This window comes from Nicotiana sylvestris, chromosome 3, assembly GCF_000393655.2.
Source record: "Nicotiana sylvestris chromosome 3, ASM39365v2, whole genome shotgun sequence".
Classification (NCBI taxonomy): domain Eukaryota; kingdom Viridiplantae; phylum Streptophyta; class Magnoliopsida; order Solanales; family Solanaceae; genus Nicotiana; species Nicotiana sylvestris.
The window spans coordinates 81,836,380-81,980,558 of NC_091059.1; the positions used below are offsets into that span (position 1 = coordinate 81,836,380).

A 144,179-nucleotide genomic window follows, 5' to 3' on the forward strand; every position below is an offset into this window, starting at 1 on the left:
GCTGTAATTCAGCTATCCAAATTAGTGGTCGAGGAAGGTCATGCCGAGATTAACTCTACTAGCCTAACATGGGATTGGAGAAATAAATACATTGACTATCTGAAAGACGAAAAATTGCCCACGGACCCAAAGGAATCGAGGGCCCTGCGAACCAAAGTTGCCAGGTTCTCGCTCGATGAAAACATGACTCTATACAGAAGAACTTTAGATGGACCCCTAGCAGTATGTCTAGGGCCAGGAGACACAGACTATGTACTCTGAGAAATTCACGAGGGTTCTTGTGGAATCTACTTTGGCGCCGATTCCTTAGTTCGAAAGGTGATTATGGAAGGCTGCTACTGAGACAACATGGAAAAATGCACTAAGGAATTCGTCCGAAAGTGCAACTAATGCCAGAGATTCGCCCCTATGATTCACCAACCCGGCGAGCAGCTACATTCGGTCTTATCGCCATGGCCATTCATGAAATGGGGAATGAACATCGTCGGACCCCTACCAACAGCACCAGGTAAAGATAAATTCATTTTATTTATGAATGACTATTTCTCAAAATGGGTGGAAGTGCAAGCCTTCAAGAAGATAAGAGAAAAAGAAGTCATTGACTTCATCTGGGATCATATTACGTGCCGATTTAGGATTCCTTCCGAGATAACATGCGATAATGGGAGGCAGTTCATTGGAAGCAAAGTAACACAGTTCCTTGAGGATCACAAAATAAAGAGAATCTTGTCGACGCCTTACCAGCTGTGTCCAAACGGCCAGGCCGAGTCAACAAAAAAACCATCATCAAAAACTTGAAAAAGAAGTTGGAAAGCGCCAAGGGAAAATGGAGAGAAATATTGCCCGAAGTGCTATGGGCATACCGAACAACTTAAAAATCAAGCACAGGGAAAAAACCTTTCTCTCCGGTGTATGGCGCCGAGGCTCTGATACTAGTGGAGGTTGGGGAGCCAAGCACCAGATTCTGACACACCACTGAGAGCTCGAACAATGAGGTCATGACTATGGCCCCCAAACTATTAGATGAAAAGCGAGAAGCCTCGCTTGTCTGAATGGCCGCCCAAAAGCAAAGGATCAAAAGGTATTATAACAAGAGAACAAACCTCCGACATCTCGGAGTCAGAGACTTGGTCCTAAAGAAAGTCACCCTCAACAACCGAAACCTTAACGAAGGAAAGCTAGGCCAAAATTGGGAAGGATCGTACCGCATCCTCAGAGTAATCGGCAAAGGGTCCTACAAGCTCGGTACCATGGAAGGCGAGCAACTTCCAAGGAATTGGAACATATCAATACTGAAACAATACTACTGCTAAGGCATGCATTGCACTCTTATCCTTCGACAGGATTTTGTCCCTAGAATGGTTTTACCAGCAAGGTTTTTAATGAGGCAACATCTATATGCTACCTAAGGGAGACCTAACAAGTATTCAGGGTTTCTTTCGCAATCAACCTCAAATACGGGGGAGGGGGGGGGGGCATTCCCCCGAAAGGTCACCTACTCAGAGAAGCGAAGATGCGCTAAGAGGACTCTCGATAAAAAATAATGTACCGAGCCAAACGGTCGAACGAACATATTTACTTGTACCAAGTAATCAAAGGAAATCGGTATTTTTGCAAAAACGGCTCCTTTGTCAATAACATCCCAAACACTCAGGGATTGGCATCAACAACTCACAGCAATGCGACCCCCGGGTCGGAGCTTCGAGCTCGTAATCCCTCAATGAGGAAACAACAAGATCACAAAATAGTTCCAAAGCCAAAAGACATTACGAACACCAGGGGACTGGCGTTGAAAACTCAATACCACATGACCTCCAGGTCAAAAATTCCAAAATCGTAAGCCCTCAATGAGGCAATACCATGTTTACAAGTAACGGCTCCCGAGTCAAGAAACCCTCGATGACACGGGGACTGGAGTCAATCGCCATATCCATCGACTTATCAAACCTAAGGCCGTAAGGCCACATGCGGGCAACCTCCATCTCATAAGACCTGTATAAGACAACAACAATATCTATAAGACCTCAATCAAGGCATGAACCATACTTGTACCAAGTATTCAAAACTGTAAGACCTCAAAGGCATGTAAAACATGTAAGACCTTACTAAAGGCATAAACCCGATCTCAAAGTTTAGGCTATATATCAAACTTGTAAGACCCCTAAAAAGGCATACCCGCGATATAAAAACTACTTAATTCGGTACTTAAAAGCTCCGGCCAAACACAAATGACTCCGGTCATAAGCAACTCCGGTTACAAATGACTTAATTCGGGACTTAAAGTGACTCAGGGATTCCCCACCGTTTCTATAAATCACAAGCCTTCAATAACTTCGAATATACTTTAGAAAGAACCAGTTAAATAGACTACCCTCGACATAGGCAAAAGAGCTTTGACCACATCAGCTCCTAAACACTGGCTTTGAGATACTCAGCCTCCAAGCCGAACCTTCGAGGTGATCGGTCATCGCCATATAACGAGTCACAATCGAGGTTTTTTATTAATAGTCAAGCAAACATTATTTCAAAAAGTCCTTAACAAGGAAAATTAAAGCCTATATTAGAGGTCACATCGAGCCAAGGCATAAGAGCCATTGTCGCCAGTCCACATAAAAGGTCACATCGACCCAAGGCATAAGAGCCATTGTTGCCAGCCTACATAAAAGTTTGCATCGACCCAAAACATAAGAGCCATTGTCTCCAGCCCACATAAAAGGTTGCACCGACCCAACGCGTAAGAGCCTAAGGTCCAGCTTGCAATTCGAAAACTTGAGGGTCGAATGAGCTTGAGTTGAAACCCGATTCAGAGACTGAACCCAAAATAGTTAACTGAATATTACTAAGAGCAAAAGCGTAAGAGCCACTACCTCCAACGCCAAAGTCATAGGTCATAGTGACCCAACGTTTTAAAGACAGGTCTAACTCGAGAACACTCGGTGACCAACATTCGACCATCACATGCCGCTCAGGAATAGCAAAAACCGGAGGGTATAACCCAAGGTCTAAGATCTTGAATTGATTGTCAAAAGTATCTCTTATTATTCCCAAAAGGCAAAGGAGAAAAGAAATGATAAAAAACGAAAACCCTATTATACATATGGCTCGTAGGGGTATGTTTACAAGTTTTTTGAAAAATCCTTACAAAGAAGGGGCCAAACAGAACCCTGATCCATCATCGAGCCTTCATCTTTGATGGCTCCGCCGGAGGATGTGCCCCAACGGTTCTGCCTACAACCCAGGACCTTCGACGGCCTCTCTCCCTCGGGGAATCCCGCTTCCATTCTCTTCATCTTCTAAACCACTACCCGGTGCATCTGAAGAAGCAAACAGGGCATCAACTCTCTCCTCTAGGGTCTTTACCCTCTCGATCTAGGCAGACAAATTAATATTCGTTGCATGTATGTCCTCTAGAGTTCGCCTCTGAGATTCTAACCGAGCATGCTCCACGGTTCGAGTCAATTTCAGTTCGGCCTCCTCAAGCACTCTCTCGGTGTGAGCGTTTGTTACAACGACACCCTCTTTGTGCGCAGATATAAGCACCTTAGCTTCGGTTTTGATCCCAGATAGTGCAACTACTAACTCAAAGTAGAGACCTCTATATTTGTCACTACCCGCCCTCGCGTCTTGAAGTTGACGCCCGATTGAGGCCATCTTTTCCTGAAAGGTATCCCTCTCAAAGGTTATCGCTCTCACATGCCGTTTGAGTTTGAGGACTTCAGAGTCTCTAGCTCAGAACCCCTCCCTTAGCAGGGTACCTTCCTTCTCAAACTGCATGAATCAAATCTAGTATGTTAAAACATTGGGATCTAGCAAACATTCAGACGATAGCAAAATGGAAACTACGTAACATGTTCAACAAGATGAGCCTTCTCACACTCATGAAGGGTTATCTCAACCTGAAACGGGGCAAAATTCTGAATATAAAGTACCTTGGCATGAAGTCATGAAAAAGACTAAGTTAAAAAGACAAAGATCAGAGCGACAAATATCAGAACGACAAACAGGATTTAAAAAGTTACCTGCTCACAAATCCTGCTCATCTCGCCGAAGATTAGTGAGGCATCGAGCTCGGGAATTTCCTTCGAAGCGGCTGAAGGCCTTTCGAGTGCCTCTCCATCTCCGATAGGCACCCCCGCATCAGAAGATTCTTCATGCAGTACATCTTGCATTCTCTTAGGGGGTAAGGTCATTCCCTAAGGGGAATCACTCACGACAATGGCACCAGCAGGATCAATCAGGGCCATCTCTTATCCATGAAAGGCTCCAGAACTGGGCTCCTCCGAACCGCCTACCGAATGCATTCCATATCGAGGGGTATTTTGGCCATCGGCTAGCTCGGGGACATCGCCTAATACACCCTCAGTGGCCTCCTCATTCCGAAGTTGGACCACGACGACATCAAGCTCCGGCTCAAGAGCTACCATCTCTATGGCCTGAGAATCGGCCAGGTTTTCCCCTCCCTTGAGTGCTATCAAGAAACTATTTTCCCCTTCACCTTCAACTCGGGGACTTCCAGCTGCTTCGGGTCGGCCTTAGTTTCTTCCACCTTGATCTTCTTGGATTCCGATGGATCATTCAACGGTTCCCTTTTTCTTTTCTTCCCTTCATCGGGTCCCAAAATACCCTCTTCACCAAGTGACGTTCCCTTCATCAAGGGGATCTCCCCCAAACCTACAAAAATGAAAGAGGTAAGAATAGGGAGTGAGAACGCTATCAGTAGCGATTCAGGTCGAAAGGTACGGCCACAATAGGGGTGAAAGCTCACCATGGTCCTTAGCTTCCCATCGAGCTCGAGGCAGGTCATGCCACAATCGCTCGGCATGTGGGCAAATCGAGTCCGGTCGGCCGACCCAACCCAAGAGGTCCGTGACCGCACCAAGATAAATTTCCACGGCTGCATCAGTGGAAAAATTAAGCGCATGGAATGATGTATCTAAAAAGAAGCAAGGAAATACTAGGTAGTATATCTACTTATGTTCCATATTCCACCTTTCGGGGAACGACATCTTTTCCACTAGGATCAGGTCCGAAGTCCTTACTCAGACTAAGAGGCTCGTCCACCCTCCGTTCCCAACTTCTTGGATACAAGCAAAGAGGGCCCTCGGAGCTCGGAAGTAGAGCATGATCAGACCCCCACAGAAGAGACGGGGGTTGTACATCCTGATTTGGTGATCGAGGGTGAAGGGTATATCTTTAATCATGTTCACATAGTACCTAATCATGTAAACAGTGTGCCAGAATGAAGGGTGAATTTGGCTGAGGTTCACTTGATACCATTGGTAGAAGTCTAGAATTACGGGGTCTATCGGAGGCAAGGATGGCCCCACTGGCCCAAGGGTAAATGGGTAAGTATATACACTGAGGAAATCCGCTTTAAATATCGTTATATCCTCCTCCCGAGTAGGTATCTCCACAAGCACTGCATCCCTCCAACGGCAATCAGTCCTCACCCTTTCGACGTCTGATACCGAGATAATATACTAAGACACGGGCTCACGGCACCAAGGTTTCAAAGAAGGTCTCTCGACCTTGAAATCGAAAGTTGTTGCAAAAAATTCTGGAATGCATTCCTCAGCATGAGGAGGCATTGCCGCTTTGCCTTTAGATGGAAGCGAAGAGGAGGAGGTCACGCTCTCTTGAGAAGCAGAGGTGGAAGTTTTCGCAATTCCTAAAAGATTCCGGAAGAGAAAGGGAAGTTGCATTTCGAAGAAGGAACAAAAGTAAAGGTAGAAGGAACCTTTTTGGGGGCTTGGTGGTGCAGTGAGTTATAAAGAATGAGAAGAGAAGTATTTATAGAGGCCCCAAACACATGCTGAAGGATGCCAAGGGACATCCAACCGACGTAATCAAGGCGAAGGCTTTTAGGGGCTATGTGTATGTCGTCTTTTGGCACCATATGACTGTCGTCATTGTGGAAGTACCAGAGGGGCAGAAATTCAAGTTCATTTCTTATCACTTTCACTCTAAGAAATGCAGAGACTAACTGTATATGGTAAAATTGGAGTGTCCAATTTTTCGTCATTATGATTCCTTGTAAGAATATTTCACAAGGTTCGAGACTAGGGTCGAGGTTCACCCTCGAGGGCTATCGACGCTCGACCTCGGGGTGGTGCAGACCAACGGCTATGGTGGAAAAGTGGGGAGTCCCCAAGGCGCATAATTAGGCCTGACAAAGTCTAGTGAGCTAAGTTCAGACCCGAATCATGGCGTCAACTAGCTATCCCATCCCGATATCTTTGTAATAAATGCACTTATACTATGTTCGAATTTCCCCTCATATATAAAGGGGACCTTTGTCATTTTGTAAACATTTGTTGCTCCATATTAAATATACTAGAACATTATCTCTGCTCCCTAACATATTCTTTTGATCTCATTACTTCATTTATTGCTTGTATTTATTGTGTTCTATTTAAATTTCATCATTTATTTGTTATTAATTGCCAAAAAGAGCCGTCATTGATTTATTTATAACCGTTAGTATCCATGAACCAAGCTCAATAGCTCCCAGCCGAGCTTTAGACTCGACCCCGAGGCCCTTGAATAGGCAAGCTCGAGGCCCCGATCGACAGCGATTCGGTTTGGTTAACATCTTGTTTCTAAGTTCTTTTCTTGATTCTAAGTAATTCGCTTAGCATCTATTGCCCTAACAACTAGTATAAAAATAGTGTATACGGTGAAAGCGGAGGGTCCAATTCCTCATCATCGAAGCACCTCAAAAGATCATCTCGAAGGCCCGAGGCTACAAGGCTATGGTTGAGTCTCCTCCCTCGAGGTTCGTCGACGCTCGACCTTGGGACAATGTTGACCACGGTTATAATAGAAATGGGGAGTTCCCAAGGCATACGACTAGGGCTGACAAATTCTAGTGGGCTACTCTAAACCCGAATCAGGGCATCATCTAGCTGTCTCATCTCCATATCTTTGTAATTAATGCATTTTGTACTACGTTGGGATTCCCCTCATATATAAAAGGGACCTTTGTCATTTTGTGAGGACCTGTTGCTTCAGTTGCTCCACATGAAATATACAAGAACATTCTCTATGCTCTCTAACACATTCTCTTGATATTATTGCTTCAATTTATTATCTACATTATTGTTCATCATTTATTGATTATCATTGGCCATAAAGAGCCTTCATTTATTTTATTATAACTGATAGTCATACTCCGATCACCTTCGATAGCTCACAGTCGAGCTCCGGAATCGATCTCGAGACCCCCGAATTGACAAGCTTGAAGCCCCGATTATTAACCTATCGGTTTAGTTATCATTTTACTCCTTACTCTTATCTCGTTTCTAAACCTCAGACATAGCATCAACTGCTTAAAAACTAGCATAAAAATAAATTACGTATTTTTAGAATCCCATAATAAAATTTAATTGTTATTACCATTTTCACGGTAAACAGTTTGGCACCCACCGTGGGGATAAAAATAATAGTGATTATTTTCTTGTTGGTTTCATTACACAATGGAAGTTATTTTTCACACCTTTTCTTGTCCAAGATCTTCAATTTCAGGTCGAAATGCCTAGCTCAGTAAATAGAGTTGAAAATGACAATTTTGAAAACCATGGAGAGAAATGTGTGGATGCCCCAGGTGTTGGTGTGCCACCACAAAACCTTGAGAACACACCAGGACCAATTCCAGCGGATGTGGGTTCACGCGACACCCAACAGGTCAATATAAGCTCGCCTACCAACAAGAGCATGCACCAAGGAGATCAACAAGAAACTCAGAAAACCCCAACTGGGGAAGAACAGGAGGTTAGCCTTCATGTTATTTTTGAAATGTTGTAGGCACAACAACTGGCTATTGCTCAGCTGCAAAGTCACCAGAAAACTCCTAGGACGGTAGCACCGGGGACAGCTCCCCTATCCGAGTAGGTACCGGAGAGATCGAGCAATAACGGGTCGATAACCGATCCCACCATCGTAAAGATGCTCGAGGACCTCACTAGAAGGATCGAATTGGGCGAGAAAATGATAGAAGCCAAGGATAAGAAGGTCAAGACTTACAACTTCAGGGTCGACCAAATTCCAGGAGCACCCCTGATCTTGAAAGGTGTGGACTCAAAGAAGTTCGTACAAAAGTCATTCCGACCCTGAAATCCATTCCAAAGAAGTTCAGATGCCAGATCTTCAGAAGTATAATGGTACCTCGGACCCTAATGAGCATGTTACCGCTTGCACCTCCGCAGTAAAAGGCAACAACCTGAAGGACGACGAGATCGAGTTTGTCCTGCTGAAAAAGTTCGGAAAAACACTTTCTAAAGGGGAAATGATTTGGTATCATAACCTAGCCCCAAACTCTATAGACTTATTTGCCATGTTGGCAGATTCCTTCATAAAGGCGTACGCTGGGGCCATCAAGGTGGCCACAAGGAAATATGACGTCTTCAAAATCAAGCAAAGGGAGAACGAGATGTTATAAGAATTTATATCTCGCTTTAAAATGGAACTACCATCGATCTCTGACGACTGGGCGATACAGGCATTCACTCAAGGTCTGAATGAGCGAAGCTCGGTGACTTCGAAGCAGCTGAAAGAGAATCTGGTCGAATATCCCGCTGTGACCTGGTTGGACGTCCACAACCAATGCCAGTCGAAGATGACTAGCTAGGAGCCCCCTCAGGATCAGTATACCCAAGAAGGCTCTTGATGAAGGAGCCACAACCAAACAAAGAAAGATATCAGCCATACATCGAATATAGGTGAAACGCCCTGAGGTGCAACCCACCTCGTAACAATCGAAGGATAGAACGAGGACAGAATCCTCGGGGACTCATCAATAGAGCCGGGTTCGATAGGAACGCATGGCCAATAGAAGCACCTCGCTTATTTGAATACAACTTCAATGTTGATGTATCGGACATCGTGTTTGCCATCAGTAAAATCAGAGATGCCAGGTGGCCCAGGCCTGTACAATCAGATCCTTCACAAAGAAACCATAACTTAGTGGGTGAATTTCACAACACGCATGGCCACAGGACCAAGGATTGCCACCAGCTCCGAGAAAAAGTAGCCAAACTACTCAATAAAGGTCACCTCCAATAATTCTTAAGCAACCAGGCCAAAAATCAGTTCGGAGAAAGAGAGGCGGCCAAGAAGAATGAAATGAATGAGACGTAACATGTCATCCACATGATCTTGGGAGTCATTGATGCCCCACAGGAACACGTGATGAGAAGGACAAAAATATCTATCACCAGAGAAAACCTAACCCGGGGGTACATACCCCAGGATGCCCTCACATTCAGCAAAGAGGACACTGAGACCTTGCCTTAACCTCACAATGACGCACTGGTAATCTCTTACCTCGTAAATATATTTCAAATAAAACGTGTACTCGTGGATCTAGGTAGCTCAACCAACATTATTAGGTCGAGGGAAATAGAGCAGCTTGGACTGCTTGACCAAATTGTGCCCACCACTCGAGTCCTCAACGAATTCAACATGGCAAGTGAAACAACGAAAGGAGAAATCACCCTCCCAGTCAACGTGGCCGTCACAACCCAAAACGTCAAATTCCATGTCATCGAAAGAGACATGAGGTACAATGCCTTGTTTGGACGGCCGTGGATACACTGCATGAGAGCAGTACCATCCACCATACACCAAATGATTAAATTCCCGACAAAGGATGGGATTAAGACCATCTACGGGGAGCAGCATGCGGTGAGGGAAATGTTCGCGGTGCACAATGTGGTACCGACACCAATACCTCCACTCGCAAAGAGCCAAAGTGTAATGTTATTACATCTTCGGTTAAGCCCGATTAAACAAAGTAGAGGACCGTACCACGTCCTCATCACAAGCGACTGGAACACATCAGACCTCGAAACATCGTCGGCACATCCCACACTAAGGTATAACCATCTCCCCTTTCATTTTATATTTCATGCTAACCCTTATGCAGGCACCCGACCGAAGCAGTAAAAGCGCTAACCCGGCTTGAAGACCTTAAGGTTTTAAAGCATCTGTTGCACTCTTTTCCTTCAGCCGAGTTTTTATCCTGAAAAGGGTTTTACCGGCAAGGTTTTAAATGAGGCAACATTCACATGCTACCTAAGAAAGACTCAACAAGTATTCAAGGTTTCTTTTGCAATCTACCTCGAACACTAGAGGGCATCCCCCCGTAAGGCCATCCACTCGGAAAATCCAAGAAACGCCAAATTGGGTCCCAATAGGAAAATGATGTACCGGGCCAAATGGTCAAACGAACCATGTCCGTATAGCCGGGCCCCCAACAGCGAAAACATGTATACTTGTACCAAGTAATCAAATAATATCTTTTATCAAAGCATCTCACACTCCAAAAGAAACTCAGCATTTTCACAAAAATGACTCCTCCGTCAAAAACATCCCGAACACTCGGTGACTAGCGTCAACAATTCAACATCTGAACGACCTACGGGTCGGGACTCCAAACTCATATGCCCCCAACGAGGCAACATAAAAATCATGAAACATCTCCAAGGCCGAAAGTGTCCAGAACACTCGAGGACTGGCGTCACAATCTCAAAAATCGCATGACATCAGGGCCGGAATCTCCAAAATCGTAAGCCCTCAATGAGGCAATGCCAAGTTTTCAAGTAACGGCTCCCAAGCTAGGATACCCCCGATGACTCGGGGACTGTCGCCAATCACCATTCATTAAAAAACCCGAGGCCATAAGACCCCAAACGAGCAGACTTGGTCTCGTACTACCTACGTAAGGTAACAACAGTATATGTAAGACCTCAAGCAAGGCATTAACCATACTTGTACCAAGTATCTAAAAATAGTAAATCCTCAAAGGGATGAAAATTTTGCAAGACCTTAATAAAGGCATAAATCCGATCTCAAAGTTAAGGCTATATATCGAACTTATAAGACCCTAAAAGGAATACCCTCGATATAGATGCCGAAACTACTTCACTCGGGATAAAAAATGGCTCCGGCCAAGAACATATGACTACGGTCATAAGGCTGTACCGGCCAAACTAACGCAACTCGGGACGCCAACCGTCGCTACAAAATCACAGGCCTTCAATTTCTTCGAATCTACTTTGAAAAGAACCGGTTAAACAAGCTACCCTCGACATAGGCAAAAGAGTTTCGACCATGCCAGCTCCAAATCACAAGCTTCGAGATTCTTAGCCTCCAAGCCAAACCTCCCAAGGTGCTCGATCATCGCCATATAATGACTCGTAGTCAAGGTTCTTCTCGAACCGTCGAAGAGTCAGGAAAAAATTATTTTCAAAAAGTCCTTAACGAGGGAAAAACAAAGCCTATAAAAGTCGCTTCAACCCAAGGTGTAAGAGACGTTGTCGCCAGCCCCACTAAAAGGTCGCTTCGACCCAAGGTGTTAGAGCCATTGTCGCCAGTCTGCATAAATACAAAACTTAAGGGTCCAATGAGCTCGAGTCGAAACCCGATTCGGAGACTAAACCCAAAGTAGTTAACTAAATATGCCTAAGAGAAAGGCATAAGAGCCATTATCGCCAGCCCACACTAAAAGGTCACTTCGACCCAAGGCGTAACAGCCATTGTCGCCAGCCCGCACAAATACAAAATTTGAGGGTCGAATGAGCTCGAGTCGAAACCTGATTTGGAGACTGAACCTAAAATAGTTAAATAAATATGCCTAAGAGCAAGGCGTAAGAGCCATTAGCCAGCCCACAATAAAAGGTCACTTCGACCCAAGGCGTAAGAGCCATTATCTCCAGCCCGCACAAATACAAAACTTGAGGGTCGAATGAGCTCGAGTCGAAACCCGATTCGGAGATTGAACCCAAAATAGTTAACAAAATATGCATAAGACCAAGGCGTAAGATCCATTGTCGCCAGCCCCAACTAAAAGGTCACTTCGACCCAAGGCGTAAGACCCATTGTCGCTAGTCCGCACAAATACAAAAATTGAGGGTAGATGAGCTCGAGGCGAAACCTAATTCGGAGACTGAACCCAAAATAGTTAATGAAATATGCCTAAGAGCAAGGCGTAAGAGCTGTTGTCGCCAGCCTAATGAGCCTCAGGGCCACACGTAAAAGGTCACACCTAGCGTGTAAGAGACTACGGGCCAGCCTAATGAGCCCCAAGGCCATATCACGATTCTAAGGATTCCTACCAACTCAAAGACCAATTCACCTGGCCAAATTCGAGACAGAAAGAGATACAGAAGAAATATAGCTGCAAGGTTTTCTTTTGTAGACATATACAAAAAAATGCAATCTCCATCTACAAATGCACTTTGAAAGTACTATATACTTATGGCGAAATGTACGCCCCCTGGGAGCTGCAGCCTGCTGGCCTCATCTTCTCTTTCGTCGGTGTTGGACAAAAGTAACTGAGCATCACGCTCATCCGCCCTCGCTCGCGCCAACTCTTTTGAGAGGACGAAACCCCTAGAACGGATCTTCTCGGGGGTCTTTCTTCGAGACTTGCAACGAGCATATTCTTCTATCCTCTCTTCGCAATCGAGGATCCTTCTCAGCTCATCTTGAGCATCAGTAGTGTCCTTTAAATAGATCGCTATCTCTTGGTCAACCTTAGTTTGGCTCATTACGGCTTCAGCCCGGGCATAAACGATCTCAGCCCTGACCTTCGAAAGCTCAGACTCGAGCTTTGTAATCACATCCGTTTGAATCAAGGCATTATCGTGAGCTAAGCGGAGTTGAGCCTCAAAGGCAGGAACTTTAGCAAGAGCACCATTCTCCTCAAAAACCTGAACCTCCGACTGAGCTCTTAGCTCATCATATTCATGCTTGGCTCGGCCAGCTTCTTCCCGAAGGCTCTCCATGGCCTCCGTCTTTTTCTGCAACTGAGATAAATGAAGCGATAGCCTTAGAAGCTAGGAGGTAGAACGTACACTCACTTGGGACAGAAAACTACCTGCTCCTTCAAGTAACTATCATAACTCAAGCTCCGGTTCACCTCATACCGCAAATATGCTAGCTCGACTTCCTTTTTATTGCAAAGGAGCCTAAGGGATCTTTCCTAATCTAGAGCTTTGTGCAGCCTGGCTTCACGGTGAAGAATCCGGGACTTAAGCTTGTCGAAGGCCTGCAAAGGAAAACTCGATTAGGAAGGGAAGATGTGAAACTCAAAAGGCCTGTGTCGAAACTCACCACAAAGTTAAGCTTTTGGGATTCCTCGAAGGCCGAGCGCACATCTGCCAACCTAGCTGCCTCAGCTCTAATAGGGTCGACTTTGGTCGAGGCACGGTCGCTCGGTGTATGCGACACGGGTTTTGAGTATCCCTCGAAGTACTTTCGACGGAAAAAGAAGCGACAACAACGGAGAAACCACCTTTCCAGAACCAGGAACCACGGGCGCGGCAGGCTTAGACGATGTTTCCGCTCTGAAGCCCTGGTCCCGTTTCGCCTTGCTTTGAGCACCATCGCCCTGTGAAGGCATCTCTCGCTTACTGTTGTCGTTATTTAGCCCGGAAGCTAGCAACCCTTCCCCCCTCCAAAGGAGCGCGACATTGCCTCGAAAGGCTCTCTGATGCCTACAACAGCAAGATTAATACGCAGAAAGGGAAAATGCCTCTCCAAATGAATTAGGGGAAAGGAAAAAATCACACAACATGCACCATGACGTTTTGCTTCACATCTGCCCCGGGACAAAGCTCGCCACTTGCGCTCATCACAAGTCGAGTGGGTCGCCAACCTCCGAACCCAATCCGGCAGATCAGGAACGTCGCCTAACGCCCATGAAGCCGCTGTAGAAAAAGAAAAGAAGGCACAGTTACAAAACCAGCCTTCGCCATAAACAAAACTGAGAAGGCACGGAATGTACCACTTTTATGTATAGTTCCAATTCTCAGAGAACGACATAAGCTCCACGGGGATAATGTCAGTAGTCTGGACTCGGATGAATCGACTCATCCACTCCCGATCTCCATCTTCCTCATCATCAACAATGAAGGGCGTGGTCGAGTGGCATCGCAAGGTTAGCATACCTCGATGGTGAACGGGAAGGTACAACCTAATAAGATGACTGAGCGTAAGTTCAAGCCTTGCCTTCTTCTCAAAATATCTCATCATCAACACTATTCGCCAAAATGTCGGGTGGATCTGCACTAAGGTAACCCGATACTTTAAACAGAAGTCAAAAACAACCCTATCAAGGGGGCCCAATGTGAAAGGATACATGACGTTCAAAAATCCATCAGCACGATCCATGATGCCCTCATCTGGGGAAAGTATATGTAACACCACCTCTTCCTCCCCCCTACCCACAGTCTTTCCTCACTAACCCAAGATGTTCTTGTCCTATCAAATAAGTATCCTTCAAGGTATACTCTTATTGGTCCTGAATACCGGAGGCGGAACTCTCCCCTCTCTGCTGGACGGGCCTCGATGTAGCAACCATGGCTATGGCAAAAGTAGAGAGCTAAAGCAGGAATTTGTACAAGTGCGTTAGTAATGAAATAATGAAAGGCTTAACGCAGAAAAAGAAGGGCAACTACTTAGAATGGTGGGATATCCAAAAAAGCAGAAACAACCCTATATATGAAAAAAATGGCATCATCCGAGTCTCGAGGTGGTACCCAACCTCGAGGACCTCCACCAAAGAGAAGTTAGGCTCTAAGAAGCCAACGGCATCGTCGCAAGTCTCGAGGTGGTACCCGACCTCGAGGACCTCCACCAAAGAGAAGTTAGGCTCTAAGAAACCAACGACATCGTTGCAAGTCCCGAAGTGGTACCCGACCTCGAGGACCTCCGTCAAATAGAAGTTAGGCTCTAAGAAGCCAACACCATCGTTGCAAGTCCCGAGGTGGTACCCGACCTCGAGGACCTCCATCAAAGAGAAGTTAGGCTCTAAGAAGCCAACAACATCGTCACAAGTCCCGAGGTGGTACCCAGCCTCGAGGAACCCCACCAAAGAGAAGTTAGGCTCCAAGAAGCCAACGACGTCGTCGGAAGTCCCGAGGTGATACCCGACCTCGAGGACCTCCATCAAAGAAAAGTTAGGCTCTAAGAAGCGAACAACATCATCGCAAGTCCCGAGGTGGTACCCAACTTCGAGGACCTCCATCAAAAAGAAGTTAGGCTTCAAGAAGCTATTGGAATCGTTGCAAAACTCAAGAAGGAAATAAGCACCTAAACTCCACTCGTATGGGCCTGACCCCGGGGTACTGTCTGAGTTCGGGAAAACCCTCATTCGGGATCTATCTACAACACCTTAAGGCTATCTACACTAAGTTCAAAGAAAGTTTCCAGGTGGCCCAGGTTTGAACGAACCTCCACTCAGGGATTGCTCTCGGAATCTTAAAGGCAGTCCCTATCCTCGGGCCTCCGAGCGAATTTCCCCCCAATGATTACCGCGAAGTCTAAAAGATAAATCACGGTCTCAAGGCTCGAAGCGTCACTTTCATTCAACTCGAAGTAAGGGTCCCGACGACCTGGGTTTATCGGTCCAATCCAGTCTCGATCCAAGGAACGTCAAAGTGTTCCACGGGAAGTCCGAAGAGTTGGATGTCAAAATTGTTTCATGTCGTTCTACTCCAAGAAACGCGGGGACTATCTATATATGGTAAAATTGGAGGGTCTAATTCCTCGTCATCGAAGCACCTCCAAAGATCATCTCAAAGGATCGAGGTTACAAGGCTACGATCGAGTCTTCTCCCTAAAGGTTCGTCGATGCTCGACCTTGGGACAATGTTGACCACAGTTATAATAGAAATGGGGAGTTCTCAAGGCACACGGTTAATGCTGACAAAGTCCAGTGGTCTACTCTAAACCCAAATCAGGGCATCATCTAGTTGTCCCATCTCCATATATTTGTAATTAATGCATTCTGCACTATGTTGGGATTCCCCTCATATATAAAGGGGACCTTTGTCATTTTGTAAGGACTTGTTGCTTCAGTTTCTCTATACGAAATATACAAGAACATTCTCTATGCTCTCTAACATATTCCCTTGATATTATTGCTTCCATTTATTATCTTCATTATTGTTCATCATTTATTGCTTATCATTAGCCATAAAGAGCCTTCGCTGATTTTATTATATCTGTTAGTCATATTTCGATCACCTTCGATAGCTCACAGTCGAGCTCCGAAATCGACCTCGAGACCCCCGAATCGACAAGCTCGAAGCCCCAATTGTTAACCTATCAGTTTGGTTATCACCGTACTCTTTACTCTTATCTCGTTTCTAAACCTCACACATAGCATCAACTGCTTTACAACTAGCATAAAAATAGATCACGTATTTTTAGAATCCTATAATCAAATTTAATTGTTATTACTATTTTTACGGTAAACAGACAGCTCAATTACTTTATCACATGATGAAAACACAAATATCAACAAAATAGGGCCACTATACAAGGCCATGGCAACAACAGAGTCCCATTTCACAGGGTGCACGCCCACACGCCCATCACCTAGCATCTGCGTCATCTCAATACCAATCACATAACACATAGTTCGGGGTTTCATACCCTCAACACTAAGCTTAGAAGAGTTACTTATCTTAAACAAGCCAATTCCGACACCGAGCAAGCCAAGCGATGCTCGAAGAATCCCATCACGCGCATTGCGACCTCTGAATGGATCAAAACTAATCAAAAACAACTCAAATATATCAAACAATGCTAAAGGAACCTATCCTAATTGAAAAAGGTCGAATCTTTAATCAAAAGCCCAACCCGGGCCCGCACCTCGAAACCCGACAAAACTTAAAAAATTCTTCAACCCATTCAATTACGAGTTCAACCACACTAGTTTCACTCAAATCTAACTCCGAATCGGTGTTCAAAACTCAAAAATTCACATTATGGAACTTTAGGCCAAAACCCTCAATTTCTTCTTTAAAATTTATCAACCAAAAGCTAAAATCGAAGATAGATTTATGAAATATAATCAAAACCGAATATAGAACACTTACCCAATTCATATGCTGAAAAACGCCTCAAAAAATTTCTCAATTCTGAGATCCCCAACTCAAAATATGTTAAATGCATAAAACCCTCGTTTTAACACTGTTCTGCCTTGTTTCTTGTGTCAAAAATCTCGAAACTCGCTTTTGATACCTCCAATACATTCCTTGTAAAATTATAGTCAATTTAGGGTCTTGAATCACTCCATTTGAAGGAGATATGTTGGTTTCAATATTTGGAAATAGTGCAGATTTTTAAATACGCAGCAGTGGCAATTTCGTAATTAATCTAAAAATAATCTGGCAACCCAATTCTTAGTAAAATGACCATAAAATCCTCATATGGTATCCAAATTTGACGATTCTTTTTTATATGGCTCCGTAACTATGATACATACTTCAATAAAAACAGAAATCGGAGATCATTTGTTCAATGTGATACCATTTATGCTTGAATAAATGACGTCGAAATATAAGAAAAATGAGCGCAACACAACCCAAACCTATCCGAAACTCACCTGAGCCCCTCGGGACCCCGTCTAAATATACTAAAAAGTTCCATATTATAATACGGACCTACTCAAGGCCTCAAAACACACATAACAATATCGAAACGATGAAATGCACCTCAAATCAAACTTAACGAACTTTCGACTTCCAAAAATCTCACGCCGAAACATATTAAATAAACTCAGAATGAACCTATTTTGCACACAAGTCCTAATACATCATGCGAAGCTTCTCGTGCCCCCAAACTACTAAGCGAAGTGCAAATGCTTAAAACGACCGGTCGGGTCGTTAAATTCTCCCCCCACTTAAATATACGTTCGTCCTCGAACGTGCCCAGAGTTGTTTCAAAAGCCATCAAATTTCTGTGTAACCTCACTATGCACATACCCGGGGGTGATCCCACGTCACCCTATCCCATATAGATTTGATAACACAACACGATTGAAATATATTAATCCAACCTAGCCCATAAGCTTTCGAATCCAATTTTCACATCCAAAATTTTCTATAAGATAAAAATCTTGCATCTACACACTGTTTAAGTTTGAACAAGCTGTATCAAGCCATAGACATAACTCAAGATTAAATCACATGATATACCATAAAACTCAAACACTCATAGCGATAACTTCTAATCACAGTAGCTGCTCAAAACAACCCAATACCGGTAATAAACCACCTATAAAATAGAGCCTCATTCTAACACCTTCATATAGTGCCAACGATGAAAGAAACATGCATAAACTCATAACCATTCGCCAGACCAACAAGTTGTGGAACTACCTCTCTTTTTATAGGAACTATAAAAAATTTCTTAGCCGATCAGCATCAATATCCTTCCAAATATACCGCAGCCTGATCCGATAGCACCCATTCTAGGTACGATAACCTCATCCCATCTAACATAATCACTCTAGTGACATGACACCTTAATACAGTCTAAAGCCGCAACTCGTGCAATCCGTGCACCAATATGCAACATTCCAAATGTACTCAATGATGGAAAATGACTCAGACGAAGGAAATATCTCGCAAGCTCGACAAGTACCACTACAAAGCAATGCTAAGAACCTATCACACACCGTATAACCAAAACACACGAATCTAACACAAAGGATAATGTCTCAACATAACTCCGCTACAATGCGTGACCCATCCAAATGCTGGTCCATATTATGTACCTCGAGCCACCCAGCTCAAAATCAATAACCACGCAAAATTCGACATCAAGCACCCAAAGTGCATTACCATAACCATGAAGAGCAAATAACGCAATACCACAATCAGGAAAGAACATAGCCAATGCGCAATTAATCATGCAATACCCAAATACTCATCTCGCTCAAATTCCTCTATAAAGCTCAAATAGAACCGCACTATGTGTGCATATAACCAACAATCACAACTCCTTGTGGCATAGAAGAGTAACTCATAGATCATTTCAGAACATGAATAAGCTCAACAACAACCAAATGGCACATCCCTCAGTAATAGCAGTATGTAGCCAACTAATCTGACTCGGTGTAGAATAGACATCCTAATTGGGCCTACCAATGGACCTCCAAATAAACTCTGGTCACCCACAAATAGATAAATATTCCTCCGAAAGTCCACAATAACTGAATCATAACATATACTATCACCTGGATAGCTTCGGTCACACTTCACAATCCACAACCATGCAACAATCTGCTCCTGAGAGCTCCCAATCTCCAAATCTATAGAAAATATGAATCACCATATCTGATCCCAACTCCACCGCCTGAATGTATAACACATCTCTCATACACGATCATCCCGCGAGGAATACTTCTATAATTCTTCTGTGCCACAAAGCAAAATTTGAACACCAGCAGTCGATCAACTAGGAGAGTGCCGAAATACCAATGAAGTATCTATAAATCAGAACACATCCCCCCTTCTGAAATGTATACTCTCATCAAGCCATAACAAATAGTAATGTTATTTACCTAGTCATCTGAAACTATCCATGTTGCCTAAGGACTTATGACCTCCGCTTCAAAACGGAATCGTGATCTTACACATGAAAATCTCAATCCTACACAACACACCGCATGTATTTTTCCATCATACGAAAAATACGAGAACTTCGTAATCCACTTCGACTCACAAGAAACTACTCACTCAATTGGCCATGAACTGTCCATTTGATTTCATATGGAGAAAATCACTATACATCACATGCTCCTCACGCCAGTAGAAAATATACATCTCAAACCGTGGTAGAAACCATCGAGAACTCTCAAAAACCCATTTGCACATAACCAAACCATCAGAACTGAATGTCTCTAACTTAACCAAGCCACACAGGACACCAAAACCCAAGAGTACCACCACAAAACATGTGTAGAAACTCACTACCTCATAAGGACAAAAAGAGCCAATCGCATCCATTACCATGTCGATCCAACCTACTACCAGATTGTCCTATTTATCCTAGTTCCTTCTGAATTACCTTCAAATTGATACTTCTCCTCAACCAAGACTCACCACATGATACCCTAACATAAACCACACCGCCCTAAGGCTCATAAGTCGTTGAATGCTCTCTTAATCACCCCAAAAGTACCACAACCGAGATACCCACTCTGAAGAGCCCTTCTGCGAATCTAAAGCCATTACCTTCACCTTCCTGGTACTGATATGTAAAATCCATAATGATATAGAAATGCCACAAGTCCTGACATCCTCCAATATGAATCTTAGTTTCTAGCCAAATACACATCTGAAAGATTCCCAATTGCCACGCTACAATCTTGAATTCATTTGAACCATTATCAAGAGTCTTCCACTATGCTCAAATCTCAATTAAATTGACCAAACGGACTGAACGACTGGTACCTCATTAGCACTCCAACACACAAGGAAGTAACTCCACCTTTATGCAACCAAATATATTCCTGCTCCATACATATTACATCCTTTACCAATATCAAATCAAATCATTCCGTGATTCTCATATACTCATAAAGTTTACCAAGAATCTTTTACTCAAGTCATCCTCAATCTCACCCTCTGCAGAACATAACTCATTCACAAGTATACCTCAAACCGAAACCAATACAATACATAACCGTGAAATCAACTTATCAATAGCGGACTCCCCCACTTGGCTCAAAGCCATAGATCAAAACACACCATAACTCCCAATGCCCATACTTTATTATTATATCGCAGTGAGATTCAACTAAATCCTCCATAAGTTCATGCAACACAAACCATATAATACCTCAAATCATTTGCAAATCTTGTATTCATCCTCGTAATAGTCAAGCCCACTCTCATAAGCAATCCAAACTCAAATTGTAACACATATTTCACTAGTAAAAGAGAACTCCCAACAAACAATCATAGGGATCACACAAACCTCAGGATACTCTGCAGAAGATAGCCCACCTGCTTTGCCTTAAACCGGCCTCTCGCTATACCCTTCCAGGGTCATAAACATTACGCAATCACTTAATCTTCCTGAGTCTGAACTCATATAGCGACATGAAATCTACTTCACTCCTCCACTAATCAACATAAAAAGAGCCTTCAACACACCCATAACTTGGGACTATACATTAAATCAAGATGGAAATCAAGCACCAAATAGTTCCTTCTACACTCCAAGAAGACCCTTCTCGTAACATTCAACCATATGAACACATCTCGCAGTCACATCATACTTATCATATAGCCATCTAGCCATAAATTCAACGATTAGGGACACTGCCAGACATATAAATCCAAAAGTACGTGTTCACATAATCAACACCTCTGTACTCAAACCACAGTCAAAACACGGCCTCAAGTCCTCCAGGCTAGCCCATCATCATCATACCAAAATTACATCTCGCACATCATCCATAGAATCACAAGTCATCAATGTACAGCTGATACCAAGCGCTTACATGCGCTTACAAATGCGTGGAAGGAATTCAAAGAGTCACGCTTCAAGCTGAGTCAATGTCGCACGATAAGGAAAGAAAGATGGGAAGTATATCCTAAATTTCCTGTAGCCTCTCGAAGATAGATATAGACGTCATCATACCGATCCGCAAGACTCTACTAGACACTTGCTCATGACTTGTAGAACCTATGAACCTAGAGCTCTAATACCAACTTGTCACGACCCAAATTCCACTAGTCGCAATGGCACCTAACCCAACCCGCTAGTTAAGCCAATTAATAATTATCCAGATTCATTTAACTTAATAAAATAATGAAACAAGAGAATTATCTAAATCTTATACATTTTTCAAGGACTGGTAGTATAAATCATGAGCTTCTATGAATGGAGTTTACAAAGAAACAATGGAACAATTACACAGTCTGTTTGAAAAATACATAAATAGAATTTTATAGTCTAAGGTGTAAGGCCCCGTGAAAATTTCTACCCAAAACTCGAAAGATCGTAGTGCCAAGTTAGGAATATGTGTTAGAAATTGGTAAAATTCTTCGTGGTTCGGACCCTTTGGACTAATCAGTGCATTAAAAAGTTAAAGAATATTATTTTCCAGAAAAGTGCGTTTTCGTGGTCCATTATGCGATCGCATAATAGCTGTGCGGACCACATAGTTGCCACAGAGTCAGACAGTTTGATGGTTAATTTTGAGGTCAACTATGCGGCCAATTATATGATCGCATAATCAATATGCGGGCCGCATATTCATCGCATAATCTCCTTGGAATTTTTGCGGGGGACAGTTCTGCGGTGCATTATGTGACCACAGAATAGGTATGCGGACCACATTTTTGTCGCATACTCGGGCAGTTTGTTCAGGTTTTTTGGATCATTTTTGCGGTCCATTTTGCGGGCTACATGTCCATTATGCGATCGCATATTCGATCGCAGATTATGTCGGGGCTCCTATTTTCTAACTTTTTAAACCCGACCCCATCCAATTAAAAACACCCCATTAGACCCCTTTTATGCTATTTTACTGCATATAGAGTAAGTGAGGAAGTTCTATAGGGAGAGGGCGATCTTCAATAATTCCGCACTCAATTCTTGCCTAAGCCCTTGAAGATTATCAAGAAAAGCTGCTAGGCTTTCACCCCAAGAGGTAAGAACTTGAGCCCTAACCTTTAGTTTCGAAATTCACACTAAAATGAGTAATAGCAAGTGGGTTCATCGGTATAAAAAAAATAGATTTTCTTGCATGCATAAGTGATAATAGGGTATGGGAAGGCTGTGAGCTAAAAAGATAGAAATTGGGGTGTAAGATGATGAAAATCTCTCACAAAAAGGATCCTAAAATCACAATTCACACTCAGTGCTTGATAATATGCTCAAATGAGCTAGAATCTTAATCATGTCTCTAATTCTTGGTTCAGTTTGTAATTCTCATAAAATAGATTGAAGTTGCTAAGAGTCCCGGAATTTTGTAAGAATTTAAGAAAATCTCTATTGAGGTATGTATGGCTAAAACCCCCTTTTTATTAGAAATTGAGCTCCGTTGGTGTTTACGCAAATGTGGTAAGACTAGAATTGTATTGATTGTTATTTCACATTGTGAACACGTGATTTTTTTTCCCTATATGAATTACTCCTATAAAATCCAAGAAAATAATGTTTTCCCATTATTTGCAATTGTTGTATATTTTTCATAGATTACGATATGGACATTGAAACATTATGTGAAAAATCATAGGGGTTAAACCTTTCTTTGAAAAATGCTCCCAATAACCTCCTCCAACCAGTATGACTCCTCCACCTCAATTCTACCTAAACCACCAAAACCACCGGATCAACTAATCTCCAAAATTACTTCAACACCAATTTCTTCTTCCTCCCTTACAAAAAATATATCTACAAACCTTAAACTCAAATAACCTTTCTTCTGCACCGTCTATGTTTCCCACACCAATCACTTATCCTTTGGAGAATTCAGATGAGTTTGATGCTCCTAATGACCCTTCTACTTTCATAACCTTATCTGTTGAATAAAAATATAGGCTGTATTAACCATGGCAACATGTAGTGATTATTAAGGTTTTTGGTAGAAAATTTGAGCATCAACTACTTAGACAAAAAATATGCGCATTATGGAAACCTACTGAAAATCTCCCTCTAATTGACTTAGGGTCAGATTTTTTTCTACTAAAATTTCAAAAGGAGGAAAACAAAATACGTGCCTTACAGGGTGGCCCTTGGTTTGTTTTAAATCATTTTTTATCCGTTCGTCAATGGGAACCTAAGTTTAAGGCTTCTGAGACAAACTTAACAACCTCTGCTCTTTGGTTACGTTTTCCCGAATTACCTACAGAATATTACGATTATCAAATTTTGCACAAGTGAGGCCAGAAAATTGGTAAGTTATTATCAGTGGACACTTGCATTGCTTCAACTACAATAGGACAATATGCTAGGTTATTTGTGGAAGTACTACTTGATCAGCCTTTAAATTCACACTTATACATTGGTAATCATAAACAAATTATACTCTATGAAGGATTAAATTTACTTTGTGTTAAGTGTGGTTGTATGGGTCATAATCAAAGGGCTTGCAATTACTTTGTAAACGTAGATCCTTCCACAGAAAATTCACAAATGGATCATCTAATGGATGTTGTTCACTCTAATTCCACTACTTCTACTACGGCTAATGGAGCATGGCAAATTGTTCAATTTCCGAAAAAATCTATCCTTAGAAGATCTCCTTACACAGATGATCCATTGCCAGTGCTACCTCCACTGGAGACAAGAGTGGTAGGTCAGTCAGGTAAGCAAGGGGTGATTAACCCTAATAATCTTCCTTTTACTAAGTTAACATTAACTCCGTTAACTAATACAACAACTACTGGTTCTAAGCTACCCTCCACCCTTAACCCTGTATTAATTAATAATAAGTATCATACATTAGTAGATGATCCACCTGAAAATGATACCTGTTTATTAAACCCAATACCTAATAATTTGCAACTCTCAAAGACCACTCAAGTGCCTATGCACTCGGTCCAATCAGGGCATTCTTCAAAACCTACTCCTTCTCATATATCAAACCCTATCACTAACCATACAACTCGACACGATATCCCTTCCCACATGCAAAGCATGCCCCAATCCCCAACCATACCTTCTTCACCTCCACAAGAAAAATATACAACAACACTACCAAACCCTCCACCTCCTCCTTTGAATATCAGAATCCCTCCATCATTTCAAGCTTCTGTTGCCATGCAACTAGGCCATAATGAGTCTCCCACTACTCTTCAACCGCCATCCACATCCATTGGCATTGCTCCATCTCCACTTCAAACACCAAATATAGTCTCTACCAACTTGACTCCTCCTCTATCAGAATCTCCCAATGAAGACCATGTTTCCCTTCAACTTTCTCAGTCATCTCCGATGGCCAAGAACTCAACCAAGGCAGAACACTCAACACTTACAACATAATCCCAGTTGTCCCTCTCACCCTCCACCTCATCTAATAATGGAACCAAATACAATAATCTACACGACCCAAACACCACATGCACCAACTCTCCTAGCATTTTGGCTAGAGTCGGGTTTGCACAACCATGATTTGACATTCACCATGCATGTAAATCAACAATAAGTGACGATATTAATCAACCATCCAAGGTAATTAGCACAAATAGTGGCGGAAGGGATGCAATTGGGGATAGACCTATATGCTCGCTACCATTGGTCCATGATGCAGGCACCTCACCTAGCACCATACCAACCTCTGCCCCTACCTACTCCAGTCTGTGATCATACACATCTCCACCCCAATCTACCACACATGCCATTTTATCCTCTTCCTACTCCAAACACCCCTTGGATCCAACCCTACTGGAATCCTCAACCCCACACACCTCTTTTGAGACCAGCAACCCCCATTTTACCAATACCACCACCTTATTCCCCATCTCCACCGCATCACAATCAACTAGAACAAGAGGAGTAGGATGTGCATTTTTAGGCATAGTTAGACACAACCATCGTATACAACAGAGAGACACGACCAGTCCATGCATGTATGGATGGCATAAAAGTTTTTGTTCAGAAGGAAGAGTTCAAAAGAAAGATCTTCATAAGGTGCCCACAAAATCTGCTTGCAACCTCATTCCATTTGAGGCCAACAACAAATCTCGTGGTGGGTAAATATGCAATGTTATTTCTCCCCACCTTAAGGCTTTATCCAGGAGAGTCCAGTAATGGACAAAATGAACTCCAGTTAACCCATATGAATTTTATCATTTGGAACTGTAGGGGTGCTCATTCAGTTGAGTTTCGTAGGAATTTTAGATCCTTATTAGATTATAATCGACCTACTTTGGTGGTTCTTCTGGAGACACACGTCCAATCCCACCAGCTTCTGAAGGATGACATTGAGTTCACAAGTATGATTGAGGTATCTGCTGTAGGACAATCAGGAGGGATTGTTATTCTGTGGAATGCAGCTCTTGTAAATGTGGAGCAGGTGGCCACATCTACCCAAGAGATCAATTACCATATTCAGGTGCTTCCCTTACCCTTTACCTTTTTATTTAGTGCTATTTATGCAAGTAATGACTTGGAATCTAGACTAGTATTATGGGATAACATTAGGTGTATATTTGATAATTATAAGGGGCCTTGGTTGTTAGGGGGAGATTTCAATGAAATATTACATACCGCAGATAAATTTGGAGGTTTTCCTATAAATAATGCTAGAGCTAATAGATTATTAGACTGTTTTAATTATTGCCTATTAACAGATTTAGGATATAAGGGTAGTCGTTACACTTGGACAAATGATAGACATAACAGTATTAATATTTTAGAACGTATTGATCGTGTGTTAGTTAATTATGGGCGGATAGCTAATTATTGTACTGCTTTGGTAACACACCTTCCTCGAACTCATTCTGATCATTGCCCTATTAAAATTTAATTACAACAATGTTTTATGCCAAGGAAAAAAATATTTAGGCTAGAATCTATATGGACTACCCATCCTACCTTCTCAGCAGTAATAAAACAAGTTTGGTCAGAAAAGCTTCACTTAATTCCTACTATTAATCAATTTGTGGAATCCATACAAGTTTGGAATAAAACTACTTTTGGTAACATTTTTAAGCGTAAAAATAAATTACTGGCAAGACTAGGTGGGATCCAAGCCTCTATTCACCATCCAACTAGTCTATTTTTACAAAATTTGGAAAAATCCTTAACTTTGGAATTTAATCACATTCTCCAGCTCGAGGAGGAATTTTGGAAGTTAAAATCAAGAATAAATTGGTTAAATAATGGTGATGCTACCACCAAATTTTTCCACCTAACAACTTTAAATTGACGTAGACATAATCGTATAACTGCTCTTAAGGACTTAGGAGGAAATTGGATTACTGACCCTCAAAAAATTAAAGATGACATTACTAATTACTATAGTCATCTCTTCACTACTCAAGAAACCAATTCTACTCATTCCTCTTTCGTACACCCTTTTAATATATTAACCTCAACTGATCCAACTATTTTAATAACTCCTTTACAAGATTTTAAAATTTTAAATGCCATAAATGCGTTTCAACCCCTTAAGGCACCTGGCCTAGACGGATTACATCCTCTATTTTATCAGAAATATTGGCATATCATAGGAAATTCTGTCAACTATTTTTGTCATAAGGTTTTCTTGGACCATCAGATTGACCCTTCTATAAATACAACTTTTATTTGCTTAATTCCTAAAAACAAGAATGCTTCAACTATATCACAATTCAGACCTATTAGCCTTTGTAATACTATCTATAAGATTATTACAAAAATTATTGTTAATAGAATAAAACCAGTTCTAGAACATCTTATCCATCCGACTCAATCCAGTTTTCAGAAAAATAGACGAGCAACTGATAATGCAATTAATGTACAAGAAATTATCTCTAGGTTCCATAGAATGAAAGGTAAAAATTCTAATATGCTGCTTAAGCTGGATCTTGAAAAGGCTTTTGATAAGCTGGAATGGTCTTTCATTTATAACACATTACAAAATCTAAATTTTCCTCCAACTTTTGTTAATTTAATAATGTCTTGTATTACCACTACTACTACAGCTATTCTAATAAATGGTACACCTACTGACTATTTTACACCTACACGAGGTATTAGACAAGGCGATCCTCTATCACCTTATATTTTTATTTTATGTTTAGAGATGTTGTCACGAAAAATAAACTCTGAAGTTAATTATCACATTTGGCATCCCATTTCAATAGGTAGAAGAGGACCTCAATTATCTCATCTTTTCTTCGCAGATGATATTATTTTGATCTCAAAAATTACATCTACTTCATGTCAATCCATAGTTAACACCATTAATCAATTTACTCATCCTTCGGGGCAAACTATTAACTTTGAGAAATCATGGATTTGCTTCTCTAGGAATTGTCCTGCTAATATGAAGGTTGTAATACAACACAGTTTTCATATAAGTGAGGGCACACACTTTGGTAAGTATTTAGGGTTTCCTATTTTTAGTTCAAGACCCACTAAAGGAGACTACTAATTCCTAACTAACACTTTCAAATTTAAGTTAGTAGGATGGAAAACCCACTTTTTAACCAAAGCAGGAAGGCAAATCCTAATAAGATCAACTTTGAATAACCTTCCTAACCACCTAATGCAATATATCACCCTGCCTTCGTATATTATTTCCTCCCTTAATAGATACCAAAGTAATTTTCTCTGGGGAACTACTCCTCAGAAGAAAAAATTACATCTTATTAAATAGTCCATGGTTACACAACCTTTAGAGAAAGGGGGATTGGGCATCCAAAATCTCAGTATTAAAAATCAAGCTTTGCATTCTAGTCTTACTTGGAGGCTGTTTCAAAACCCTACTCAGCTATGGGCACAAGTATTTCTACATAGTTATCTTAGGCCTTCTAATTTAAGTAAAATGAATGTTTCAAGAACTTGGACAAACATTCTTATGGGTTAGTCTAATTGTAGATTAGGTTATAAATGGAACCTGACTGATGGTAAACACGTAAATTTCTGGACTGAACCATGGATAACTCATAATTCTTTGGTTCGTAATTATATATATGGACCCCTACCCAAAGGTGAGGACATTAAAAGAGTGTCTTCTTACTATTTTAATCATCAGTGGCACTTACATCTTTTGCCTTTTGTATTACCTCCTCCTTTAAAAGTTCCAATTATTGATACTTATATGCCAATGGTGCCCGTAAATTATGACCATCTTTATTGGGCAATTACACCGGATGGGTTGTTCTCTGTTAAATCTATGTACTATACTCTTGCACATGCCCTTAATCATTCCATAACAAATGAGGTCATAAACTACAAATGGATTTGAAAACTCAAAATACCACCCAATATTTCCTTCTTTGTATGGTTAATATGTCATGACAGGCTTCCTACAGCTGCATATTTACATAGGTTACAAATTATCAATTCATCTTTGTGTTCATAATGTCACCTGGTTCCTGAGACAATACATCATATTTTTATGGAATGTCATAATGCTACTGCACTTTGGGCTACTCTTAAGGTAAATATTACTCATATGGTTGGTCCAGTAACTACTAATCGTACATCTTGGTGGCACACTTTCATACATAAGCAGTGTTTGTCATCCTATAATTGCATTCCTTTTTCCATAATTTTACTTTTTGCATTGTGGCAGTTATGGTCTATAAGAAACAAAAACATCTTTGATCATAAGCATATTAAATCAAGTGTTACTTATCTCTACAAACAGGCTGTTGAATTTTATTACCTCACAAATCCTACGAAAAGTAATACTTCTCTATTGTCCTTCTATATTAAATGACATTCACTTGATGGCCAGGGTTTCAAGTTAAATATAGACGGTTCAACATCCATCACTCAAAATAACTGTGGTATAGGTGGGTATTTTAGGAATCAGCAGTGCAAATGGATTATAGGGTTTGCAGGACACGCACAACATGGCTCCAGTGTTCAGACAAAATTGCTAGCACTTATAATGGGGCTAAAATTAGCTGTTCAGCACCAACTCACACCATTGATCATTGAAACAGATGCAACTGCAATCTTTGGTATGCTTACCACACCTACTGTCAAATTTACTAATTTAATCAATGATTGTAGGTTATTACTCCATCAGCTGGATGATCCAAAAATACAAAGCATTTTCAGAGAACAAAACTATGTTGCAGACTGTCTAGCTAAGCATGGAGCAGTAAATGTGGAGGCTCGTTGTGTAGTTTTTTCAAGTCCTCCTCCTTTTGTCATACCCTTTTACCAGCAGGATCAGGAAGGAATGCTACGAAGAAGACTACTTAAATCAAGCTTTATGTTAATTACTAGTAGTAGCAGTAGTAGTGATGTTGTTAGTAGTAATAGTGATATAGTAGCTAATGTAGCCAGTTCTAGTTGTGTTCATCTGATGCAATATATGCATCCCACAAACTCTTATGTACATGTTTAAGTATCTATAATATGCTTATCTTTTCAACCCAAAAAAAAGTAGATTTTTCATAGGATTTTTGTTAATTGTTTGCATTTTTCTATACACGTTTATTTTATTTAAATCATGAAAAAAAAAATACAAAAATACTTTGCATTGCATTTGGGGCTTATTTTTACATTTTTAGGTTAATTAGTAAATTAGTTATTTTATAAAAATAAAAAATCACAAAACTAGCTTATTTTTGCATTTTTAGCCTTTTAATATTAAATTAGGAATTTCTTCTTCTAATTTAGGAGTAATTAACTATCATAAATATCTTAGTAAGTAATTAACTTAATTTTACAGCTTAATTTAATTTAAGAGTCTAATTTAGTTTTTTATTAATTGAAAAAGAAAAGAAAACAATTGCAAAAAGGAAGTAAAAGAGAAGGAAATTGAGGAATTTGATTTTAAAACCTCATTTGGGCCAAGACCAAGAAGGAAATCCCTAGCCCAAACCCTTTTTCTTCTCTTACCCGCCCAGGCCCAATACCAACTCGATCCGGTTCCCCCTCCCCCCCCCCCATCACTGAAACGTCGTCGTCTCCTATCTAGAATCCCAATCGTTGATCTTCATTGATCCCATGGCTGGGAACTAAGGATCCATCGGTATATAATTGTCTGAAGCTAGGACCCCCCCCCCAGTCCAAAACCTTTCCCCTCCCATCTTCGTCTCTATCAAGAAACCCTAGAGCCCACCTCCCCAAAAACCTCCGCCATATCCATCGGCAGCGCGGCCCCAATCCGCCCCAAATTCACACCCTAGGATCTCCTTCATCTCCTCATCGCAAATCCCCATCCCGCTTCCTTCGAATCATCATCAAGCTTTTCGAATTTTAGATAGAAGATCGAGTCCCAAATCCTAATCCCCTCAAATCGATCCAAAACTCCACCAAGCCATCCCTGTACCCTCCTCTCCATGAATACATCACCGTGTTTCCCAAATAACCCAGCATAATTCCGAAATTGCAAATCGAAAAGGGTTTTCTGTTTTTGGTCAAGATTGATTCCTTTGCTCCAAGTATACTTTCAGAAGTCCTTTCCTCCAAGGAGATCCGGTCAAAGCCATCCAAGATTGGATCCCTTGAAGGAAAAGACCCTTGTTGGTCGACTAAAGCAAATTCAAAGCGGTTAGCTCGTTTCTCGGCAAGGTATGCATATTCCTTTTTATTTTCCTTTCTCGTCATCTTCCTTTTCTCCTTTTCTTCATCATGCTGTCTTCTCCAGTTTTCTTTCTTTGACCATTAAAAGAAAGTCAAAAGTTCATGAGTCTATGGGTCTCTAGGGTTTTGTTTTGGTTTAGTTCAGGTTTAATTAATCTAGCTCACAGTTTTGTTATCAGTTTAATTATCTTTATTTTTTTTCTGTTAATTAGTTTAACTTTAAAATAAACGGTGTAGTTCATTTTTAGGCATCTCTGTTCATTTTTAATTCGTTTCAATTGCTTAATGGTTTTAATCTGTAGACGAGTTGCCTTCATGTTTGCCTAAATAGCCTAGTTTAGTTTATTTTGTAGCCTGAAGAGCAATGTTAGTTTTGTGAGTTTGGAGTCCTAGGTCTATTATTTTCGAGCTTTTAGATATACAATTCTTGGTGTTGTGGTTTATGGCTTTTGATCCGTTTATTGGAACCTGTTTGAGGAGTGTTGTTTGTCAAAGTTGTCAATCCTTAAGGATTTGTGGGGGTTGATTGAACAAAGGAAAACTTAGGGGTTTTAAGTTGGTAAATAGAATAGGGATTTTCGGATAAAGCATTTAGAAGTTTAAAGATTATGGACAGCTTCCCATTTTCTGTTAGAAAAGATGCCCTGTGAGGGGTATTTTGGAAAAATCCCATCTCCTTGTCTTGGAAGGCACACAACAGATTTCTGTTGTATAATTGAGGCCTTCCCCTCACTCTTGACACACGCATTCAGACCCTAAAAAAAGACTGCAAAAAGGTCTCTGCACTATTTCATTGAAAATTGGCTGTTTTATTTTGGTTTTCTTCTCTTGAGGAGGAATTTTGAAAAGTTTTCATTGAGTATCTATGTCCAGGTTTAAATATGAGCTGAAGCTGTTTGTTGGTTAGTTGTGTTGTTTCTTTGCTTACCCTGCTTCGCTGAACTTCTGTGTTCTCACCTCACTTTGCCTTTGGTTTTCTAGGTATTTTCTTGGATTATGATAACTGCTGAAGTATAAGAGTATTCTGATGTATGTAGTTGTAATGGAAATGTTGATGAATGAATCAGTGGCTTTCAGTTCTTTTCCTGAAATTCTATGTCAATTCTTAGTGTATTTCTTTTCCGCCTATATGGTTAGTGTGGGATTTGTTGAATGAGCAATGGTTCAGGAAGGATTTCATATATGTTGGGATTTAGACTAATTCAGTTTCATGAACTGTTCACTTGGTTGGGATCATGTAGTTGATTTCTGTATTTTTATTTATATTCAAGGTTGGTAACTTGGACATCATGTTAATGGTGGTTGTTGAAACTCTATCGCTTAGTCATTCAATTTGAGCAGGGTTAGTTGATTTTTGGAATTACATAGCTTTAGCATTGTTAGAGTAATCTGTAGTGTAAGGATTAGCAGGTGGTAAAAAATAACTTTGGATCTGTCTCCATTTTACAATTGCTTGTTAACAGGTATAAAATCTGAATTCATAATCTAGTGATGCTTGCTAGTTCTTATCTTATATTTTTTTGGAATTTCTTAAGGGGATTGGGTTTGGTTTGGGCCAATACAGGTTAGCCTACTAGGGAATGGGCCTCTCATGCCTGTTTCTGACCTTGTCACTCCCCTGGCCAAATTTGGAGCGCTATTATATCCAGCAGACTTTAATTCATTAGCTTTGTAATTTACATAGTGAAAGAGATTTTCTTTAAAGTACTGGATGGCCATTCTTGTTTAATGTTGGGCTTGGTATCATGCCATTCCCCCTTGTTGTGACTTCTGAAAATCCAAATGGCATTGGGCCTATAACTTGCTCAAATACTTTTCAATTAATCAAACACCTGGTTTCACCCGACGTGGGCCCGTTAATCACTAGGTTTGGACTGAACACTAACCAGGAGTAAATTCGGTTTCCTTTGGACCCGTTTTAATTATGTGATTGTCCCTTACCAATAATTTGGGGTGTGCCGTTTAAGTCAAATAACCTATGGCCCTCATAAATATCATAATTAGCTATTTAAAATATATCCCGTAGTTTGCTTTAGGCATGTAATTAAACTATCACAACTACGGGTACGGTTCCCGTAACGTGGTTGTGGTGCTTGTTTTTTTTTAAATTAAATAAATAGGAATATCTTTAGTTGACCTTCAAACGTATATATACAAACTTTTTCCTTTAAAATAATTTGAGGTGAGCCATATGCAAATAAGATTCATAACACATAGCCCTCAGAAAGTTAGTTTAGATAATGCTTCGTAGTTGCTTTAGGCGCGTTAATTAATTGATTTTCATGGCTACAGGTGCGGTTTCCGTGACGTGGTCGTGATGCATAATTTCTAGAATCCGGGGGTACATTTATGTGACCCGGCCACAAATTAGTCTTGTTATTAAAATAAACATGTTGTGGATTGTGGGTACGGTTCCCGTGACACGATTCGCGACGTGTAATCAAATAATTAGTTGTATAACAATTGGATAATTAAGAGCGGTTTAAAAGGAATAAAATGCATGTAGGTTTAAAATGTTCTAAAATCAGCTAATTAAGCCAATAGTAGTAGTTGAGCGACCGTGCTAAAATCACGGAACCCGAGAATGTCTAACACCCTCTCCCGGGTTAATAGAATTCCTTACCCCGATTTTTGTGTTCGCGGACTGTATAACAGATTCAATCTTTCCTTGATTCGGGATTTGAAACCGGTGACTTGGGACACCATAAATTATCCCAAGTGGCAAATCTAAACAATAAATAAATAAATCTCATTTCGATTGTCACTTAAATTGGAAAAAACTCCCTTATACCATTTCGGGGGTAGGAAAAAGGAGGTGTGTCAGCTTTGGCGACTCTGCTAGGGACCCAACCCAGAATCTCTGGTTCATGGGTCAAGAATTCGAGATTAGAATAATTGTTATATTTGGATTTTATTTATTATCTAGTTTTTATTACATGTTTGGGCCTAATGTGCTAAATACTACTTTTTACCGCTTTGATACTACTTGAACTGTATATAAACTGCTACTAAACTCTTATCTTCTCATCTTCGGGGACGTGCACACTAGCATGACCCCTCTTCTGTTAGTGTCATACCTTAAATTAGGAAAAGGCTTGGACAAGTTACAAAGTCGGATAGCCTTTTGGTTCCCGGTACGTAACCTCCCCCCCCCCCTCCGGCTCGAGCTGTTCACTCGGGTACACAAGTCTAGAACAACATACACAGGTTTTGAACTTAGAATAACTCAACCTCATGTCGGATCCCTAGTAAGAACGCTTGTTTGCATCATATGCATTTGACTTTGGGGACTCAACACAGGGGTTGGGTCCGTCCAGGACAGGCGTACTCGAAAATAAAAGACCAACCTGATGCATTTTTATGTGCTACCTATGCATTTAATTTGTTTCGGACTGCATGCTAACCAGCTTCTGGATTAAGTAAGAAAAAACAAAAAAAAATGTTTTAGAGAAAAAGAAAAAAAAAAGAGATAAAGTGCAGAGAATGAGAGAAAATTTTATCCGTTGCCCAAAATCCGGTATCCAAAACATCCCGAAACTCTACCGAAAATTTTTTAGGAAAATCATTTCAAAGTGTTTTTATTTTTTCAGTTGTGTCAAAACTGGCCGAACTACGCGTGTTTGATTCTCACCGGATATGGGATACGTAGGCAACCCTCATCGGGTCCAACCCCGTTTTTTTTGAAAATTTCGGAAAAAATATATGAGGTGTCGTCATGCTGTCTTAAATAAAATGGGCCATGTCGTTCTTGTCTAAATAGCTGAATGTCCCGATGGGACGCCGGAAAGCTATTTTTGCAAGAATAGCCGTTGACTGTATTTTGCCAAATTTTGGCCACATAGCGAGCACAACCCTAAAAACTTCCATTTCAAAGTGTTGAAGGGCCGCATTCGCAAAAGTAGCCCTGATTTCTTGATTTTTGCAAAAAGTAACCCCTTTTGTCAGTTTTTCAAATGAGATTCACTTTGAGTGTAAACCAATCACGCTAATCTAAATGTGCAGAATGGGCATTAGTCAAAACTTGCCAATGAAGGTCATGACCAAGATTCCTTTTTAACTGTACATGTGGTGGGAAGATTTGGGAAAATCAGGACGAGATGTGGTCAACCAGTACTTGGGGGGTCTCACCGGGTTATTGAAGATCAGGCCTAGAGGAGACATAATAAAAGCATTGATTACATTTTGGGATCCAGCACACAACGTGTTTCATTTCTTGTACTTTGAACTCACACCCACTTTAGAAGAGATAGTTGGTTATGTTGGGAGTACCGAAGCTTTGGTACATAAATATCTGGTTGCCTCGAGAGCCGTCACCTCTCACAAGTTTCTTGATTTGCTAAAAATAAGCACGGGGTCAAATATGCAGATTTGACGGTTGGGTTTTCTACTCCACAGTTCATATATCAGCGGCACAGTGACATAGAGGGATTCGAAAACCCGTAGAGCTAAATTTTCAGCAAAGGGAATCGACTAAAATGGGAAGAGCATGGATGTTTCGCCTTCATGGTAGTATTTTTGGGTCTTTTAGTGTTTTCCAAGAAGGACGGAAATATCGATGTATGTGTAGCTGGGGTCATCAACACTTTGCTTATCGAGGCCAAAAGCACCCTTGCACCCATGATAGTGTCCAAAATACTCCGAGCTCTCACAGCTTGCAAAGCCGGAGCAGACTTTTTTGAAGGGTGTAACTTGTTGCTACAAATGTGGATGACCGAGCATCTATGTCATCGTCCCCAGTATATGAACCATGGGTCAACGAGAGAAAGCTACATAGAGAAGTTTTATACAAGGGTCGACGGGTTCAACATGCCAAAAGAGGTCGCAAAATGGATATCTTGACTCCATTCCGTCGCTGCCAATCAAATAGAATAGAAGTTGGGTTGGCTTCCTGCTGACGAAATCATATATATGCCTACTACCGGTCCTCACTTCCTCTTGATGGGTCTCAGAAGCATACACCCTTATGCCCCGTACTGGGTTTTGAGACAGCTGGGGAGGTGTCAAATAGTTCCAAAGGATGAAGACCTTAGTACTCAGGTAGTCGAGACCAGTTCCAATGGTCAGTTTCATGAAGCGGCAGTTCGCCAGATCTGGAGTGAGTGTCTGTACTTGATAGCAAGCACCCAAGTGCGTGATCTATCCAAGGGTGAAGTCTCGCCCGGTTACCTCGCATGGTACAAAATATGTGTTGAGTTTGGAAGATGAGCCAAAATACCCCATCTTCAAGAATTTGTCGAGGCGTCACAGGAACAATGGGATTGGTTGGCCAAAGAAAATGAGTATAGGGCCACCATAAGCAAGTTGGAAAAGCAAGTTAGAGATCTTCAATTTGAGAATGGTTTGCAAGCCGCTGCAGATGAGGGTGAAAAGTAAAATCTAGCCAAAGAAAATGATGCCCTACGAGCCCAAATTTAGGAAATGAAAATAGCAGCCGAAAACCCCGCTAGAAGTGCAAAACATGAAAAGATTATAAGTAACCTTAGGCAGAAAGTGGGTGAATATAGTTTTGATCTAAACAAGGCTGAAGGCGAACTAGCAAGAGCTCGAACAAAATTGGCTAAAAATGCGGAGGAACGAGCACGTTTGGTCAAACAGTTAAAAGAGAAATATGACAATGGAATTGTGGGGTTGAAGAAAAAGTTCACTAAGCAGGCAAGGGATTTCAAAGCAGAAAGAGAACATTATTATGCACAAATGTCGCAGTTAGAAAAAGACCTGCAGCAGCTTCAAGAACAAAATCATACAGCTGAACAAGTTTTAGGGGCCAGGTCTTAGCGGGTTGGACGGTTGCTACAAGAAAAGGGTATCATCAGGGAGAGGGTTAGAGCAATTGCTGACTACATCGTCATAAAGTGCCATGAATGTGAAGACATGACTAGAACCACCTTATTTGATGCGGTAATGACCTTTTTTTGCCAAGTCATGAGTGACCTAGAGCGTCTTCAAGGGGATCTTGCGCATAGGCCCGTGGCAAGACCAACTGATGTCCCACGGGCCCCTGGAGCAGTTGAGCCATTGATGTATTCATGATTTTCATTTGAGTCTGTATTTTCATTTTCTTTGTTGGAGTCTGTTAGTCTGTTTTCGAGTTTGTATTTCATCTTTTTGTTGGAGTCTGTTAGACCCTTTTTCGAGTCTGTTAGTTTTTATGATTAAATTCGGTAGGATGAGTCATTGTAATCAAGATGTTTTTATTTTATGAAAATTTGAAAACCCCAAAATGTTTATTTTATTTATTTTACACTTATTCCCAGAACTACGCTTGGTCTGATTCATGCGGCGTCATGATACGTAGGAAATCCCCATAGGATTCGATCATAACCGTGAAATGTGGGAAGGAAATAATGGCAAAACAAGAGAGGAAAATGAGAGAATAAAAGAATAAAGAAAAGCAGGAATGAAAAAAGAAGAGAGAGAAATTGCAAAATGAAAATTAATGAAAGCTGGAATGACGCAAGCGGGAATTCAAATTCATGATATGAATGGTTAACTTCTTAGGTGCATTGCATCCCCAACGTGCGGTTGCCTATCTGTTAAGCTCTAATTGCTAACAAGTTTGTTGTTGTCATCAAGTACAAGCAGGTGGTTAGTTTGTTTGGCATTATGGCAACTCACCCATACAACACCAGGTCCAAAGACAAGTTGATCATTACTAACCAAGAACTAGATGCAAGTGTTATTGATCTATCAAGAGAGGGGGAGGAGTCTGATGTTAATATGAAAGAGGAGTTGTATAAGTTGAAACACCAGATGGCAGAGATGTACCAGGCATAATTAAAAGGGCATCCACCACCATCCTACCCTGCCAACCCTGCTTTCCTCCCGCCGCTGGCTCAATCCCAAGAACCTCCTACTGTTGATTCATCTCCAGGCTTCCCCATTTACCGCCACTAACAAGGCACCACTTCCCAAACACCACAAACTCCACTACCTAAACCTGTCCCATACCCTTCTCCACCGGCCACCCCTGTTTTTGGGGTACCCCCACCCACTACACTCCGTAGATCCTCCAGTGAGCCTTTATTCCAGACCCAGGATAACTAGTACTACCCCCCAGAGCCTACTTTCAAGGCCCCAGAGCATTACTCCTACACTCCTCGTTTCGACCTCCCAGGTGAGACTGATAGACTACCTAAAAACCCAGAGTAGAAGGAGATATTCAGGAAGGTTAGAAGCCTGGAACAGTCATTCAAAAACATGCAAGGATTAGGAGGCCAGGTGAGCGTGGCCTACGAAGATTTGTGTCTATTTACTGATGTTCCGTTGCATGTGGGATTTAAGATGCCGAAGTTTGATTTGTATGACGGGCACAGAGACCCGGTGGCCCACTTGAGGCGATTTTGTAGTAAAATGAGAGGAGCCGATAGGAAAGATGAGCTATTGGCGGCATACTTTAGCCAGAGTCTGAGTGGCTCGACATTGGAGTGGTATACTCGTCGGGATCACAGCAGATGGTATACCTGGGATGATTTGGCCCAAGCATTCGCTCGTCATTTCCAGTACAACATCAAGATTGTTCCCGATTGTTTGTCTTTGACTAAGATTGAGAAGAAGACAAGTGAAAGTTTCAGAGAATATGGTTTTCACTAGAAAGAACAAGCGGCGAGAGTTAACCCCCCGATGGAGGAGAGCGAAATGGTGGAGTACTTTCTGCAGGCTTTGGAGCATACCTATTTTGGCCATCTGATATCGGCCATAGGCAAATCTTTCAACGAGGTAGTGAAAATGGGTGGCATGGTGGAAGAAGGTCTTAAATCAAGCAAAATCATGAGTTACTCGACTATCAAGGCAACTACCCAAGCCATCCAGAACGGTACTAGGGGAATGATCGGAAAGAAGAAGAAAGAAGATATGGCAAAAATTGATTCAGTATCATGGTTTGGACCCAGGGGCCCGTCACACCAATATACCCAGCCTCGACCACATCACTGAACCTACACCTAACCCACATATAATCCACCCCAACACTACTTCCCGTCACCAGACCCTCATATTTCTATCCACCACACCCATACATATACTCAACCTCCTGCCTATGTGCAATGGCGCGCCTCATCCCCACAAAACACCTACCCAACTCCACAAAATGCCTACCTACCCCCACGAGCCTACCAAAAACCTACCGGACCAGGTTTTCGACCCAATTCAGCATTCAAAAATAAGAGATTGCAGCGGAAGAAAATCTTCACCCCGTTAGGGGAATCATATACCAGTTTATTCCATAGATTGAGACAATTGGATATGCTAAGGCCAATTAAGTTGGAATTGCCAAACCCTCCTTAAAAGAATCTTGATTACTCTATGAGCTATGAATATTGTTCTGGTACTCCAGGGCATGATACGGAGAAGTGATGACACCTGAAAAATGCCATCCAGGAGCTCATTGATACAAACCAGATTGAAGTCCAAACTCTAGAGGCACCTAACATTAACCAGAACCCATTGCCAACCCATCAGGAAATGAACATGATCGAGACAGTGCACAAGGGGGGGATCCCAAGAAGCCTTCTCAATCTGTCATGATGATTCGGTCCAGTGAGGTCAAGCCAGTCAAAAACCCAATGGTTAAAGGATCAGTGAACAAGTTGAGCATGGCGAACGGTAAACTATCCGTGGTAGTTAAGAAAGTATCCCCAAGTGATTCTGTAGCAAAGAAAGAAAAGTCAAAAGTTGTTGTGCCAGGAGTGGCAAACAAGCCTGTCATAATTGTAGAAGGTGACCATACGGATCCTGTCATCATCAAGCCTGTAACTCAGTTGCCGGTAATCAGCACCAAGGCTATCCCATGGAATTTTGAACGGGTGATCGTGACCTATAAGGTAAATGAAGTGAAAGAAGAAGTCAATGAGGCCCAGGGATTAACTCGTTCGGGGAGATGCTTTGCCCCGGAAGAGTTAAGGAAAGCTAAAACATCCAGAGATTACGCAGTTCTATTAAAGAAAGCAGTCACTGAAGAAGAGGTGGAGTAGTTTCTAAGAAAAATGAAGGTACAAGATTATTCCATCATGGAGCAATTGAGGAAGACACCTACTCAGATTTCCTTGCTTTCATTATTAATCCACTTAGAAAGCATCATCGGGCCCTGATGAAAATTCTGAACGAGGCTCGCGTCCCCGACAAAAGTTTAGTGAACCATCTGGCAATGATCACCAGCAAAATATTTTAGGTGAACAGGGTCACCTTCTCTAATGATGAGTTGCCTGTGGAAGGTACTGAACACAACAAAGCTCTCTATCTTATGGTAAAATGTGAAGATTCGGTGGTCATCAGGGTATTAGTTGACAATGGTTCCAGTGCAAACATCTGCCCTCTCTCTACTCTGAACAAGTTGAAAGTTGATGATGAGAGGATTCACAAAAACACCATATGTGTCTGAGGATTTGATGGTAGAGGAAAAGACTCGGTTGGTGATATAGTGCTTGAGTTGACAATAGGACTAGTGGAATTCACCATGGAGTTCCAGGTACTGGACGTAGCCGTCTCCTACAATTTGTTGTTAGGTCGCCCTTGGATTTATGCCGCTAAAGCAGTCATGTCAACTCTGCACCAGATGGTCAAGTTCGAATGGGATAGACAGGAGATCGTCGTGCATGGCGAAGATAACTTGTGTGCTCACAGTGATGCCTCTATCCTGCTCATTGAGGTTGAAGATGACAAAGGGCCCTGGGTTTATCAGGTTTTTTAAAATAGTGCTGGTCGAGAAAGTTCTAGAAGAGAAATGTGTTCCTACTCCAAAGATAATCGTCGTGTCAGTCATGGTGGCCTTTGAAATGCTGAAAAATGGCTTTATGCCCGGTAAAGGTTTGGGTGCATCTCTGCAGGGTGTCATATAGCCAGTGTCCCTCCCTATTTGGGTACGTTCGGTCTTGGATTCAAACCTACAGCGGCATATGTGAAAAGGGCTAAAAGGTTGAAACAAAAGGTGTGGGTACTTCCAAAGCCTATTCCGCGTCTCTCCAGGTCTTTTGTCAAGTCGGGTGTCAGAAAATGCCTAGTGACAACAATTCCAAGTTCTGTGGTTAACATTGTTGAGGAGTTAATTGAAAGGTTCCAGAGGTTGTTTGATGATGTGAAAATGGTGGAAGTTGGAGAAGGTTCCAGCAAAGCGGATGTGCAGTTCGTCTGGCCGAATGCAAAGCTTAACAATTGGAAGGCTACTCCTCTCCCTACCAGGAAGGAGTCTTGGTAGTTTGTTTTGTTTTCCTTTCTATTTGGGTCATTCTAGAGTTGTGACCTAGATTTTATTTTCTGTTTGTTGATGTACAAACCCTTTTGTCCTTTATTTTAATGAAATGCAATTTCCCTTTCCATCACTCCTGATAGTTTTATCTTTTGTTTTCTTTTCTTCTCTGTACAGTTCTTTTTGTGCTAGTTTCAATGACATGACATGCATGAGGAATCTTCGGCCCAGTCTTAAAAGTCAATCTAATTCTAAAATAATAATCCAAGAAATAGAGTGTGATGATGAATCAGAATATAATAAGGATGAGGCCTTTGAAGAGATTAGTAAAGAACTAAGTCATTTTGAAGAAAAACCCAAGCCTATTCTAAATGAAATGAAAGCAATCAATCTAGGGGATCCAGATAATTTCAGATAAACTAAGATAAGTGTCCATCTTGAACCGCAGATCAGGGAAGAAATAATTAAGGCATTGTTCGAGTATAAGGATATTTGTGCATGGTCTTATGATGACATGCCAGGCTTGAGTACCGATTTGGTGGTCCACAAACTGCCGATTGATCCAGCATTTCCTCCCGTTAAGCAGAAGTTGAGAAAGTTCAAAACTAACATGAGTGTGAAGATTACAGAAGTCACGAAGTAGCTTGATGCAAAAGTCATTCAAGTCACACGGTATCCCACGTGGTTGTCCAATGTTGTGCATGTGCCGAAGAAAGATGGCAAGACCAGAGTGTGTGTTGATTATCGTGACCTAAACAAAGCAAGTCCAAAGGACAACTTCCCACAGCAAAATATCCATATTTTGATCGATAATTGTGCCAAGCATGAGATTGGGTCTTTTGTGAATTGCTATGCGGGGTATCATCGAATTTTAATAGATGAGGAAGATGCGGAAAAGACGGCATCCATCACGCCGTGGGGAACATACTGCTAATGGGTCATGCCTCTTTGGTTTGAAAAACTCTAGGGCAACTTACATGAGGGCAATGACAACCATATTCCATGACATGATACACAAGGAGATCGAGGTTTACGTGGATGATGTGGTCATAAAGTCCAGAAAGCAGTCTGACCACGTCAGAGATTTGAGAACATTTTTCCATAGGCTTCGCAGGTACAATCGTAAGCTCAATCGTGCAAAGTGTGCATTTGGTGTTCCATCGGGGAAATTGTTGGGATTCATAGTCAGTCGGCAGGGCATTGAATTGGATCTGTCAAAGATCAAAGCTATCCAGGAATTACCACTGCCAAAGAACAAGACCGAGGTGATGAGTCTGTTAGGGAGGCTGAACTACATTAGCAGGTTTATTTCTCAACTCACGACAACTTGTGAGCCCATCTTTAAGCTGCTGAAAATGGATGTTGCGGTTAGGTGGACTGATGAGTGTCAGGAAGCATTTGATAAGATAAAGGGGTATTTGTCAAACCCTCCTGTGTTGGTCCCGTCGGAACTTGGAAGACCTTTGATTCTTTATTTGACTGTATTGGATAACTCATTTGGTTGTGTGCTGGGTCAGCATGACATCACTGGAAGGAAAGAGCAAGTCATCTACTATCTCAGCAGGAAATTCACATCTTATGAGGTTAAGTATACTCCCTGTGAAAGGACATGTTGCGCCCTGACTTGGGTAGCACAGAAGTTGAAGCATTATTTGTCATCCTACACTACTTACCTCATCTCTCACCTGGATCCTTTGAAGTGTATCTTTTAGAAGCTCGTGCCCATAGGAAGGCTCGCAAAGTGGCAGATCTTGTTCACAGAGTTTGACATCGTATATGTGACTCGGATGCGATGAAATCCCAAGCTCTGGCCGATTATTGGTCGAGAACTCGGTGGAAGAAGAATATGAACCTTTGAATACTTATTTTTTGGATGAGGAGGTAATGCAAATTGACGAGGTCGAGAAGGAGGAAAAGCCCATTTGGAAACTCTTCTTTGATGGGGCTGCTAACATTAAAGGCGTTGGGATAGGCGTTGTACTCATCTCTGAAACAGAGCATCACTACCCTATTACGGCTCAGCTTCGTTTCTACTGTACCAACAACATGGCTGAGTACGAGGCATGCATTTTGGGACCAAGGCTAGCTGTAGATATGAGAATCCAGGATGTGTTGGTCTTGGGAGACTCGGACCTTCTGGTGCACCAGATTCAAGGAGAATGAGAGACGCGGGATTTAAAGCTTATACCGTATCGACAATGTCTGCATGATCTTTGTCAACGGTTTCAGTCAATAGAATTCAGGCACATTCCAAGGATCCATAATGAGGTTTCCGATGCTTTGGCTACCTTGGCGTCGATGTTACACCATCCAGATAAGGCTTATGTTGACCCTTTGCATATTCAGGTCCGCGATCAGCATGCTTACTGTAACATGGTGGAAGAAGAACTTGTCGGTGAACCTTGGTTCCACGATATTAAGGAGTACATCAGAATGGGGGTATATCCAATACAGGCCACATGGGATCAAAAGAGAATAATTCATCGACCGGCAAGTGGATTTTTCTTCAGTGGGGGAGTTTTGTACAAAAGAACTCCAGATCTTGGATTGTTAAGATGCATTGATTCTAGACAAGCCATGATTGTCATAACCGAAGTACATTCCGGAGTTTGCGGGCCGCATATGAGTGGGTATGTTCTGGCAAAGAAGATTCTTCGAGCAGGTTATTATTGGCTCACCATGGAGCGAGATTATATCAGTTTTGTGCACAAATGTCATCAATGCCAAGTATATGGTGATTTGATTCATTCTCCGCCATTTGAATTGCACATAATGTCTGCACCATGGCCCTTTATTGCTTGTGGTATGGATGTCATTGGACCAATTGAGCCAGCAACATCCAATGGGCACAGGTTTATTCTATTGGCCATTGATTATTTCACTAAGTGGGTTGAAGCTAAAACTTTCAAGTCTGTGACCAAGAAGGCAGTGGTCGATTTTGTTCATTCAAATATTATTTGTAGGTTCGGAATCCCGAAGGTGATCATCACAGATAATGGGGCTAATCTTAACAGTCATCTGATGAAAGAAGTGTGTCAATAGTTTAAGATCATGCATCGAAATTCCACCTCGTATCGCTCTGAACCTGCCTGAATGACGGGGCCTCTTATCACACCCTAACCACTACCCTGCGATAGAACCATCTCTACTTTCTTGGCCATATTGGCCGCATCTTGAAAAGAAATCTCGCTCCCAGTCTCTGTAGCCATCTGTAATTGAATCGGCTGAGCGAGTCCCTCAATAAACCTCCTCACCCTCTCTCTCTCTTTTACTGGGAAGTATGATAAGAGCATGACGGGCCAAAGCAATGAATCTGGTATCGTACTAAGTGACGGTCATAGAACCCTGCTGGAGACGCTCAAACTGCCTCTAATAGTCCTCCCTCTGAGTGATAGGAAGAAACTTCTCCAGAAATAGCTGAGAGAACTGATCCCAAGTCAAGGCAGGCGACCCAACTAGCCCAGCCAAACAATAATCCCTCCAACAAGTCTTGGCAGAACCAGAAAGATGAAAAGCAGCAAAGTCGACCCCATTGGTTTCCATTATCCCCATATTCCGAAGAACCTCATAGCAACTGTCTAAATAACCTAGGGATCCTCTGAAGATGTACCACCATAAGTAGTAGTGAATATCTTGGTAAACCTGTCCAATCTCCACAAAACATCGGCAGACATTGCTGCTCCATCACCGGTCTGAGCTGCTACACTCGGTTGAACTGCTCCAACTAGCGGAGTTGTTGGAGTCTAAAACTGGGGAGCCATCTGCTCCAGAGTGTGGGTAGCGGGAGTCTGTGCTCCTCCCCCAGCCTGAGAGATGGCTGGTGCTACAGGAAGTAAGCCTGCTCGGGTGACACTCTCCATAAGGCTCACTAGATGGACCAGAGCATCCTGTAGTACTGTAGTAGCAATGAACCCTCTCGGGGACCTAAGCTGGGCCCACCAAAACTGCCTGGGTCGGAACTTCATCATCAAACTCTATTTGAGGCTCTACCACTAGTGATGCTGCTCTAGGCTAAGCTCTGGTCTTGCCTCGGCCCCTAGCATGGCCTCGGCCTCGTCCTCTGCCCCTCGTGGGAACTGCTGCTGGGGGCTCGGGCTGTTGGTCAGGGAATGAAGAAGCATGTGTTTTTGCCATCTACAAAAGAACAGAGTAGAAATTCAATTAGCATTGAGAAACCAAACTGCATGATAGAGATGAATAGAAGTGAAATTGTTCCTAACTCTGTAGCCTTTGAGGATAAGCACAGACGTCTCCATATCAATCCCTCAGACTCTACCAGCTTGTCCGTGAATTGTGAGACCTCAGTAACCTAGAGCTCTGATACCAACTTGTCACGACCCGGACTTCCCACCATCGGGAGTCGTGATGAATCCTACTCGTGAAAGCTAGGCAAGCCGAGCGTTATAGATTTTATTATCCTTTTTCCTAACCTTTTAACAAATTTCAAATTAACATGGAATCGAAAGCGAAATAAAAATAATAATAAAAGAAATGCGGAAGATGAAATCTGATAACTTAGCCAAATACTATTACGAAACATTCAAAATACATCTCTACCCAGAACTGGTGTCACAATATCACGGAACATCTACAAATACTACAAACAGTTGTCTGGAAAGAAAAATACAATATGTCTCTAAAATAAATGAAAACATAATATAAAGATGGAAGGGGATGCCAAGGCCTGCGGACGTCTGCAGGGCTACCTCGAGTCTCCGCTGGACTGAAGGCAGCAACCACTCTAAGGTCCAAAAGCTCCGGTACTGAGATCTGCACACAGTGCAAAGTGTAGTATTAGCACAATCGACCCCATGTGCTGGTAAGTGTCAAGCCTAACCTCGGCAAAGTAGTGACGAGGCTAGGACAAGACTACCGAATAAACCTGTGCAGTTAAAGCATATACGGCAAGTAATAATAACGGAAATTAGCAGTTAAATATGGAAAGGGGAACGTACTGCGGGGAATATCAAGTACCAACAGTAACTCAGGAGAAAAGCATAAAGAACATCTTAAAGTTTACATCAGTAAGAATAAGGAAACAGTAACGAATTAATATCCACTTTTATTCATTATTGTTGCGGCACGCAACCCGATCCAAATCATATAACACTGTTGCGGTGTGCAACCCGGTCCAAATCATATATCACTGTTGCAGCGTGCAACCCAACCCCTATTGTTCTTCCTTATTACTCCATGTTATGGTGTGCAACCCGATCCCATATATTATTGCGGCGTGCAACCCGATCCCAATATACAAATCAACACTAACACAAAAGAATCTCGACAAGGGAACAATAAGGAAACAACAATATCCCGGCAAAGGAATCAACAATAAGAATAAACACATCCCGGCAAGGGAACCAACAGGAAAAATTAAATACATCCCGGCAACAAAACCACTAGTAGGAATTTAAATATGCCCCGGCAAGGGAATCAGCAATAACCAAACTTGTACCAACAGTTAACTTCACAAATGAAACCTCCACTGGAACCAATACTCAACAATGAACAAATACCACGAGAATAATCATAATTCTTGGCCAACACGGAGACACAACTTAGGCATTGTAGTACTTATTAAGAAACACAACGATTACAATTTAGGACTCGCGGGTGTCATACCTACTTTTTACCACCCGAAAAGGGGGGTATGTGAGAGAGTTTTTCCAATTAAAATGACATTATTCGAAATGGAATTATTTTATTCATTTTCAGAATCGCCACTTGGAATAATTTATTTTGTGTCCCAAGTCACCAGTTTATTTTAAATCCCAAATCGAGGAGAATTTTGAATTTATTTAAAAGTCTGCGAAACCAAAAATTCTAAGTAAGGAATTATGTTAACCCGAGATAAGGTGTTAGGCATTCTTGGGTTCCGTGGTTCGAGCACGATCGCTTTACTATTAATATTGGCCTAATTATCTGATTAATACATGTTTTGAACCTAGTGTGCATTTTAAACTATATAACCGCTTTTAATTAATTTAGCCGCTTTTAGGATTTATGGAATTATTTCTTGAACAAGTTATGATTGTCGTACACTTGCCATTTTGGAACACACCGGAAATCACGCTACATGAAATGCACCCACCATTCGCGACATGTTTATTTTATTAATGTTCGAAGTTATGATCGGGTCACATAAAATTCACACACGAATGGGATTTACATATCGTGACCATGCCACAGGAACCGTACCCATAGCCACGATGATTTATTAATCACGCCTAAAGCATTTCTATGCATATTCATACATCAGCAACTTTATTTGGATTACTATGTAATATATGGTAGGAGGATTTGCTGGTGGAACAGTTTGATTAATGACTGAAGTTATATGTACGCCTATGTGAATCAACAGAACTTTTCCATAGCCTTATTCTTAAATTAAAAGTTGAAAGGAGGAAATCAGAAATATAGAGGGATTTCAATTTACATCAAAAGCACAAGTATAACGAATATAGAATCCTCCAGCAAAGCAACATGGAAATATATTACTTTGCTAACTATATCTACTGTATAGTGCTTGCCTGGGGACAAAAGGCAAAAATTAGCGCAATAAATGGTTCAATATCAAAGACAGCCAACACTACTTGTTTATGTATATGATGTGCCGGAGAATTTCGGCACATTTAATACAAATTGCTTATATTTTAGCTTGTTTTAAATGCAATTATCTTTTATGTTATGTAATTTTAATGTTTTGCGGTGTATGAGGTGTAAGGGCCAGAGAAAATGGAAATGAAAACAAAAAGCTGCAAAAGGATAAGAAAATGGTAGAATGCGATCGCAGATGCAACAATGTGGACCGCAAATATAACATGCGAGCCGCATATTTCCCAGAGGAATCGCATAGCCCAACAGTCTGTTGGCCAAATTCAGGTGCAAGAAATGTGGTCTATTATGCGACCGCATAACAGGTTTGTGGGCCATATAATGGATCGCAAACCCGTTGTGGAAGTTGCTGAAGCTGAAAATGCGGTGACACTATGCGGTTTCAAATCAACAATGCAGACCGCATAACCAAGATGCGACGACCACCTAAAAACTAGAGTTCGAGGATGCGATGGCTTTGACAAGAATGCGGACACATGTTTGTTATGCGACAGATATGCGGTCGCATAATTGACCTGGAAAGGTACTTTTGTCCGAAATTGGTCCCGAATTCCAGGCCACTATAAATAGATTTATTGGGGTTTTGTGGGGGTATCTTATCTTGTTTTTGAGCTACATTCCAACCCTTTAATATTCCTCTCTTTTGGAAGCTTTAGAGTGAAAAATATTGCACTTTGTAAGCTTTATGGCATTTAATATTCTCATCTTTTTGTATTTTAGCATATGTAGCTAACTTTAAATATTAAGGTTGTGGACCCTAAATGGGTGTTATGTTATTGGGTGTTATGTTAATGAGTGTTTAATATTGAATATATGTATAATAGTTGGTTTATATATATTTATTTTTCATTATTCATTTATTTTTGGTGTTTGCAAATATTAACAAGTGCCATTAAATTCTTTCTTTACTTGAAAAAGTGAGTTAGAGTTTGGTAGAAGTAAATATCAAAGACTCAAGGCTTTAAACCTTGTTTAATAGAATCGCTTAGGAATAAGTGAGTTTTCTTTGGCATATATTGATTGTTCTTAATTTCAACTCTTTTATATTTATAAAATCATAAAGAGGAAATACTACCCAATTATTGGAAAATATTGGGTAGTCATTTAGATATTATTTGCATATCTAAAGAACCTTCCATTAGAAATATATCATATTAACACCGATAGCATTACATTTCATTAAAGAGGACACAATCTTGGTTTTTTTAATCAAATTATTTACATTCTCAATGTTACAATTAGTTCTCTCTTCAAATCACAATCATATCATACTCTTGTTACAGTTAACCGAATAGAATTACGACCTAAGTCAAGTAGCACACTACTCGAGTAACCTTTTAACACCTATTCCATGTGGGATTCGACCCCAACCTTGTTGGGTTATTATATTTGACACCGACCTCCTTACACTATTTAATTAAAGTGTAATTTGAGCGTATCGAATTTTGGCACTGTTGCCGGGGAATACGGTTTTGAAATTATTAATTAGTGTGTGCTTTACTTTACGTCTTGTTCTATTCCATCACACTTTGCTTGTTTTGCTTGGTGTTGATAAAAAGACATGGCCGAACATGAGGAAGAAATGGAAGAAAATCCTTTTGCGGACATAGATGAGTACATCAAGGATACAAATGCTATTGTACCTCCGATTGTTGGTGTTGCAACTTTTAAAGCGGAACATGGTTTATTCCTAATGCTCAAAGCGGAGGGGTTTTTCAGGAATTCCACTGATGATGATCCAACACAACATCTTAGAAAATTCTTGGGTGTGTGTGTGATGCATAAGCAGAACAACGTCTCTGATGATGCCCAAAGGTTGAGGGTGTTCAAGTAGTCACTAGCTGGCGATGCAAGGAAATGGCTTCAAAACATGCCACCAAATTCCATTCATTCTTGGCCTGAACTTGTCCGAGCATTCTTAGCTAAATGGTTACCGCAAAGGAAGAAATCTGATCTCGGGGACAAAATTTAAAAATTTTCAATCAAGTACCGGGAGCACATCTACATGAGGCATGGGATCGATTCAAGTTATATTTGGTGAGGTCTCCCAATCATGATTTTCCGGATTCTATCTTGTTGGAGAAATTCTACATGAGTTTAGATCCTATGAACCAATCTATATCCAAGAATGCAGCCGATGGATCTTTTATGGACAAGACATTTGCAAGGGTCACACAAATCCTTGCCAAAATGGCACAACATAATCAAGCTTGGCACTTAGAGGACACCACAGGTGTAATTACATATGGTTCTCCTTCCTTGACCAACATGATCAAGGAAAATCAAGAGAGAGAACAAGTAATCGCAGGGCTTGCCACCAATGTCAATGTGTTGACAAAGATGTTCATTGAAAGCCAAACGAAGAAGGTAAATGTGGTGGATGATGTGCAACCCATATCAAATGAAGACTTTGAGGAGGCAAACTATATCAACAACTCTCAAGGAGGATATCAAAGGCAACAATACCAAGGTCAAGGACAACAAAATCAATGGAGGCGTAACCCGCAAGGGCAAGGCAACCAACAGTGGCGAAATGACCATGGTGTCTCAAATCAAGGAAATTGGAATAACAACAAAAACAACAACTTCTCAAATCGGAGTTCCAACCCTTATGTTCCTCCAAAGGGTCAATATTCAAATCAAGGTTCCTCAAGTGATTCCAAGTTGGAAAGCATGCTTGAACGGGTATTGCAAAATCAAGAGAAGTCTGACACTTCTATGAGGAATATGACCGAGCTTGTTGGCTCTCATACCGCATCCATTAAAAAATTGGAGATGCAAATGAGACATCTCTCTAGGGAACAAAACCCGAAGCAAAAAGGGACACTTCCAAGTGACACAATTACGAACCCAAAGGGTAGTAGGAGTGGTCCAACTTCTCATATCATGGCAATTACTACTCGTAGTGGGAAGGTACTACAAGGAGGGAGTGAACAAGTGGTTGAAGTCGAAGAATCCAAACATGAGGCTTTGGTTGAAGAGCCAAGTGTTGTTGAAGTTGAAAAGGTTCTGGAAGAGTTGAAAGTTGAAGAAGAAAACCAGGAAAAGGTAAAGGAAAAGGTAAAAGAGACACCAAAAACTCTACCACCTATTCATAGACCTCCTCCTCCATTCCCTCAAAGACTTGCTAGGAAGGTTGATGATAGCAAACTCGAAAAGTTCTATGACATTCTCAAGCAGTTATCGGTGAATATTCCATTTGTAGAAGCATTTCAAGAGATGTCGGGTTTTGCTAAATATTTGAAAGACTTTATTACCAAGAAGAGAACCACCAAGAATGAAGTGGTGAATGTGACTCACCAGGTTATTTCCATCACTGCAACATCCACCGTTCAAAAGAAAAAAGACCTGGGAGCTTTCACCATTCCATATCCTATTAGGACACATGATTTTGCAAGAGCCCTTTGTGATAATGGGGCTAGCATCAACTTAATGCCTCTTGTCATTTACAAGCAAGTAGGGTTAGGTATGCCAAGGCCCACAAGTATGAGATTGCAAATGGTCGATCGTTCCATAAATAAACCGGTGGGAATTGTCGATGATGTGCTTGTAAAAGTGGGAAAGTTTCATTTACCCACCGATTTTGTAATCCTTGATTGTGCAGTTGACAAAGAGATCCCTATCATTTTGGGAAGACCATTCCTTACCAAAAGAAGAGCACTAATGGATTCGGAACGGAATGAGATCAAATTCTGTGTTAATGATAAAGAGGTTACATTCCAAGCAAGTAAGGATATGAAACTACCACATGAATATGAAAGCATCTCGGTGATTGATGTTGTTGATGAAGTGGAAGATGCGGTTGAAATGAAGATGGAAGAACAATGCCTCGGTGAGGTGTTGGCGGCTATTTTGGTGAACTTCGATGGTGAAGATACGGATGGCTATATGGAATTAGTCAATGCATTGGATGGGCTTGGGTCCTACACTTATGCTCCGGCGAAGCTCTCTCTCGACTTGGAGAATAGAGCCACTCCTCCCGCAAAACCTTCCATTATTGAGCCACTGCAACTAGAGCTCAAACCACTTCCACCACAATTGAGGTATAAATATTTTGGCTTAAATGATACTTTACCAGTAATCATTTCTTCTTTGTTTAATGATGTGTAGGTAGAACAATTGTTGGATGTCTTTAAGAAGCATATGCAAGCTATTGGGTAGACAATTGCTGACATCCGAGGGATTCCCGCCGGAATTTGCAAACACAAGATCCAATTGGAGAATGAGACTAAACCATGTGCAGAGCATCAACAACGGTTAAACCCGTACATGCAAGAGGTGGTAAAGAAAGAAATCATCAAGTGGTTGGATGCCGGGGTGGTCTACAACATTGCCTATAGTTTTCACCCGGTGCAATGTGTGCCGAAAAAGGGAGGCATGACCATGATTAAAAATGACAAAAATGAGCTCATTCCAACAAGAACGGTGACCAGATGGAGGGTGTTTATGGATTATCGGAAGCTCAACAGTGCCACACGCAAAGACCATTTCCCTATGTCGTTTATTGATCAAATGCTTCATCGGCTAGCGGGAAGGTCATTCTATTGCTTTCTTGATGGATATTCCGGTTACATCCAAATCAACATAGCATTGGAGGACCAAGAGAAGACAACATTCACTTTCCCTTATGGAACTTTTGCCTTTAGCCAGATCCCGTTTGGTTTATGCAACGCTCTGGCTACCTTTGAAGATGCATGATGTCCATCTTCTTAGATATGGTGGAGGATTTTCTATAGGTTTTCATGGACAACTTTTCGGTGGTAGGTGACTCTTTTGAGAATTGTCTTAACAACCTTAGACAAGTTCTCAAGAGATGTGAGGAGACCAACCTTGTGCTTAACTGGGAGAAATGCCACTTCATGGTGGATTAAGGCATTGTCTTGGGCATAAAATTTCAAAACATGGCATAGAGGTTGACCGGGCAAAGATCGAGATCATTTCTATGCTTCCTCCACCTACTTCAGTTAAAGTTGTCCAAAGTTTTATGGGGAATGCCGAATTTTATAGGAGTTTCATCAAGGATTTTTCCAAGATTGCAAGTCCCATGTGCAAACTCCTTGATAAAGATGCAAAATTTGTGTTTGATGAGAAGTGCTTCAAAGCATTTGAGAAATTGAAACAAAATCTCACCACGGCACCTATTATTGTCACATCTGATTGGTTTCTTCCATTCGAACTCATGTGTGACGCCAGTGGTGTAGCTATTAGGGCCGTGCTTGGCCAACATCATAACAAGGGTCTTCACCTGGTCTATTATGCAAGCAAGACAATCAATGGTGCGCAAATGAACTATATGGTGACTGAGCAAGAACTTCTTGCCATTGTCTATGCCTTTGAGAAATTCTGGGCTTATTTGTTGGAATCCAAGGTGATAGTGTACACAGACCATGCGGCTCTTCGCTATCTTATAGCAAAGAAGGATGCAAAGCCTAGGTTGACTCGGTGGGTCCTGTTGTTGCAAAAATTCGACTTCGAAGTCAAAGATCGAAAAGGGACGGAAAATCAAGTGGCCGATCATTTATCAAGGCTTGAAGAGGCAGGGAGACCAAAGGAAGATCTTGAAATCAATGATGCTTTCCCGGATGAACACATATTGGCATTATCTAATACTTTTGCTCCTTGGTATGCCAATATTGCTAACTACTTGGTTAGTGACCTTATTCTAGATGGATTGGAATCTTATAAGAAGAAGAAGTTTTTAAGATATTGTCGGCAATACTATTGGGAAGAACCATTCTTGTTCCGTATTTGTGCTGATAACATCATCCGAAGGTGTGTTCCAGAAGAGGAGATTATGCCAATTATAAAGACATGCCACGACTCACCGGTCGGGGGTCACCATGGGGGCAATCGAATGGCGGAAAAGGTTCTTGAATGTGGTTATTATTGGCCGTCGATTTATCATGATGCCAATCAAATGGTCAAGGCTTGCGACCAATACCAAAGGCAAGGACAATCTCCAAGAAGCATGAAATGCCAATGCACTTGTGATGGAGATAGAAATCTTTGATGTGTGGGGAATTGATTTTATGGGTCCCTTTGTAAGCTCTTGTGGTATGAAATATATCTTGGTGGCTGTGGACTATGTGTCCAAATGGGTTGAAGCAATTTCCTTACCAAAAAATGAGGCAAGGAGTGTGACCACATTATTAAAGAAAAATATATTCACGCGGTTTGGCACTCCTAGAGCCATTCTTAGTAATGGTGGGTCTCACTTCTGTAACAAGGCTTTCAGGGGGTTACTAGAGAAATATGGCATCAATCAAAAGGTGGCCAAACCTTATCAACCAATCAAGTGGCCAAGTTGAAGTTTCCAACCGGGAGATAAAGAATATTCTAGCAAAGACTGTTAATGCAAATAGGACCGACTGGTCAAGGAAGCTAGACGACGTGTTGTGGGCATACCGCACGGCGTACAAAACCCCTATTGGCACTTCTCCTTATCGGTTAGTCTTCGACAAGGCTTGTCATCTACCCGTAGAACTGGAGCACAAAGTCATGTGGGCTTTCAAAAGGTTGAACTTGGACTAGGCTAAAGCTGCAAATTTGAGGTTAACACAACTCAATGAAATGGAGGAATTCCGTTTCCATGCATATGAAAGTGCGGGTGTGTACAAAGAAAGGATGAAGTTCGTCCATGACAAAAAGATCTTGAAAAGGGAGTTCAAGTCGGGTGACTTGGTTTTACTCTTCAACTCAAGGCTCAAATTGTTTCTGGGCAAGCTCAAATCAAAATGGTCTGGTCCGTTCAAGGTGGTAAATGTATCCCCTTTTGGAGCTATGGAATTAGAATCGCAGGATGCACTCCGAACCTTCAAAGTAAATGGCTAGCGAGTCAAGCACTACTTGGGCACAGATGGAGAAAAATACTTGGTGGAACAGTTGGCTCTCAAAGATGGTCTGTGCCCGACAAATGAGTAAACCCAAAGAAAGGCCAACTTCGTCATTCCGCGACGTTAAATCAAGCGCTTCATGGGAGGCAATCCATGTGTGGTAACACCATTTTTGTCCTTTAAATTTTAACTTTTGTTAGATAGGTTTAATTGAGCAATTTAAAGTGTGTGTTAGAGTGCAGGTGATTCAAAAGAGCTAACACTGGGTAAAATTGCGTGTGAAAGTGAAGAAAAGTCACCATGGGAAAACTGCTACACATATGCGGTCGCATTTTAACTATGCGGACCGCATAGTGGTCGCAAACCCGAACAGTTTGTTTGGCAAAATTTTGTGGTAGAAATGCGGCGAAGATGTGCACTTTGTGGACCGCATTTCAGTTATGCAATCTCACAAATTCAATGCATTGTGTCCATGAGCAACTCAAATAGAACCTACCGCATAACACTTATGCGGTCGCATAAGGTGCTATGCAATGACTTGTCCACCGCAAATGTTGCAAAGGTAATTATCCCTACCCCTCGCATATCACCAGCATTCAAACACTTAAAAAATAAAAGAAAAGAATTTTTTTTTTATCAGAAAGAAAATAAAACAAAATGAAAAAAAAAAAGAGAAAGGAAAACGGCTAGTAGAATCGAAAAGAGTAAACAACACCTGTTGAATTCATCTCCCAAGTGTGCTCATTTCTCCATCACTGGTATGTTCTCCTCTCCCGATTTCATCCATGTAAAGTTTAGTTTAAATTTCGTTGTGTTTTTCCTATTTTTTTTTCTTTAGTTTTTGTTCATTTTATTTTCCTCTTCGTATTTTGGGTATTTTGTTCATAATGTGAGGGGGTTCTTGGATAAGTAGTTAGGCTTGGGGTGTTGGGTATGAAATTAGGTTCGCCATTGTTGAGGGTGGAGTTCAAAATGTTGAGAACGATGACTTCTGCGGACTGTATAGTCAATTTGCGGTCCGCATTTTTATTGCATAGGAAACCCTAGGTCACTTGAGGAAGATTACAAAATGCGGCGTCTTTGCGATCGCATAAGTGATATGCGGACCGCAAAGCCACCACATACTGAAATAGTTTCATGGCTTTTTAACATGTTGTTTGCGGCAATTCTGCGATCGCAAATCCATCTTTGCGGTGGACTTTGCGATCGCATAGTGTTAATATACTTTCCAAGTATTTAGTTATGCGATGGTTATGCGAACCACATAATGGATATGCGATCGCATAAGCCATCGCATAATTTTTTACTCTCAGTAGCCAAAAGTTTTGCGACAGATTTGCAGTCCGCATAGTGGTTATGCGACCGCATAACCTGTCACATACTTGTGTTCTGTGCAAATTTTTTTTCTTTCTTCTGATGCCTGCTATGTTTCTCACACTTCATTTTGTGCAGATATGGCTCCCAATAAACATACATCTTCTTCCAAGAAAAGGGCGTCCACTAGTCGTCAAGCACAACTAGCCAAACGTTCACGACCGGACCCTACTGCTACACATCCCTCCCAGTCTGATGAGGAGGAGACCTTGCCATCAGTTGACATACAAAATGAGGCAAGAAGAAAAAAAGGAGATGATTTCCAACTCAGGTTTAGGGTCGAAGGTTCTAGGGATCTGTATAGAGAAGGGCTAACAAAACGTAAAATCCTTGCCAAAAAATAACTAAGTCTGAACGGGCTACAGGAGTAGTACCCTCACATACTGGAGAACATCAAGGCTAGAAACTGGGAGTGCTTCACTGAGCTGCCGGATGATTACAATGATACAGTGGTCCATGAATTTTATGCATCCTATGGAGCCTCCAAGACCCCTCACCACAAGCGCAACAAAGTTTTCTGTGATACTATCTTGGTTCGGGGGAAGCAGGTGTTTTGTAGCAGTGACACCATAAATAAGTTCTACTTCCCAAATTGGAGATTGGCACAGCGGAGTATGACACCAAATGGGACAACAGAGACAATAAGCGTAGTTGGATAGCATTAGTGATAGCCAAGGGGACCCCTGCTTGGATTGACCCTCAACATAAAATATTCAAGGAAGATCTCACACGAGAAGGTAGATTCTGGCTCAGTTTTGTCACCTCTCGATTGATACCGTCCCAAAATGAAACTGACATAAGCATTGAGAAAGCTCTTCTCATTGCATTCATTATGACTGGGATAAAGATTGATGTGGTGACTTCATCTTCCGAGAGTTAGGGATCCGGGCCAACCAGACAGCTACGTCACTTCTATTCCCATGAAGGAGATTGATATCATGCACATTAATGATGCAGTAGATGTTGCTCCCCCAGAGGTTCAGACCCAGATTATTGCTGATACAGAGCCCCCAGATTCCTAGACTCTTATTTCTCCTCAGGCTACTGTTGCATCCACTTCCCCTCCACAGCCCACCTCTTAGGCCACCATTGCATAGCCTTCTGCTGCATTGCCAGTTGTTTCAAGGCTCGGTCTCTTAGCTCAGCATGCAAATGCTAAGGTAGACCAGCTTCTGAAGAACCTCCCCACACTCATCAGGCAAGCTTTGAGCCCTATCCAGTCCTCAGTTACGGCCCTCCAACATCAATGGACAACTTATGGGGATCGCCTGAAGCAGCTTGAGCTACAGGTTAAAAATAAAAAGGGGGTGAGGTTGGCCACTTGCCAAAGCTCCGTGATTATGTTTCCAATGAAGACTGAGCTCCACAAAATAAAAACTTTGGAGTTCGATCTATCCTCCTTCATGCCCAAGGAAGGAGAGCAGGGAGCGGGCATGGCCATGGCCAGATTATACCTTGATTTATCCACTTTCATGAAAACCCTGCACCTCAGACTGTCGGGGCTTCCCAGCCTCTAGCTTCCCCTGCACATATTGACATCCCTTCTAAGGAAGGGTCCGGACACTTTGCAGAGTCCGAAGGTGGGGAGGCAGACGAGGGAGAGACTGATGAGGATTCATGGTTCTAGGAGGATGAGGGTCCTCAGGAGAAGGGTAAGCAGATTGTTGCCCCTACAGTTGCAGAGGAGGAACAAGTAGCTTTTCAGAAGGAAATAGAACATTCGCTAGCAAACATGGTCGCCCAAGCAAATCTATCGACCACTCAGCTATCAGCAGGCGAGGCTAGTAGCTCACAGGCCCCAGCTCTAGTTTTGGGCCAGTGAGAGATCCATCCTCCATTAGTGGAGGTCACTACTCCTACGACCGAGATCTCATCGGTCCCAGCTTAAGCATCAGAGGGTGACCCCACCATCATTCAGCCGGTTTCCGACTCCCATAGCGCTTAGTGTGCCTCAGGGAGCCCCTAAACTCTATTTTGCATTCTTATGCATTGGGGACAATGCATGCTTTTCAGTTGGGGGTGGGAGAGCATTGTACGAACTTTTTTTGTGAATTAAACTGTTATACATGTTTTTGTGTTATATAAACCAACTTTTGTGGTTTCTGTATATACTTGTGTTGTGTGGTTTTGTACATAGGTTATCTTTGTATATAAAAAAACAAAAACAAGTAGATAGTTGTATGTTCATCTTTAGTAATTAGCAATGAATCCCCCTTGGTTTTTCTTCGTCCGGTTCTTTTCCAAGGGTGTAATAGGAGAATCAGGGCAGTAGAATGAAACATTTTGACCGGTGTGTGTAATTGTCTAGTTTCAAGCATGTGTGCCTATAAATAGCCTATACCCTTCCATTGATATAAAAAAAAAAGAAATCAATTGTGTGAACTTGAGGCTCGCTCTTTGACTCTATGTTTACCTAGAGTCATACATGTAAATATGATGAAAGCTTCGAGTTGCTAAGTGTTGACTCGAGGGCTAAAACTATGTTGAGCCAAACAGTTCATGTGCCATGTGTGTGAGTCTTCGTATAAATAATTCTTATATTTACTTCTGCCATCTAGAACTTGCTTGGTTGGTCTTTCAATGCTAATGATAATTACATTTGGTTGGAGAAATGATCTTAGCATTCTTTGTGATTTTGAAAAACCAGTAAGGCTTTCAAGCTACCCATTGTATAGATATTATCATAGTTACCCCACTTGAGCCTTTAACCTTTTCTTTGGCCACCTCGCTACAAACATTTCCCCTTTTGTAAAATAATTTCCTCTTTTGAACTCGTCCCTCCTTGAACATTGAGAATGATCCTAAAAGCCTAAGTTGGGGGTGTGATGTCAAGACGAAAATTGGCAATGTTGTATAGTGAGTGTGGGAAAGTATACCTCAAGATATGAAGCTATTGAAGCTCCAAAAGCAAAAAAAACAAATTTGCAAGAAAAAATAAGAAAAAGAAAAAGAAAAAAGAGATGTATGTATATATATATAAATATGGAGTCTTGAAGAAAATTAGTGAGGTATTTAAAGCGGTTCAATGTGGGAAATTAGGAGCTAAGGAGGGCTATGTGGTTTGAAAATAAGCAAAGAGCAACAAGAAAAAAAATGTGAGTAGTGTTCTAGGAGGGTGTAGTAAGTTGTACCCAAATGCTTATCCGACCCTTCCCTAAACCTACATTATAAGCTTAAAAAGTCTATATGGGATCTCCAACCGATCATTTTTAGAATAAAGCGATGAATTAAAATAACGGCAAGCCTATGGTATGGCATGTTGTAACACTTGAAACTTTTTTTGACAGTAAGTGTCTTTGTGAATCCGTCCCTTTTGTTGTCATTGTAAATATTGTGAGTTTAGAACTTTCTTTCTAGTGAGGGCACATGAATTGTGAGGTTGGGTAGAAGTCGAATGCAAGTGCACACAGCGGAGAGTAACATTTTGTCAGGTCGCGGCTCAAAGTTTCACAAGTTGATTAGGTTCTTTGTAAATAACGATGGTTCAGGAAGGGTAAATAAATGAAAATGCATGCTTGTAGTATTGAAACTAACACCGTCCACGGTCACTATTGTTTCATATCGTTTAGATGGAGTCTAGAATAGGATAGTGTCGTTTCAGTTGCTTGAGGGCAAGCAAGAGATTAAGTTGGGGGTGTTGATGTGCCAGAGAATTTCGGCACATTTAATACAAATTCCTTAGATTTTAGCTTGTTTTAAATGTAATTATTTTGTATACTTATGTAATTTTAATGTTTTGCCGTGTATGAGGTGTAAGGGCCCAAGAAGATGGAAATGAAAGCAAAAAGCCGCAAAAGGACAAGAAAATGGCAAAATGCGATTGCAGATGCAACAATGCAGACCGTAAATCTAACATGCAGGCCGTATATTTCCCAGAGAAACCGCATAGCCCAACAGTCTGTTAGCCAAAATCAGATGCAAGAAATGCGGTCCATTATGCGACTGCATAACAGGTTTGCGGGCCGCATAATGGATCGCAAACCCGTTGTGGAAGTTGCTGAAGCTAAAAATGTGCTAACACTATGTGGTCGCAAATCAACAATGCTGACCGCATAACCAAGATGCGACGACTACCTAAAAACTAGGGTTCGAGGATGCGATGGCTTTGACAAGAATGCGGACCGCATGTCTGTTATACGACAGTTAATTATTTACATTCTCAACATTACAATTAGTTCTCTATTGAAATCACACTCATATCATACTCTTGTTATAATTAATCAAATAGAATTACGGCCTAAGTTAAGTAGCACACTACTCGAGTAACCTTTTCCCACCTATTCCCTATGAGATTCGACCCCAACCTTGTTGGGTTATTATATTTGACACCGACCACCTTACACTATTTAATTAAAGTATAATTTGAGTGTATCAGTATACGGGGTTATTTAACAATTCTCATGTAGCCATGTCTAAGAATCTCCTACTTCTTCTTCTGTCTTGAAAGCACTCAACAGGAAACAGAAAAAATAAAAAATAAAAGAAATTTTCGGAAAAAAAAAGAAAAGAAAAAAGAAATGGTGTGTACACCTTTCTTGTTGGCCATGTCTTTTTCCAAATATGAGCACTTTCCATTAATACCATAAACCTTTGTAAAGTACAACAAAAAAAACAAGATAAAGACTTTAATAAGGAATAACCAATAAAGTAAACAAATATGTTTTGCTAGTACTAAATGAAAAGGTGAAGCATGATTAGCATTAAAGAGAAGATAATGAAACATCCACCTTAATACAAAATGACAAACGGATCTAAAGAACAATATTTGGTGGTTAATTAACACCTTTAATGGGAATATATCATTTCCCACTCGACATGCCACATACCTAACAATCGTTGGCCTTTAATTAAATAGACTGATAAAATTCGGTAAGGCACGTAACTTGGGCATTATCGAGCCTTTAACAACATTACTGCTTGTAACAGCCAATTTCATGTCTTTTTGTGCCCCTTTTTAGTTTAGGACAAAATGTTAATACATCACATCAAACAGAAGAAGAAAGAATCCATGTCAATTTCATTTTAATTTCCAGATACATAAAATTTTCCCACCAATAAACAACTCCAAATCATTCAATAAGCAAACAAACACAGAATCAATATTTAAACAGATCTTGAGCAGGAAAGAGGAGTACAATCATCAATGAATATAGAAAAATACAACAGAATTTTCTGAGTTTACCTTTTAACTAAAAAATGCAACATGAACAAATTCAGGTACAGGACAGTAGCGAATCAGAACTCAGCTATAGCAACACAGCAAATCAAGCAGTTAGAGAGTATTTCACAGCTCGATAAGCCTTTGAATTTCAAAAAAAAAATCAACATGGATGAATGGAAACTAAAATAACTTGGAATCACTTTTAGCTTGTGAAATTTCCAGATTTGAGAACTTTAGAAATAGGTTGGAGATGATGGAGGGGTGGCCGGCTAGATTTTTTGAGCGTAGGAGAAGGAGGGGTCTGCTTTTCTGCTTTTCGTTGAAGAAAAGAGAGCTCTAGAGCACCGTTTTTGCTCTCTTCTTCAAGGGGGAGGTCCGGTTATTTTTTTTCCAGGTCTTCTGATGTTAGATCTTAGGGATTTTAGGGAAAATGGGCAAAGGGAAGATTGGGCTGGGGCTTAAAAGTTAATTTGGGCCATTTTAGGAATTGGCCCAATTTTAAAAGAAACAAGACCTAAAATATATTCCTCCTATTTTTATTTTTTTTGTTTTTTCCTTTTTTCTTTTATTTAATTAGTTAAAATCCTTAATTAAATCCTAAATTAATTTAATCTGTAAAATCAAACTAATTATCTATTTATAATATTTACAAAAATTAGTTAATCCTAAATTAATGAAGAGAAAAATACTAATCTACCATTAAAAGATAAAAAAATATAAAATGAATGATATTTTTTGTGATTTTCATTTTAATAAAGTAATTAATTAACAAATTAACCCAAAGATATGAACACAAAATATAATATGCAATGCATGATATTTTTGACATTTTTGGGGCATTTTTCATGATTTTAACAAAATTAAACATGCACAAAAAATGCAAACAATTAATAAAAATCCTACAAAAATCCTATAACAATTTGGAAAATTCTATTTTCTTTAATTTTGTAGGAGTATTTCTAATAGGGCAAAAATCACATGCTCACAGCTGCCCCTCTTTGCTCGAAAACATGAACAGTTTTCGGGCAAAGATAAAATGAGCAACTACGAGCGATTTTTGCCCATTTGAAACTCCATGGGAAGCATTTTTTGGAAAAAGTCTGATCGAACCTTGCTTCGGAGGTTTCCTACATATCCTTGGCTATAAAGGAATCAGGTCGGCGTAGTTCTAGAAGTTTTGGTAGCTGGGACTACCGAGAAACTGTGATTTCACTGTTGTTGTTGTTGCTGCTGTTTCTGCTTGCTAGGCTCCTTATTATACTAAAATGAAAGATGAAAAGCTAAACTAGTTAAGCCTATTAACTATGAGTTACAAGATTCCTATCTATAAATCTTCTAAAGCTTGATCTTGAGTCTTGGCTGGTTCTTCCTACTGACTCTGATCCGAATCTCGATGCTCGTTAGCTGCAACCACTGGTTCATTCTTCTTCAGCTTTTTGGATCAAGGCGGGACATGCAAATCTTGTGACTTTTGTTTACCGTGAAAATGATAATAACAATTAAATTTGATTATGGGACTCTAAAAATACGTGATCTTTGTATGCTAGTTTTTAAGCAGTTGATGTTATGTATGTGAGACTTAGAAACGAAATGGGCATTAGGAATAAGGTGATAATCAAACCGATAGGTTGGTAGTCGGGGCTTCGAGCTTGTCGATTCGGGAGCCTCGAGGTCGATTCCGGAGCTCGGCTGGGAGCTATCGAGAGGGGATTGGAGTATGGCTAACAGTTATAATAAAAACAACGAAGGCTCTTTATGGCCAATGATAAGTAATAAATGAAGAACAATAATGAAGATACTAAATGAAAGCAATATTATCAAGAAAATATGCTAGAGAGCAAATGAAATGTTCTTGTATATTTTCGTGTGGAGCAACTAAAGCAACAGGCCTTTACAAGATGACAAGGATCCCCTTTATATAGGAGGGGAATCCTAACATAGTACAAAATACATTTATTACAAAGATAAAGAGATGGGACAGCTAGATGACACCCTGATCCAGGGCTAGGGTAGTCCACTAGGCTCTGTCAGTCCTAGTTGTGTAACTTGGGAACTCCCCACTCCTACCATAGCTTTGGTCGACCTTATCCCAAGGTCGGGTATTGACGAACCTCGAAGGGGAAATTTGATTGTAGCCTTGAAGCCTCGAGGCTTCGAGATGATCTTCTAAGGTGCCTCGATAACGAGGAATTGGACCCTCCGATTTCACCGTACATATATAGTCTCCGTGTTTCTTAGAGTGAAAGTGATAAGAAACAACCTTGAACCCTTGTCCCCTCCGATATTCTTGCGATGACGGCAGTCATAAGGTGCCAAAGGACGGTACACACGCAGCCCTCGAAGGACTCAGCATTGATTATGGCAGTTAGCTGCCCCTTGACCTCCTTCAATGCGCACGTAGGGCTTCTATAAATACTACCCTCCTTGTTATTCCCAACTCATTACTTTTCCAAAACCCAAAAAAGGTTTCTTCTCCCTTTACCCTTGTTCTTTCCTAGGACCGCGACTCCCCTTTCTCTCCCGAAATTTTCTAGCAATGGAAAAAACTTCTGCCTCTGTTTCCCAGGAGAATGTGGCCTTATACTCTTCTCTTTTATCTGAAAGTGAAGCGACAATGCATCCTCATGCTGAGAATGCATTCCAGGATCTTTTGCGATGGCTTCTGATTTTAAGGTCGAGAGGCCTTCTTCGAAGCCGGGGCACAGTAAGCCCGTGACTCAGTATATTAGCTCGATAACAGACGTCGGAAGAGTGAAAGCTGATTGTCTCTAGGGGGACGCGATGCTTATGGAGATCCCTTCTTAGGAGGAGGATATTATGACATACAAAACAGGTTTTCTCAGTGTGTACACTTATCCATTTACTCTAGGGCCGGTGGGGCCATCTTCGCCCCCGATCGACCCTGTGATTCTCGACTTCTACCAACTATGCCAAGTGACCCTTGGCCAAATTCATCCTTCATTCTGGCGTGTTGTTTACATGATCAGGTATTACGTGAACATGATGGGGAGGTGCCCTTCACCCTTGATCATCTAATCAGGATGTACATCCCCGTCTTTTCCATGGGGGTCTAATCAAACTCTGTTGCCGAGCCGTGAGGGCCCTCTTTGCCTGAACCGAGGAGCCCGAGAATGGAGGATGGATAAGCTGCTTTGTCCAAGTAAGGACTTTTGACCTGATCCCGGCAGAAAAGATGACGTTTCCGGAGAGGTGGAATGTGGAACGTAAGTAGACATGTTATCTAGCATTCCCTCGCTTCTCTTTGGATACGTTCTTCCACGCACTTAAATTTTCTTGCTAGTGCAGCCGCAGTAATTTACCCTGGTGCGGTTCTGGACCTCCCGGGTTGGGTCAGCCGCCTGGACTCAATTTTTCGGTATGTTGAGCGAGTGTGGCGTGATTTATCCCAGGCCCAGTGGCAAGCTAAGGATCATAGTGAGCCTCTATCCTTGCTGTAATCATCCTTTTCAACTTAAATCGCTACTGGCAGCGCTCTCGTTCCTTGTGCTTACCTTTTGCATTTGTGTAGGTCTAGGGGAAGTCCCCTTGATGAAAGGAGCACTACCTGGCGGGAAGAGTGATTTGGTACCCCGATGAAGGGAAGAAGAGACAAAGGGATCCATTGGACGGGCCTTCTAAATCTAAGAAGATTAAGGCGGAAGAAGCTAAGGCCAACCCAGCAGCTCTAACCCCAAAAATGGCGGGAAACCCTCGAGTTGAGGGTGAGGAGGAAAATAGCTTCTTGACAGCGCCCGAGGGAGGGATAAACCTGGCCGATCCTGGAGCCGTAGAGATGGTGGCTTCCAAGCCAGAGACTGATGTTGTTGCGGTCCAACTTCGAGGCGGAGAGACAATTGAGGGAGTATCAGGTTCTGCCCCCGAGCTGGTCGGTGGTCAGAGTTCCCCTCGGTCTGGGGTGCCTTCATTAGGTGGTTTGGAGGGGCCTTGTTCTGGGGCCCTGAATGGATAAGGGATGGTCCTGACTGACCCTGCCAGTGCCGTGGTCATGATTGATTCTCCTCAGGGAATGACCCTACCTTCTAAAGGAGTGCAAGATGCCCCGCACAAAGAATCTCCCGATGCGGGGATGCCTATCAAAGGCGGGGATGTGCTCGAAAGGCTTCCAACCGTTCCCGAGGGAGTCCTCGAAGGCCTCAGCATTGATTATGGCAGTTAGCTGCCCCTTGGCCTCCTTCAATGCGCACATGGGGCTTCTATAAATACTGCCCTCCTTGTTCTTCCTAACTCATTACTTTTCCAAAACCCAAAAAAGGTTTCTTCTCCCTTTACCCTTGTTCTTTCCTAGGACCGCGACTCCCCTTTCTCTCCTGAAATTTTCTAGCAATGGTGAAAACTTCTACCTCTGTTTCCTAGGAGAATGTGGCCTTATCCTCTTCTCTTTTATCTAAAGGTGAAGCGACAATGCCTCTTCATATTGAGAATGCATTCCAGGATCTTTTGCGATAGCTTCTAATTTTAAGGTCGAGAGGCCTTCTTCGAAGCCGGGGCACAGTAAGCCCGTGACTCAGTATATTAGCTCGATAACAGATGTCGGAAAGTGAAAGCTGATTGTCTCTGGGAGGACGTGGTGCTTATGGAGATCCCTTCTTGGGAGGAGGATATTATGACATACAAAACAGGTTTTCTCAGTGTGTACACTTATCCATTTACTCTAGGGCCGGTGGAGCCATCTTCGCCCCGATCGACCCTGTGATTCTCGACTTCTGCCAACTATGCCAAGTGACCCTTGGCCAAATTCATCCTTCATTTTGGCGTGTTGTTTACATGATCAGGTACTACGTGAACATGATCGGGGAGGTGCCCTTCACCCTTGATCATCTAATCAGGATGTACAGCCCCGTCTCTTCCATGGGGGTCTAATCAAACTCTCCTCCCGAGCCGTGAGGGCCCTCTTTGCCTGCACAAAGGAGCTCGGGAATGGAGGATGGATAAGCTGCTTTGTCCAAGTAAGGACTTCTGACATGATCCCGGCAGAAAAGATGACGTTTCTGGAGAGGTGGAATGTGGAACGTAAGTAGACATGTTATCTAGCATTCCCTCGCTTCTCTTTGGATACGTTCTTCCACGCACTTAAATTTTCTTGCTAATCCAACCGCAGTAATTTACCCTGGTGCAGTTCTGGACCTCCCGGGTTGGGTCAGCCGCCTGGTCCCGATTTTCCGGTGTGTTGAGCGAGTGTGGCGTGATTTAACCCAGGCCCAGTGGGAAGCTAAGGATCATAGTGAGACTCTACCCTTATTGTAATCATCCTTTTCAACTTAAATCGCTACTGGCAGCGCTCTCGTTCCTTGTGCTTACCTTTTGGATTTGTGTAGGTCTAGGAGAAGTCCCCTTGATGAAGGGAGCATTACCTGGCGGGAAGGGTGATTTGGCACCCGATGAAGGGAAGAAGAGACAAAGGGATCCATTGGACGGGCCTTCTGAATCTAAGAAGATTAAGGCGGAGGAAGCTAAGGCCGACCCAGCAGCTCTAACCCCGAAAATGGCGGGAAACCCTCGAGTTGAGGGTGAGGAGGAAAATAGCTTCTTGATAGCGCCCGAGGGAGGGATAAACCTGGCCGATCTTGGAGCCGTAGAGATGGTGGCTTCCAAGCCAGAGACTGATGTCGTTGCTGTCCAACTTCGAGGCGGAGAGACAACTGAGGGAGTATCGGGTTCTGCCCCCGAGCTGGTCGTTGGTCAGAGTTCCCCTCGGTCTGGGGCGCCTTCATTAGGTGGTTTGGAGGGGCCTTGTTCTGAGGCCCTGAATGGATTAGGGATGGTCCTGACTGACCCTGCCAGTGTCGTGGTCATGATTGATTCTCCTCAGGGAATGACCCTATCTTCTAAAGGAGTGCAAGATGCCCTGCACAAAGAATCTCCCGATGTGGGGATGCCTATCAAAGGCGGGGATGTGCTCGAAAGGCTTCCAACCGTTCCCGAGGGAGTCCCTAAGATTGAAGCTTCCCTCGTCTTTGGTGAGATGAGCAGGCTTTGCGAGCAGGTAATCTTTGCGAACCCTGCCTGTTGCTCGAGCCTCGGTTGCCTTGACCTTTGTCTCTCTAACTTGTCTTTTTTTGTGGCTTCAGGACAAGGCACTTTACAATCAGACTTTCACCCGATATCAGGTCGAGGTGACCCATCTCGAGCGTGACAATGCTCTCCTTACTGAACAAGTTATATAGTCCCCATTTGCCATTATCTGAATGTTTTGCCAGATCCTAGTGTTCTAACCTCTTGGATCTGATTTATGCAGTTTGAAAAGGAAGGTCTCCTGCTGAGGAAGGAGCTTCGGGCCAGAGACTCCGAAGTCTCCGAACTTTGGTGGCTGAAATATCCAGAATCAAAACTGAAGCCAAGACGCTTATATCTTTGCATGGAGAGGATGCTATTGAGACAGGCACTCAAGCCAGAGGGGTGCCCGAGGGGATCGAGCCGAGATTGATTCGGGCAGTGGAGCGTTCTCGATTAGGATCTTGGAGGCAGACATTTGGGGACATACATACGGGAGATATCATTTTGCCTACCGAATTCGAGAGGGTGGAGACCCTAGAGAAGAGAGATGCTGCCTTGCTTGCTTTCGGAGGTGCGCCAAGCAGTGGCTCAAGAGGTGATAAAAATGAAGGCGGAGCCCCCCCGGAGGGGAAGAGGCCGTCGAAGAGGGGCCGTTGAAGGACCCGTAGTTGTCGAGGTGCAAACTTTGGTGGAGACATCGAAGATGTAGGTTCGATAGTAGATTAGGATTCTGTTCGGTTCTCTCTTTGTAAGGGTTTTTTCAAAACTTGTAAACATCCCCCTGGAGGTTATAAAAAGGCTTTTTATTTCCTATTCCTTCCTTCCTTTGTGTTTTTCGGAAATACTATGTGATGTACTTTAGCTTTAGACCCAAGGTCTCGAACTTCTGGTTAGACCCTCGGGCTTCGCTATCATCGAGCAACTTGGCTTTTATGTATCTGGACGGCATGACCTTTGATCTTAGCACTGGTGACAGTGACTCATACGCATTGGGTTGGTTCCCCCTTTATAGTAAGCTGGCATTTGAGCTCTTATGCTTTTGCTTTCAGGCATTTTTATTAGATTGAGCTCAGTCTCTGAGTTGGATCTCGACTCGAGTTCATCTGACCCTCCAGTTTTTAGAATTTTGAGTTGGCCCTTAGGCTATTACGTGTTGGGTTGGAGCGACCTTATGTGTGGGTTGGCGCCTATGGCTCTTACGCCTTGGGTCGAAGCGACCTTTTATGCAGGCTGGCGACAATGGCTCTTACACCTTGGGTCTGAGCGACCTTTTATGTGGGTGGCCCTGGGGCTCATTAGGCTGGCGACAATGGCTCTTACGCTTTGCTCTTAGGCATATTTAGTTAACTATTTTGGGTTCAGTCTTTGAGTCGGGTTTCGACTCGAGCTCATTCGACCCTCAAGTTCTGTCTGGGCTGGCTACAATGGCTCGCACGCCTTAGGTCAAAGCGACCTTTTATGTGTGTGGCCCTGAGGCTCATTAGGCTGGCGACAATGGCTCTTACGCTTTGGATCGAAGCGACCTTTTATGTGGGCTTTATTTTTCCCTTGATAAGGATTTTTTGAAATAGTATTTTCCTGACTCTTCTACAGCTTAATAAAAAGCCTCGATTGTGAGTCGTTATATGACGATGACTGAGCACCTCGGAAGGTTTGGCTCGGAGGCTGAGTATCTTGAAGCTGATGTTTAAGAGCTGATATGGTCGAAGCTCTTTTGCCTGTATCGAGGGTAGCCTGTTTAAACGGTTCTTTTCGAAGTAGATTCAAAGTAATTGAAGGCCTGTGATTTTGTAGCGATGGTCGGGCGTCCCTGAGTCGAGTTAGTTTAGCTAGTACAGCCTTGTGACTGGAGTCATTTGTGTTTGGCTGGAGCCTTTATGTCCCGAGTGAAGTATTTTCGGCATCTATATCGAGGGTATGCCTTTTTAGGGGTCTTACAAGTTCGATATATAGGCGAGACTTTGAGATCGGGTTTATGCCTTTAGTAAGGTCTTACAAAATTTTACATGCCATTGAGGTCTTATAGTTTTTCATGCCTTTGAGGTCTTACAGTTTTGGATACTCGGTACAAGTATTGTTCAGGCCTATCTTGAGGTCTTACAGATATAGTTGTTGCCTTATGTAGGTCTTACAGGACCGAGGCTACCCGCATGTGGCCATACGACCTCGGGTTTTGATAAGTCGATGGAGGTTGCACTTGATGGCAGCCCCTGAGTCGTCGAGGGTTTCTTGACTCGGGAGCCATTACTTGTAAACTTGGTATTGCCTCATTGAGGGCTTACGATTTTGGTGATTTCAACCCTGAGTTCATGCTATTTTTTAGATTTCGGCGTCAATCTCCAAGTGTTTGGGACACTTTCGGTTTTGGAGACGTTTTATGATCTTGATGATGCCTCATTGAGGGCTTATGAGTTTGGAGTTTTGACCCAGGGGTCGTTCAGGTGTCAAATTATTGATGCCAGTCTTTGAGTGTTCGGGACATTTTTGACAGAGGAGTCCTCTTTGCTAATACGTCGAGTTTCTTTTGAAGCGTGAAATGCTTTGATAAAAAGTCTTCTTCGATTACTTGGTACAAGTATACATGTTTTTGCCATTAAAAGCTTGGTTGCTCTATATGGGCACGGTTCCTTCGACCATTTGGCCTGGTACATTACCTTTTCCTATCGAGGTTCCATTTGGGGTGTCTTGGCTTTCCCGAGTAGGTGACCTTCCGGGGGGAGGCCTCCCAGTATTTGAGGTGGATTGTAAAAGAAATCTCAAATACTTGTTGAGTCTCCTTAGGTTCCGTATGGCCGTTGCCTCATTAAAAACCTTGCCGGTAAAAACCCTTCTAGGGACAAAATCCGGTTAAAGGAAAAGAGTGCAACGCGCGCCCGAGGATGTTCTCGGAATTTTCAATCGGATGCCCTAGAAATAATATCGTTTTAGCATTGATATATTCCAGTTGCTAGGAAGCTGTTCGCCCTCCTTGGTACCAAGCTTGTAAGACCCTTTGTCGACTACTCCGAGGACGCGGTATGGTCCTTCCTAATTTTTCCTAGCTTTCCTTCATTAGGGTTTCAGGTGTTAAGGGTGACTTTCCTCAGAACCAAGTCCCCGACTCTGAAATGTCGGAGGTTTGTTCTGCTATTATAATATCATTCGATCATTTGCTTTTGGGCGGCCATCCGAACCAGCGAGGCTTATCATTTTTCATCTAGTAGTTCGAGGGCCATTGTCATGGCCTCGTTGTTTGAGCTTTCACTGGTGTGTTGGAATCTGGCACTTGACTCCCTGACCTCCACTGGTATCAAAGCCTCGGCGCCGTATACTAGAGAGAAAGGTGTTTCCCCTGTGCTTGATTTTGAAGTTGTTCGGTATGCCCATAGCACTTTGGGCAACATTCCTCTCCACTTTCCCTTGGCGCTGTCCAACTTCTTTTTTAAGTTTTGGATGATTGTTTTATTTGTGGACTCGTCCTGTCCGTTTGCACACGGGTGGTAAGGCGTCGATAGGATTCTCTTGATTTTGTGATCCTCAAGGAATTGTGTTACCTTGACCCCGATGAACTGCCTCCCGTTATCGCATGTTATCTTGGAAGGAATCCCGAATCAACACATGATATGGTCCCAGATGAAGTTAATGACCTCCTTTTCCCTTACCTTCTTGAAGGCCTGCACTTTCACCCATTTTGAGAAATAGTCAGTCATAAATAAAATGAATTTAGCTTTACCTGGTGCCGTCGGCAGGGGCCCGATGATGTTGATCCCCCATTTCATGAACGGCCATGGCGATAAGACCGAATGTAGTTGTTCACCGGGTTGGTGAATCATAGGGGAAAATCTCTGGCATTTATCGCATTTTCGAACAAACTCCTTAGTATCATTTTCCATGTTGTCCCAGTAGTAGCATGCCCTGATTATTTTTCGAACCAAGGAGTCGGCGCCGGAGTGATTTCCGCAAGTACCCTCGTGAATTTCTCGGAGTACATAATCTGTATCCCCCGGACCCAGACATACTGCTAGGGGGCCATCAAAAGTTCTTCTGTATAGAGTCTTTTTTTCATCGAGCGAGAATCGGGCTGCTTTGGTTCGTAGGGCCCTCGATTCCTTTGGATCCGTGGGCAATTTTCCGTCTTTTAGATAATCAATATATTTATTTCTCCAGTCCCATGTTAGGCTGGTGGAATTAATCTCCGCGTGACCTTCCTTGATCACTGATTTAGATAGCTGAATAACAGTCCAGGGAGTAGGTTATTTTCTTCAACAGATGATCCCAGGTTTGCCAAGGCATCAGCCTTGCAATTCTGCTCTCAAGGTACATGGACTAAATTCCATTCTTTGAAGTGACGTAATGCAACTTGGATCTATTCCAAATACCTCTGCATCCTATCTTCTCGGATCTCGTAGCTCCTATTTACCTGGTTCACTACCAGGAGTGAATCGTATTTTGCTTCGATGGTCTCGGCTCCCAGGCTTTTGGCCAGTTCTAAACCTGCAATCATCGCCTTGTACTCGACTTTATTGTTAATCAATTTTGAAGTTTTTATAGATTGTCTGATCATGCCGCCCGTAGGTGGCTTTAGGACTATACCGAGTTTGGAACATCTCACGTTAGTGGCGCCATCAGTGAACAAGTTTCATACCCCGGAAGACGTGCATAATTTCAGTCAAAGTTTCTTTTCTACCTCGGGCACAAGGGAGGGCGAGAAATTATCCACGAAGTTCGCCAGAATCTGGGACTTGATGGTCGTTCGGGGTTGATACTTGATATCATACCCCCGAGTTCGATGGCCCATTTGGCCAATCGGCCCGATTGTTCGGGTTTGTGCAATATGCTTCGGCGGGGGTATGTTGTTAGAACGAAAATATGGTGGCATTGAAAAGAGGGTTTCAATTTTTGCGACACGCTTATTAACGCAAGAGCTAATTTTTCAAGGTGTGGATACCTAGTTTCGGCATCCCCTAGGGTCCAGCTTACATAATAAACAGAGAATTGTATACCTTGCTCTTCTCAAACTAGCACACCTCTTACCACTATCTCAGATATGGCCAAGTATAGATATAGTGTTTCATCCTCCTTTGGCGTGTGGAGCAGAGGTCGGTTAGTCAGACATCGCTTCAGCTCTTCTAAGGTGCGTTGGCATTTTGGAGTCCACTCGAGGTTGTTTTTCCTTTTGAGTAAGGATAAGAAATGATGGCTCCTGTCGGATGACCTTGATATGAATCTGCTTAGAGCCGCTATTTGTCTTGTTAGCCATTGCACGGCCTTTACATTATTTACCACCGTAATTTCTTTGATGGCTTTGATTTTGTCGGGGTTAATCTCGATCCCCCTGTTTGATACCATGAAGCCTAGGAATTTTCCCGAACCTACTTCTAAGGCACATTTCTCGGGTTGAGCTTCATGTTGTAACTTCTGAGAATGTCGAATGTTTCCTACAAATGAGTTAAATGGTCTTCTGCGCGCAGGGACTTAACTAGAATGTCATCAATATAAACTTCCATGGATTTACCATTTGACTCTCAAACATTTTATTAACTAGACGCTGGTATGTAGCTGCGTTTTTTAGTCCGAAAGGCATTACATTATGACAGTAGGTACCATACTTTGTGATGAACGAGGTCTTCTCCCTATCTTCGGGGTTCATCTGAATTTGATTGTACCCCGAATAGGCATCGAGAAAGGTGAAGGTCTCGTGGCTGGCTGTAGCATCGATCAGACGATCAATGTTAGGCAATGGCAACGAATCATTGGGACACGCCTTATTTAATTCTTTATAGTCTATGCACATTCTCAGCTTATTTCCCTTTTTGGGTACCGCTACTACGTTGGCCAGCCATTTGGGGCACTTTACCTCTCTAATGGACCCTATTTTAAGGAGTTTTGTTACCTCATCCTTGATGAATGTGTATTTTATCTCGGACTGGGTCTTCTTTTTTGCTTCACCGGTTTAAACCTGGGGTCGACACTCAGTTGTTGGGAGGTTATTTCCTGTGGGATACATGTCATATCTAAGTGGGACCATGCGAAATAATCGATATTATCGATAAGAAATTGAATGAATTTTTTCCTGAGTTCGGGGGTTAATCTCGCTCCCAGATATACCTTACGATCGGGGAGGTGTTCATTGCATCCGACTCTTCAGGGGCAATGAAAGTTCAAGGAGCGAGGAAATCTCCTTCGTCATCCTCGGGGGTCTGTATGCTCCCAGACACATCCAAGGTCGGGAGTACAAGGGTCGACTCCTTCTGGTAAACCGCAAATATTTTCTTTACTACATGTTGTTCTCCATATATGGTCGTTATGCCATCCTTTGTCGGAAATTTAATCATCTGGTGCAGGGTTGATGGTATTGCCCTCATTATGTATATCCATGGCCTGCCAAGCAATGCATTATACCTTATGTCGCCATCGATAACTTGAAACTTTGTGTTCTGAACCATGTCGGACGTGTCGATAGGGAGGGTGATTTCTCCTTTTGTTACTTAGCCGGTCATGTTGAAGCCGTGGAGGACCCAGGAGGCGGGTATGATCCGGTCGAGCAACTCAAGTTGTTCTACTACCCCTGACCTGATTACGTTGGCCGAACTACCTAGATCCACGAGCACACTTTAACTTGAACGTTGTTTAAAAGAAATGAGATTACCAGCGTGTCGTTGTGTGGTTCTGTCAAGATCTCGAGATCTTCTTCGCTTAACGTGAGGGTATGGCCACGCAGTCTCGGATCGGCCCTTCTATTGTAGCGGATATTTTTGTCCGCTTGATCATGGGCCCTTAGGGAATGTTGATCCCTCCAATAATCATATGAACAACATGTCGAGAGATCTCTTTTTGTGCCCAGGTTGGAACAGCCACACCATTCTCTCCTTGGTTCTCCAGGTAGTTGTTTTCATCTCTATTTACTGAGTTAGGCATTTCGACCTGAAATTTGAAGATCTTGGACAATAACAAGTGTGAAAGATAACTTGCGTTATGTGATGAAACCAACAATAAGATAATCACTATTATTTTTAGCTCCACGGTGGGCGTCAAACTGTTTACCATGAAAATGGTAATAACAATTAAATTTGATTATGGGACTCTAAAAATACGTGATCTATTTTTATGCTAGTTTTTAAGCAGTTGATGCTATGTATGTGAGACTTAGAAATGAAATGGTGGTTAGGAATAAGGTGATAATCAAACCGATCAGTTGACAGTCGGGGCTTTGAGCTTGTTGATTCGGGAGCCTCGAAGTAGATTCCGGAGCTCGGCTAGGAGCTATCGGGGGGGTCGGAGTATGGCTAACAGTTATAATTAAATCAACAAAGGCTCTTTATGGACAATGATAAGTAATAAATGAAGAACAATAATGAAAATAATAAATGAAAGCAATAATATCAAGAAAGTATGTTAGAGAGCAAATGGAATGTTCTTGTATATTTTTGTGTGGAGCAACTAAAGCAACAGGCCTTTACAAGATGACAAGGATCCCCTTTATATAGGAGAGGAATCCCAATATAGTACAAAATACATTAATTACAAAGATAAAGGGATGGGAAAGCTAGATGACACCCTGATCCAGGGCTAGGGTAGTCCACTAGGCTCTGTCAGTCCTAGCCGTGTACCTTGGGAACTCCCCACTCCTACCATAGCTGTGGTCGACATTATGCCAAGGTCGGGCATCGATGAACCTCGAAGGGGAAATTCGACCGTAGACTTGAAGCCTCGAGGCTTCGAGATGATCTTCTGAGGTGCCTCGATAATGAGGAATTGGACCCTCCGATTTCACCGTACACAACTTCAATCATATCTTGAGCAGTCCGCATCTTTTCTCCGCTTCTACACTTAGAGCTCACTTCTTTTTCTTGTTTTTCTTTTCTTTTATTTGAATCGAGACTTCTTCATTTGGTTGCCTCGAAACTTGTGCCTCAAGGTAAAAACCTGCTCAGGCACCAAAACAAACAAACGAACGAAATTTTCTGCCCCAGTTTTCACTAGGAAAATTTCGTGAGTTATTGTAACAAAAAATCTAAACTACTTCTTTATTGAAAGCAATAAAATCAGGATTATGTATCCTTGTTGAAAAGAGATTAGGGAGTGGAGCTCTATATCTAAAATGAAATCAAATGGGGATCGGAGGCCCTAAGTTGGAAAGATTACCAGGTTATGTTGGCATCAACTAAGGAATGGGACCCTGTACCGGAAAAGATTACCAGGTTATGCTGGCAAAGCTAGGGAGTGGGATCCTATATTGGAAAAGATTACCAGTTTATGCTAGCATCAGCTAGGTAATGGGACCCAATGTTAGAAAAACAATTACCAAGTTATGCTGGAAAAATTATTAGGTTATGCCGAAAAAGTCCTCGGGTTATGCCGGGAAAGTCATCGGGTTATGCCAGAAAGGACCTCGAGTTATGCCAGAAAAGTCATCGGGTTATGCCGGAAAGGTCCTCGGGTTATAGCGGGGAAGCCATCGGGTTATGCCGGAAAGGTCCTCGGGATATGGCGGGAAGTTATCGGGTTATGCCGAAAAGGTCCTCGGGTTATGCCGGGGAAGTCATCGGGTTATGCCAGAAAGGTCCTTGGGTTATGCCGGGGAAGTCATCGAGTTATTTCAAAAAGGTCATCGGGTATGCCGGGAAAGTCATCGGATTATGCCAGAAAGGTCCTCGGGTTATGCCGGGGAAGTCATCGGGTTATGCCGGAAAGGTCCTCGGGTTATGCCGGGGAAGTCATCGGGTTATGCCAGAAAGGTCCTAGGGTTATGCCGGGGAGGTCATCGGGTTATGCCGAAAATGTCCTCGGGTTATGCCGAGGAAGTCATCGGGTTATGCCGGAATTAACTAGGGAGTGGGACCCTATGTTGTAAATATTACCAGGTTATGCTGCATCGATGAAGGAATGGGACCCTATGTTGGAAAAGACGTAGCTAGAGATTAGAGACCCTATACTACCATAATTTGAATTTTTCTTCTTCTTCTTTTCATTTCATTTTCATTTTTTTTAATGCAGGAAAGAATTTGGAAGAGACTTCTTTTTTTGATTGATTATTACTGCAGAGTTATTTCTAGCCCTTGCGCAGTTTCTTTTTAGTTGCACCTGCTTCTTGCAAGGTTGCTTTGGATTGCACATGTTTCCTGTTTTCAAACAAAGAACAATTGTTAATTTGAAACGGTGGTTGGTTTTGTGGCCTTGATTTTTTCAATCACTTATCTCGGCCCGACTTCTTTGATGAAGATCCCTCTACAACTGCTTGTTCCCTGAGGACCGATTTCATATCAGGCCCTGGAGAACCTCTGGTTTTCCAGACTTTGCCATGACGGTTGGTCGGTGGAACTCAACCTTATCGACTTTATTTGGCCTTCGTAGGCCTTTCCCTTTTGACTTTTTTTCTTAACTTCGAAACATTGGGGAACTTTTGCTCCACAAACTTTGTCGCAACGGCTAGTCGCATGGAACTTAACCTTTTCCAACTTTATTTCGCCTTTATAGGCCTTTCATTTCTGACTTCTTTTTTCCAACTTAAATTTCAGAGTATTTGGGGTACTTTGGCTTTTCAAACCATTGCCAAGATGGTTAGCCACGTGGGAATCAACCTTTTTAACTTCATTTTGCCTTTGTGGGCATTTGACTTTGATTTCCTTTCTTTTCGGGGGTTTTCAATTTCAAAACATCAGCCGCCATGGTCGGTCGAGGTTGACCTGATGCCCCCGACGAGGCTGGGTGTCTTTTTGCATATTAGCTTGTATCAAATGAGAACCCTGTAAATCAGTCTTGCCATCCTTTCTTTGTCTTAGTTTCAGAACAGAGTTAGACTGAAAGGGATTCAAAGAAAACAAACAATGGAATGGAGAATGAGTTTAAAACAAGAAGTGTCCCTTTCAGGGAAAGGAAAGAAGGACTTATCTGGAGTGCATGCGGATTTCAATGAACATGAAATGCCTTTTGGACTAGATGTCTAATCTGTGTAAACCGTCCGACTCTCAGAAATTCATCACAATTTTTGCCTCAAAATCGAGAAACCTTGCCAGAACTCTGTCGATGCCGATGGCTATGAGAATCCTCTTTTCGATCAGGGGCGCCCTCTGCGGGCTTTCACGAGCTGACCTCTCTCATTTCTCTTCTCACCATCGTCTTATAGTGCTCTTTGGGAGTTTTCACTATCAAGACTCTCATTTTCAATTTCTCTGCTTACCATCGCCTTACGGTACCCGTGTGGGTTTTCACCAATAAGACTCTCTCATTTTATTTCTCCCATTTTGATTGCATCGGATCCAAGTAGTTGCATTCTCCGATCTTTGAACATTCTCACCGTTTGATCGGAAGGACTTGAACAGGATTTGGGGTAAAAAGAATTTGGATTGAATTACAACTTTGGCACCTTTCAGGCAAAACCATTGCCGAACAATTATAACTTCTGCCTCAATTTCAACTTTTGGGGAAATTTGAATTTTTATTTTGGTATGACTGAACCCCAAAGAGAGGCTGCCTCCGTATCCTTTCAGAATCAAGTCGAACGTAGTTCAGGAAACTTTTTTTGTTATTTTCTTTTGTTTTTCTTCTATTTTGTTTTGTTTTCTCTTTCTCTTTCTTTTCCTTTTTCCTCTCTTTTTTCATTTTTTTCAATTCATTTTCTTTGTCTTTTCTTCCCCCCTTTTTTGTATCTTTCTTTTTCTGATCTTTTTTCATTTTTCAAAATTGTTTTTTTCAATAATACTTTCAGGTTCCAAAGAGGGTAATCAAAGAAGAGTAACCGGCTCAAATGGTTTACAAAAGGGTTAATGGTGTTTGGGTAGCTAGAATGAAAGCCTTCGTCATCCCAACCGGAGAATATTAATACTATATGGAGGATCAAACATAGTACCTTTTGGATGCATTTGTATTGACAATTGTTACAGGGACATTTCCTTCGATGTTTCCCAGGTACAAAGCTTTTTTTGACGGTACCCTTGTTACCATGTATAGATCTTTCCAATCTGAAGCCAATTTTCCTTTAATTGTTCCAACTCTTTGTTTTATTTCCTTAAACTTATCTTCATTGCAATCTAATTCTTCATTGCAATTCTTTGTTCCAACTCTTTGTTTTATTTCGAAGTCTAACAGTGTTTTAGGATCTGGGCATGAAGTCCGCAAGCATGTCATGTTATTGAAATCTACATTTAACAGAACTAAATAGAGAATAAGAAAAGAGATATTCCTAGGCAATGAAATGTTTTTTTTTAATTTTAAATATAGAAGGGTTTACATTGGAAAGTAAGACAATAAAGTAAAATATCTGGATCACACCCTGAGATAATCCAGACGCAGAAAGGATAGCAAGACTAGCTACCGAGACTCCCGTCTGATGGGAAACTTTCAGGCTTAGCGACCATCTTTTGGATTTTCTTCTATTTCGATAATGGATGCAATAGCCTTCAGTGCCGGATCAAATTCCTCATCTTCACAAATCATTCCGACTATTGGCCCAGTGTTGTGAGCAGGCAACAAATTGTTCATCACATCAGGAGCTTCTTCATCCCGAAAAATGATTCTTTCAACTTCAATCAAGTCTTCAACTACCCTTTTAAGGGTCCAACAGTCCTTTGTACTATGTCCTACTGCTCTATAGTTGTATTCACATCTAGCATCAACTCAGTGCGAGGGGGACTCGGGGTTCGGTCGGTTCGGGGCCACTAGCTGCAATAGATCTAGCCTGATTAGCTTTTGGAACAAGCTTGAATACAATTGACTAATAGGGGTAAACTAATTCTTTCTGAAAGACTCTCTTAGGCGAGGATTGTATTGGGGATCATTTGGTTGAGGACTATATGGAGCTTGATAAGGATAGGCATTTCTGGGAGGTGGAGCTCGGTTTTGTATATAATGTTGTGGCAGCGTGTAAGGTTGCGCGTTCATCACTGCATAGGGAGGCGGTGCATCGGCATAAGCGTCATCTTGAAAGGGATAATAGTGTGGTGGGACCATAGGAGGCACATATGATTGGCTAAATGACCTGCGGGGCCCCCTCGAGCTTGAAGCCATCATGGCTCCATCTTCACTCCCATTGTTGTTCATGAAACCCTCCGAACCATTCTGAGTATCCTATGATGTGGCTTTAAAAGCAGCATGACTCAAGATTCGACTTGTTTTTAAACCGTTTTCAACCATTTTCCCAATTTTGATAGCCTCAGCAAATGACTTACCCATAGCGGACATCATGTTCTGGAAGTAGTCCGCCTCTTAGGCCTGTAGAAAGACCGTGACCATTTCAATTTCGTCCATTGGAGGCTTTACCCTGGCAGCTTGCTCACGCCATTTGACAGCATATTCGGCAGAAGCTTTCTGCGGTTTTCTTTTTCAAATTGGACAAAGAGTTTCTGTCGGGAGCGATGTCCACATTATACTGGAACTGGCGGATAAAATCTCGGGCTATATCATCCCACACGTGCCAATGAGTAATTTCTTGACCGTATATCACTCATAAGCGATTCCGGTGAGGCTTTCCCCAAAATAGGCCATTAGCAGCTCCTCTTTTCCACCAACGCCTCTCAACTGGTTATAGTATCGTTTCAGGTGAGCAACCGGGTCTCCATGCCCGTTGTACTTTTCAAATTTTGGCATCTTGAAGCCAGCTGGCAAGTGGACATGTGGAAACATACAGAGGTCAGAGTATGAGACACTCTTTTGGCCTCTCAAACCTTGTATGTTTTTCAGGCTTTGTTCCAGGCTCTTCATCTTTCGAGCCATTTCCTCTTGCTCGGGATTTTTAACCACCTTTTCTTACTTCACCGAGAGATCATATTGTGGAGGTTGAGTGAAGGAGTACGGGGTTACATATGTTATTTCTGGTTGAAGCTGTGGACCCTAAAAGATGAACATTGGAGGCGGTGCCCTTGAAGCCGGTGCTTGGGGGCGAACCACATAAGGCATGCCAGGATCATTGAAGGGCATCTAAGGGCGCCCGCATGGGATGAGCGGGTTGGGCACAGGGGTGTTGGTAACCTTACCTGACCTGGGGATCAACTTAGAGAACTCAGGAATTGCACTTGGCGGTTCCCTACCTATGGACTAGGCGACCCACATTTCCGATATGTGGAGACGCAACATCCTATTCTCTTCAGCAGCTATTGATTCTGGATGTGGGATAGCCGGTGTTGGGCTATCCTTAGGATCGATGATTTGTAAATGGCTTTCAGAGGCCATAGGAACCTTTCCTTTGGATCTTGTGAAGTAAGGATGGGAAGCCAGATTACCAACAAAACCAACCAACCTGAACAGAACCTGGCTGATTTGCACATCCAACAACCTTGTTAGTTTTGAGATACTTAACAGATAGGAAATCGCACATTGGTATGCAATGCACCTAAATAGTTAACGTTTCTACTATGTGTTTGAACGAGTTGCATGTTTCATCTCGGCCTTAACTATCCTTTTTTCAATCTGCAGCCCTTTTTTCATTTGTGTCTCTCTTTAATCACTCTTTATTTTTTTCCATTTCGTTTCTGTCGCTTTCTTGGCACTCTCTTTTCTTTTCTTTTTTGTTTTTGTCACTCTTCTATTTTTTGTCACTCTCTTTTTTCTTTTTTCTTTTTTCTTTTTCTTTCACTCTTTTCTTGCCTTTTTTTCACTCAATTTTTCTTTCTCTTTTTTTTCAGTTTATTTTTCACTCAATTAATTTTATGGCTATGATCGAATCCGATGGGGATTTCCTACGTATCATGACGCCGCATGAATCAGATCTTGTGAATTTCAGGAAGATTGAGAATGGAGTAAATGAACTAACACTTTTTTTCCTTTTTTTATAACAATCAGACCATGAAAGCTTTGAGGCAAAAGAAATATATTTTTTTTCAATTCTTTATTTCTTTTTTTTTTAATTTTCGAAAGAAATGCTTTAAAAGAAGAAAGGAAATATTTTTTGGATTTTTTATTTTGACTATCTTTTTTTTGAAAGAAAGACTTCTGAAAATTCCTTTTCTTTTGATTTGAGCTTTGAGAAATTCAAAAGTAAAAGGAAAATATTTTCGTTTGAATTTTCATTTATTTTCTCTTATTCTAAAGAAGAAAGAATTTTTTTTTTTTTTTGGAATTTTGGATGTTGCCTCTTACTTTTCGAAAGAGGGACTTTTAAGAATATATTTTGGATTTTTGAGCTTTTTTTTAAAATTTACAAAAGTACTTCTAAAGAAAAACGAAAATATTTTTGGAATTTAATTTTTAAATTTTTATGACATTTATGAAAGGAAGACTTTTAAAGAAGGAAAGAATTCTTCAAAATAAAGGAAAGTCGTATTTTGGATTTTGATTTTTTGATTCTTTTCTTTTAAATTTATTTTTTCAATGAAAGACTTCAGAAAGAAGGAAACTATTTTTTGAGTTTAAATTTTTATTTTATTTTTTATTTTTCTAAGGTAGGAATTAAAAAATAAATTTGATTTTTTTTAATAAAAAAAATTAGGGCCGGAACCGATGAGGTTTGCCTACGTATCTCACATCCAGTGAGAATCAGACCCGCGTAGTTCGGTCAGTTTTGACGGACAGGGAAACATGGCACTTGAAGATTTTGGGCTCATTTTGAAATGACCTTGTCTTTTTCTTTTTTCCTTTTTTTCCAGAATTTCGGCAAAGTTTCGGCATTTTTCAAATACCTACCTCTCACTCTTGTTTTTGATTTTTGATTTTTTTTTCTTCTTTTTTTTTTTGATTTTCTTTCCTTATTCTAGAAGTCGGTCAACATGCAAGCCGAAACAAACAGATGCGCAAGTAGCACATAAGATGTATCAGGATGGTCTTTTAATGTGGGTACACCTGTCCTAGATGGATCCAACCCCAGTGTTGAGTCCCCAAAGTAAAATGCACGTGATACAAACAAGCGTTCCTACTAGGGATCCGGCATGAGGCAATGTTATTCTAAGTTTAAAACCTTGGTGTATTTGTTCTAGACCTGACTTACCCGAGCGGACAGCTCGAGCCGAGGGGGGGCAGCGTACCGGGAATACAGAAGCTTCACCGGCATTGCAACTTGTCCGAACCTCGTTCTAAAATTAGGATATGACTCTAACAGAAAAGAAGTCACACGAAGTGCACACTTCCGAGATGATTTAGAAGACTTAGAGAGAAGAAGAGTTTCGTAACAGTCTATATACAGTCCAAATAATAACAAAGCAGTAAAAAGCGGCATTTAGCATATTAGGCTCAAACATGTAGAAATTAGATAATAAATAAAGCCAAGTATAACAGTTATTCTAAGCTCGAATTCTTGAACCCTGAACCAGAGATTCTGGGTTCCTATCCCTAGCAGAATCGCCAAAGCTGTCACACCTCCTTTTTACCACCCGTAAATGGGGGGTATATAAGGGAATTTTTCTAATTAAAGTGACATTATTAGAAATGGGATTATTTTATTTATTTTCAAAGTCGCCACTTGGAATAATTTATTTGGTATCCCAAGTCACCGATTTATTTTAAATCCCAAATCGAGGAGAATTTTAACTTTATTTAAAAGTCTGCGAAACCAAAAATTCTAAGTAAGGAATTCTATCAACCCGAGAGAAGGTGTTAGGCATTCCCGGGTTCCGTAGTTCGAGCACGGTCGCTTAACTATTAATATTGGCCTAATTATCTGAGTAATACATGTTTTGAACCTAATGTGCATTTTTAAACTTTATAACCGCTTTTAATTAATTTAACCGCTTTTAGAATTTATGAAATTATTTCTTGAACAAGTTACGATTGTCGTACACTTGCCGTTTTGGAACACACCGCAAATCACGCTACATGAAATGCACTCGCGATTCACGACATGTTTATATTATTAATGTTCGAAGTTATGGTCGGGTCACATGAAATGCAAACCCAAATGAGATTTACGTATCGTGACCATGCCACGGGAACCGTACCCATAGCCACGATGATTTATTAATTGCGCCTAAAGTATTTCTACGCATATTCATACATCGGCAACTTCATTTGGATTACTATGTAATATATGGTAGGAGTATTTGTTGGTGGAACGGTTTGATTAATGACTGAAGTTATATATACGCCCATGTGAATCAACAGGACTTTTCCTTAGCCTTATTCTTAAATTAAAAGTTGAAAGGAAGAATCAGAAATATAGAGGGATTTCAATTTACATCAAAAGCACAAGTATAATGAATATAGAATCCTCCAGCAAAGTAATATGGGAATGTATTACTTTGCTAACTATATCTACTGTATAGTGCTTGCCTGCGGACAAAAGGCAGAAATTAGGGCAATAAATGGTTCAATATCAAAGACAGCCAACACTACTTGTGTATGTATACGGGGTTATTTAACAGTTTTCATGAAGCCATGTCCAAGAATCTCCTACTTCTTCTTCTGCCATGAAAGCACTCAAGAAGAAATAGAAAAAATAAAAAATAAAAGAAATTTTCGGGAAAAAAAGAAAACAAAAGAAATGGCGTATACACCTTTCTTGTTGGCCTGTCTTTTTCCAAATATGAGCACTTTCCATTAATACCAGAAAACTTTTGTAAAGTACAACAAAAAAAAAAACAAGATAAAGACTTTGATAAGGAATAACCAATAAAGTAAACAAATATGCTTGCTAGTACTAAATGAAAAGGTGAAGCATGATTAGCATTAAAGAGAAGATAATGAACCATCCATCTTAATACAAAATGACAAACAGACCTAAAGAACAATATTGGGTGGTTAATTAACACCTTTAATGGGAATATATCATTTCCCACTCGAAGTGCCACATACCTAATATTCGTTGGCCTTTAATTAAATAGACTGATAAAATTTGGTAAGGCACGTAACTTGGGCTTTATCGAGCTTTTAACAACATTGCTGCTTGTAATAATAGCCAATTTCATGTCTTTTTGTGCTCCTTTTTAGTTTAGGACAAAATGTTAATACAACACATCAAAGAGAAGAAGAAAGAATCCATGTCAATTTCATTTTAGTTCCCAGATACATAAAATTTTCCCACCAATAAACTACGCCAAATCATTCAATAAGCAAACAAACATATAATCAACATTTAGACAGATCTCGAGCAAGAAAGAGGAGTCCAATCATCAATAAATATACCAAAATACAACAGAGTTTTCTGAGTTTACCTCTTAACTAAAAAATGCAACATGAACAAATTCCGGTACGGGACAACAGCGAATCAGAACTCAGCTATAGCAATCGAGCAAATCAAGCAGTCAGAGAGTATTTCACAGCTCGATAAGTCTTTGAATTTCCAAAAAAAAATCAACATGGATGAATGGAAACTGAAATATCTTGGAATCTCTAGAAATAGGTTGGAAATGATGGAGGGGTGGCCGGCTAGGTCTTTTGAGTGTAGGAGAAGGAGGGGTCTGCTTTTCGTTGAAGAAAAGAGAGCTCTGGAGTGCTGTTTTTGCTCTCTTCTTCAAGGGGGATGTCCCGTTATTTTTTTTCTAGCTCTTCTGATGTTAGGTTTTAGGGATTTTAGGGAAAATGGGAAAAGGGAAGATTGAGTTGGGGTTTAAAAGTTATTTTAGGCCATTTTAGGAATTGGCCCAATTTTAAAAGAAACAAGACCAAAAATATATTCTTCATATTTTTATTTTCTTTTTTATTTCTTTTTTTCTTTTCTTTAATTAATTAAAGTCCTAAATTATATCCTAAATTAATCTAATCTATAAAATCAAAATAATTATCTATTTATAATATTTACAAAAATTAGTTAATCTTAAATTAATGAAAAGAAAAATACTAATCTAGCATTAAAAGCTAAAAAAATGAAAAATGAATGATATTTTTTGTGATTTTTATTTTAATAAAGTAATAATTAACAAATTATCCCTAAGATATGAACACAAAATCTAATATGCGATGCATGATATTTTTGATATTTTTGTGTCATTTTTCATGATTTTAACAAAATTAAACATGCACAAAAAATGCAAACAATTAATAAAAATCCTATAAAATTGAAAATAATGTGAAAAAATCTATTTTCTTTAATTTTGTAGAAGTATTTCTAATAGGGAAAAAATCACATGCTCACAATGGGCATGCTTGACAACGACGTATAGATACTCGTCACCACATCTATGCGTCGTACACTACACTACCACATAGCAAATAAAGCACAATACCAATTCCCTCAAGTTAAGGTTATACCAAACACTTACCTCGAACTTCCACGGCCAACTCAAGCCTCAAACACCGGTTTTCCTTTAAAATTTGCCTCTAAATTACTTGTATCTAGTCCAAATTAATTAACAACATCAATAAATGCTAAAGAATTCATATTCAATGCTTAATTATAGGTTTTCTATCATTTTTCCCAAAAAGTCAAAAATCGACCCCAGGTCCGCTTGGTCAAAACTCGAGGTTCGGACCAAAATTCGATCACCCATTCACCCACGAGCCCAAATATGCAATTAGTTTCGAAATCCGACCCCAAAACGAGGTCTAAATTCCAATTATTCAAAAAGCCCTGACTCTACCCAAATTCTCAATTTCTACCATAAAACCCTAGTTCTTTGGATGATGATTGATGAAATGCAATGGGAAATCGAAAGAAAAAGGTTTAGAATCATATACCAATGCTTTGGGGAAGAACTTATTCCTTGAAAATCGCCTCAATGCTCTCTAGTTTTAAAAATGTGGGCTAAATCCCGACATTGCTATTGTTTTAAGTGTTGGGCGACAGTGTTCATCTCGTTCGCGAGAACACTGCCGCGATCGCGAAGAGCTGCCAGAAGTGGAATTACACGATCGTGAGTTCCCCTACGCGTTCGCGAAAGGTAAGTCTCCCTGACCTTCGCGTTCGCGGACAACATTACGCGTTCGCGTAGAAGAAATGACAAGTCCCCAGCCCACCTCCATTTTACACTATGCGTTCGCGTGACACCGGTCGCGTTCGCGCTGAGCAACCCCCCAATGCTCCGCGTTCGCGACTGTGGCTTCGCGTTCGTGAAGAACAAATCCACACCAATCCCAATTTCCCTTTCGCGATCGCGATGCACAAAATGTCTGTGCACCTGAAGCAGTAAAACCTGAAACTTTTCTAAGTGTAAAAACCTTCCGAAACCTATCTGAAACTCACCCGAGCCCTCGGAACTCCAAACCAAACATGCATACTAACTCAAAAATATCATATGGACTTACTCATGCGATTAAATCGCCAAATTAACACCTTTAACAACGAATTTGGCATCAAAATTAAAGAAGAATCTCAAGAACTATTAAGTTCAAATTTTAACAACCGATGGTTCGGTTCACGTCATATCAAGTCCATTTCTTACCGAATTTTACAAGCTCAACCTAAATACAATATAAGACCTGTACCGGGCTCTGTAACCAAAATACGGGCCTGATACCATCAATTTCAAATACATTTAAATTTTCAAAAATTCTTAAAATTTCAGTTAAACAATTTTCTTCAAAAATTTATTTCTCGGGCTTGGGACTTCGGAATTCAATTCCGGGCATACGCCCAAGTCTCATATTTTTCTACGGACTCTCCGGGATCGTCAAATTATGGGTCCGGGTCCGTTTACCGGAAATATTGACCGAAGTCAATTTAAATTTAATTTTAAAGGCTAAATTAGCATTTTCATCAAATTTTCACATAAAAGCATCCTGGATATATGGTCGGATCACGCACGCAAATCGAGGTAAGATAAAAGGAGGCTTGTAAGGACTCGGAACACAGAATTTACTTGTAAATGAAGTGATGACCTTTTGGGTCATCACATCTATGTTGATATTTAGTAGTGCTCGTGTGCTCGTTGACACTAGGTTTTGGGATGGTTGTAGTAGAGTTTCAGTTATTTTTATCAGATAATTATGTTATTTCGGCTCTTGAGTTTATTAAACCATATTTTATTCAAATGTTTAGTTGTTATGTGATTGTTAGGTTGCCTAGCAAATGTGTCAGACGCCATTACTACAGCTTGGGATTTTGGGTCGTGACACTTAGAGTAGTAGACGCTCCTGGAGATGATATTGTGGGTTATGGTTTATGACAAACTTTATGTCTTACTTGAGGCTTCCGCTGTTTTTGAGAGACAAGAGGGGTTGTTCTGATGGTAAGCAACCCCCACTTCCAACCGAGAGGTTGTGAGTTCGAGTCTCCCCAAGAGCAAGGTGGGAAGTTCTTGGAGGGAAGGATGCTGGGGGTCTATTTGGAAACAGTCTCTCTACCCTAGGGTAGGGGTAAGGTCTGCGTACACACTACCCTCCCAGACCCCACTAAGTGGGATTATACTGGGTTGTTGTTGTTGTTGTTGTTGTTGTTGTTGTTGTTATATGGATCTATTATGATTTGTGCGCTCTCTTAGTGCTTTGAATGGTAACGATTTACCTAGTGGGTAGTAGGTCGTTACGTTAGGTGGCTGAAGTCATGGCGAATGTATTTTACTAAATTATTGAGTTAGGTCTCTCCACAATAGTTGCTACAAAAAAAAAAAAATTGAACAAGTTTACCTCAATATTTTGCTAGTGTATTTAACTGATTGTGGTCTCGATTTTGCTGAGGTATTGCGCATAGTCCTTGATATGCACATCCCAACTCACATGAACAACAGTGTGTATTTACAAAGTCAATTAGTAAAATTTTGGTGGGGATGATTAGTTTAAAGACTAAATGACTAGATGAGTTTGATTAAGAAGTACTGAAACTACTTATTAAGCTATTCATGTGAGTGGTTGGAAAAATGCGGTTGGATGACTTAGAACACGAAATTGTCAATCTTTTTCCTTCTAAAAGTTCTAACCACCAAGAGGGTCTCTAACTTTTATTAAGAAATGCAACAGTGCACTACAACAAAAGAGGAAATGGATATTCATGTCGGAAGCAATCAATAACAACGAAGTGGTAATTAAAATAAAATTTCAAGTTATGCTACTCAAAATATTAAGGTACCGCGCCGATGGTAGTGAATTTCACAACGTTTTTCAATTGAATGGAACCAATTAAGTTGATAATTGGCAAGGCCAATGTCAAGAAATAATCCAAAGTAAAGAAAAATGATAAATTTATTCCAGTAATATCAATTACATCAAGATAAACACATATAATAGACTCCATAAGCTCGCAAGTTTATTCATTAATAGAGCAAACAAAACAAAAAAGCCAAGCCAATTAAGTTGATTCAATGCAATTTGAAACTTCTTCAAGGGTATATCTCAATTAGAGACCTTGTTCCTAAAGTGGGAGTTATTTTGTATTCATTGAAACCAGCATCAGTGAAGAGCCTTTCCCATTCCATTTTAGTTCTCTGTTTGGCAGCATAAAAACCATCATCACCATGTCCATATAATGCTGTCCTCGAACAAACTCATTTCTCACATTCGGATTTTCGAGCACTATGTCTATGATTATCACCTTCCCTCCTTCTTCCCTACTCGGAATAGAATCTTTGCATTTCTTCAGTATCTTCACACAGTCTTCGTCGCTCCAGTTATGCAGAATCCACTGCTCAACCATTAATATTTACGAGTAGATAATAAGATTTTAAAAGTCAGAGAAATTGTTAATTAGTTGACCATGAGTTGTCAATAATTTGTGCAGGGCAACATTGAATAAGAACATTTTACAAGGAACAGTACAAGAAGCATTTACATATCAATATTGTCGTGGAAATGATGTTGTGTTCTGTACTACCTGTAATTAAGGACGAGGAAATTTACCAAGAGATTGATCAAAGTACATATCTTGGAAATGAGTTTCGCTAAATTTCACTTAAATTCATGATAGAATTGATTTACCTGTAGATATCCTTTAGATGATCCGATGGTTTTACAACGAGATGCATATAATTTAAAAGAGTGATGCTTAAAAATAAGAGACACACAGTAACAAAAGTTGCTACACTTGTACCTTGAGTAAGATTGCATTAGCATTAGGAATCTTCTCAAACATGCTTCCTCCGACAAACTCCCCATTCCCACTTCCCTTGAAGTTTCCTACTACGCGAGGGAGATCAAGTACTGTGCACTTTATGGCAGGAAAAGCTTTGGCTATGGCAATTGCCACAGTGCCAGTGCCACCTCCAACATCCACCAACGACGTTAATCCCTCAAAAACATGTTTACACTCCGTAATAAGAACATTGGCAATCAATCTCGAGTCACTAGCCATTGACTCATTGTAACTATCACCTACTCTTGGTTCTTGCACATAGTAATCCCATAAAGATATCTTATTAGCAGTATGAAAAGCAGTAGAGGAATCATCTTGGAACCAATCACTTAAACAAGAACATGCTTTTAAAAGAACTGGATCATGGGTGAACAGAAAATATGTCCTCATACTCAAGGGGTCATTTTTCACAAGAAGCTGACTAGCTGGGGTAAGAGAGTAATGTTCATTTTCATGTTGGTTTAGGAAACCAGAATGAACTAAAAACCGCATTAAAATTGGTAAGAAGGAAACCTTGGAATGGTCGATGAGGGAAAGTTCAGCAGTGAGGTCAGAAAGAGAAATGGGCTTGCATTTTTGAGCCGAGGGTCTCCTGGAAACAGCCTCTCTACCCTTCGGGGTAGGGGTAAGGTCTGCGTACATATTACCCTCCCCACACCCCACTTGTGGGATTATACTGGGTCGTTGTTGTTGTTGTTGTTGTTGCTGAAGAGCTTAAGAAGTTGAACATATGGTTCCAGGTTTGAGTTTGAGCTAGGAGAAGGTCAACGGATCCATTCTCATTCATTGACATTCTTAAGAGAATTTGTTTTGATTAGATTTGTGTGACGACCCGGCCAGTCGTCTCATGAGTTACCGCTTCATTTTCCCATTTCTGCTTCTTTATGCTTCGTTATCCGTATTTAATGTGATCGGGTTGATTAGTTTGAGTTCGGAGAGGATTTGGTAAGAAATGAGACACTTAATCTCTTTTAAGAAGGTTTAAGTTGGAAAAGTCAACCGGATGTTGACTTATGTGTTAGAGAGCTCGGATGTGAGTTCTGATGGTTTGGTTAACTTTGGGAGGTGATTTATGGCTTAGGAGCGTAATCGGAATTGGTTTTGAAGGTTCGGAGTAGAATTAGGCTTGAATTGGCGAAGTTGATATTTTGGCGATTTCCGGCTGATAGGTGAGATTTTGATATAAGAGTCGGAATAGAATTCCGAGAGTTTCAATAGCTTCGTTGTGTCATTTGAGATGTGTGTGAAAAATTTCAGGTCATTCGGACGTGGTTTGGTTGGGTTTCTGATCAAAAGAGTGTTTCGGAAGATTTTAGAAACTTAGGCTTGAATTCAATGAGTTTTGAATAATTTGATATTGTTTGAGGTGTTTTGATGATTGGAACAAGTTTGAATAAGGTATTGGGTCATGTTTGTACTTTTGGTTGAGGTCCCGGGGTCCTCAGGGTGATTTCGGATGGTTAACTATAAAGCCACAGAAAATTTTGCTTAGTAATTTAAGATTTCGTGGTACCAAGGTAGGCCAAATATTTTATCTTGCATGCAAATGAGGATTAAGGAGATTATGGATATCAATTGGATATGTTAATAAGTGTATAAGTCATAGTAGAAGTGAATTGGGGTCTAAGGAGAGTCCTAAGTCTAAGCCAAGTTGGAAAATTTCATAAGAGACGAAAGTTGCAAATGAGTGCGCACAAGACCTCACTTTGGACAATCATATCTATAAGGATTTGTGTGATGCACAACCTATCAAATAAAAGGACTTTGAGTCTAGTTTCCAACGCTTCAAACCGTTCGTCATTCGGGCATTCCTACCAAATTTTATGACCAAATTACCAAAAGCAGCGCAGAATTTTACACTACCGCGTTGCCCCATGCGGCGCGGCTGTGTAAATTATCAGAGCACCTTCAGTTTCATTTCTAAACACATTTTTCATTATCATGCTGCCCCATGTGGCGCGTCTGTACAAAAATCGGGATTTTTGTTATAAAACGACCTCATTTCGTCAAATAGATTTAAAGGACCATTTCTTGAGCAAAAATCAGATACTTTTAGAGTGAGAGAGTGCCCTAGAGTGAGAAAGTATCCCTCATCAATTCTTCTACAACTCTTGATCAAATCTTAAAGGATTAACAAGGAAAACCACACTAGGCCTTCATCCTTGAGGTAAGATTTTATACCCTAACCTTTAATTTCGAATCTAGCTAAAGATGGTAATTATAAAGAATGTTTATGGGTATTGGAGTTGTTATCTTGCTTGCATGTGTTGTCAAAGGTTATAGAAACATTGTTGAGCTAAAGATGGTAAAGTATGGGTTGTAGGTTGATAAAATCCTCTATAAAAGGACCATAAAGATTTAACGCACATATGGTGTCTGATAAAATGCTCGAATGAGCTAGAATTATAAATATCTTCCTAATTTGTGTTCAATTATGTTATGTCTCGAAGTAGATTGGCATTGCTAGAATTTTTGGAACGTTGTAGTAACTTAAGAAAAAGCTCTTTGAGGTATGTATGGCTAACTTTAACTCTTGTAGAATCCCCTTGTTATGACGAGCATACGGTATGTGTACCTTGTATGAAAATATGTGTATTGATTGTCTTAGTTGATTTCCACACCACCGTGTTATATGTGATTGTGAAAAGTGATTTGATGTGTCTACCTTATTATGTGCTAAGCTTGTAAATGCTTGAGGATGACAATATGGGAGTATGTGTTAACGAATGAAAGAACGTTAATGTGTCCAAATGTGGGAATGTGTATAATGGCTAAAACCCTGCGTGGTAAGTAATGAAAGATGGTATTGTAAAATGACGTAAATGAGTTGAACGATTACGACAACACCTTGTACATGAATTACTGCTTGGTGACATCTATGGTGTCTTGGGCCCAAATGTATGAATTGTTGATATGAACTTGTGCTTCCTTGAAATGAGGATTCTTGTGATTAATATGCTTTGAACGTTGTTGGTTAAGTCTCGCGATATAATGGTGTAAGTAAATGGCAACAAACCAAGTGTGTGTGTGTGTGAATGTGTGAATGTGTGAATGTGGTAAGAACTGTGTAACAAATGATGGAAAGAAATCGTAGTTGATGTAATTGAAACAACTGTGGTAATATCATACGTGACTTGTCGCGGACAATTATCGTTGTGACTTAAATTATATACGGGCTGTTGCATATGATGGAAATGGTATTGATGTTATGAAAATTCTTTGTGAATTATTGTTGTTGTCATGTGAAATTTGATTGTCCGGTGGGATCGGGTTGCGCGCCGCAACACGAAGTTATAAGGTGTGGGTTGTGGTGATAAGGGTGGCCGAGGTAATAAGGGTGGACGAGGTAATAAGGGTGGAAAATTGATCGAAATCACTATTGAAATAAAAATATGTGAAAGTTGTGAAACCATTGATGTGATGAAATAATGTTGAAAGGCGAAAATGAGAGATTGTGGAACTCGTTTGGCTTTGGTTGTTCCTTTCATGTGCATTGGATTGTTGATTCTATTACTGTTTGTTACCTATATATTTCTTGATTTTACTTGGGGTAAAGTTTGTTCATACATACCAGTACAATTCAAATGTACTGACGTCCCTTTTGCCGGGGGCGCTACATTCGTGTTATGATTATAGGTGGTTCTATAGCAGGTACTCCAGTCCACCAACAGTAGCACTCCTTCACTTTCCGTCAGCTGTATTGGTGAGCCCCTTTTTCCTCTCGAGGCCCTGCGTGGCTCATGCCGCTTTTCCTCCCGGAAATATTATTTTGGTATTTGCGTAAGGTATAGCCGGAGCCTTAATACCGGCAAGTATTGTAACATTCTTTTGTATCCCTAGAGGCTCCGTAGATAGGAAATGTGGGTTATGTACTTATGTATTTTGTATTTGGGCAGTGTAACATGTAAATCACGCTAAGTAACTATGTATGTTATGTAAATCTCGTAAGAATGTGTTCAAATTTACAAATGGCTATTTCACTTGGTTGACGGATAAAGGAAAACGCGGGGTAACACGTGGGATAGGAAAGGCACCCAGGTCCGCTTGACTGGGGCTACCCGGTCGAGCGCCGGTCGTGCCCCTCGGATTTTGGGGCGTGACAAACTTGGTATCAAAGCCTAATGTTTTAAAGTGTCCTAGGATGTCTTGGAGCCGTGTCTAGTAGTGTCCTTCTTATCGGTGTGTTGTCGACCACATCTATAAGTTGGAGGCTACATGGATCTTCAACACTCCAGATCGTGCGATAAAGCTTTACTATAAGATTGTCTTATAACTCGTGCGTTGAGATTCAAGGTAAGTTTAGACGCTCTTTCGTCTATTTCAAGTAATGTTGTCATACAAAATGACCAGTGGGCAAAGGCCTGAATATTAAGGAGATGGCATATGTGTTATGTTGAACGAATGGTACAAATATATGAGGTACGTACATAGTACCAGAAGCATACTTTATTCGAGAAAGTGTTAAAAATGATTGTAACCTCCAAAGAAACATTGAATTGATAAGTGCTATATAAGCTTGAATAGCACATGTGGGTAGTGTGAGAAGTATGTAAATGATCCTAAGGTGTGAAAGAAAACTGGTTATATAAGCACGTGATATATGGGAAACATGACCAGGAGATTGATGATGACAGTGCAAGTCTCTCCTAGGAGACAAGAAGTTATGAAATAAGAGTCAATTGTACCCATAATGAGAAGACCCTTATGCTACGAATGTTATAAGAACCCCATAAGTGTATGAATTTTTGTTACACTCCTAAAAGATATTGGTATGAGGAATTGGAATCCCAAGCTCGTGTGGTTGAATAAGAGCAAAGGACTTATGAGGTTAATACCATTGTGACTTAAATCTTCCTAATACTCGAACATATATGTGAGGGATAGAGAAATGAAACATATGTCCATGAAGTTGCTAAATTCAAGACTTATGTCAAAATCCGGGACATTCGCCCTATGTGGGGGAGGAAGGGTCATAACCAGGCCAATTAAATACAATGAAACAAGAGTAAGACCATGTAGCTTTGATGTTTGAATATTTTTGTTGAAGATAGGCGTAGTCTAGAAAAGTGATAATGGATAATGTGATTATCTGAAAGGATATGCTAATGATAGACCACTAGTACCTCCAAAAAGGTGGAAGGTTAAGGAAGGTAAATTCTTCATACATGGCAATGTGAATGATAGGGTCAACGATCCTAGAAACTAAGAGTAGGTTTGTAAAGGGGTTCTATACTTGTTAGAGGGCTTGGGACAATGCATCCCAAGGAAGTACTATAGATCAAAGGTGAAAGTTTTGCGAGTTTTTAGAATGGGTTAATTATGGAATTGCGATTCAACTAAAGTTCCAAGATGTTAAGAAAGGTGGAACGAGTGGGAGAAATAAATGTGATGCTATAATAACCCAAGAGAGTATTTGGGCTTGATGGAAACCTTACAAGCAAATAAGTGTTAAGTGATATGTGGATGAACACATTTTCCCACGAATATCCTAACAAGAATTAAGAGGTGAGCAGGTTAAAAAAATTAAGGAAAAAGACCATGTAACATGTGGAAGAGTGCGTGGCTATTCACTAGCTAGGAATAATGAGGCGAGAAGAAATAAGAAGAAAATCTATAAATTGAGATGTCCATGGTTATTGCAAAACAGTTCATATCAGAATGGTGGACTCGCCTGGAGCATAAGTGTTAATAGAAAGTATAAAGGACTAACTGTAATGCTATCGACTTGGGTGACACTGAATGGTAACTAAAGGAGCTAGAGATAGTTCATGTCTACATATAATGGAAAGTAAGACTACTGGTGCTGAAGTTGCGATATGATAAACTCATTAAACCAGGCACAATGTTATTACGAGTTCACGGGAGGTAGACAAGTGTGTGGCAAAATAAGGCTATTAATTATGCACTATGAGCAAAATAGAATGGGAATGAATATTCCATTTAGAAAGAAAAGAGGGTACCAATATATTGTTCGGGCCAGTGGCGCTTTCTGAATTGAATATGTACGAAGGGTGTTGATATGGGTTTTGGGTGGTGTTGAACAGTAAAGAGAGGTCACGAGAATGTTTCCAAGGGAAAGTGGAGTGGTTTCTTAAATCCTATAAGGCACACAAGGAGGAAAGAGGTTGACCAGGAAAGGTCTAAGCACAATGTTACATTACACTTGATACAATGTCATGCATGTTAATGATATTAAGGTGTGTGCGCAGGCTAGGAGATGTTATTCCTTTGAAATAGAAAGTTTTATAAGAAAACTCATCCAGTAATGTCTTTTGTTGAGAATTTGGAAGAGCAAGTTGCAAGAGAAATGTGATATAAATGGTTCACTATTGATGGAACATGGCCAGGTGATCACTTATGCCTCTAGGCAACCCAAGAATCATGGAAAGAACTATCCGGCACATGGTTTAGAACTTGTGGCGGTAGTTTTTGTATAAATATTTGGCGACATTATGTGTATGGGGTCCACGTTGATGTATTTATGAACCACAAGAGCCTTCAATATATTTTTAAACAAAAGGAGTTGAATCTGGGACATAGAGGATGGCTCGGGCTACTCAAGGACTATGATATTGAGATTCTCTATCACTCGGGAAAGGCCAATGTTGTGGCGGATGATCTTAGACGGAAATTTATGGGTAGCTAGCTCACTTGGAGATATATCAAAGGCCGTTGGCCAGGGAAGTTCACCAGTTGGCTAGTCTAGGAGTTTGTCTTGCGGACTCTAGTGAAGGGAGAGTAATTGTGTAGAATAAGGCTGAATCGTCGCTTGTAGCGGAGGTCAAAGAAAAGCAATACAACGATCCATTATTGGTACAGCTGAAGGAGGTAATTTATAAACACAATATCACATCTTTTCTTTTGGCATTGATGATGGTACCCTACGGTGCCAAGAGCGCCTATGTGTTCTAGATATTGATAGTCTTCGGGAAAGTATTTTGGCAAAAGCTCACACTTCTAGGTATTCCGTACACCCAGGTTCTACTAAAATGTATCATGATCTCAAAGAAGTTTATTGGTGGAATAACATGAAAAGAGATGTGGCGGACTTTGTGGCAAAATGTCCGAACTGTCAGCAAGTGAAGGCTAAACATCAAAGGCTTGGAGGATTGTTACAAAGCATAGAAGTTCTAATGTATAAATGGAAAATGATCAATATGGATTTTGTGGTAGGATTACCTTGCACTATGCACAAGTTTGACTCAATTTGGGTGATTGTGGACACACTCACGAAATCAGCGCACTTCTTGCCAGTCAAGTCCACCGATACTGCAGAACAGTATGCTCAGTTGTACATCAAGGAAGTAGTTAGACTTCATAGCACTCCAGTTTCTATTATCTTGGATTGAGGGGCTCAGTCCATAGCAAACTTTCGGACGAAATTTCAGCAAGGTTTAGGTACTCAAGTAAATCTCAGTACGGCCTTCCATCCGTAGACTGACGGTCAGGCAGAGCGGACTATTCAGGCGCTTGAAGATATGTTGCAAGCTTTTGTTCTAGCTTTCAAAGGTATTTGGGATGACCATTTGCCTTTTGTTGAGTTTGCTTACAATAACAGCTTTCACGCTAGTATTTAGATGGCCCCATTTGAGGCATTGTATGGAAGGAGGTGTAGATCTCCGATTGGGTGGTTTGAGGTTGGTAAAGCAGAATTGTTAGGGCTAGATCTTGTGCATCATGCTATGGAAAAAGTTAAAGTCATTCAGGAGAGGATGAAAACTGCTCAGAGTCGTCAGAAATCCTATGCAAACGTGCGTCGAAGAGAATTGGAATTCCAAGTAGATGATTGGGTGTTCTTGAAAGTATCTCCCATGAAGGGAGTCATACGATTCGGTAAGAAAGGGAAGTTAAGTCCGAGGCATGTCGGACCGTATAGAATCATTCAGAGGATCGGTCATGTGGCATACAAGCTTGAGCTGCCACCCGAGATGTCGTTAGTACATCCGGTCTTCCATGTGTCTCTGTTGAAAAAGGTAGTGGGAGATCTGTCCGTTATTGTGCCAATTGGAGCTATTGAGGTTAATGAAGAACTATCTTATGAAGAAATTCCAGTTGCCATTCTTGATAGGCAAGTCCGGAAATTGAGAACTAAGGAAATTGCCTCTGTAAAAGTGTTATGGCAGAATCAGCAGGTTGAGGAAGCCACTTGGGAAACCAAGGAAGAAATGAGAAAGAAGTACCCACATTTGTTTGAATAGTTATGTAATAGCTTTCATACATTTGGTTCCTGTAAACTTTTATCTTTTGGATTTGATCTATGTTAAACTATTCCATTTTGACTATGTATGTTGCCTATGCGGCTATGGTTGGTGTTGAACAAGTTATGTTATGTCTATGGAACGTATATATGCTGTTAGGATATGTATCTGGGGCCCTCTGACAGGTGGATAGTCCTAGTTACAAAGGAAACTCTGGCAAAATTTTTGGAAATTTAAGGAGTTAGCCAAATCCGGGACTGATGATATATTTCATAATGTGAAAAAGCAGAAGTTAAATAAGGATGGCTAATGAATTAAACTTGATCCTCATTCAAGGACGAATGATCTTAAGCGGGGGAGAATGTATAGCCCCAGAAAATTTTGCTTAGTAATTTAAGATTTCGTGGTGCCAAGGTAGGCCAAATATTTTATCTTGCGTGCAAATGAGGATTAAGGAGATTATGGATATCAATTGGTATGTTAATAAGTGTATAAGTCATAGTAGAAGTGAATTGGGTTCTAAGGAGAGGCCTAAGTCTAAGCCAAGTTGGAAAATTTCATAAGAGACGAAAGTTGCAAATGAGTGCGCACAAGACCTCACTTTGGACAATAATATCTCCAGTTATATAAGGATTTGTGTGATGCACAACCTATCAAATAATATTTATTTGAGTCTAGCTTCTAACGCTTCAAACCGTTCGTCATTCGGACACTCCTACCAAAAGTTATGACCAAATTACCAAAAGAAGCGCAAAATTTTACACTACCACGCTGCCCCATGCGGCGCGGCTGTGTAAATTATCAGAGCACCTCCAGTTTCGTTTCTAAACACATTTTTCATTACCACGCCGCCCTATGCGGCACGGCTATGCAAAAATTGGGATTTTTGTTATAAAACGACCTCATTTCGTCAAATAGATTCAAGGGACCATTTCTTGAGCAAAAATTAGATATTTTTAGAGTGAGAGAGTGCCCTAGAGTGAGAAAGTATCCCTCATCAATTCTTCTACAACTCTTGATAAAATCCTAAAGGATTAACAAGGAAAACCACACTAGGCCTTCATCCTTGAGGTAAGATTCTATACCCTAACCTTTAATTTCGAATCTAGATAAAGATGGGTAATTATAAAGAATGTTTGTGGGTATTGGAGTTGTTATTTTGCTTGCATGTGTTGTCAAAGGTTGTAGAAATATTGTTGAGCTAAAGATGGTAAAGTATGGGTTGTGGGTTGATGAAATCCTCTATAAAAGGACTATAAATATTTAACGCACATATGGTGTCTGATAAAATGCTCGAATGAGCTAGAATTATGAATATCTTCCTAATTTGTGTTCAATTTTGTTATGTCTCGAAGTAGATCGGCATTGCTAGAATTTCTGGAACATTGTAGTAACTTAAGGAAAAGCTCTTTGAGGTTTGTATGGCTAACTTTAACTCTTGTAGAATCCCCTTGTTGTGACGAGCATACGGTATGTGTACCTTGTATGAAAATATGTGTATTGATTGTCTTAGTTGATTTCCACACCACCGTGTTATATGTGATTGTGAAAAGTGATTTGATGTGCCTACCTTATTATGTGCTAAGCTTGTAAATGCTTGAGGATGACGATATGGGAGTATGTGTTAACGAATGAAAGAACGTTAATGTGTCCAAATGTGGGAATGTGTATAATGGCTAAAACCCTGCGTGGTAAGTAATGAAAGATGGTATTGTGAAATGACGTAAATGAGTTGAACGATTACGACAACACCTTGTACATGAATTACTGCTTGGTGACATCTATGGTGTCTTGGGCCCAAATGTATGAATTGTTGATATGAACTTGTGCTTCCTTGAAATGAGGATTCTTGTGATTAATATGCTTTAAACATTGTTGGTTAAGTCTCGCGATATAATGGGGTAAGTAAATGGCAACAAACCAAGTGTGTGTGTGTGAATGTGTGAATGTGGTAAGAACTGTGTAACAAATGATGGAAAGAAATCGTAATTGATGCAATTGAAACAACTGTGGTAATATCATACGTGACTTGTCGCGGGTAATTATCGTTGTGACTTAAATTGTATACAAGTTGTTGCATATGATGGAAATGGTATTGATGTTATGAAAATTCTTTGTGAATTATTGTTGTTGTCGTGTGAAATTTGATTGTCCGGTGGGATCGGGTTGCGCGCCGCAACACGAAGTTATAAGGTGTGGGTTGTGGTGATAAGGGTGGCCGAGGTAATAAGGGTGGACGAGGTAATAAGGGTGAAAAAGTGATCGAAATCACTATTGAAGTGAAAATATGTGAAAGTTGTGAAACCATTGATGTGATGAAATAATGTTGAAAGGGGAAAAGGAGAGATTGTGGAACTTGTTTGGCTTTGGTTGTTATTTTCATGTGCATTGGATTGTTGATTCTATTATTGTTTGTTACCTGTGTATTTCTTGATTTTACTTGGGGTAAAGTTTGTTCATACATACCAGTACAATTCAAATGTACTGACGTCCTTTTTGCCAGGGGCGCTACATTCGTGTTATGATTGTAGGTGGTTCTATAGCAGGTACTCCAGTCTACCAATAGTAGCACTCCTTCACTTTCCGTCAGCTGTATTGGTGAACCCCTTTTTCCTCTCGGGGCCCTACGTGGCTCATGCCGTTTTTCCTCCCGGAAATTTTATTTTGGTATTTGCATAAGGTATAGCCGGAGCCTTGTTACCGGTAGGTATTGTAACACTCTTTTGTATCCCTAAAGGCTCCGTAGATAGGAAATGTGGGTTATGCACTTATGTATTTTGTATTTGGGCAGTGTAACATGTAAACCACGCTAAGTAAATCTCGTAAGAATGTGTTCAAATTTACAAATGGGCATTTCACATGGTTGACGGATAAAGGAAAATGCGGGGTAACACGTGGGATAGGAAAGGCACCCAGGTCCGCTTGACTGGGGCTACCCGGTCGAGCGATGGTCGCGCCCCTCGGTTTTGGGGCGTGACAACGGGAAGAATTGGGACTTAAGAGATTTCAGAAAATTGCTGCTTCTGGTGTTTTCGCACCTAAGGCTTGGGGACCGCAGGTGCGGTGCCACACGTGTAAGTGAGAAGACCACAGATGCAAGATTAGGGCTGAGGTCAGGAACCGCAGAAGCGGAGTTTTGGGCCGCATCTACAGAATCGCAGATGCGGAAGGGCGATCGAAGGAGCGGATTTGGGCTGGTTAAGTGAGTTCCGCAGAAGTGGACTTGTGACCACAAATGTGGTACCACAGAAGCGGTAGAGGGGTCGCAGATGCGAAAACCCCTGGGCAAAATGTATATATATATTCTTTCTTCGCGATTTTTGAAGGGTTTAACCATTTTAACTTCGGATTGAGAGCTTTTGGGCGATTTTGAAGGGGGATTTCAAGATAACTTCATTGAGGTAAGGATTTTGGACCAAAAACACACTTCTATGGTAATATTTCATGGATTGGGACTGAAATTTAAGGAATTAAAGGACTAAAAATGGAGGTTTAGGGCTTGAGTTTAAGAGGGCTTAAATTGAGGATTTGAGGGGTCATTTGAGCTCCGATTCTTGTGTTTTTGGTATGTATGAACTCGTGGGGAGACGAGGAATCTAATGACGTGAAACTTTTTGAGTTTTGAGAAGTGGGCCCGGGGCTCGGGTTTTGCTAACTTCATGATTTTTGGTATTTTTCATTTGTACTTGGGCTTTGTTCCCTTAGTATATTATGACGTATTCGTTCTGATTTTGGTTAGATTCGACGCACGTGGAGGCCGATTCGAGGGGCAAAAGCATCGCGAGCTAGAGAGTTTGCCGGTTCGAGGTGAGTAATAATTGTAAATGATGTCCTGAGTGTTTTAAACCCTGGATTGCACATCGTAGTGCTATATTGAGGTGAGACACACGTTTGATGACGAGCATGGGGTCGTGCACTATTGGGGATTGTGACTTGGTCCGTCCCGATTGATGATTTTACTGCGTATTTGACTGAAACTTATTTGCTATCATTATGATTTGGGCTGATTGCCATATTTGGGCTTCGTGCCAACTATTTGAACCCTTTGGGGATTTTTATCACTATTTCCTCACTGTTTTGACTTATTACTTAAACTCAACTATGTTATTTTCTACCATTTCACTACTTAGCCATTTTTACTCAGTTGTGAGACTTAAATGATATTTTTGGGCTGAGAAATATTGTTTTACTATTGCTCGAGGGGCTTGTGATGATTTTCGGACTGAGTAAGGCCGAGGGCCTAGTTGTGAGGATACACTAATACCGATATGAGGCCGAGGGCCTGAGATACATATATACGCCATGAGGTGGCTTGGTTGATATGAGGCTGAGGGCCTAGATTTGATGCCACGAGATGACTTGATATTGCGCTTGGGCCGTAAGGAGCCCCTTCCGGAGTCTGTACACCCCCAGTGAGCGCGGGTACCCATTGTGATCTGAGATTGAGCCCGAGGGGCTGGTAGTATTCTGAGATTTGAGCCCGATGGGCTGGTACTGTCCCGAGATTTGGGCCCGAGGGGCTGGTACTGTTCTGAGCTATTGCCAGAGGGGCAATTTTATTGACACTATGCCCGAGGGGCGAACTTTCATTTGCTTACTTTATCTTAACTATTTGTCATTTACCTGTTTTACTGGTTAAAAGAGGACTTTACTTGATTTTTACTGGTTTCGCTGATTTTAAGTGATTTACTACTTCATTATAGACTGCCTTGTGTTTTATCGTGATTTCTTACTATCAGACATTATTTATATCTATTACTCACTGGGTCAGAGTACTCACATTACTCCTTGCACCATGTGTGCAGATTCAGGCATCGCTGGTTCTACTCCTAAGTGTTGATTCCTCTAGTTCCAGACGGTATTCGGAGACTACGAGGTAGTTGTTGGCGTCCGCAGCCCTGTGTCTCTATTATCTTGTCATTTCTATATCTATCAAATATTTGTATTATTATTGGATTTAGTAGACTTGTATCTTGGTCTATAGATGCTGGTGACTTGTGACACCCCGGTTAGGGCTGTGTCAGGTTGGATTCGTTTTTGTTGTCTACATTTCCGCTATTTGGTGCTATTGAACCAAGTTTAAACTATTTTATGCTATTCAACTGTTTTATAATGAGAATTTAGGTCAATTGGCTGGCCTTGTCTTCACGAAAGGCGCCATCACGACCGGGTTCGGGGTTAGGGTCGTGACAAGTTGGTATCAGAGCCTAGGTTACATAGGTCTCATGAGTCATGAGCAGGTTTAGTAGAGTCTCGCGGATCGATACGGAGACGTCTATGTTTATCCTCGAAAGGCTGCAGAACCTTTAGGAAAAAAAACTTCATATTCTTGAAATTCTTGTCATGCGAACTTGTTGATCCGAGTACTAAACTTCTATTATGCCATTCTCTCACATATGGTGAGGACACGAGCTATCGGACGGGGTGGACGACCCCTAGTGCCACCAGCTGAGACCACCATAGGCCGAGGACGCGGTCGTGGTCGTGGCAGAGGTAGAGCAGCGAGGGCAGCACCTATTGATCCACCAGCTGCCCCAGCTCAGGATCAGGCTCCAACAGCACCAGTTCAGGCACCAGTTGTGCCCATCGTGATCCTGGGTCTTCAAGAGGCCTTGGTATAGATCTTATCAGTTTGTACTGACCTGGCTCAGGCGGTTTTAGCCACTACAACCGTAGCTACTTCACAGGCCAGGGGAGGCAATCAAACCTCTACTCGCACACCTGAGAAGGTAGTGCAGGGACGTCAGACGCCGGGGGCACCTCCAGCCCAGCCGGTTGCACCAGCTCAGGAGTTTGTTGTGCAAGTTATGCCGGATGATGAGCAGCATCGACTTGAGAGGTTTGGTAGACTCCAGCCTCCGACATCTAGCGGAGTAGAGGGCAAGGATACCCAGGGTTTCTTGGATAAGTGCCAGCGGATGCTTCGTACAACAGGGATTCTTGAGACTAGTGGTGTGGCATTTACCACCTTTCAGTTTTATGGGGATGCCTTCACTTGGTGGGAGGCGTATGAGAGGCGTAGGCCTGTTGGAGTAGCGCCCCTTACTTGGCAGTAGTTCTTTGTTCTCTTCCTAGAAAAGAATGTGTCGCAGTCCCACAGAGAGGAGTTGCGTAGACAGTTCGAGTGGTTGCGACAGGGGAATATGACTGTGTCACAATATGATTCGAGGTTTTCTAAGTTGGCTCATCATGCCATCTAGATGGTTCCAACGGATTGAGAGAGGATCAGGAGATGTGTTGATGGCCTTACTTATCATCTCCGTATTCTTATGACCAGAGAGAGTGATGGGTGCTACCTTCAAGAAGGTTATTGATATCACCTGTGAGATTGAGACTGTTCGCCGGTCAAGAGCGAGAGGAGAGGGAGGCCAAGAGGCCTCGAGGATCTGGCAACTATAGTGGTGCTTCTTCGAGGGGCCAGTTCCAGCACAACAGAGGCCGTTCATTCAGGCCTTCTCAGTTAGCTCGCCTAGGTTATCGGGGGGCATCTTCTGGTCATGGTTATCATAGATCTCAGCAGGTCCAGTCCTCACTCAGTGCTATTCCAGCTCAGAGTTCATCTCGTGCCCCATCGGTTCAGGGTTCTTCTATGCCGAGTGCATCAGCTAGTCACCCCGGTGCGAGGGGTTCCCTTCAGTCCCCTTCTCCAGCACTCGGGAGTTATTATGAGTGTGGCGAGATGGGCCACATGTGGAGGAAGTGTCCTCATCGTTTTGCTAGTTTGTCCCAGCAGAGGGGTCAGTCTTCGGCTTCAGCGCCAGTTTCTTCACCACCACCCGCTCAACCAGCTAGGGATGGAGGTCAGTCGGCCAGGGGTCTCCCTAGAGGGGGTGTCGATCAGGGGGCGGTCAGACCCGTTTCTATGTCATCCTAGGTAGATCAGATGCTGTTATTACAGGTATTGTTTTAGTTTGCCATAGAGATGCCTCTGTATTATTTGATATCAGTTCCACCTTTTCTTATGTGTCATCATACTTTGCTCGTTATTTGGGTATGCCCCGTGAGCTTCTTGCTTTACATGTTCATGTATCTACCCCGATGGGCGATACTGTTGTTGTAAACTGTGTGTATCGGTCATGTGTGGTGACTATTGGGGGTTTGGAGACCCAAGTGGATCTATTACTATTGAGTATGGTGGATTTTGATGTCATTTTGGGCATGGATTGGTTATCTCTGTGTCGTGCTATTATGGACTGTCATGCTAAGACAGTCACATTGGCTATGCTGGGTGTGCCACAGATCGAGTGGCGAGGTGTGATTGATTATGTTCCTATTAGAGTGATCTCTTTCTTGAGAGCCCAATGTATGGTTGGGAAGGGTTGTCTTTCATACCTAGCATTTGTGAGGGATGTCGGAGCTGAGACTCCCAGTATTGATTTTGTTCCAGTTGTGAGGGATTTTCCCGATGTATTTCCTGTAGACCTGTTGGGCATGCCACCGGGCAGGGATATTGATTTTGGTATTGACCTGGTGCCGAGCACTCATCCTATTTCTATTCAGCCGTACCGTATAGCACCAGTGGAGTTGAAGGAATTAAAGGAGCAACTTCAGGAGCTCCTAGATAAAGGGTTCATTCGGCCTAGTGTGTCACCTTGGGGTTCACCGGTTCTGTTTGTGAAGAAGAAGGATGGCACAATGAGAATGTGCATTGATTATAGGCAATTGAATAAGGTAACAATTAAGAACAAGTATCCTTTGCCTCGCATTAATGATTTATTTGACCAGCTTCAGGAAGCGAGGGTGTTCTCCAAGATTGATCTTCGTTCAGGTTATCACCAGTTGAAGATCAGGGACTCGGATATTCTTAAGACGGCTTTCAAGACCGATATGGTCATTATGAGTTCTTGGTGATGTCTTTTGGGCTGACCAATGCCCCAATAGCGTTCATGCATTTAATGAACAGCGTGTTCCAGCCTTATCTCGATTCATTCATCATAATCTTCATTGATGATATTCTGGTGTATTCGTGTAGTCAGGAGGAGTACGCGGAGCATTTGAGAGTTGTATTGCAGAGATTGAGGGAGGAGAAGCTTTATGCAAAATTCTCCAAGTGTGAGTTTTGGCTTGGTTCAGTGGCTTTCTTGGGGCACGTAGTGTCCAACGAGTGTATTCAGGTAGTGCTATATTGAGGTGAGACACACGTTTGATGACGAGCATGGGGTCGTGCACTATTGGGGATTGTGACTTGGTCCGTCCCGATTGATGATTTTACTGCGTATTTGACTGAAACTTATTTGCTATCATTATGATTTGGGCTGATTGCCATATTTGGGCTTCGTGCCAACTATTTGAACCCTTTGGGGATTTTTATCACTATTTCCTCACTGTTTTGACTTATTACTTAAACTCAATTATGTTATTTTCTACCATTTCACTACTTAGCCATTTTTACTCAGTTGTGAGACTTAAATGATATTTTTGGGCTGAGAAATACTGTTTTACTATTGCTCGAGGGGCTTGTGATGATTTTCGGACTGAGTAAGGCCGAGGGCCTAGTTGTGAGGATACACTAATACCGATATGAGGCCGAGGGCCTGAGATACATATATACGCCATGAGGTGGCTTGGTTGATATGAGGCCGAGGGCCTAGATTTGATGCCACGAGATGACTTGATATTGCGCTTGGGCCGTAAGGAGCCCCTTCCGGAGTCTGTACACCCCCAGTGAGCGCGGGTACCCATTGTGATCTGAGATTGAGCCCGAGGGGCTGGTAGTATTCTGAGATTTGAGCCCGATGGGCTGGTACTGTCCCGAGATTTGGGCCCGAGGGGCTGGTACTGTTCTGAGCTATTGGCCGAGGGGCAATTTTGTTGACACTATGCCCGAGGGGCGAACTTTCATTTGCTTACTTTATCTTAACTATTTGTCATTTACCTGTTTTACTGGTTAAAAGAGGACTTTACTTGATTTTTACTAGTTTCGCTGATTTAAGTGATTTACTACTTCATTATAGACTGCCTTGTGTTTTATCGTGATTTCTTACTATCAGACATTATTTATATCTATTACTCACTGGGTCAGAGTACTCACATTACTCCTTGCACCATGTGTGCAGATTCAGGCATCGCTGGTTCTGCTCCTAAGTGTTGATTCCTCTAGTTCTAGGCGGTATTCGGAGACTACGAGGTAGTTGTTGGCGTCCGCAGCCCCGTGTCTCTATTATCTTGTCATTTCTATATCTATCAAATATTTGTATTAGTATTGGATTTAGTAGACTTGTATCTTGGTCTATAGATGCTGGTGACTTGTGACACCCCGGTTAGGGCTGTGTCAGGTTGGATTCATTTTTGTTGTCTACATTTCCGCTATTTGGTGCTATTGAACCAAGTTTAAACTATTTTATGCTATTCAACTGTTTTAAAATGAGAATTTAGGTCAATTGGCTGGCCTTGTCTTCACGAAAGGCGCCATCACGACCGGGTTCGGGGTTAGGGTCGTGACAAGTTGGTATCAGAGCCTAGGTTACATAGGTCTCATGAGTCATGAGCAGGTTTAGTAGAGTCTCGCGGATCGATACGGAGACGTCTATGTTTATCCTCGAAAGGCTGCAGAACCTTTAGGAAAAAAAACTTCATATTCTTGAAATTCTTGTCATGCGAACTTGTTGATCCGAGTACTAAACTTCTATTATGCCATTCTCTCACATATGGTGAGGACACGAGCTATCGGACGGGGTGGACGACCCCTAGTGCCACCAGCTGAGACCACCATAGGCCGAGGACGCGCTCGTGGTCGTGGCAGAGGTAGAGCAGTGAGGGCAGCACCTATTGATCCACCAGCTGCCCCAGCTCAGGATCAGGCTCCAACAGCACCAGTTCAGGCACCAGTTGTGCCCATCCTGATCCTGGGTCTTCAAGAGGCCTTGGCATAGATCTTATCAGTTTGTACTGACCTGGCTCAGGCGGTTTTAGCCACTACAACCGTAGCTACTTCACAGGCCAGGGGAGGCAATCAAACCCCCGCTACTCGCACACCTGAGCAGGTAGTGCAGGGACGTCAGACGCCGGGGGCACCTCCAGCCCAGCCGGTTGCACCAGCTCAGGAGTTTGTTGTGCAAGTTATGTCGGATGATGAGCAGCATCGACTTGAGAGGTTTGGTAGACTCCAGCCTCCGACATCTAGCGGAGTAGAGGGCAAGGATACCCAGGGTTTCTTGGATAAGTGTCAGCGGATGCTTCGTACAACAAGGATTCTTGAGACTAGTGGTGTGGCATTTACCACCTTTCAGTTTTATGGGGATGCCTTCACTTGGTGGGAGGCGTATGAGAGGCGTAGGCCTGTTGGAGTAGTGCCCCTTACTTGGCAGTAGTTCTTTGTTCTCTTCCTGGAAAAGAATGTGTCGCAGTCCCACAGAGAGGAGTTGCGTAGATAGTTCGAGTGGTTGCGACAGGGGAATATGACTGTGTCACAGTATGAGTCGAGGTTTTCTAAGTTGGCTCATCATGCCATCTAGATGGTTCCAACGGATTGAGAGAGGATCAGGAGATGTGTTGATGGCCTTACTTATCATCTCCGTATTCTTATGACCAGAGAGAGAGTGATGGGTGCTACCTTCAAGAAGGTTATTGATATCACCTGTGAGATTGAGACTGTTCGCCATCAAGAGCGAGAGGAGAGGGAGTCCAAGAGGCCTCGAGGATCTGGCAACTATAGTGGTGCTCCTTCGAGGGGCCAGTTCCAGCACAACAGAGGCCGTTCATTCAGGCCTTCTCAGTCAGCTCGCCTAGGTTATCGGGGGGCATCTTCTGGTCATGGTTATCATAGATCTCAGCAGGTCCAGTCCTCACTCAGTGCTATTCCAGCTCAGAGTTCATCTCGTGCCCCATCGGTTCAGGGTTCTTCTATGTCGAGTGCATCAGCTAGTCACCCCGGTGCGAGGGGTTACCTTCAGTCCCCTTCTCCAGCACTCGGGAGTTATTATGAGTGTGGCGAGATGGGCCACATGTGGAGGAAGTGTCCTCATCGTTTTGCTAGTTTGTCCCAGCAGAGGGGTCAGTCTTCGGCTTCAGCGCCAGTTTCTTCACCACCACCCGCTCAACCAGCTAGGGATGGAGGTCAGTCGGCCAGGGGTCTCCCTAGAGGGGGTGTCGATCAGGGGGCGGTCAGACCCGTTTCTATGTCATCCTAGGTAGATCAGATGCTGTTATTACAGGTATTGTTTCAGTTTGCCATAGAGATGCCTCTGTATTATTTGATATCAGTTCCACCTTTTCTTATGTGTCATCATACTTTGCTCGTTATTTGGGTATGCCCCGTGAGCTTCTTGCTTTACATGTTCATGTATCTACCCCGATGGGCGATACTGTTGTTGTAAACTGTGTGTATCGGTCATGTGTGGTGACTATTGGGGGTTTGGAGACCCAAGTGGATCTATTACTATTGAGTATGGTGGATTTTGATGTCATTTTGGGCATGGATTGGTTATCTCTGTGTCGTGCTATTATGGACTGTCATGCTAAGACAGTCACATTGGCTATACTGGGTGTGCCACAAATCGAGTGGCGAGGTGTGATTGATTATGTTCCTATTAGAGTGATCTCTTTCTTGAGAGCCCAATGTATGGTTGGGAAGGGTTGTCTTTCATACCTAGCATTTGTGAGGGATGTCGGAGCTGAGACTCCCAGTATTGATTTTGTTCCAGTTGTGAGGGATTTTCCCGATGTGTTTCCTGTAGACCTGTTGGGCATGCCACCGGGCAGGGATATTGATTTTGGTATTGACCTGGTGCCGAGCACTCATCCTATTTCTATTCCGCTGTACCGTATAGCACCAGTGGAGTTGAAGGAATTAAAGGATCAACTTCAGGAGCTCCTAGATAAAGGGTTCATTCGGCCTAGTGTGTCACCTTGGGGTTCACCGGTTCTGTTTGTGAAGAAGAAGGATGGCACAATGAGAATGTGCATTGATTATAGGCAATTGAATAAGGTAACAATTAAGAACTAGTATCCTTTGCCTCGCATTAATGATTTATTTGACCAGCTTCAGGAAGCGAGGGTGTTCTCCAAGATTGATCTTCGTTCAGGTTATCACCAGTTGAAGATCAGGGACTCGGATATTCTTAAGACGGCTTTCAAGACCGATATGGTCATTATGAGTTCTTGGTGATGTCTTTTGGGCTGACCAATGCCCTAACAGCGTTCATGCATTTGATGAACAGCGTGTTCCAGCCTTATCTCGATTCATTCATCATAATCTTCATTGATGATATTCTGGTGTATCGTGTAGTCAGGAGGAGTACGCGGAGCATTTGAGAGTTGTATTGCAGAGATTGAGGGAGGAGAAGCTTTATGCAAAATTCTCCAAGTGTGAGTTTTGGCTTGGTTCAGTGGCTTTCTTGGGGCACGTGGTGTCCAACGAGTGTATTCAGGTTGATCCGAAGAAGATAGAGGCGGTTTAGAAATAGCCCAGACCATCCTCAGCCACAGAGATTCATAGCTTTCTTGGTTTGGTAGGCTATTATTGCCGGTTTGTTCAGGGATTCTCATCTATCACATTGCCCTGTGTTGGTTTTGCCATCAGCTTCAGGTTCATATACTATGTATTGTGATGCTTCGAGAGTTGGGATTGGTTGTGTGTTGATGCAGGAGGGTAGAGTTATTGCTTATGCTTCTCGTCAGTTGAAGCCCCATGAGAAGAACTATCCCGTTCATGATTTGGAGTTGGCTGCCATAGTTCATGCATTAAAGATTTGGAGGCACTATTTGTATGGCGTATGTTGTGAGATGTTCACTGATCATCGCAGTCTTCAGCATTTGTTCAAGCAAAAGGATATTAATTTGAGGTAGCGGAGATGGTTGGAGTTGCTTAAGGATTATGATATCACTATATTGTACCATCCCGGAAAGGACAATGTGGTGGTCGGTGCTTTGAGCCAAAAGGCAGTGAGTATATGGAGTTTGGCATATATTCCAGTTGGGGAGAGACCTCTTGCAGATGATGTTCAGGCCTTGGCCAATCGGTTTGTGAGATTAGATATTTCGGAGCCTAGTCGGGTATTGGCTTGTGTGGTATCTCGGTCTTCCTTATATGATCGCATCAGAGAGCGCCAGTACGATGATCCGCATTTGCTAGTCCTTAAGGACAGAGTTCAGCATGATGATTCTAGAGATGTGACCATCGGCAATGATGGGGTGTTGAGGATGCAGGGCCGGATTTGCGTGCCCAATGTGGATGGGATTCGGGAGTTAATTCTGGAGGAGGCCCATAGCTCGCGGTATTCCATTCATCCGGGTGCCGCGAAGATTTATCAGGATTTGAGGCAACACTATTGGTGGAGAACAATGAAGAAAGATATTGTGGGATTTGTAGCTCGGTGTCTCAATTTTCAGCAGGTGAAATATGAGCATCAGAGACCGGGTGGCTTGCTACAGTAGATGGATATTCCTGAGTGGAAGTGGGAGAGAATCACTATGGACTTTGTTGTTGGACTTCCATGGACTTTGAGAAAGTTCAATGCTATTTGGGTGATTGTGGATCGGCTGACCAAGTCCGCGCACTTTATTCCTGTGTGTACTACCTATCCTTCAGAGCGGTTGGCAGGGATCTATATCTGAGAAATTGTTCGCTTGCATGGTGTCCCAGTTTCCATCATTTCAGATAGAGGTACTCAGTTTACTTCGCAGTTTTGGAGGGCCGTGCAGAGAGAGTTGGGTACTCAGGTAGAGTTGAGCACAGCTTTTCATCCTCAGACGGACGGGCAGTCCGAGTGTACTATTCAGATATTGGAGGACATGTTGTGTGCTTGTGTCATTGATTTCGTAGGATCATGGGATGAGTTTCTACCGCTTGCAGAGTTTGCTTATAACAACAGCTACCAGTCGAGTATTCAGATGGCTCCATATGAGGCTTTATATGGGAGGCGGTGTAGATCTCTAGTTGGTTGGTTCGAGCCCGGTGAGGCTATGCTACTGGGGACTGATTTGGTGTAAGATGCCTTGGAGAAAGTGAAGGTGATTCAAGAGAGGCTTCGTACAGTGCAGACGAGGCAAGAGTTATGCTGATAGGAAGGTTCGAGATATGTCTTATATGGTTGGCGAGAAGGTTCTGTTGAAGGTTTCACCCATGAAGGGTGTTATGAGATTTGGGAAAAAAGGGAAATTGAGTCCTCGGTTCATTGGGCCTTTTGAGGTGCTTCGGAGGATTAGGGAGATGGCTTATGAGCTTGCGTTGCCGCCCAGCTTGTCGAGTGTGCATCCAGCATTTCATGTTTCTATGCTCCGGAAGTATAATGGGGATCCGTCTTATGTTCTGGATTTCAGTACGGTTCAGTTGGATGATGATTTGACCTATGATGTGGAGCTAGTAGCTATTTTGGGTCGTCAGGTTCAGAAGTTGAGTTCAGAGGATATAGCTTCAGTGAAAATGCAGTGGAGAGGTCAGCTCGTGGAAGAGGCTACCTGGGAGACCGAGCGGGAGATGCGGAGCAGATATCCTCACCTATTTGAGGCTTCAGGTATGTTTCTTGACTCGTTCGAGGACGAACATTTGTTTAAGTTGGGGAGGATGTGACGATGCAGACAGTCGTCTCATGAGTTACCGTTCTATTTCCCCATTTCTACTTCTTTATGCTTCGTTATCCGTGTTTCATGTGATCGGGTTGATTAGTTTGAGTTCGGAAAGGATTTGGTAAGAAATGAGACAGTTAGTCTCTTTTAAGAAGGTTTAAGTTGGAAAAGTCAACTGGATGTTGACTTATGTGTTAGAGAGCTCAGATGTTAGTTCCAATGGTTCGGTTAACTTCGGGATGTGATTTATGGCTTAGGAGCGTGATTGGAATTGGTTTTGGAGGTTCAGAGTAGAATTAGGCTTGAATTGGCGAAGTTGATATTTTGTCGATTTCCGGTTGATAGTTGAGATTTTGATATAAGGGTCGGAATGGAATTCCGAGAGTTTCCGTAGCTTCGTTGTATTATTTGGGATGTGTGTGCAAAATTTCAGGTCATTCGGACGTGGTTTGGTTGGGTTTCTGATCAAAAGCGTGTTTCGGAAGATTTTAGAAACTTAGGCTTGAATTCGATGAGTTTGGGTAATTTGATGTTGTTTGAGGTGTTTTGATGATTGAAACAAGTTTGAATAAGGTATTGGGTCATGTTTGTGCTTTTGGTTGAGGTCCCGGGGGCCTCAGGGTGATTTCGGATGGTTAACAGGAAGAATTGGGACTTAAGAGATTTCAGAAAATTGCTGCTTTTGGTGTTTTCGCACCTATGGCTTGGGGACCGCAGGTGTGGTGCCGCACGTGCGAGGGAGAAGGCCGCAGATGCGAGATTAGGGCTGAGGGTCAGGAACCGCAGAAGCAGAGTTTTGGGCCGCATCTGCGGAATCGCATATGCGGAAGGGCGATCGCATGAGCGGATTTGGGATGGTTAAGTGAGTTTCGCAGAAGTGGACTTGTGACAGCAAATGCGGTACCGCAGAAGCGGTAGAGGGGTCGCAGATGCGAAAACCCCTGGGCAAAATGTATATATATATTCTTTCTTCACGATTTTTGAAGGGTTTAACCATTTTAACTTCGGATTGAGAGCTTTTGGGCGATTTTGAAGGGAGATTTCAAGAGAACTTCGTTGAGGTAAGGATTTTGGACCAAAAACACACTTCTATGGTAATATTTCATGGATTGGGACTGAAATTTAAGGAATTAAAGGACTAAAAATGGAGGTTTAGGGCTTGAGTTTAAGAGAGCTTAAATTAAGGATTTGAGGGGTCATTTGAGCTCCGATTCTTGCGTTTTTGATATGTATGAACTCGTGGGGAGACGGGAAATCTAATGACATGAAAATATCTTAGTTTCGAGAAGTGGGCTCGGAGCTCAGGTTTTGCTAATTTCGGGATTTTTGGTATTTTCGATTGTTTTTGCTTGGGCTTTGTTCCCTTAGCATATTATGACGTATTCGTTCTAATTTTGGTTAGATTCGACGCACGTGGAGGCTGATTCGAGAGGAAAAAGCGTCGCGAGCTAGAAAGTTAGCCAGTTCGAGGTGAGTAATGATTGTAAATGATGTCCTGAGGGTTTGAAGCCCCGGATTGCACATCGTAGTACTATATTGAGGTGAGACACACGTTTGATGACGAGCATGGGGTCGTGCACTATTGGAGATTGTGACTTGGTCCATCCTGATTTATGATTTTACTGCGTATTTGACTGAAACTTATTTGCTATAATTATGATTTGGGCTGATTGCCATATTTGGGCTTCGTGCCAACTATTTGAATCCTTTGGGGATTTTTATCACTGTTTCCTCACCGTTTTGACTTATTACTTAAACTCAGTTATGTTATTTTCTACTATTTCACTACTCAGCCATTTTTACTCAGTTGTGAGACTTAAATGATATTTTTGGGCTGAGAAATACTGTTTTACTATTGCTCGAGGAGCTTGTGATGATTTTCGGACTGAGTAAGGTCGAGGGCCTAGTGGTGAGGATACACTGATACCGATATGAGGCCGAGGGCCTGAGATACATATATACGCCACGAGGTGGCTCGATTGATATGAGGCCGAGGGCCTAGATTTGATGCCACGAGATGGCTTTATATTGCGCTTGGGCCGTAAGGGGCCTCTCCCGGAGTCTGTACACCCCCAGTAAGCGTGGGTACCCATTGTGATCTAAGATTGAGCCCGAGGGGCTGGTACTGTTCTGAGATTTGAGCCCGAGGGGCTGGTATTGTCCCGAGATTTGAGCCCGAGGGGCTGGTACTGTTCTAAGCTGTTGCCCGAGGGGCGGTTTTGTTGACAATATGCTTGAGGGGCGAACTTTCATTTGCTTACTTTATCTTAACTATTTGTCATTTACCTTTTTACTGGTTAAAAGAGGATTTTACTTGATTTTTACTGGTTTCGTTGATTTTAAGTGATTTACTGCTTCATTATAGACTGCCTTGTGTTTTATCGTGATTTCTTACTTTCAGTCATTATTTATATCTATTACTCACTGGGTCGGAGTACTCACATTACTCTCTGCATCATGTGTGCAGATTCAGCCGTCGCTGGTTCCGCTCCTGAGTGCTGATTCCTCCAGTTCCAGGCGGTATTCTGAGACTACGAGGTAGTTGTTGGCGTCCGCAGCCCCGTGTCTCTATTATCTTGTCATTTCTATATCTATCAAATATTTGTATTAGTATTGGATTTAGCAAACTTGTATCTTGGTCTATAGATGCTCGTGACTTGTGACACTCCGGTTAGAGCTGTGTCGGGTTGGATTCCGTTTTTGTTATCTACATTTCCACTATTTGGTGTTATTGAACCAAGTTTAAACTATTTTATGCTATTCAACTGTTTTAAAATGAGAATTTGGGTCAATTGGTTGGCCTTGTCTTCACGAGAGCCGTTATCACGATCGGGTTCGGGGTTAGGGTCGCGACAATTTGTCATCTAAAACCACTAATGGTACGTACTTATAGGATAAATTTAACTTATACATGCTGATCATATAAGGGTTCTGTTACATTATAGTATAAGTTAATTTATTACAATATGTTACTCCCGTCTCATATTATCATCGTGGTTACTAAAAATATATAATTGTCTCAAATTAATTGTCACTTTAGAAATTAAAGATCAAATTGATTATCTTTTATCTTTATTACCGTTAATAATAATTATCTTTGAAGACTACAAACACTTCTGTTCAAATACCAATGAAGAAATTTTAAATATTAAGACATGAATAAGATAAAGTAGTCAAAATCTCATAATGTTCTGCACATATGTTCAAGTGGTCTTCTTCTATTTGATTTTGATCTATCCCATAAGTTTACTGAAAACCAAATGATTTACTTTTTTGGTTTAAGGGATAACTATTATATTAAGTTAAGGCGTAGTAGTACAGGGAGCATTAAAAAGCGTAGATACTAACCTAACACTATTAGAAATTCGGCAAAAATCGACCAAATTTGGTCGGTCAAAAAACCGGCCAAAAATCGATCAAAGTTGGTCGGTTTTTCAAAATATTTTAATTTTTAATTTTTTTTTATGAAACCGACCAATCGGTTTTCTTTGACGCAAAAATGCGGGAAACTATTTTTGAGTCCCGCGAAATTTATTTTTCAAGAAACCGACCAACTTTGGTCGGTTTTTGCAATTAAAATAAATAAAATTAATATTAAAAAAATCGACCAACTTTGGTCGGTTATTTTCGTGCGAAAATACAATTAAAGAATATAAATAAAAAATAAGACAATCTTAAAACAAAATGCACCAACGGTCTAGTGGTAGAATAGTATTCTGCCACAGTACACACCCCGGTTCGATTCCTAGATGGTGAATCTTTTGATTATATAATTAAAATACCGACCAACTTTGGTCGATTTTTTGTGCAATATTTTTTTTTGAATTTAATTGACCGACCAACGTTGGTCGGTAATTTCCGATCAACTTTGGTCAGTATATTAAAACGACCATCAAAAATACCATCCAATCGTATTTGGTCGCGTTTTAGTCTATAATTAGCCATAACCAACAAAAGTTGGTCGGTTTTTTTGGTCGGTATTTACCAGATTTCTAGTAGTGTAAGGGGACTACCAAGTAGTGGATCGTTACAGGGGGGATCTAGGGAAATTACTACTACTAGTAACATCCATATTTCTGAAATTACAAACAGGTTGTCTAAGAGGAGCTTGTGGACAAGTTGCGTGTTGTAGAGCTGATGGTGCAACCCTTCTAACAAAAAGTATGCCTGAGCGATCTTCCTCCAGAGCTAGTTGTACAAAAGACGGTGGTTGTGCAAAAACAGTGATACCTGCAGTGTTATCCATATGACATCCATTCTTCGCTAGTATATCAGCTACTTGATTTTGCTCCCTGTATATATAAAGTATGACAGGATCATCCAGCTGCCCGAGCAAAAACCTACAATCATATATAAGATTAGTATATAAAGGGTGTCAAGTCTGTAATGTATGAATTACTGTTTGAGCGTCTAGGTTCACTTCGTTAGGTTTATATCCATGAATATATGCCAATTGCATATACCGCACGTAGTTCAGATTCAACACTCCCATGCGAGAAATAATGTCCTGAAAAGCCGATAAGCCAGTTTCTGAAGGAGTTACGTATGACACAGCCATTCCCTCCCTGGCCGGTATCTCAGTGGGCTGATCCGTCAGTGTTTAGTTTGAAAGGAGTATTGCTAGAGGGTTGCCATTGAAGTTGTATGGGGATATGTTTATGCGAGGATGGTGGTAAGATAGCAATATGGAAGAATTCGGCCGCCATGTTGAGGATATGAGAGGAAGAAAGCGGTTTTACTGTTGAGTGAAAAACAATAGCATCAAGATAACCAAATATGCCAGAGAGAGAACGGTATGAGAATGGAATTTAGGATATTTAGGGAGTTAGGGGCATCGTTATGTAAGATAAGTTGTTTAGCCACTAAAAAGGAGAGTCGTCAAGTCCCTGTAGTTCAGCAATTTTCGGGATCATTTCGAGAAATGAAAACCAAATGATTAGTTTCACGGACAATATTGGTCAAGTTTCCAGCAAAAAATCTTGGGCTAAGATCTGTAGGCCATCCAGAGCAAATTTTAAATTACTTGAAATCTACCTTTCAACTAACACCTTGTCGAATATGAAAACAATATCAAGATAGGGTAGATATAAGTTTGTTAAATAAAAAGGGTACGGGTTTAATGAAATTGACTTATCACCAAATTTCTTTCTAGAGAATGAAGGAGTGTGGTCAAGTTTTTGGTAAGGAAATAAATGCTTTTGATGGATAGCAAAAACAGTTTTTTTTTAGGTATTAAGTAGAAAGTAAAAAGAGTATCATTCTCCCTAAAATAAGTGCTTTGATTTTTTAGGACAAGAGTACCCATATGAAATATATCCTTCGTCCCAATATATCCTTTAATTTAAAAAATGAAGGACTTTTAAATTATGATTTACAATAAGCCTTAGATATTTGTATAGCCGTAAATCATCTCATTAAGGGTAAATTTGGAACTTTGAAGCTAAATTATTTTAAAATATAGAAAGATAACATTTTTTTGGGATAGATTAAAAAAGAAGTGTGCAAGCAGCAAGATAAAATAGAACAAAGAAAGTACTATTTACCAAACTATTTATACTAAGCTGTAAATTTCCCCTATGCTATACCTGGTGCATCGCAGGCCTAAAGTGTGAAGCAGGGCTTGCGCGATGGTTGTGCCGTACACAAGGGCTTGCCCGCATGATGCTCACACGGCACATGCACTAGAGTGTGCAGCTGCAATTTTCTGCAATATTCAACTTCTTTCAAATGCGGTCAAACTCATTCGAGCCTGTGGAGACCAAATAAAGCCACACCAAAAAGTTCCAAAAACGTATACCAACCTATCCAAAGTATCAAAATATTATATAAAGCAGAAATACTCAAACGGGGGATTGAATGGATATTTAATGAACATTAGTCCATTATGGAGTGCCTTGAGCATATTCTCCTCCTATTGGAATTTTATAATATAGAAAGTAATCGAGTCTGTATCAACTAGATTAAAGTATTTTGATGGCTTTCATAGTGTTGAGTTATATGTATTTTAATGATCAACAAATGTGCAATGCACTTGTGCTTAGAACCAGAGTCACACAAGCGAAGTTGGTCACTTCTTTGGACGGCTATAGCTTGTGGTAAAAGAATAAAGATATTGTTGTGCGATATTTTAGGAAAAGATCTATATACATAGAGTTGTAGTAGGTTAGTAATGTATACATAGAGTTACCCAAAATACTCTTATTATTCATTGACATCACATTAAATTTAGGGACTTTTTTGTCTTTCACCAAAATCCCCCTTTTCTCGAAAATTCCTATTGTTGTCTTGAAGATAAAATACAAGGTAACTGTTTACCGTGAAAATGGTAATAACAATTAAATTTGTTGATATGACTCTAAAAATACGTGATCTATTTTTATGCTAGTTGTTTAAGCAGTTGATGCTAGGTATGTGAAGTTCAAATATCGGAATGTGAAGTTCAAATATCGGAATGCGAACTAAAGTAGAGTTATGATTAAACCGGGGAATTGGCTATTCGGGCCTCGGACTAACCGAAGAGGGGCCTCAAGATCGATGCCTGGGCTCGGGCTCGAGCTGGACGGTTTGCAGGTCCTATTGCAACGGTTTTGTTAGCTGTAACAATTTAATTGAATTGAAAATAATGTCCCCTGTTGTAAATAAAGATTTACATATATATACAATAAACTATAAAATACTAAAATTTATATAAATAACATCCGACAAGCTAATAATAAATCCATAGATAGTGATGAAACCAATAAGTACATACATTTGATATTTCAAGATCAAAAGTTTTAAAATGTTTTGATAACAACCATTCCTAGAAACCGCCACATGCATCTACAACAATCAACAATTTAAAAATCTCTTAAGTAAGGTCAAGATCTTCATTATTGCCTCCGCCTTCCATTACTTCATCTACTCCACCTACAAAAGAGTATAAATAAAGTCATTATCCCTTCAAGAGAATCCTATCTAAAAATTCTCTTAGATACAACAACCCAAATGTTACTGCTATCTACAAAATCTCAGGTTTTGCAGTAAGTGGTGTGAATTGTGATATTCCAATCACAATTCTATTCTTTTGGTTTTATATTGTGGCAATCACAACTTTATACTAGGAGACAATATAAACTAGTAATGGATAGTCTTTTGTTACATGTTCCAATTGATATTGTACATAAATATTTCATTGATCTTAAAAGTTTCTTCTTTTTTTGCCTTCTTCTGTAATTGAAGTTTTCTGTATTCATTTACCAAATGTATAAAATTCTCTTTGTACTTTCAGTTCAGTTATACACTGCAGGAGCTGCTCTTTCTATCAGGCAAACTTGAGCTAGTTATTCAAAAGCTGCATCATGTGATCTTTAAAACTTAAAAGCATATATCTTTCGTAACTTAAACAACTTCAAGATAATAAGTAGGCCACAGATAGTGAAAAGGGAGAAGCATGCCAAATTTCTAATATTGCTAAAAACCAATCACATTGAGATCACTCACCGACGTTTACTAAAATATATCCATTCAAATCAAAAACTGCGGCTGGTGCAAAGAAGTCAACCCAAATGTCAAGCTTTTATAACTACTGCACTGGCAACCGTTGAATTACTCCTATACTGCGAGTGCAAAAATATGCTAGAGCAATTGTCAAGAGTGCATGCCGTGGAAACAACTACCTAACAGAACCACCATGGTTCAAGACATTATTCAAGAGGCACCCAGCAAGATAATTCTAGATGTGACTCGATTTAAGAAATATGGTTATCCAAAGTCTGTCCTATCTCCACATATAAAAGTGGATTGAGTACACATAGTAAACTGAAGCTAAGCTAGAATAATGTCAGCTAAGTTCCCATGTAAACTGGTTAGAATGTGGTTTCTTTCTTTTCATTTTGGTGTGGAGTACTGAAGATGAAATATACCAAAATTTATATTTTCAACATTGCCAGAAAGAGAGAGAGCAAGAGAGCGCACAGAAAAGCAACATAAAAAAAGAGGAGTAGAAGAGGAAAGAGAAGACGTGTAACATTTGCTATGGACTAACCTTGATTGTTACTGCCAGCGGATGGACGATTGATGGTTGAATAACACCTTGTTGTGCAGAAGCAGCTTCGCCAAGTGCGTGCACCGAATATTAGCATGTCAGGATCAAGTCTTAAATCGGGGTTGAGACGTTGAAGTAGTGTAACGACATTCATCGTAATATCTTGTTCCATAGCATCCTTTTGTGCATTGAGCTCTTCCAGCAATTTTTCCTTTTGTGCATTGAGCTTTTCCAGCAATTTTTGTTGCATCCTCTCTTCCATTTCCTCCATTTTTTGTTCCATTCTCTCATCAGTAGCATTTACGGAGGATCCAAAATCTCCTTTTTTCTTTTTTAAGACAGTTTTGTTAACTCCTCGTCCATACAATCTTACCCGACCTGGGTGCTCAGGTCCTATGACTGATGCAAACGCGTCAACTGAATCACTTCCATTTCCACTTTCTTGAGTTGACTGTATTCTCTCCATTTCAGCCTACAAACCAAATGCAAGAGAACAGAGTTTAAGTAAATAAAACTAACTCGATACTTAAGAACAAATAAATAATCACGATAAACTTTAAATTAGAAATTTCTTACAATTTTACTAATTGTATTCTCATAAGAGTCTTTGTATACTCGACCAGGTTTTCTTTTTCTTGTAGCCACAAGATGTCCTTACTTGATAGAGTATCCAAAGTATCTTATCAGCCATTTCCTTCTTTTTTTCCTAGTAACATGAAAACTGGTATAATAATTTTTTCATGCAAAGTTAGAAAGTTCATACTTTAAGAAAAATAAGAGAAAAAATCAAACCTCGATGATTCGAGCAAAACTTGTTTTGCCAGCAGTGTGTGGATGCTTCAACTTTTTTCGATTCTCGATATTGGTTTCAGTCGTTTTCTGCAAATAAACAAGCAAATAAACGCTTATTGAACATTAGGAACTTCAAACCTTGACATATCTCCAAATATCATTTTTTGTATCTACTTTCCTCCAATCAAATACAGTAAGAGGACAAAAGGTCTCATTCCTTCCCAATGTGCCGAGGAAGCTACCCAACTCTTTCACAACTTCATCAGTAGGACCAATGGGTTGATCGAACTCATTTAGCACGATTATTTTATGGTCCTTCCTACCGTGCACACTTTGCATTTGAGTAGGGCCTCTTTTTCTTTTTGGCGCGGAAGGGCCTGCACTAATACAAAACAAGGATAATCACCAATCACTACTGTTAGTTAATTTTATAATTAAAATTTATATATACTTGCCTGGTTCCTCGGATTGTTCAATTGCTTCATGATTGGTAGAATCTTCAGATGGTTCATGCACAGCTTGTGATGTAGGAGTGATGGAATCCATTGGCACTTGCCGCACTTGTTCTTGTACTCCTTGTGCTGTAGAAGAGGTAGAAATCAATGGCACTTGCCGCACTTTTTCTTGCAATTGAGATCTTTGCGAAACCTTCTCAGCTTCTGATTGTCTTTCTTCATTTTCATGAAAGGTTCTTTTTGTTGTCAACGATTGATTTCGCAAAAATGCAAGTGATCGAGATTCTGATTCTCTTTCTTCATTTTCATTAGACCTTATAGCTTGAGAGGTTCTTTTTGTTGTCAACGACGAAACCTTTTGGTTTCGCAAAGATACAAGTGATCCAGCTGGAATGCGGTTGGATATTTTTTTGTTTTTGCTGGAGCACCCTTCTTGATTCATGACTATTAAAATCTCTGCCAGATCAAAAAAGCAAACACGACATAGTATAAGATGAGTACATATTAGTGAAAAAAGGAGATACATATCCTCTGACAACTAATGCTGTCGAGAATCTGCTGAGTGATATAAGATTTCTTAGCCCTAGGTTGAGATTGAGCGGAAATTGGAGATATGATATTTAATTTCACATCGAAGGCTGAATAATTAGAACGTGAACAACATTATATATTGGTTCAACAAAAGATCATACAAAATATTATTGATAGGTCTAATACTGAAACAAATTTGCATGACAAAAACAAACATATTTATAGATTTTAAGATATGTGCACTATCGTGCAAAGAATTCTTAATTGTCAATACAATTTAATCGGTTATAACATATTACCACTCTATTTTTAAGGTTACCCTGCTATTAGACTTGATCCGGAGACTAGCATGTTGTTGTGGGTCAATTTAACATGTTATTGTAAAAAAATTACATTGTTGTTGCACAAACCATTCTATCAAGTTCTCTACATTACTATATTATTTTTCTCTGAAAATGGTAAGAAGATAAACACCAAAAAGGAAAAAAGCAAAATAGTCATCTTACTGTAGCAATCTTTCCGGAACATAAAGAGCATATGGCAGAGGATAGTCATCTTAAAGAATCAGAGGAGTAGAGAAGAGAAGAAATGCTTGATTCATATGCATGTATATGTTTTCACCAAACAAAAGATCCTACTTCAGAAACACATTACACACAGCTAGCAATCACTTCAGTATACTCCCATATTTAGCAAAGGTTAGATTCTACAAGAAGTCAGTAGTCACATTTATCAACAAAAACAAGGAAATGAAAAACAGATTCAGAGAAGAGGAAGATAAGGTCAACTGGTCATTTTGCTCCATCACCCAATGGTCCCAGGGAACTAGCTCAGAAAAAATGGACCATCCGCTATCAAACTCAAGACACACAACGAATATATGTTTGCTTCAATCTATATATGAGACAGGACAGAATAATTTCCAAATTGAATTGCTTAGCAGATGATCAGTAACAAGGCAAAAATGGAATCGACATAGCAAGTGTACTCAAACATGTGAAAGAAAATCGCGGAGTTAAAGGTTTCCATGGCGCTGATTAAATAGAACCTAATTCTATACTAGTAGAAGACTGCGATGTTCTTATACCAGCTGCCCTTGACGGAGTAATTAACAGGTTCTTCTCATGCTATTTCTACGAAACTAAGTAGTTATTAACAAGCTCTTGTCATTTCAGATTTATGATACATTTAAATCTATTTAAATGGATAATGCAAAAGACATTAAAGCCAAATTCATTGTTGAGGCTGCTAACCATCCAACTGATCCAGAAGCTGACGAGGTCAGTGTTTTAGTTCAGTTATTATATGAAACACAGGACAAGAGAACAACAAAAGTTAAACTAATTTTGTTCATGCAGATTATCTCATGGATTTACAGATAATGAGACTGGAATGGTCAAGGTATGCACAACAGATTTGAGGTACCCAAACATTTAAATGTTTACCTACTATTAAAAGGGTACCGCAGTGTACTAAACTCACACTATACCGACGTTCGTGTAAAAAAGGGGCACAGATTTAGCACCTCATTTCATCAACTACAAACTCAACTTTGTTTGTAACTTTATAAATACATGTTTCTAAAGGTCTTAAACTATTTAGGAACAGGAAATTACAGAAGAAGCCTCAAAACACTTCTCTCAAACAGTAGAAAATACAGGAATTACAGGCAAACACTTCTTTCAAACACTCAATTGGTGGAAATCTTAGCAATACCATTGCTTTGACCAAAGAATTTTAAACAAAAACCAGAAATTTAAGCCTTCAACCCAAAAATTTAAACAGAAACAAATTAAAAAAACCAACCCAGAAATTTAACAAAAGCTCAAGTTGAGCCTGCTAAAACCAACTCAGAAATTTAAAGAAAAACAAATTTAAAAAGCTGCTAAGAATATATTTACCGATTCAGATTTGGAGAAACTCTAAAGGTTTAGCACGCCGCCTCTGGTGCGGCCGATTATGGAGGAGTTGTTGAGCCCGGAAGCGATTTTTGATCGTCGGAACAGAGGAAATTTTCGACTATGGACGAGCCTGGAGGAGATTGTCGATTTTTCGGAGCCTGGAATCTCGATCGATCTCCTCAAAATTTCTGATGAAACTATGGAGGATGAGCCTGGTAATTTCCGATGAAACTAATCGGAGGAGCCTCGTAATTTCCGATGTGAAAGAATTAGGGGATTTTTTCGGATGGAGTTAACATATTTGGTATATTTTAGGGGTTTACACATATATATTTTCGATGAAAACTAGATATAAACTAAAAAAAATAAAAAAAACAGATTGTTGACCCCACCTTATTTTAGCGGGTATTAAAATTTTGGGTGGAAAATAATGGAGAGAACAAAAATGACCGTAACAATACATATCTATTGCTACGGTTACATAAACCGTTGCAATATACACATCTATAGGAACAGTTAGTGAGACTATTGCAACGGTTCAGTTGCTAAGTGTCCCGGTAGTTCCAACAATTGATTGTAACGAACCGTAACAATAGCATACCTATCGCAACGGTTATGGATCCGTAGCAATAAAAAGCGTTGCCATAGCTGCAATTTCTAGTAGTGAGGGCTAACAGTTAGGATATAATTAAGGGAGGCTCTTTATGGCCAATGACAAGCAATAGATAAAGAACAAGTATGAACACAATAAATGAAGGTAATAATCTCGAGAGAGTGTATGAGAAAGCAAAGAGAGTACTCTTCTATATTTCTTGTGAAGCGGATGAAACAACAACGTTTACAAAGTGTCAAGGATCCCGCTTATATAGGAGGGGAAATTCCAACATAGTACAAAATGCATTAATTATAAAGATAGAGGGATGGGACAACTAGATAGCCTTAGGCTCTATCAATATCAGTTGCGTGCCTTGGGAACTCCCCTCTCTCCTATTATAGCCGTTAATACGCACTGCCCCCCCCCCCCGGGGGCCGAAACCCGATGGCTCCCGAAGGTGAGTCTCGACCTCGGCTTCGAACCTCGAGAAGCATGTTCGTGAGGCGATCTAATGACGGGGAAATCGGGCCCCCGGTTTTACCGCATACAGATAGTCTTCGTGTTTCTTAGAGTAAAAGTGATAAGAAACGAACTTGAATTTCTTCGTCCTTCGATATTCTTATAATCAGCTACGGCCACAAGATGCCAATATACGACACGCACGCTGCTCCTGCAGGTTTCCGCATTGACTATGGCAGTTGGCTGCCTCTTGGCCTCCTTCAATGCACATGCGGTGCTTTTATAAATACTCCCTTTCTTCTTTTCTATAACCCATTGCGTGCCCAAATCCCTGGAAAAGGTTTGCTCTTTCTCTACTCTCGTTCTTTCTCAGGAACACAACTTTTTTTCTTCCTCCAGAATCTTCTAGGTATGGTAAAAACTCCCGCCTCTGCTTCTCAGGAGGTTGCGGTCTCATCCTCTTTGCTTCTTTCTTAAGGTGAAGTGGCCACACCTCCTCGCGCTGAGGAATGCGTCCCAGGGTCTTTTGCGATGACCTCCGATATCAAGGCCGAGAGACCTTCCTCGAAGCCAAAGCTTCGCGAGCCCGTGACTCGGTATATCAGCTCGGTAACAGAAGTCGGAGAGTGAGGGCTGGCTGCCGCTGGGGGGATACCATGCTTGTGGAGATCCCTGCTCGGGAAGAAGATATTACGGCTCATAAAGCCGGCTTTCTGAGTACCTTGGGGCCGGTGAGGCCATCCTCACCCCCGATCGACCCTGTGATTCTCGACTTTTGTGACGGTATCAGGTAACCCTTGGTCAAATTCATCCTTCGTTCTGGCGCGTTGTTTATATGTTCAGGCATTACACAAACATGATAGAGGAGATGCCCTTCACCCTCAACCACCTGATTAGTATGTATAGTCCTCGTCTCCTCCGCAGGGGCCTAATCAAACTTCACTGTCGAGCCCCGAGGTCCCTCTTTGCCTGCATCAAGGAGCTCGGGAACGAGGGATGGGCAAGCTGATTCATCAGAGTGAGGACTTCTGACCTGATCCTGGCGGAAAAGATGCCATTTCTCGAGAGGTGGAACGCTGGGCGTAAGTAAATGTGTTGTCGGGTCTTCCTTCGCTTCTCTTTGACAATATTTCTCCAAGCATCTAACTCTATTTCTATTGCTTTTTTAGCCGTAGCAACCTACCCTGGTGATGTTTCGGACCTCCAAGATTGGGTCGGCCGCTTATACTCGATTTTCCCATATGACGAACGAGTATGGCGAGATTTATCCCGAGCCCGGTGGGAAGCCAAAGATCATGGTAAGCTCCGAACCTTGTTGCATCCGTATCCTTTGATGCAAATCGCTATTAGTAGCGTTCTTCATTCTTTGTGTTTAACTTCTGCATTTGTGTAGGTCTAGGGGAAGTCCCTTTGACGAAGGAGGCATCACCCATTGATGGGGACGCCCTAGTGCCTAGGGAGAAGAAGAGAAGGTAGGGGGTGGTCGGGCCGCCAGAGTTCAAGAAGGTTAAGGTGGAAGGATCCAAGGTCGACCCGGTAGCTCTGACCCCGGAGACGGCGGGAAACCCTCGAGTTGAAGGCGAGGGGGAAATTAGCTTCCCAACGGCACCCGAGAAGTGTATAGACGCAGCCGATCCTCGGGCCGTGGGGATGGGGGCTTCCGAACCGGAGCCTGATGCCGCTGCGGTCCATCTTTGTGGTGGGGAAGCAACAGATGGAGTATCGAGTACTACCCCCGAGTTGGCTGGCGGCCAGGATTCTCCCCGGGTCGAGGTGCCTTTGGTAGGTAGTTCGGAGGGGCCCAGCTCTGGGATCCAGGGTGAACAAGGGATGTAGACTTTGATTGATCTTGTCAACTCTGTGATCGTTATTGATTCTCCTCAGGGAGTGATCCTACCGCCTCATGGAGTGCAAGATGCCCCACGTGAAAAGCCCTCTAATACAGGGGCACCAGTAAAAGGCGGAGATGCGCTCGAGAGATTACCGACCGTTCTCGAGGGAATTCCTGAGGTTGATGCTTCATTCATTTTTGGCGAGATGGCAGACTTTGCGAGCGGGTAATTTTTGCTAACCCTGTCCGCCGCTCTAGGATACTCCGATCTTTGTTTTTCTAACTTGTCCTTTTTCGTGGCTTCAGGCCAAAGCGTTTTACAGCCAGGCTTTAACCCAATACCAGGATGAGGTTGATGTTCTAAACGTCAATACCACACAAGAGGGGGGTGATTTGTGCGGTACCCAATTTTCGCTCTAGAAGAACCTGGTTCTTCTAGGTGTTCTAACTACTACTGTTTGTGGAACAAAAGGTACATAAAATAAAGAACACAGAGATTTTTACATGGAAAATACCTGGCTCAAAGGTGAAAAAACCACGACCTACTACTTAGTAGGATTTTCCCAAACTTCCACTAAAATCACTGAGCCAAAACAACATTTACAAAGATTCTTTGTAAACTTAAGGATTAACTCTAATCCCGTTGTAGCACACAGCCTCAACTGTTGCGACAACTTCAAGTTAGCTTATAACTTGAACACTCAAAGTACCTAATACAATTACTTCTATGAAAGCTAAAAGTTACAACTTTAAACCACCTACTACAATTGAACTAGAATAAGAAAAATACAATGGAACTGGTTCTTCTATCTCGTTCAAGTAGCTTCAGGAGTGCACACTAATATCTCACATAAATTGCTTGCAAAATCGCCTTGCTCTTTTGCTTTCAATTTAGTTTAACTTCTGCTTTTGTGCAATACCTGTAAAAGAGATCAATCACTGTCATTTAATAGGTTAATAATCAGAGTTTGATTGGGACTCAATTGCTGATCTTCTATCGTAGTTGAGTCCTTGAAGATCCCAAACTCCAACACTATCTTTTATCCGGATTGTGTTCTCTTTATATAAGGAGACCTTCTCCCCTTATCCAATATGCAACCTTTTCAATCAGGTCACGAGATATTGTTGATGACTTATCTTCTTCATGCTCATCTCCTTCATGTGCATCTCACATGTTTAGATCAAGATTGTGCTTCACCAGATTGACCTGGTCCATGACTAAGTTTATTTGTCATTCTTCAAAACTTTACCTGTTCCTGGGCCAACAAATTCCCCCTTTTTGATGACGACAAACTCTGTGCTTTTTACTGATCAAAGAACCTGTAAGAACTCAGCTTAACCATTAACCCTAAACTTAGAAAATTTACTTATCATCAAGGACCAGGTTAATTAGGTTATAAATATCACTTATTTCAGAATAATGTATAAAGCACAATATCTCTTCCCCTTTTGGCATCATCGAAAAGTTGCATACACAGTGTGAATTCTAGATTTTAATAAGTACTCATGGTCACTAGGGCAACTGCAAGTGAAAACATGGTGCAATTATCAATATCAACAAACATATTTAAACTATTAAGGTCTGAATCATCATAGAACAAGAGAAAACAGTTGTTGTCATTGATCATAATATGTTGCCATTAACAGTCCACAAAAAGAAAGAAAAACTTTCAAAACATTAGCAAAAACAGAAAAATCCCTAATCTGGGGTCACTGGGGTTCACTAGGGGTACTAGACAGGTTCAGAAGACAAGTGCTAGGAGACCTAAGGCTTGGAGGAACTAGAGGGTTGAGTTTGGAGAAGGTTCAGCATATTTTGAAGGATTCCACCACTCTTCTCCTTTTCTTTAGCTAGCTCAGTTCTAAGGTCATCCTTCTCAGTTTCCAATTCAGCCATACGAGTCTTGAGCCTAGCAATTTCAGCATCCTTATTTCCACATTCCTGAACCAAAGTCCTAACCTTGTTGTTGATGGGTGTCTTCAGAGATGAACCAGGTTCAACTGGGATGGCATTGACTGGATAGTCACAAGCCAGAAGAGTCTTAATGCCAAAATGTTCCTTACTTGATGCCATTTCCCATTTCTTCAAAGGCACGTTTAGCCTGTCTAGAACAGTGGTCAGTATGAAGCCATATGGAGTAGCATGAGCCTTGGAGCCATTGATGACCCTGTCTAGCAATTTTACAATGAGAGCAGGCCAGTTGATCTACTTTCCTCTCTCAAGGCACTCCATAAGAACTAGGTCCATGTAATTTACAATATGTCTTCTCTCTTGTTTGGGCAGTAGACACTTGTTGACAAACTCAAACAAAACCTTGTGCTCAGCCCTCATCTCACTTTTCTGCACAGCCTTGGCTTCATTCACATCCTCTGAATCACAGAACCTTTTGGTGATCTCAAGAGCAGTAGGTAGGGAGTCCAGGCATGGCCACCTTTGCCTAGTGTAGTCATCAAATCTTTCAGAGGGTATATCCAGAATTTCTCCCAGTTTCTCAGCATCAAATTGCACTGGGACTCCCTTCACCAAGCTACTGACAACCCCATCCTTAACAGCAGCATTAGCCATGAACTCAATTAGTTCATTTCTAGCTAGTCTCCCATTCATCTGAAGGACCATGTCCTTCCAACCTTGAGCAGCTAAAGAGTTAACCAACCTCATCATCCCTGCTTCCACCAGGTTCTTCAACAATCTACCTTTCAAAAATTTTCTCCTGCCAAAGATGACAAACTTGTCCTGTTCCTTCTCAGATTCCTCTTCTTCTTCTTCTTCTCCACTCCACTTTTCATCATCTGAAACTTTTGCTTGTTTAGCTTTCACTGCAGATATTGTCCTCTTGGCTAGTGAGGTTCAGCAGACACATGTATAGAAGAAGACTTTTGGAAGAAGTCTTGGACATTTTAGGTTTTGGCATAGGAACCTCCACTGTTGCACCCCTTTCTTGATGGACCAGTTCCATCTCCTCTTCCTCTACAACCTTAGAGGATTCTGCAACCTTTCCCTTTCCCTTCTCCATTTTCTTTTTCTTGCTTTCTTCTAGAGCCTTTTGTAAGTCAGCTTCACTTTGTTTTACCCTGCTTCTTGTGGCTCTTCCCATAGGCATTGAAGAGGCAGTAGGTTTTGGGGATGAAAATTTTCTTTTCTTGGATGGCTTGGGAACATTTGGGGCTTTTGGTAAGGTAGATTTGCGTTTCTTTGGGTCATAACTTGCCCCAATCTTTCTCAGTAGATTAGCTAGGGTCTCTTCAGTAGATAAAACGGGTTCATATCTCCTTTTGCTCAGATGAACCAACCCTTCAGTAGCCTCCCCAGACCCACTCCCCCCCTGACTTCATGCCACTCTCTTCTAACCTCTCTTGTGCAACCCCACATACAGTAAGAACTGCTCCCTCCCCATTTCCCCTCTCTTCACCACATGCACCCTCTCTCTCTTTTTCTTTTTCAGACTTTTTTTTACCTCCACTCCTACTCGTCTTAGCCAACTTAACATCCCTAATGGGTCCAACCAGAACAAACCTAGTTTCTAATTTTTCAATAACAGATGAACTTACCTCAATAGGGAATTCTTGAGTCTTCTCAGTGAGAAGACCCATGTCCATCTCCCTCAGTCGCGGATTGAAAAGATTCAGTCTCAGAGCTAGAATCATAATTTTGAGCTGGGCTTTCTTTCACTTGGCTAGCTTTCAACCTTTCGTTTAAAACCTTCCTCAGAGCCCCACATGCTACAGTTTTTTGGGCAAGCATTTTCTGCCTTCGAAACCTAGGTTTTGGAGATTCACTGGGTGGAGTAGTTGAGGATGAATTTGAGGGAGAAGGTGGAGGAGGGATTCCAGGATGATCTTGTGGGTTAGACATGGTTGTTGATTTCTTGAGAGAATTTGGGAATTTTGGAGAGGAGGGCAATTAGGATTGAAGATGAATTTTTGACGGTTTTAGAATTTTGAAGAGGGTTGGAGATGTGATGTGTATTTAAAGAGAATTAGACATTAATTAGGTAATGACAGCTTTTTCAGGGGTCAAATAGAAGTCTAATCAAACTGAAATTCCAACATTTTAATGATAGATTTGGCTTCCCTAGATTTTTGGCAAAAATCACGGTTTTAGATTTCTAAATGGACGAAACTGGTTCAATGCTTCAACGGATAGAATTTTCAAGGAGTTTGGAGAGTATAGGACTTCTACTCATGATTGAATTATTAATCTTTCTAACTGTGTAAAGTTTTGAAAACATACCTGTGCTTTCATATGAACTCACATTGATGAACCAGGTTCTTCGTTTAGAATTCTCTAGAACATGCCTCAAATGCCATAATAGAAAAAACTTTGTAAGAGATTAGTGAGTCATATATATACATGTCACAGGAGTATACTAATTAAAGTATGAAACTGAGTAAGAATTAATCTAGATATTTACACAAAGTTAGAATATTCCTAGCCAAAAAAAATTTTCATTGTGTATGCTGAGCTGGACCTATTAGGTGATCTTAATCATCCCTAATTCCAACCTGTTTCTTTCAAAGTTTTCTCCACTCAGTGCTTTAGTGAAGATATCAACAATTTGCTTATCAGTAGCACCGAATTCTATGGAGATTAAACCTTTCTCAAAGTTATCTCTTAAGAAGTGGTGCCTAACATCTATGTGTTTAGTCCTCTTATGATGAACAGAGTTCTTTGTCATACTTATAGCACTAGTGTTATCACAGAATATAGGAATGCAACCAACTTCAATGCCAAAATCTACCAGCTGTTGTTTGATCCATAGCAATTGAGCACAACAAGAGGCAACATCATACTCAGCTTCAGCAGTGGATAAGGCCACTGAATTTTGCTTTTTAGTAGCCCATGACACAAGACATGAACCAAGAAAATGTGTCATACCTGAGGTGCTTTTCCTATCCACTAGGAAACCTGCATAATTAGCATCAACATATCCTACTAGATTGAAATTACTACCTTTGAGGTACCAAAGACACAGATCAGTGGTGCCTTTTAGATATCTTAGTATACTCTTAATAGCAGTCAAGTGAGACTCCTTTGGATTTGCTTGAAAACGGGCACAAAGCCCTACACTGAAAACAATATCAGGTCTGCTGGTAGTAAGATACAAGAGTGAACCAATCATACCCCTATACAACTTTTGATCAACTGATGAACCAGGTTCATCAATGTCTAATTTAGTGGCAGTTGCAATGGGTGTGTCTATTTCTTTTGATTCTTCCATTTTAAACTTTTTGATAAGCTCTTTTGCATACTTCTGCTGATGGATCATGGTTCCATTAGGACTTTGTTTGATCTGCAAGCCTAAGAAGAAGTTAAGCTCACCCATCATACTCATTTCAAACTCACTCCCCATTAATTTTGCAAAGTCCTTACTTAGCTTATCAGTGGTGGCCCCAAAGATTATGTCATCAACATATATTTGTACCATAAGGAGATCCTTACCTTTTTCCCTTAAGAATAAAGTACTGTCAATTTTACCTCTTTTGCAACCATGCTCTAGTAGAAATTTGGATAGTCGTTCATACCACGCTCTTGGGGCCTACTTGAGTCCATAGAGAGCCTTGTCTAACTTGTACACATGCTCAGGACATTCTTTGCTCTCAAACCCTGGAGGTTATTTTACAAACACTTCTTCTTTCAGGTAACCATTCAGGAAGGCACTTGTGACATCCATCTGATGAAGAGTGAATTCCATGCGTGTTGCAAAGGCTATGAGGAGTCTTATTGCCTATAGTCTTGCAACTGGAGCAAAAGTCTCATCATAATCTATGCCTTCCTCTTGGTTGTAACCTTGGACCACCAGTCTTGCCTTGTTTCTTGTAACGGTTCCATCTTCATCAAGTTTATTTTTGAAGACCCATTTTGTGCCAATAACTGATCTGTCCTTGGGTCTTGGAACTAGATGCCAAACTTGACTTCTCTAGAACTGATTGAGTTCATCTTGCATTGCATTCACCCAATCTGCATCCTGCAAAGCCTCAACAATATTTTTAGGCTCAATAAGAGATAAAAAGGCATTAAAAGCACACAGATTCTTTAATTGTTATCTAGTTTTGACTCCAGATGTTGGATCAGTGATAATGTTCTCAATAAGATGAGAAATTTGATACTTGTGAGGTTTCACAACCAATTGATTTCTGCTAGATGTTTCTCCCATGTTCTGTTACTGAGGAACATGGTCATAAACAAGTTCTTTTAGGGGATTTATTTCAATTCCTCCTTAATTAGTTCCCCCTGTCAGGTTGCCCTGGATGGAAGGACCTGTTCCTTCTTTTGGTGCCACTTTGACTTGTGCTGAGGCTTCAGTCAGATCCTTTACCAATCCAATGGCTTCATATTCGTGTTCCTGTCTTTCAGAAAGAATGTTAGTTTCATCAAATACTACATGTACACTTTCTTCTACAGAGAAAGTTCTTTTATTGAACACTTTTTATGCTTTGCTATGTGAAGAATATCTCAAGAATACTCCCTTATTACTTCTGAGATCAAACTTACCTAGAGAGTCTTTTCCATTATTGTGCACAAAGCACTTGAAACCAAATGCCCTAAGATGGGATATATTTTGTTTTCTCCCTTTAAGTAACTCATATGGAGTCTTCTCTATAAGAGGTTTAGTCATGCATCTATTGATAATATAACATGCAGTGTTTACAGCCTCTGCCCAGAAGCTATAGGGCAGTTTACTAGAAAGAAGCATAGTCCTAGCCATGTCTTCAAGAGTCCTATTCTTTCTTTCAACTACTCCATTTTGTTGAGGTGTCCTAGGGGCAAAGAAGTTATGATCTATACCATTTTCATCACAAAATTTAGCAAACTTAGCATTCTCAAATTCAGTTTCGTGATCATACCTAATTGATGCAAGTTGATTTCCTAATTATTTATGAGTTTTTCGAACAAAGGCAGTAAACATGTCAAATGTTTCATCTTTAGATGTTAGAAATAGTACCCAGGTAAATCTAGAATAGTCATCAACAAGTACCATTACATACTTCTTTCCACCTCTGCTCATGGTTCTCATTGGACCACATAGATCCATATGGACCAGTTCCAACGACTTGGTTGTGCTTACCATTTTCTTGCTTTTAAAAGATGATCTTACCTACTTCCCTCTTGCACAAGCCTCACAAACTTTGTCTTCCTTGAACTTGATGTTAGGTAACCCTATCACCAAGTCCTTAGAGACCAATTTGTTTAGCTGATTCAGACTGGCATGACCAAGTCTTTTGTGCGACAAGAGGGGATCATTATCCAGCACACTTAGGCAGGTTAGTTTATTTTCTGAGAGAGTGGACAAATCTACAATGTAAATATTGTTAACTCTTTTTCCCTGCAAAACAATCTTGTCAGTGGTAAGATTAATCACAAAACATTTAGTAGAGGTGAATGCTACAAGGTTATCTCTGTCACACAGTTGTGACACACTGATAAGGCTGTATTTCAAGCCATCTATCAAGTAGACATTCTCAATAGAGTGAGAGTCTGTCTTACCTACCTTTCCAACCCCAATGATCTCACCTTTCTTCCCATTTTCAAAGGAAACATTGCCTCTCTTTAAGTCATTAAGTGAAAGGAACTGGTTCTTACTTCCAGTCATATGTTTTAAGCAGCCACTATCCATGTACCATATTTGGCTGCTTCCCTTCACTTGGACCTGCAAAAAGAAATCAGAGGTTAGTCTTAGAAACCCAAACTAGTTTGGGTCCCTTTCTATGGGCAAAGGGATAAATCAGATTCCTTCTAGCCCACCTAGGCATCCTATTTTTTCTTGAACAAAAGTTTTGTTCTTTTGACTAGCCTTTTCTTTTGCATTACATTCATTTTTGTAATGGCTAGTCATGCCACAACGTGTGCAAATTTTGTTTTCAGGAAGAGTGAGGTACTTGCTTTTAGGATCCCGCTTAGGTGATTGAGTCCCATAACCAAGTCCTCTTTTGTTGCTACTGTGATGTTCGTGTAGCCAGGACAGTGCATCAGAAGCCTTGTTCCATTTGTAAGTTCTATCTAGTTCATGTTTTACTTTCCCTAGATCTTCTTTTAGTACTCTAATTTGCTCATCTTTCCTGTATGGCTCATCCTTCATTTTTCCTAAGTTTTCTTCTAGGGTGAGATGAGTGTGATCAGCTTTCTTCTTTCCTGTTCCTAGTTTCAGTTTTAAGTTCTCAGACCTAAGTTCTAGGACACTAGTGTCAAGTTCAAGAACCTGGTTCTTCAACTCAGTATTTTCACTTTCACTCTTATTAGCCCTAGACTCTAGATTTTTGCACTTGGCTTTTAGGATCATACATTCCCTAGACAACTCTTCCTTTTCATTGTTAATTATCTCAAACTCATCAATGAAATCCTGCAATAACTCAGACAATCTTTCTTTAGACAAGAATTTAATCTTGTCTTTGAGATGAAGAATACTTACCTTTTGTTCATCATCTGATTCTCCTATGGCCATAAGAGCTTGTTCATCTCCAGCTTCATCTTCTGAGTCCTCATCTAATGTTTCTCCCCAGGCAGCAACCATAGCCTTTGTTGATCCTTTGTTCCTTTTTGGTTGAACTTGTTCCTTCTTCCTGCTCCTTCGTTCAGCCCTTTCCTTCTTTCACTCAATTTTCCATTGAGGGCAGTTCTTAATCATGTGATCAGTCTTACCACACTTGTAGCAGCCCTCATTGGTCTATTTCTCAGGAGCCCTTGGTTTGTTGAAGGTTGTACCTCTTGAAGAACCCTTTCCTCTCATCAAGTAATTTTTGAAATTTCTAGTGATCATAGACATTTCATCATCCTCCAGATATGAACCTTTAGCAATTCTGAGAGCCAGACTTCTTTCCTTCTTGGGTGCATCCATTTTTATAGTCTGCCTTCTTAGTTCATAGGCAGTAAGGTTTCCTATTAGTTCATCCACCTTGAGGGTAGTAATGTTCTTTGATTCTTGAATAGCAGTGATTTTGCTTTCCCAAGAGACTGGTAGAACCCTGGTCAAAATCTTCTCAACTTTGTCTTCTTCGAGAATAATCGTTCCAAGAGATTTAAGTTCATTTATCAGTGTGGTGAACCTTGTATACATCTTTTGGATGGTTTCTCCTTCCTTCATGGTGAAGTTCTCGTACTGGGAGTACAGTAGTGTTCTTCTGTACCTCTTCACTTGAGGTGTTCCTTCATGATCCACTTGCAAAGTCTTCCAGATTTCCTTAGCAGTAGTACAAGTTTGAATTCTACTGTACTCATCTGGACCTAGTCCACACACAAGCCATTTCTTGGTTTGGCATTTTTCTCCCACTTCTTCAGGTTTTCAGCAGTGCAGTCAACCCTTGTCTTAGGCACATCCACTCCTTTAGCATTCTTCTTTGTAGTTGCTAGAGGACCATCAGTGCCTATGTCCTAGAGCTCATAGTCTTCTCCTATGATATGATCCCTCATCCTGTTCTTCCACCAAGAATAGTACTTACCATTGAAAAGTGGAGGCCTAGCAGTGGATTGCCCTTCCCAGTTCCCAGGTGGTGCACTCATGTTGATCTTTTCCTAAGGTGTTAGCCTCTTCAAGGATAACCATCTCTGATACCAATTGATGTTCTAAACGTCAATACCACACAAGAGGGGGGGAGGTGATTTGTGTGGTACCCAATTTTCGCTCTAGAAGAACCAGGTTCTTCTAGGTGTTCTAACTACTACTGTTTGCGGAATAAAAGGTTCATAAAAAAAAGAAGACAGAGATTTTTATGTGGAAAACACCTGGCTCAAAGGTGAAAAAACCACGACCTACTACTCAGTAGGATTTTCCCAAACTTCCACTAAAATAACTGAGCCAAAACAATATTTACAAAGATTCTTTGTAAACCTAAGGATTAACTCTAATCCCGTTGTAGCACACAGCCTCAACTGTTGCGACAACTTCAAGTTAGCTTATAACTTGAACACTCAAAGTACCTAATACAATTGCTTCTATGAAAGCTAAAAGGTACAACTTTAAACCACCTACTGCAATTGAACTAGAATAAGAAAAACACAATGGAACTGGTTCTTCTATCTCGTTCAAGTAGTTTCAGGAGTGCACACTCAAATCTCACATAAATTGCTTGCAAAATCGCCTTGCTCTTTTGCTTTCAATTTAGTTTAACTTCTGCGTTTGTTCAATACCTGTAAAAGATATCAATCACTGTCATTTAATAGGTTAGTAATAAGAGTTTGATTGGGACTCAATTGCTGATCTTCTATCGTAGTTAAGTCCTTGAAGATCTCAAACTTCAACACTATCTTTTATCTGGATTGTGTTCTCTTCATATAAGGAGACCTTCTCCCTTTATCCAATATGCAACCTTGTCGATCAGATCACGATATATTGTTGATGACTTATCTTCTTCACGCTCATCTCCTTCACGTGCATCTCACATGTTTAGATCAAGATTGTGCTTCACCAGATGGACCTGGTCCATGACTGAGTTCATTTGTCATTCTTCAAAACTTTACCTGTTCTTGGGCCAACAGAGGTGAACCGTCATGAGCATGAGAAAGCCTATCTTACCGAGCAGGTTATTCATTTCCCATTTACTATTATCTGAATCTTTGTGAGATTCTAGTGTTTTTAATATCTCGGACTTGATTTGTGTAGTTTGAGAAGGAAAATGCCCTGCTGAGAGAGGAGCTTCGAGCCATAGATGCTGAAATTTCTGAGCTCAGTCAGTGTATAAGGGAAATAACTTCCGAGAGGGACACCTTTCAGGGGAAGGTAACCTCAGTCGAGCATCAGCTCCAGGATGCGAACGAGGACAGTGACAAGTACAAAGGTCTCTATTCCGAGTTGGTAGCTGCACTATCTTAGATCAAACCCGAAGTCGAGGCGCTTGTATCCTCGCATGGGAATAAAGCTATTGTCACAAGTGTTCGTGTTGAGAGGGCGTCTGAGGAGGCTAGCCCAAATTTACCTCGAGCTGCGGATCGTGCTTGGCCAGATTCTCGAAAGAAGACTATTGGAGGTATGCCGGATGACAGCTCGGGTGATGCTAAAAATGAGGGTAGATCCCTGAAAATGGAAGATACCGTTGGGGGACGCGTAGCTATTGGGGTGCAACCATTAGGGGAGCCATTGAGAATATAGGCTCGACAATGGATTATGATCCTATCGATTTTCCTGTTTGTGTATAGTACTTTCATACTGCCATATGTATATATTAAACCCTGTGGCTTTGCTTCTTGCACTCCCCTTTTTGTCTGAAATTTGGCCGGGTGATCCTGTTTTTAGAGTTTGGCAAGAATCCTTAGATTCGTGATACGACCCTAGGGCTCATTAGGTAGGAGCCTGGTCGATGCGACCTTTAGTATAAGCTGGAGTTAGAGCTCTTATGCTTTTGCTCAACTGTTTTGGGTTTAGTCTCCGAGTCGGGCTTTGACTCGAGCTCATTCGACCCTCAAGCTTCTGTGTTTGCATGGGCGGGCGACAATGGTTCTTACGCTTTGCCCTTGGGCATTTGTATTTTAACTATTTTGGGTTCAGTCTCCGAGTCGGGTTTCGACTTGAGCACAATTGACCCTCAAGTTTTGTATTTGCGTGGGCTTGCGACAACGGCTATTACGCCTTGGGTCGAAGCGAACTTTTACATGTATGGCCCCGAGGCTCATTAAGCTGGCAACAATGGCTCTTACACTTTGCCCTTAGGCATGTATAGTTAACTATTTTGGGTCCAATATCTGAATCGGGTTACGACTCGAGCTCATTTTGACCCTCAAGTTTCCAAACTTTAAGCTAGCGATAATGGATCTTACGCTTTTGGTCATTGCGACCTTTTAGTGTGTGTGGCCCTGGGCTCATTAGGCTGGCGATAGTGGCTCTTACGCTTTGCCCTTAGGTATATGTAGGCTTTGTTTTCCTCTCGTTAAGGACTTTTTGAAATGATTTTGCTTGACCCATCGTCGGTTCGGGAAGAAACTCGATTTCAAGTCATTTGCGGCGATGTTCGAGCACCTCGGAAGGTTTGGCTCATAGTCTGAGTAGCTCAAAGCCTTGTGATTTGGAGCTGACATGGTCGAAGCTCTTTTGCCTGTCGAGGGTAGCCTGTTTAACCGGTTCTTTTCAAAGTAGATTCGAAGTAATGGCCTATGATTTTGCAGCGACGGTCAGGCATCCCCGAGTCGCGTTAATTTGGCTGGTATAACCATATGACCGTAGTCATTTGTGTTTGGCCGGAGCCATTTTTTGGTCCTGAGTGTAGTGGTTTAGGCGTCTATACCGAGGGTATGCCCTTTCAGGGAGTCTTACAAATGCGATATATATAGCCTAAACTTTGGGGTTGAGTTTATGCCTATAGTAAGGTCTTATAAAATTTTCATGCCTTTTGAGGTCTTACAGTTTTGTTGATACTTGGTACAAGTATGATTCATGCCTTGCTTGAGGTCTTACAACTTGTGTTGTTGATACTCGGTACGAGTATGATTCATGCCTTGCTTGAGGTCTTACAGTTTGTGCTGTTGATACTCGGTACGAGTATGATTCATGTCTTGTTTGAGGTCTTACAGTTTTTGTTGTTGATACTTGGTACGAGTTTTACGAGACCGAGCCTGCCCGCTCGGGTTCTTATGGCCTCAGGTTTTTTAACGAACGGTGATTGGTGACAGTCTCCGAGTCATCGAGTTTGCTTTGGCTTGGGAGACACTCCTCATGAGCTCGGAATGCCTCATTGAAGGCTTATGATTTCGAAGATTCCGACCCTGAGGTCATGCAGGTGCCGAGTTATTGACGCCAGTCTCCGAGTACTCGGGGTGCATTTGGTGGAGGAATCTTTGTTGAGAAAATGTTGAGTTTCCTTTGGAGTATGAGGTTCTTTGGCAAAGACATTCTCTGATTGCTTGGCACAAGTACATGTCGTTTTGTTGCCATGGGTCCGGCTGATACAAGCATGGTTCATTCGACCGTTTGGCCCGATACATCATTTTCCTATTGGAATCCTGCTTGGCGCTCCTTGGTTCTTCTGAGTGGGTGACCTTTCAAGGGGTGCCCTCTAGTGTTCGGGGTTGATTGTAAAGGAAGCCATGAACGCTTGTTGTATTCCCCTTATATAGCATGTAAGTGTTGCCTCGTTAAAAACCTTGCCGTTAAAACCCTCTTTGGGACAAAATACGGTCGAAGGAAAAGAGTGCAACGCTTGCTCGAGGGTATTTACAGAATTTTTTAATCGAAGCCCTAGCAGTAGTACCGTTTTAGCATCGATATATTCCAGTTGCTCAGAAGCTATTCGCCCTCCATGGTGCCGAGCTTATAAGATCCCTTGCCGACTACTCCGAGGACATGGTATGGTCCTTCCCAGTTCTATCCCAGCTTCCCTTCATTAGGGTCTCGGGTGTTGAGAGTGACCTTCCTTAGGACTAAGTCCCCGATCCCGAAATACTGGAGATTTGTTCTCCTGTTATAATATCTTTCGATTCTCTGCTTCAGGGTGGCCATCCGGATCAACGAGGTTTCTCATTTTTCATCCAGTAGTTCGAGGGCCGTTGTCATGGCCTTATTGTTTGAGCCCTCATTAGTATGCTGGAATCTGGCGCTCGGCTCCCTGACTTCCATTGGTTACAAAGCCTCGACATCGTATACTAGAGAGAAAGGTGTTTCCCCGATGCTTGATTTTGAAGTTGTTCGATATGCCCATAGCACTTCGGGCAGCGTTTCTCTCCATTTTCCCTTGGCGCTCTCCAACTTCTTTTTTAAGTTCTGAATGATGGTTTTATTTGTGTATTCGGCCTGGCCGTTTGCACATGGATGGTAAGGCATCGATATGATTCTCTTGATTTTGTGATCTTCAAGGAACTGTGTTACCTTGCTCCCGATGAACTTCCTCCCTTTATCGCACGTTATTTCAGATGGGATTCCGAATCGGCATATGATGTGATCCTATATGAAGTTGATGACTTCCTTTTCTCTTATTTTTTTGAGGGCTTGCGCTTCTACCCATTTTGAAAAGTAGTCAGTCATAAATAAAATGAATCTAGCTTTACCTGGTGCCGTCGACAAAGGGCCGACAATGTCCATTCCTTATTTCATGAATGGCCATGCTGATAAAATGGAATGTAGTTGCTCGTCGGGCTGGTGAATCATGAGAGAGAATCTCTGGCATTTGTCACACTTTCGGACGAATTCTTTGGTGTCTTTTTCCATGCTGCCCCAATAGTAGCCTGCTTTGATCACCTTCCAGACTAAGGAGTCGACGCCGAAATAGTTTCCACAAGTACCCTCATGAATTTCTCGGAGTACATAATCTGTGTTACCTGGCCCTAGGCATACCGCTAGGGGGCCATCGAAAGTTCTCATGTACAGAGTCTCATTTTCGTCGAGCGAGAATTGGGTATTTGAAATGTTGCCACCTAACGATTTTTAAGGTGCGTTAGGGCACCTAGAGCGATTAACTCTTAGGTTGGTTTGCATTACCAAAGATTAGGGTAAGGGCTCGAAATAACCTTGAGGGGAAGGTGTTAGACACCCCTCTTGGTCCACAACTATGGGTCCCGGCCAAACTTATGTTTACAAATTAGTCCATACAAATAGTTGAATCAAATAAGTTGTAAAGCTCATTGAACAAGTCAAGTAGTGAAATAAAGGTTTGAACAAATTATATAAAACAAAGTTTCAAATAAGGAGAGGATCTAGGGTAAGGAGGGGTCCTAGGCTGTTTATCCTATAGGATCACCCAACGCAATGTCCGGTAAACACTCCTTAATGAGGGGCTACACGTAACATTAATGCGTATTCATCATATCACATGTCTACCCTTCCCATCCCCTTATTGGTCATGCAAAGCGAGTGTTTGGTCACTGATTCCTATTGCATGCTGCTACCCGTCCCTTCTTAATAGTCCCAGGGGGAGTTAGGACCTCTACCTATAGGTGGTTCTAGACGTACCCCCTAAGGTTTTAAAGGCAAAAACTAAGGCGACAGTCAAAAAGCATCTAGGACTTTCACATAATGGGATCAAGTAAAGGCTAATAGTTCGTACTCAAACAAACATACAGGCAGCACGACTCAGACACAAATAAGGTCTTTATTAATCAAAGTCCTTAGGCAAGATTTTTAAGTGATTATGCAAAAATAGACCACTTTTAGATCCAGAAGTTATAACCTAGTAGTTGCTTAGGGCCACTTCTTTAAAAGCTTATTAAAAACGGAAACGTTGAATGACAGAAACAACTTCAGAGAAATGCAGGCTTTGAAAATGCCCTAAGGCTTGCCTATATGCAGTACTGTGTCTATGTTAATGCAGAAAAAATGAGTTTTCAAAATAGACCCTTTTAATACCTATAGGCAGGATATCTAATAAGACTAAAGCCATTTTGAAGGAACTAGTTTCAGGAATGTTGACACTTATTAAGACTAGTTTTAAAAAGCAAATTAGGTGAAATGAAATTGATCTATTGGGCTAATTAGAATTACCAGACAGAATTGCGAGTATAGATCCCTATAGACAGGATATCAGGCGTATTACTGTGTTTAGCCAATTTGCAGCAACATATGAAAGTCTTATTAAAGCTGAATCGGAATTAGGTCCTATAGGCATGGTATCTATACTCGAATTGATTTAAAACATGATGGCTTGGAACCTAGAAACATGGTTTCTAACATGATAAATGCAGAATTTATGAACATGGTTTCTATCTGATGCAAACGATGTTAAAAGTGAAGTCCTTATAGGCATGGTCTCTATTTGATACAGAGGAAACTAGAAGTAGAATCCTATGGGCATGATTCTCTATTATGATGCAAATGAAATTAGAAGTATAACCCTATAGGCATGATTCTATTATGCAAAAGCAACCAGATTTAACAAGAATAAAACCATATGGACACGTTTTCTAGTGAGTATAACAGGCAGATTTGAAATAATCCTAAGAGAACGATTTCTACCCATGTTACCCCATAAAGTATACATCTACCCACCCTTTTACTAAATACCCCAAATATATGTTTACAAATTATTACAGGCCAATAAATGAATTACATAAGCGAAATGGAAAATCAAGAAGCTATTCTATAGAGAGCCTGCAATTAGGCCCAAGTTTCCCAAAGCTCCAATGGTCTTTCAAACCTTATTTCCATAGACAAATTAGAGTCTAGGTGCATCAAAGTTCCCTAAGGGTTTTAAGGACCCCGGACAATGCTTACACCTAGACTTAGTAGCCAAGCATTGGACCAATGCAGTGGAAAGGCCAACCTCAGTATGCCAGAGTTCAGAGGGCTCTCAAGAGGATCCCAAGGTAGTACACAGACTAGAGGGGGCAGAACTTATTAACTAAGAGTGAAGTGAAAGTGCAGGACACAAGTTGAAAGAAGTTTATTAAAAATTGTAAAAGTTTGTTTGAAAGCAATTAGTAGGGTAATAGAGATTGTTGAAAGGGAAAGGGCTTGGGTACACAGGCATTTGAGTGTAAACATATAACCCTGGCAAAGGGTATTTAGATTGGTTTGGACATGCTCAACAATAATTGAAACTTGCATAATCACAAACTAATCAGGGAGAATATAAACACATAGGGGGATAAGGATTTGGGACTCATAAGAATAGTAAGCATACAGTAGATAAAAACAATTATCTAGGCATGCTTGAATCACACAAGAGAACACATGAATTTAAAGGGAGGGGAGTCATACTAGCATACCTAACTACAGACCTCACAACAGAACCACAAATAAAAGCAGGCTAGAAATAAAAGAAACTGAAACAAGAAGAGAAACATGTTGTTGTTGAGGCTTTTAAATTAAACTAGGACATACTAGTGAAGATAGAAGTAAGCAGAATGAAAGAACCAAAGAACACAGTTGATTAGTCTTGGCTTGCAGCCGGCTAATAGTAGCAAAATAGCACAAGAGAGAGGGAGAGCAGAGATTTTCTAGTAAGAGAGGTAGTTTTGAAAACCAAGTGTTCGTGTCTTTTTTGTGAAAGACTTATAGAATTTATAGTTGAAAGTAGGTAGTAGAATAAGGTAAAAATCATAGTAGTACACTAATTTAAGAACTCAGAATCAATCCATTAGAGAATCAAGGAAGTACTTCCTTAAGTTAAGGGAATCAAGGTCAAATGGGAAGATTTAATACCATATAAGGGAGGAAGAAGAATCAGTGCATAATTAAATAAGGAAGGAGCCAGGGTTCAGTAGGCATAAAGTAGTCAATTAGGACTAAATTCAGAAAGACCTAATTAAGGAAACACTAAGTAAAACAAAGTACCATAGTAAATAAGGTAATCAAATCAGTTAATTCAACTAGACGAGTAGGATTCTAGGGTTTTAAAGGAAAATCTTTCAATTACCAACAATTAAGGAAAATCAGAATCAATCACGGGGAGTCATGATTCTGCATACTTCAACATATAAATAGAGACGAATGAACAGAAGTAGCAAACAAACAAGGTCAATTATATAGGCAGAAAGATACAAGAGATGAGCAAACATAATCATATAGAGGCGATATAAGCAGGCTAAAGATTCAGCAAAACATATTCGAAGCATGGTGACCACGAGAGATTAACAAGAACCAGGTAAACAGGCTAACACAAAAACGAAGTGAAGAGAATCATGCTAACACACATAGAAACAAAGTAGAAAAAACCATGAAAACACACAGAAACAAGGTAGAGAAAACTATGCTAACACACAGAAACAAGTAAAGAAAATCATGCTAACACACAGAAACAAGATAGAGAAAATAATGCTAACACACAGAAATAAGTAAAGGAAATCATGCTAACACACAGAAACAAGTAAAGAGAATCATGCTAACATACAGAAACAAGTAAAGAAAAATCTTTAGAAATTAGGGCTTTTAACAGAGTTGAGTTAAAAAGCAGTAGGAACATAGAATCGGTCAAAATAAATAACGGAAGAAGGTTTAATCATAAAAA

The 144,179-nt window shown here is 41.2% G+C and overlaps 4 protein-coding genes and 2 long non-coding RNA genes across 15 annotated transcripts; 2 read left to right on the forward strand and 4 right to left on the reverse strand.

Annotated features, from left to right (window-relative positions):
- Window positions 1-23,946: 23,946 nt before the first annotated feature.
- On the forward strand, window positions 23,947-24,795 carry LOC138887581 (proline-rich receptor-like protein kinase PERK8). The gene has a single exon (XM_070169346.1). The coding sequence runs from the start codon at window positions 23,947-23,949 to the stop codon at window positions 24,793-24,795; it is 849 nt and encodes a 282-aa protein (XP_070025447.1).
- Window positions 24,796-45,680: 20,885 nt separating this feature from the next.
- Window positions 45,681-84,674, reverse strand: LOC104221169 (uncharacterized). 3 transcript variants are annotated; one of them, XR_011406089.1, is made up of 3 exons: window positions 84,241-84,668; window positions 60,541-60,598; window positions 45,681-45,958 (listed from the first exon to the last, which is right to left on the reverse strand). It is a non-coding gene; the product is annotated as an uncharacterized lncRNA (long non-coding RNA). The 3 variants fall into 3 exon arrangements; XR_011406088.1 differs by lacking the exon at window positions 60,541-60,598 and having other exon boundaries at window positions 84,241-84,674; XR_709660.2 differs by lacking the exons at window positions 45,681-45,958; window positions 60,541-60,598 and adding an exon at window positions 83,181-83,359 and having other exon boundaries at window positions 84,241-84,674.
- Window positions 84,675-88,123: 3,449 nt separating this feature from the next.
- Window positions 88,124-89,591, reverse strand: LOC104221170 (myricetin 7/4'-O-methyltransferase 2-like). Its single transcript, XM_009772162.2, has 2 exons — window positions 88,986-89,591; window positions 88,124-88,580 (listed from the first exon to the last, which is right to left on the reverse strand). Exons 1-2 carry the CDS (start codon window positions 89,517-89,519, stop codon window positions 88,323-88,325), a joined length of 792 nt encoding a protein of 263 aa, XP_009770464.1. The 5' UTR covers window positions 89,520-89,591; the 3' UTR covers window positions 88,124-88,322.
- Window positions 89,592-96,604: 7,013 nt separating this feature from the next.
- Window positions 96,605-108,354, forward strand: LOC138887582 (uncharacterized). Its single transcript, XM_070169347.1, has 2 exons — window positions 96,605-97,095; window positions 107,757-108,354. The coding sequence occupies exons 1-2, from the start codon at window positions 96,605-96,607 to the stop codon at window positions 108,352-108,354; spliced, it is 1,089 nt and encodes a 362-aa protein (XP_070025448.1).
- A 6,576-nt stretch (window positions 108,355-114,930) lies between these two features.
- On the reverse strand, window positions 114,931-116,758 carry LOC104221172 (uncharacterized). Its single transcript, XR_011405816.1, has 2 exons — window positions 116,151-116,758; window positions 114,931-116,070 (listed from the first exon to the last, which is right to left on the reverse strand). It is a non-coding gene; the product is annotated as an uncharacterized lncRNA (long non-coding RNA).
- A 1,676-nt stretch (window positions 116,759-118,434) lies between these two features.
- On the reverse strand, window positions 118,435-123,741 carry LOC104221173 (uncharacterized). 8 transcript variants are annotated; one of them, XR_011406092.1, is made up of 7 exons: window positions 123,436-123,741; window positions 121,004-121,459; window positions 120,727-120,925; window positions 120,549-120,635; window positions 120,333-120,462; window positions 119,757-120,228; window positions 118,435-118,639 (listed from the first exon to the last, which is right to left on the reverse strand). XR_011406092.1 is itself a non-coding variant. In XM_009772169.2 (6 exons), exons 5-6 carry the CDS (start codon window positions 120,220-120,222, stop codon window positions 118,581-118,583), a joined length of 525 nt encoding a protein of 174 aa, XP_009770471.1. In that variant the 5' UTR covers window positions 120,223-120,228; window positions 120,333-120,462; window positions 120,549-120,925; window positions 121,004-121,459; window positions 123,436-123,740; the 3' UTR covers window positions 118,435-118,580. The 8 variants fall into 7 exon arrangements, 4 of the variants coding, with proteins under 4 accessions (XP_009770471.1, XP_009770472.1, XP_009770470.1 ...); XR_709661.2 differs by lacking the exon at window positions 120,333-120,462; XR_011406090.1 differs by having other exon boundaries at window positions 120,549-120,925.
- Between the last annotated feature and the right edge of the window lie 20,438 nt (window positions 123,742-144,179).

Bases quoted from the DNA above. Each gene is read 5' to 3' on its own strand.
- LOC138887581 (XM_070169346.1), top strand. From the start codon at position 23,947: ATGGATCATCTAATGGATGTTGTTCACTCTAATTCCACTACTTCTACT.
- LOC104221170 (XM_009772162.2), bottom strand. From the start codon at position 89,519: ATGCGGTTTTTAGTTCATTCTGGTTTCCTAAACCAACATGAAAATGAA. The intron at 88,581-88,985 runs GTACAAGTGTAG...ATGGTTGAGCAG, and splicing joins CTAATGCAATCTTACTCAAG to TGGATTCTGCATAACTGGAG.
- LOC138887582 (XM_070169347.1), top strand. From the start codon at position 96,605: ATGGCCCCATTTGAGGCATTGTATGGAAGGAGGTGTAGATCTCCGATT. The intron at 97,096-107,756 runs GCAAGTCCGGAA...TCTTATGACCAG, and splicing joins CCAGTTGCCATTCTTGATAG to AGAGAGAGTGATGGGTGCTA.
- LOC104221173 (XM_009772167.2), bottom strand. From the start codon at position 121,445: ATGAATCAAGAAGGGTGCTCCAGCAAAAACAAAAAAATATCCAACCGC. The intron at 120,926-121,003 runs GCAAGTATATAT...GTATTAGTGCAG, and splicing joins TGAACAATCCGAGGAACCAG to GCCCTTCCGCGCCAAAAAGA.